The following is a 117,570-nucleotide window of genomic DNA, read 5'->3' as shown; positions in this document are numbered from 1 at the left end:
TTTCTTTGGATGATAAAGGAAGGAAAAATGCGCTCGTCCTCTTCCACCTTGGTGTGACGTCGCTCCGGGCGAAGCGAAATCCTCGCTGTCACTCAGAGAGGGAGAGAGAAAGACACTGCAATTAGTTTCAGGAGGACCCGGCTGAGAGCAGAGAGGGAGTAAACACACACACACACATACACACACACACTGAGAGACAGAGAGAGAGAGAGAGAGAGAGAGAGAGAGAGAGAGAGAGAGAGAGAGAGAGAGAGAGAGAGAGAGAGAGAGAGCGAGCTGTCATACAGTTTGTTTACGGTGGACCAGAAATCAGAGCTCATGGAATGAGGTGATGTCAGCACAGGTGTGGTGGTACCTTTCTGATATCCGTGCCAACAGACTGGCACGTTCTGAAGTCATCTGAGTGGGTGTCTTTTCTTTGGCTAAAACCGCGAAGATCACACTATATCACAGTGGTCAGAAAGAGAAACTGCTGTTCCACATAACCTTATTTTACACAAAAGGTGCCAAATTTAATCAGTTGCCCTCAAGAAGACTTGTTTTGTATGTTCTGCATTCCTAAACGTGTGTGTGTGTGTGTGTGTGTGTGTGTGTGTTTGTGTGTTTGTGTGTGTGTGTGTGTGTGTGTGTGTGTGTCTGTGTGGACTGTGTAGTATTATCACCTATCTGGCCAAGGGCATATCCATTGAAATCCAACGCCACTGTACTGTAGTCACCCATAAAAGCCCTGACACCCGACTTCATGCTACTGCAGTGATGCAATCACTCACAAGTGTAACACAAGGCTGACTCAGCCAGTCAAGTACCGCTGTCTCTCAAAAGGGCCTCGGTCCCATTCGCTTATGCACAAACCATAACCTTGCTTGTAACTCTGGCTGAAGGTTGACAATTAAAAGTGTTGACTTTCAAAGTGTAAGAAATAGAATGAAGTCACATTTAACTCTGATTTTTGCCCCATAGTCTGCAAAATATGGAGTCCGACCCGTAGTGGCAGGTTTCATTTATTTATTCAAACTTTTCATCCATTGCGTGTCAGTGCCATATGCATGGGTTGAAACAACTTGAAACAAGTCCATTGAAAACACAATGGAGTTTTTGCTTGATTTGGTCCATTTCGATCATGTATACTTCACATTGCTGCTGACCAAAGCACACCGGAGCTTTTTAGAACTTCTGATGCTTTTTCCTTAACTTTCTATCAGACATTAATTGTTCCCATTTACTTCCCTGCAGCATGAACATCAAGCTCGCTTGAGGTCATTTGTCACATTTGGAATTGGTCTTGTATGTTTTGTATTATATGCATAAAGTTTGGAATTGGCTGGCAATAGAAAAATGCAGATACAAAGGAATTCTTTTAACACGTGTTTAATGAAGTCTAATTTCTATGGACGAGGCCATTCACCCGTCAGCTAATCAGATGCGTAGTAGCTCCTGGACAAAATCAGTTGAAAAGTAACTTTTTCATTTTGCCCAACTGTTTGCACGCTCTTCAAATGAAACTAACGCACAATGTGTTTGGACACACTGTCATTCCTTACACCTGGCACCTACTATTGAGTGCAGATGTTTGCTGTTCATCCTTATTCGGAGTATCACAGTTAGATTCAACAAATTTCAAGTTTTTCACTGTCGCAGTTACCTTTGACCTGCATTTGGCAGTCTGTTGGGTGTTCATTCCAAGGTCTGTAAATATAATTATATACGCAACATATTAGTGATTTGATTAGTGTTTGAGTGAAGGACATTTACACATTTTTCACATTTCTTTATTGCAATAAAGATGAGCATTTATGAGGACATAATGTATATTTGATCCTATAATATTAACAGCAAGTTGCCTGTCCTTACGGGATTCTTAATAAGACTGAAGTGTCTGTGAACCAAAACAAGGACTCTTGGACAAACTGCCTGCGGACCGTAAAATGGCTGAGCACTTCATTGCCTCAGATTTTGACTTCCATTATGGACACACACATGTGGGCACTGGTCTTTTAAGATGTGCATGTCTCTCTGATATACAGAGTTATATCAAAGATGTCTTTCATTGAGCTCTTCATGCAGCATTCAAATTATGTCAGGTGGAAGGTAGCGATGGGGAGGTTTATGACTTGTTCAGTGTTCACATCAAGATGTTGATTGCTTCCTGCTGTTTGTTAGACCTCGTGTGGAGGTTACAAATGATGTGCATGGTCCTGCCATTTGGGCTCAGTTACCTTGAATGATGTGATGTATCAGAATGATATTTTTATATTAACAATGGATCAAATTACTTTGTCTAATATGAGAGGGTTTACTCATTGTGCTGAACCCACAGACCACTGAGCTCTGCTTTCCCCTTTATCTCTCCATGCAGTTTTCTTCAACTGCGTGTCCAGTTCCAGCTGTTTTCATCAAAAAAGCTCTGCTAAACACGACATGCCCAGCACCAAACAGCCAGCAGACACTGTTAGCAACTAGCTGGTGAACACAGTTTCTGCTTGATATGCAATGGTATGCTAACAAGTTAGCCAAAACATCTTAATGAGGCCACAGAGTAAAATTAGCTATAATAGTTTGTGTGGTGTTCTGTCGTTGAGGGGCCAGGAAAAATCGTAATCTCGCTTTAAGTTGGAAAATGACAATGACATCCAAATAATATGAACGCAACATAAAACCTACCCACAAACTGCAGCTTGTTGATTTTCCTGAACTAAAATGTTTTTAATCAATTTTATGTATATCACTCTCAGAGTGGTTTACAGCCTGTACAACCCTCTACGGGTTCTGTTTTTACCAAGGTAGCGTAGGTATCTCTGGTAATGTCAAGCCATTGCAAAGTAATGCTGCAAATCATTGAGAAAACCCCTTTATGGCAATATTGCATTTGCAGATTTCTTTGCATTAATAGGATGATGGTAGTTTGATTCAACATATTTCAACAGCTATAACAAAACCGGCTTTTTGAGACAAGACGCATTCTGTGTAAACCTCTGCTGCACCTCACGTCTTCACCAAATTCATATATGATCCTGTCACCTGTAGCTCATTGATGTGCAGCTTTGGTCTCAGACAAACACACTTTTTTAGGCTTCCGTGCTGGTGACAGCCGTGGCCAGAGGCGTTGTCTTTTCGCGCCGTCAGTCTTCAAATTTGGCATCCCCGTCCATTGGTGGTATTGGTGGTCAAAGGTGAAAGGTCAAGGTCACTGTGACTTCACTTCCGACCCATTCTCATACACGGGATATCTCAGGAACTCCTTGAGGAAGGCTCACTTTGATCACTTTCTAGTTTCTACAACCTCTTCAAAAGGGATTTATCTGCTATTCCTCCGGGTGTGTCTTAGCTCTCTTAAACTTCATTTCTAACCTACATCGTTTAGTTGACCTTTTATGCATTCTCTTTCTCTTATTATCTCTATCTCCACTGCCCTGTTTCCCTCCCTTTCATATCTCACTTCATATGTGGTGAATAATTAGCACACAGGGGCTAAAATAGAATATACTCTGATGTAGCAGAGAAATCTGACCCCAGTGGAGAGTGCTGTATTGATATGTGAACTGGGACCACCCGAAACAAAATTAGAAAGTTATGAAAATTGAGTTATCTCTCAATGACCTATAAATAACTGTGGCATAGTTGTGAGCATGAGCATTGTTCTATGATATGTACTGGCTGTTCTCTCTCTCCACATCAACTTCTCAACCACCTTACCCTCTCTTTCTTCCCCAATTTCTTTCTCCGTTTCCCTGTCTGTGTCTCACTCACCCCCAAGTTTTCTCTCATCTTGTGTTTTGTTAGGGAGGGCTGATTCTTCATACTTGGCTGAGGCTTTATGGACAATAAAGATCTGATTTCAAAGTCCGGCAGGGTGTTGGGCCTGGGGTCTTGGCTCACAGCTTTAGTTGCCTGCTGGGAGGAGACACTGCACAGCCCCTAACCAGATGGCCATCAGCCCACATACAGTAGATTCCTATTGTACATTATGTGTATTGTTCAAATTCTTGTCTGTGTGCAGCTTCATACTCCACCACCACACAGTCACCTAGCTGCACTGATCTCCTCAAAGTGACCACTAACCGTTATAATGTTTTGACATTGTATATTGTGTATACTACAGTATTAAAAGCAAAAAGCATTTCACTTACGAGCTCTTTTTTCCAGTAAATAAAAGACAAAGATGTGCATATATAGGTTTTGCATGATAGGGATGGATATTCCAGCTGTTGGAGTTTCCTTGAATGCACCCATGCGGTTGAATGCGGGTGACTCCTGCAACTGCATTGCCACGTAATTACAAATCAGAAAAAGTTCAGTGTGTTGAATTACCAATTTCATTCCAGTTTTAATAATTGAGTTAAGACCAAGTGACTGCTCAGCACTAAATCAGCCAAATACGATTTGATTTGGCAGAGAAATGTAAGCGATTTGCGGTTTATGACCTTAAACCATCAGTGTGGTCCAAGTGTTTCTCTCGCTTCTCTCTGCCTGTTAGTTCCGCAACAGATTCAGTGTCCTGCTCAAAGACACTTCAGCAGGGCAAATGCTAGCCAACACAGGAGCTGGAACCAGAGTTTACTCTGGTTTAAGTGTCTCTCTCTACCCTCCCTACACCTTCCCATGATGCCATGTTGACCTTAAACAGTTTTGTGATCAACTGAAGTCCCCTTTGTTGTTTATTCCCTGACTGTTTTGTCTCAATCGTAGCTCAGAGTGGAGATATGTGACGTGTCCTTCCAGGATGTAAGATACATCTGCAGGGACTTAGTTCAGTGTTGTAAAGGAGAACGCCCTGATAGATACGGGAGCTTCACTAGGAGCTGCCAACAGTGCATTTTTCAATCATTACATTTAACTTATAACACTGTTTTTGTTATGATGTTTGGTAGCAGAGTGAAATACATGATATTGTGTTTTAGAGAAAGAGAAGAATGATGCCCTATGTGTCAGACCTTTTTAATAAACTCTTAATGTTTCCTTTTGCATCCCTAAACTGCAACAGTTTGCATATGGGCATGTTGAGTCAAACGCGTTTATTGTATTTAGTTTTACGCTGGTTCACTCTGATACAATTTCGCACAATCACAGTCCTTGTCAAGTGTAGACTCCTTGCTGTTTCAGTACAGTATAGGTGGTTTGTTTCATAGCTTGCATTTCATAAAATTGTAAGCATTTAGTTTCATCAATGCCCTGGATAATACAGATAACGTGCTAAACTGAGATGGTGAACACGGTAAATACCTGCCATGTAAGAATTCTCATTGTGAGCATGTTGCCCTGCTAGCGTTAGCATATAGCTCAAAGCATTTCTGTGCTTCAATAGAGCATGGACTCTTAGTCATGTTTACCAAAAAAAAAAATTAATATAGGACCTAACCAGATACTGAACTTCCACTTTCATTTCACACAAGTCACAGTGGATCATTATAATTTATATATACTGTTACACACTGTACTGGAATACTGTGTCATACTGAGTTTGGACGATCTCATATGAGAAGGTACATCTGTACAGAAAAAAAAAAGAATCAGTTGCAATAACTTCTGGTTTCCCCTGGGGTCTGTCACTGATTGAAATGAAAGAGCATTGGTCCGGGTTATGGAGGGTTCCCTCCCTCCCTCCTCCGCCTAGGAAAAGCTAACAGGCCTAACCCCTGTCCTGCCACACCTATCATACGGCTACACACACATTCCCCCTCTCACACTGCTTTCATCTGGGCGTGAAATGGATTCCTACTGTCTGCCAGAATGCACCACCTATCTCTGGATGTGATCCTCTTTCACGCTCCTTCTCTTTTCCTGTCTTTCTTTTTCTGTACCACACGTGTGCCCTTTTGTTTCCATAGAAAAAATGCCTCGCCCGCCCTGCAAAGACCACAAAACACATTCCCGGGCGGTTATGCTCAAAAATAGATTTAAAAAAAACAAAAAATCCCATCGGAGCTAATATTTTATGTGACAACTTGAAGTCGATCTAAATCAGAAACACATGACGGTCCTAACCTTTTAAAAACAAGCCACAGTCATCCCCGGGATCCCCAGGAGAATGGCATGTTCATGAAATTCCTTCATAACTGGCACACACACACACACACATACTGAAAGTGTGACAGAGGTTGTAGTATAAAATATTGATACCTCCCGCTACCACATGATTTTACATGTCTAACTAAAGTTATGCAAAATGATGGTCTTGTTACAGCAAGTAATGAAAGTAAATCCTGTTCTAACGCACATGACTCTCCCTGAGAATGGCTGAAATCTGTCAACAAAAGCTACATAATTTGGTGTGATTCAGATATATCCTGCTTTTTCTCTCTCACAGGGCTGGGCCAGTGTCAGCTCAGTGACCCTTTTGTAATTGGACACACATTATTTGGATCTTAAACAACACAACCAGCTGACCATCTGGAAGAATGAGTTGTAACTCTGCAGAGGGGCGACAGTAAGGAGTGAAACCTGAAGGTTCCAATGAACCAGGTACTGATCCCTTCTCAGTAAGGTCACTTGAATTGTCAGAGGAATCCGAATTGTTCAAGTGATCTCTGGCAGAATTTGTTCCAATGGTGCCATATTAGTAGAGGGAAAAAACACTTAACTACGTGGTGTCTGTGCTTAGCTCTCCAGTCAGCCAGGTTTTATTGTTTTATAAATAACTTGTCACCTCGTTTCAGGGGATTGTTTTATTGCTGTAAAGGCAGATCTATAAAGGGAAAGCCAAATTCACAACATGGGACGGAAAAGCTTTCACTTTCTTAGTTCACATTGTAAATAGAAAATTAAAAAAATACATTCTAGTTCTAGCTTTAAAAGTGTAAAAAGTGTTTAGCAGCACTTCTGCCAGTGACCGTATAGTTGTGACATCCCAACCTTACTGTGGGCCTTTCTTCATGGATTGAGTGTTCTGGTACCTTCACAGAACTATAGAAACCTAGATCTGCTTTATAATCAAAAGACATGGACATTTCACTGTCTATGGGACCTTACATTTGAACTGAATCTCTACAGAGTTCAGCTTCAACAACATGTGTCATGATGCCAGAGAACCAATTCAACATATTCTTTCAAATTTTAAAACATGAGTGTCGGTGAGATGAACTCTCACACTACATTTCCCAGGGAACTTGGGCATTTGCGCTGTGTTATTTTTAATCCAATAGCAGCAATAGTTTAGGCAAGACAGGGACAGAGTAGACATGAGTAATGATAACATCACTGCTGAACTTTTGAGATTAGATTTGGCCAAAGCGTGATGTGATGTTATTCCCATACACCGTGTGTTTGTGGGTACATAGATAGATGCTCATGTACTGGAATATGTTTCCACTGTTCCACATTTCTTTTCATTTTTCTTTTGAATGTAAAGTGTTTTTAATGAGATTTCAAGGGTGTGTTTTTGTCACAACAAGCTGGGTACTCAGTGAGTTCTTTTACGATATATTTTTGGGCTGAAGAAATGATGCTGCTTGTTTAAAAGTGGCAGCAGCAGCAGAGCAAATGTATTTCTAAGAAATGAAAACTGACTCAATCTGTACACACTCTTCCACTTCCCTCACACTACACACACAAACACACACGTGGACACACGGCCAGAGTGAGTGTTCAGTGTGATTCATCAGCATTACCGGCAGAACAGTAACTTTATTATAACAGATCTTATCTGTCTGCCCTGCTCACCATTTGAAAGCTCTGGGTCTTTTTACTCTTTCTTCTTTGTCCAACTCGTGTCCAGAGGGCTTGTGGCGTTGCAAAGAGATAGAAGAAGAATCCAGCCAGATGGGTAACACACACACACACACACAGATTGTTTTGGAGATATGGGGTGCAGATGACTTTCGGATCAGCCTTCATACGCAGCTCTGTGTCTCGCCAGCCACACACAAACACAGAGCACTCAACACAGACGCATAGCTTTTTAAACAGAAGCACATTCCGGTATTGACCTTCTTAAACTCCAGTATCACAGTCAATGGTCATCACACAAACAGGTAGCCTAAAACCTCAATATTTACCAGAAGGAAAACATGCAACCTAAACTGATCTGCAAGCACTGCTGAATAAAAGAAAATCCTGCATTTCAACTGTTTTCAGACACACGTGCATATTAGAGCTAGGGCTAGGGAATAAAATGTTACAATGTTGTCATTTGTTTGTTGAATAATAGAAACTCTAATTCCAGCTTTTTGTGATTCCATTATGATGTACACGTGTTTAATGCGAGTTCTCTGCTGTGCAACATACCCAATATCAGCCCGTTCTCGCGTTTAAATGTGGATAAATTAAGCTCAGCTGTGTCTTGAGTCAAAGTGGCCTATGAGGAAAATCAGTTTGTTTGTATGTAGCACCATCTTGTGGGAATTGTTAGAAGCAATCGGCACTGCCTGAGGGGCAACGAAGGAAGATGAATAGGAAGAAACGTCTTCAAGTTTGCTGACACAACTTTCAATATAGCAACACAACTGTATAAAAATGAGTTTAGCAATGTTATGAATGTGTTATTCTAATGATACTGTGACAAATAAATATCAGTGATTTATCCATGTTTATCCTCATCAATGCAATAGTTTGCTAATGCTTTATAGATCAGTTCTAATCTATTATTAACAACAACTTGTGAGTTGCTTTATTGTGTAAAATCCCTCTGGGAGGTGTTTATCATTCGGCACAGCACAAGTCTTTTTAACTCCTTAATTCATAAGGAAGACTCTCTAATGTATAGCTTCTCTTTTGAAACAGTGGAAAATATTGATAAAAAATATTTTTTGTTGACAATTTATTACACAACTGCAGACTGTTGCCTTATTTGGAACTTTGAAACCTGCATGCAATTATTAATGGATTATATATATATTCTGTATGACAGTGTGTTGAAACATATTCATGAACTCCAAATGACTAAGACATGAGATTTTATTTTATTTTTATTTTGTTCTAATCTAAATTATGAATCTAACGATTCAGTGCTGCTTATTAAGATAATAGGCGGCAACTGGGTTTCCTGCAGGGCCCCTCCGCCTCCACACCTCCACACTTCCCCGCCACTTGCTTCGGATCCGGAGCGGCACGGCTCGGCCAATCGTAAAGCACGTGAGCGCACGTAAAGCAGCCAGCCTGCAGTTTACAGTTTGCCCTCAGAGGGGCAGCACGTGTAAACACATGTCATCTTACACAACCTATTACCAAACCCTGAAGGCGAGTTTTGTAATAAGCTGCAGCCCCTCTTCATGGTACTCCTGGCTCGCTGAAGGTAAGTCGTCTACAATCTGAAAGACAGGGTTGAGTTTTGTTTTGGCGCTGATATTAAGTAAATTTAAATTATACGTGTTGAAGCTAAGGACAAATCCGCTACATTCATTTTAAAGTTGGCTCGTGTAACTGCTTCCTTGCAATGTGTTGAATTCTCTTATCTTTCTCTTGACTTAACAAAGACAAGCTCTGTGTGTAAAAGCAGGGAAATGCACTGACAGCGACTTTTCTTCTCTTGACTGTGTTCTGAGACAGGAAGGGGTTATCACGACACTTACACAACAATGAAGTCCATCGCCTGTTTCTCATCGTCTGTCAGAGCGGCGTGTCAGCACACCTCGGCCTGTTTCCCTCTCAATCGGGGTCTTAATCTTTGCAGTCCCGTGGGCCGATGCGCCGATGTGGATTTTCCCAACAAAACTGCAGTTGTTGCGCAACAACCGTGCGTAACCGGTGTGCGCACTTTTCATAGCACGCAGGTTACCAAAGCAGCGGTCCAGCGGGTGATTGCATCACCTCTCCCCGCCCCGGTGCCCATACCGGGGAGAACTGAGGATGGACTGGACGTGTACCAATTTGGCAGACGCATGCCCCCTAAAACGGCTGCAAGACAAGCAACACACCTATCTCCATACGTCCCATACACCATACCACAGAGCAATGCAGCCGCACTAGTCAACATCCAGACTCTGATCGAAGGGGAGGTGATCCCTGAGCTGTGCTCCAGGCTGGCAGACTTCCCCAGCAACGACAGGGCCGATGGACTGGCCACTTTACTCGGAGCATGTGTTGAATTTGGCCTGAAGGCCCACAGCCCTCTAGTCCTCAGACTGATAAATGAGTGTCTGGAGGTCCTCTCCAGCAGGGACATCTTGGTGTCACAGCTCTGCCACCTGGGTGAGGTGGCATACGCCCTGGAAGGCCGCCAGTCAGCCGTGGTGACAGAGGTCCTGGACTCTCTGTGTGCTGCTGTAGAAGAGGACGTTGTGTCTCCCAGCGAGGCTGCCAGGATCTACTCCCTGCTGGCTCTGTGTCACGATCCTGCCAGCCAGCGGCAGAAACTTCTGCTGTCCACTCTGCACAGACACACACAGAGGCTGGTCCACCGGCTGAAAGCCAGTCAAGTCAGCGATATACTGCAGTCCCTGTTGAAGTTGCAGCAGAGACAGGTGGGTAGAGCTGTATGAACATCTCACACCTATATGTTTGGCTCTTTGCTGCTGGTCTCTTAAGGGACACTGAGTGTTTTTTCTTTTTTCTTGAAGTGCCACCCTGTAGTTGGTGTCTTTACAATGAAAAGTTAGCGATTATAATACTGAGCTTTGTTTCACAGGCCATTTCCCTGGTGCTGAGGCTGAGTCACAGAGCGTCACGGGTCTTGAAAGCTTTTAGTGACGATGAAGTTATCAAGGTGCTCACTGCGCTGATGATCCTGGGACATCACGATGAAGAGCTCCTGTCTGCTATGGAGAAACACCTACCAGGTGCGGTTTCAATCCCTCACACGGTTTTAGGGAAACGTGGACGTTAGTGTACATGGAGCATTCATGAAGTTAATCCTGAAGTACTGTGCTGCTGCTGTGTGTGTCAGGGAGGCTGGGGAAGTGTGATCCGGAGCTGATCAGCACCATCATGGAGTACTGTCTGCAGATGAGGTGCCGCTCTGAGCCAATCTTCGAGGCTGTGGCTGAGAACTTTGTATGCCATGCTGAGAGGCACGCCACCCTTCAGATTGCCAAACAGATTGTCGCCATGGGGAGACTCAACTATCTGCCACAGGTGAGAAATAATGTTGCAATACAGTTTCCAAATCAAATGACTATGAAATGGAAAGAGCAGCGTGTAAAGCGTATTTGACTGTTGGAAGACAATGCGGCTGCAAACAAATACTCTGTTCTACATGACGTCTTCTTTATTCCTCAGTGCTCCGGTGAGATGTTTAAAAAGCTGGAGAGCATTTTGTCAGAAAGGTTTTCGCAGTTCCAGCCTCGCTCCCTGATAGAGGTGTTGCACGCCTGCATCCACCTGGAGCGCTTCCCAGTCAACTACATGTCCAAAGTCTTCAGCCCCTGCTTCCTACAGAGGCTGCAAGGTATGCAGAAGGCTGCCCCCCCCCCCCCAAAAACATAGCAGACATTGTAGGCTTCATTAAAGTATACTTAATGACAGAGCAGTTGCATTGGATTGCATTAGATTGTTTAATGTACACATGCTGCTGTCATATAGAGCTGTGCTTAAAAGAGCTTATCGTATTTCTCATCATTTTAGCTGTTTGTCAAAGAAAGAAAAAGCTGTCATTCAGAAGCTATTCGTTCCCAGCATGTGGCTGTCCAACATGTCAGTGTGTGTGTGTTTGTAATATGTATGTAATGTCTGTGATGTAAGCTGTCCTTGTCTGTCCGACAGCACAAGGGGAGCCATTGGACAAGAACGCACTGGGACAGCTGACACAGCTCCATCTCTCCACCTCATTAGAGTGCACTTACTACTGGGTGAGCGTCACACAGCTTGATACGTTTGGGAGTTTTTTTTTTAAAGTTTAAATAGTGCGTTTAGTACCATTATTCAAGTAGTATAATGGTTCACTGAGTGTTATTACTTGCAGTGGTTGCCAAGTAAGTTGAGCAATGTCTTAATAGAAAAATAGTTGAGTCAGATAAATGATAACGGTAGTTAATTCTCCATGATTTGTTCCTCATCAGGGTCCCAGACTGCCCTACTTCCTCCATGTGAAGAGGTTTTCCTCGATGGACCAGGCCTTTGAGACCCCTATGGAGGGTCTCCTCTACAATCAGGTCAAAGGGCCGCTTACAGAGCTGCTGGGGGGGAGGTTTTACTCCACCAGAATCTTTACTCCCAGTGGCTACACAATAGGTAAGCAGTAGTAAATATACAAAACTATATGATCTAACTGGGGAAATATCAATTGAAGTTGCGCAACATCAGTGTACCCTCTCTAAATTCAGAAAGAGTCAACCGTGTGGCTCATTTAGTCGACGGCTAACCTCACCTATTCCATGTTCACTTTTCTCCAGATGTGGAGATGTGCCTGGATGAGAAGGGATACGTTCTGCCTCTGTCTCAGTGGGATCACACTTACAGGAGGTGAGACACACATCCTGCAGAGCGTTAGGCCGGTGCAAGCAGATCGACACGCCGATCATTTAACATTTTGAACCAAATGAAAGGGAGCTGCATGACATTTGTGCCTTTTCTGAACTCATAATTTGAACTTCTCCTCCATTTCTTGGGTCATGTGTAGGATGGCACTATGTTTGGATGGTGAAAAACGTTTCTGTAGCAACACACAGCACCTGCTGGGGAAGGAAGCCACTAAAAGGAGACACCTCCGCAGGATGGGCTATGAGGTGGTGCAGGTACGCTTTAGAAACTAGATCATTGCATATAGGCACCACAGTTTTGCTAATTTGCACCTACAACTTTTTTTCCAATATGTTTCATCTAACTTACATTTATAGACGTGTTTTTTTTTTTAATGAGCTCCACTGTAAGAAACATAGCAGTCATTAACAACTCATCATTTGCTCTACCAGATCCCTTACTTTGAATTTGAGAAGCTGAGGACTCAGGAGGAACAGGTCCAATATCTTCACAGCAAGATCTTTCCCACCATCTTCAAGTTCAGTCACTGATGTTAGTTTCCAAACAAGTTCAACGAATGATTCTTCAGGGACTTTTATTGGTTGGTGCGGTTGATGCTTATGTTGCTGTACAAATCAATCAACCTTCCAATGAACTGCATGAACGTTTAGCGAAGTGATGCTGCTCACTAATTATGTACAATATGAAGAAGATACAGGGCATGGCAGAAACGGAAATACTTTCATCTGTGATATTCAGCTCATACATATCCTAATGCGAGGATAACGGTAAATAAAGCAGATTTCAACATTTCACAGTCACGTACAGTAAACACCAAGTAACATAGGCATCATTTATCATAATTTAAACTTTTATGAACCAACCTGCCTTGTTTTAAGTGTCAAAGTAAAAAAAAAAAATAGTTTTGCAAAAGCCTTATTTTTTAATAGCTATTGTTACGCTGAGTTTGTCACTCTAAGCAAAACTTATGAAAATAATACTGCCCATTTTTGTATTCTGTTAATTTATTCTTTTAAATTAACATAATATTGATTATGTGATGAATGTGAATATAAAATATGAGTGGTGTTGTTTCAACCTTTGTGCTGTTGGGACAGTGAAAATAATGTGACCTCATTTACTGAAGATGTTTGAAATGAAATGTACAAATGTGTGACTTGAAATATGCTTTTATTTGATGTTTGAAGATACACCATAATAATTTTAATTTAACTATTATCTTTATTAAACTGGTGGTTGATTCTTCAGTTGATTGAACATTTTACCTAAATTGTACAGGGTGGAATTAATTTCTGATCTGTTGTGAAAAAATGTATTAACAGATTTACATGTCAACAAGTTCCCCTACTTTATAAACACCAATATTGTTATTGGCTGCTATTGCTAGTAATTTGATTAGACAGACAAACAGCAACACTGTGAAAAAATGCAATTGAGGTCTACGGTTGAAAAAAAAAAAAGGAATTGGAATAAACCTGATATGCTAAAATATAAGATCCAAATGTTCTGTAAATGGTTGTGTGCAGTAAGATTGGTGAATGAAGTCAGACAGACAACATTTAAATATACGGCCGTGCTTCTTTTATTCAGACATACAACATTCTTTTATCTTGTCACAAAATGTCACAAATGCAATGATAAACAAAATGTAGTATACAATATATCATGGCCATGTGACCTGTGGGAACATTTTATATCATTGCCAGTGTGAAGTTTCTCATGAACTTGCAGTTGGGATGAATAACGGAGGGAGAGTGACCTTCGGGATGTTTGGTATGATGGTGAGACTTAAGCACCTACTGGTTCCTTTCCGTTCCTCAAGATTTCTCTCTCCTTCTCCGCCATGGCTTCTTCTTGTTCTAGTGGAACACACAATATGTTAGCCATTTGGTGTAACATTTAATTTCTGACTCATGCAACAAATAGAGGAGGGAGGTTAAACCGCCACAGCTACTGAAAGCGTGCGTCTGTGTACGATGTGCGTCTGTCTTCACCTGCTAAAAACAGGTGGCAAGATAACAGAGCGGGGGTGCGCTGCAAGGACAAGCTCTCCTCTGACAGCTTCCATCATCAGGTTCTGGAGGGTGTTCAGCAAAACATCCTCGCACATGTCAGCAGGCACACGCTCGGCGTGTGGCGTGTTTTGTGTTCGGGGCTCGTTTCTCGAACGTCCCGCAGTTCCCTCACTGTCCACTGCGTTGTGCTGTTCTTTCTGTTCCGCTGTCCCACTCAACAGAATCTGAGGTTTGGGTGTAAGGTGAGAAACTGTGGGGCAGTCAGGAGGAGGGAGGGAGGATGGAGATGAGGAGCAGTGAGAGGAACTACTTTCCCAAAGCCGGTAGGGGATGGGCTTGGACGGCAAAGTATTTAGATAATGTGTGAAGGCTGGATCATCTAGTACATCCCTGGAAAAGGAGAGACACTAATTGACACACACACAAATACACAATTTCCTACAATGCTCTAAACTGTAAATTCAACCATCTCCATAAAAGCTAATCCTAAAAACAAGTAAGTTCACTCCGGTACATAGGTCAGGGTGGGTGTCTGAATCTAAGCCTTTACTGGATGTATCTGGGTGTCTGTGTACATGTTACCTGAGCAGAGAGGTGAGTACATGCACGGTGACGTCTCTCTCAGAGCCATGTGTGGTTGAGGGCAGCCCAGCAGGAAAGGAAGTGCTGAAAGAAGTGGTTTCAGGTCGCTGGGGCTTGACTGGCTGGAAGCATCTTAGTGAGACAGCACACATGTAAATGTTTCATCAAAGCTCAGTCTGTCTTTGTGCCTGTGATGCAACGTGTAAAGTTGATATTCTGTACCTATAGTGCTCATTGAACTGGTCAGGGAGGTGTGAAAAGTACTCCTGAAGGCCGTGAGAGTGTGCTGTAACCCCGACATGCAGCAGAGCAGGTTGAGGGGGTTCAGGGCATTTCAATGATTTTGCGGTTTCTCGCAGGGCCCGACGCTCAGCTCTTAATAACTTAGTACATATCATGCCCACCGTTTCACAGCCACCACTGGGACAGATAGGAGGAAGAGTCTGGAGGGGAGAGACAGAGGAGGCGTACTCGATATGAAGCCAGGCATTCGTTTTACTGCACGTCTATAATTGAATTTGATTATTATATTTGGAGCAAACGAAGACCACCTTGTATTTCCTGAATGGTGGCCCTTTATTTACTGGAGCTGCTACAGGTTCCTGTAACAAGACAAAGGGTGAATATGGTGAAGAAGGCTGTTACATCGCTGTCAAAAATATAAATTTGAACTTGCGGAAGGACCTTATCTATCAGAACTCCTTGGCTTTCTGTAAGGTTTTTATCTGTGATAGTGAATTCATCTTGCGGTCTCTCTTTCTCTTCCTCCCAACGCTGCAAAGCATCGCGATACCGAGTCAGTGAGGCTTCCTGGATAACCTGGAGAGGGGAGGAGAGAACACTGTGTGTATCGTCCGTACTTTGTAGAAACGATTTGTCAATTCAATATTGGGACTAACATTCACCTTATGCCACTTAATGCAGCTTTAAATATACACTAATGCTGCTGTGGTACCTGGCAGATGACATCTAGCTGATAACAAGTGGGGTAGCGAGTAGAGGTGAAGGTAAGGACACAAAGGGCACTCTGCCCTGGACACAGACCTCCTTGTTCTGGATGGATCTGCACCACCTGACACAACACAAAACACACATACAAGTATGTGAGAATCACCGATGTACAAAATAGGTATATTTGTGCTGTATATGACAGACAGTCCGACACATAGCGGGAGGATCTGCTTGTATCTTTTCAAAATAGTGACATTGACACAAATACATAAGATGTTATTCACAAGCTACATGTACACCTTCCTGTACCTGCTGATAGCTCTCCTTAACCCATTTATAGTGGACAGAGTCTGTGTGGGACGCATTGGTTAGGAAGAGGATTCTTGAAGATCGTGAGCAGACTGGGATGTTACCAAGAGAGACGCTGTCCTCCGACAGAAATACAACCTACACACACACACACACACACACACACACACACACACACACAGACATTGAGATGAACGCATACAGCCTCAAATAGTCACAGACAGAAAAAGCAGAAGACTTATTAGGAATAGACTGCTAGTATTCAGCAATGAATAAAAGTTCAAAAATGATTTGGAAAGAGAAAAACTGCTTTCACCTGTCCCGGGAAGGACACTCTCTTCACACGGGGTTCAGATGCTTTAGTATCGCTGCAGTTAAATGGGTTTGTTAGGACCAGTGTGGGAGAATCAAACCCACATCCTTCAAACCTGACCAGTGTGGAGTCTCCATCCTGGACATGGATAGGAATATCCATCTGGTGACGCAAAATCACAGGGATTGGATCTAGGTACTTACAGTAGCTAATCGTAGAAATGGTACGTGTCATGTGTCATTACTCTGAATAAATGTTTGTATCCGTCTGTGCCAGCTTATTTCTAAATTGCTATAAACTTGATTACAATGCAACAGAGAAAACATGCAGAAGCATGGTGCCAACAATACATACCACACAAATCAATTGTATAAAAAGGTTTGAGGGGACAGTGGTAAGAGGGCAGAGGAAGGAAGGCTGCATGGCTCAATCCTTACATGGTACAGCTTAGCCTCCAATGGAGAGAAGATCCATTCCAGCATGGCCATCCTCCCAGGTAGGAGCTCTCCCTCTGGATTGAGGCAGACCAGCACTGGATGGTTAAAGTTGTCCACCTTTAGCTGTGACAACACAGCCGCGTCCACCTCATAACGGAGTGGCACTGCACCGCAATTGTGTAGTTCATACACCTGCGGGAAAAACAAATGCCAAGTCACCCGGGTTTTGTGGATCACAACTATGTTGAGATTTCTGATGGAATTCAGTGCTGCAAGCTAAATAACATAGGATACACTCCTAGTAGGCTTTATGTTGGAGAACTTTAACACACCTGCTTCGGCGGAGTACAGTCCCCAATACTGACAGAGGTGAAGACATGTTGTTTGGAGGCAACGTGGAGACAGGGCCTGTCTCTCTCCACCGTCAACCCCTGAAAGTTCAGCTGCACACGGAACCACATCACACGCATGTGAAGTTAACATCAAATATCAAACAAATTCAAAGAGTTCACCACACTTAGTGACATATTAGGGACAAACAGGAATACTCCCACTCTACTGAAAAACAATTGTAACTTGAATTTAGATTTTTTTTTTGTGTTGTATAAATATGAGGATCATGAAAATGTATATGGAGTTCTGCCTCACCAACATCTCTCTACCATAAGACAGTTTGAGCACGACAGGAAACCGATCTTTCCCAGCAAAGTCATGCCTGTGAAGGACAAAGTTTAGATTATTGTGGGATCATATTATTAGTGTTATCTGCTCTTAAATAACTCTCCTCCTTGCCTATGTTAGCAAAGTGCCTGGTGTCTTATTCTGACCTGTGGGTGAAGTGTACTGCCCTCTGCTGGCCAGGGAGCAAAGTGCCAGAACGGGGAGAAATGCTGAACAGATGGCTGTCTTGAACCTGACAATGATATGAAGATATGGGAGGTTAGTGTCAGTATGGTTTTCAGAGAGGTCATTTTTGAAATATCAAAGTCTCAGTCAAGTTCAAACACGTAATCAAATCTACAGTTGATTCCTGTTTTTTCAATAAAGAAAAGACGTGCCTGACCTTCATCTGGTACAGTTCAGCGCTGCTGAACTCTCCAGTCTCTGCCCAGTACTCCAACTCTATCTGTTGGTCCGCTGGAAACAAGAAAGCCCTAATATTGAAGAGAAGGCCAAAAATCATTAAATCAGCGATAAGTAGAAAAAAGTCCATTCAAATTCCTCTGTACTTCACAATCCATAGGAGAGGACTCTGCACTGTGAATAAATTGAGCGATGTATGACGAATATAAATAAAATGCTGAATGCCGTTATCTTTACTTTGGATCGACTGTAATCTCTACATTCTGCTTTTTGCTCACCAGTCTACAGGGATGGAGCTCGGGTTGTGAAACATCAACACAATAATTGAGGGCTCTGAATTCATGGGAGTGGCACCGAAGTTGAAATCCAACATATCTTTGGTGAAGACTGAAGGAAAACTGCTCAGACAAGATGCAGGAAGAGAAGACATAAAGACAAAATGTAATATTCATGTATTATTCAATTTCCTTTTGTAATAAAGGAACAATCAAATCATTATAGGGAATCAAACAAAAACTGAGTGAAATTTTAAACTTCTTGGTATCTTTTTACAAACAACATTAATTGAAAATGAATATATTCTTCCCCTCACCTGTGCATGGTAGGAGTTCTGTAAGTGGGTTCTGCAGGGGACGGGTGGGACAGCATGTGCTCATTAAGGCTGTCCAGTGAGAAGAGTTCCCATAGGTGCGCCTTGCTGAGTCTGCTCACACTGCCACCGCTGCACACATCGATCACCTGTAGGGTGGGAAACACGCCTTTAGCTCGCACTTCACACACTGCTTGAGGAGGGGATGACACAGATCCTGGGGGGAGAGAGACAGACAGATACAGAAAGGGGAAAGAGCGGTAAGTAACAGTAACAGAAAGCAAAATAGCAGAATACATTCAGGTTTGTAGTGTTTGTGTTTTCTGTCTACCACTGGCATTCAGCATCTGGTAGCTGATGGTCCACAGGTACTGGGCTCGTCTGTGCGGTCTGACAGTGGATCGGAGCAGCATTGTGGAGTGTGAGCCGATGGTTCCCCTCTCACAGTCCAGCTGGAGGGCTAAAAGGGCCAGACCGGACAATGTTAGTCTACAACACTGGACCAAATACATCTGTTTCCACTTTATTGTCCGTCTTCATTTGGTCATCATTTTAAGTTAAGTTAGAGCAGGTGAGGTCACAGCACATGGTACTGACTTAGCATTGACATAGTTGGAGATACTTTTCAAACAATCCAATATGGAACCAATTTCCGTAAAAAAAGATAATACCTTTTGGCTCAGTCCCGGGGTCATAAGTAAGATCCTCATCCAAAAGTATCTGCTGTACAGAGAGGCAATAGGAGACAGGACAGGGGCTGTTGTTCACCAGAGGAACCTGAATTTCCCGACAGCTTCCAACCAGAATCTCTCCCACATCCAGAACAGCTTTCTCCGCCTGGGGGGGGGGGGGGGGACCAAAGAAATTCATATACAGCTCAAGGCCATACACACATGCATGTATACACATACACATAAAATGACACACAATGACAGTCCCACCTCGATGAATCCTTTAGAGCCCAACCCCACCACGTTAAGGGTGAGGTGTGACTTGTTACATCCAGGAGTCTGGATCGGCCAGAAGGTGAGAGTAGGCTTGAGTGTGTATGTTTGTTCTCCCAGTGGGCTGAAGGACCATATCTGGACCTGTAATGCCAACCAGTCACAAACAATAGTACAAAAAAAAAGGTAAATGAAATTAGTTGTTAAAAGATGTCATCAAAAGCACAGTCTCTGCATAAATAAACATGATTGAGTCTCTCACTGAGCTCTCATTGGGATGCAGTTCACCAGCATCTGGTTCAACAAAGATAAGCTCCTGGTCTGGCTCTGGAATGCTCCATTGGAATCTATCACAAGGGACAATCACAGAAAGCCAGCTGCAGACAAGATTAATGATGCTTTAATAAATCCAGACTACAAACAACACAGTGAGAAACGTCAGAAATACAGCACTGGAATAACAACCACTATGTCAACCAACCGTAGAGGTAGGCGGCTGAGGTTCCTGATGTGGTGGGAGCGCTGCGTCCGAGAGCCCACAGCTGTTGGCTGGAAATACAAACTGTTGTCTCCTTCCAGAGACACACACAGCTTTTCCACCACACTGACAACTGTCAGTTCCTGAAGGACACAGAAACAGATGCACAGATAAAATGGCCCGCAAGCAAAGTGTAGCGAGTGCTACAGCTGTTGTCCTCTGTGGTCCTGTGTAGTGTGTATACCTTTGTGTGTTTAGCTGCATTCAGCCGAAGGTACAAACAGAATCCCTGTTTGGGACTGTCTTCTGTGGGCATTGTTCTGAGGGTGAGGATTTGGTGTTTACCGGGCTGGATCAGACCACAGCTCGGCACTACGGACACAGATTCTGCCAATGCAGGGTTTGAGCTGAGGTCCAGACAGAAAGTGAGGGGCAGGTCTCCAGAATTCTGGAGGAGCACTGTCCGATAGGAAAGAACGCTAAGGGCTGGAAACACCTTGAAAGAACAAAATATTACAGTTACCAGAGTATTACATCTTTGTGTATGGCAGTGATACAATTCCCTTTGTACAGGTTTCAAAGAAAATGTTCAGTTGGGGAAATCAGCATAAATACCATCTGAATGTTTTCCTGTTTACTGAGAGAATGGCAAAACTCTAGATAAATGAGAGAGAGACAGCAATGCTGTAACATTTGAGTTCTTTCTCTTGCTTGTATCTCACCACTTGAGGAGGCTGCAAGGAGCACCATGGGATGAAATGCTCTTTGCCTGGCTGGAAGGAATGGCCTATGACTCTGACAGTCACACACCAGGGTGGACACAGCAGTTGCCCCTCTATGAGCTGATTGTCCTGCAGCATCCAGGGAAGAAAGACAATAGAGTCACAGCCAAATGTGTTGCATTATACTTTGGTTCTTTTGTATTTGAACTTTCAACAAAGTCAGGTGAGAGATTTGAGTGGTTTGAATGATTTTGGAGACATTTATTCAGAAAGAGAAAGGCACAATCACTTGATGTGATGGAATTTTTCGTCTATGGATTATCGAACAGCACTACCTTGTAGTATGCAAAGCACTCAAGTTGCGCTCCGTGCAGAGTATTGAGCTGCTTGGGGTCATAGGTCACTCTGAATGAAGTGGACTTTAGAGGAGCCAGGTCACATGACGGGGGAGAGACGGTGAACGGAGAGTCTTGGGCAGCAGTCCACACCAGGCTGGATCAGAATCACATGCAACACAGACCAGATTGAGCAAGAAAAACACGAAAACAGATATTGTAGAAACAAAAAGCGTGTGTATGTAGTGACGTGTTGAGAAGCCACAATCCAGTGCACAAACTGATACCTGAGTTTCCCCCAGGTGTGGTTGGTGATGGAGACAGGCTGAGAGGAAGTGGATGAAGTCGACAGAGAGGAGGATATTTTGTGATTAAACAGCAGCTCACTGGGCACCACAGATACATGTGGGGAGGATGAAGAACTGCAAGAGAGGGGATCCATGTAACCCAAGCAGGACTGATAATATTCCTCCATGGGAGTTCTCTTGCCTGGTCCCTGGTGTGACTGCCAGAAAATGACACAGAGAAAGAGTGAGAGAGACAATTCCAAACCTATACCATGCCCTTTACTGGTGACATATGGTATTCATAGTGCAAGTGATTTAATGTCTTCTTATAAATTATTTAAAAACGAGACCAATCTGCACGTTTCATCTCTCTTTGGCACTTTACCTCCTCGCCCGGGCAGGGCACCCCCTGTTGGTCCAAGTCTACTTTATCTTCTTGCTGCATGGCTGTGAGAGTGTCTGGCGGGTCCTGTCTGCGGCACCAGTGGAGCTTGTAAAGAACCAAGTGCTCAGGTTTCAGTATCACTGGTTGCTGGAGCTCTGAGTGACAGGTACCAATCAGGTCAAGGAATACGGGGTCCTACAGGAAAGAGTAATAGGTAGATCGAATGAATATTGATGATGTTTGTGTGTGTGCTGCGAGTGTGTATGCATCCGCATGTTGGCTCTTACCTTGTGCAGTATGATACATGTCACTCTCCTATGATGTGCAATAGGCTGCGTGGGCCTATAGACTGCCTTGAGTGTGGTATGGCTGTGTGGGCATAAAGTGCCACTTGCTGGCTGGATGCTGAACACACTGTTCCCAGTACAGTCAAGGTCCCATTGGTAGAAAGCCTCAACAGGCGCAGAATTAACCAGCTCCACTGTCTGTACGACTGCTCCTCCTTCCTCAACACAGCCAAAGTCCAGCACAGCGGAGGACAAGGAAACTTTGGGACCTAGTCACAAAAATAATGTGTTTATATATGTATCTAGCTGTAGATTCCCTTAGAGGAAAAATATGCTAGCGGGGTACGCATTTGCATGTGTGTTCCTTTATGTGTGTCCCTTACCTAAACAGTTTCCAGTGAGCTTGAGCAGAGTTTGATTTAATGCCCCTCTACAATTAACAGATAAGTACTCCACAGAGACACTATCCACCACAGCCGGAGTGTAGGAGACTACAGCCCGTAGTGATCCTCCAGGTGCCACCTTACCCCTGGTCACATCACACATGAACTCTGACTCCGACAAGTGGACCCCACTGGACAGTCGTGAAAGAGAGAATGACGCAGTTACCTGGAAGAGAGGGGCAAAAAGAGCGATGACAGGGAAGGTCTATAGGAGTGTACATTTGCATTTGTGTATCTTTGTGTACTACTTACAGGGGAGGGGTTGAAGATGTCAAAGTGTTTCTGCAAACTTTGTCCGATAGCCACAGAGCCAAAGTGCAGCTCTGGACCACGCTGTTCCTTTTCATCCTTGGTATCTGGATTTCTCAGCTGCAGACATGGGTATTTGGCTGAGAAGGAAGTCAGAGTCAAGACAAGAGGAAAGTGGGAGAGTATTGGTTCCCTATTTACTCATCATCTCCTTGTAAAACGTTTATCTATCTATCTATTTAACCACATATACTACATCCAAAATCTGTGGATTATCAATCTATTTGTGCCCTGTCTCCTCTGGTAGTGCTAATAACCGTACCTATTCCCTGCAGCAGCACACTGCAGCAGCTCTCGGCCTTGTCCCTTTCTTCTCCAAAGCTGCAGTTGGCTTGTTGCTGGTACACCAGTGCCTCTTGTGGTCGGAAGACCACAGTAATGTGACACTCCTGACCGGGCTTCAACAGGCCTTGCTCAGGGCTCATTTGGAACAGTGCTGTGTTCTTCCACTGGAAACATGTCTGCAGTTTACTGTGGGAAGAAGAGTATGCAGCAAAATAGGGAAGACACAGCAAAGGGAGCGAGGGATTGATTAACAAGAGTGAAGAGAAAGGGGAAAAAGTAAAGAATTTGACATGATTTGTTTAACTACTTGCTGCAAAGCACAAACACACCAATCAGAACATAAACATTCATACAAAGCATTTTGCTTTCTTTCCTCCCGGGTTATTCATCCCTCCTACTTCTCTGCATTAGTCTAAAACACATTCATACATACCTGACATTTTTGAGCAGGAAATTGGTATTGGAGGAGTTTTGAACAGCACAGAGTGGCAGCAGCACGGAGTCAGGCACCTCCAGGGCATGGCAGGGAATGATGGCACGGAGACATACCTGGAAGCTGCCATCTTTACTTTGAAACTCAATGCTGTCTTCATACTCACACTGTCCCAAGCAGTCAGACAGACACACAAACACAGACAAAAAGACATGAGACAGGAGATCATGTTACATCTCTTTTATATGGATGATAGTCGTTCATCACTTTGAAGCCATAAGACTGGAAAGTTGTTTGTCTAGAAATGTCAATTCAGCCCACATTTGATAGAAAAACTAATAAGATCTATTAATAGATGCAATTATGTATACGATTGTGATGCGTTACCCTCTGGAGTGGTCTGAAGCAGACTGGGATGGAGAAAGAAGTCCCTGGGCTGAGAACTATGATTTGAGGAATGAAGGTGGTGAAAAACTTGGACACTGGAGGCCTGTGAGGAATCAAAGATATGATATTGTGTGAATACTTAGCTCATATATATGTGTTTGCGTATGTATGACCATGTGCGTTTGTAAGACCTGACATGTAGCTTCTGCAGCTTGCTATGGATATTCTTTAGCACTAATGTCTTGGTGAACTCTCTCCCCAGGTCCCAGTCCTCCCAGACCAGCTCTGACTTCAGTTCCAACCCTGAGAGAAAGCTGCTTTGGCTGGACGCTTGTCGCTGGTGCTTTCCACCCCGGTGCCTCTGGTGAATCCCTGGATCCTGCAGAGTCGGGCGTAGCAGGAGAAGTGAGTTTTGGACACAGATTACTTTTCAAGCAACTTCAGAAGATGCCCTAAAGACATTGTAAATTGAACGTTTAGTTTTTTATATTGCAGAGCTTTAACAGCCAAACTGATAAATATATTGGAAAATGTAATGTAATCCAATTATAGGTTTAGACTGCTGTGGCTCATGGACTATTTTGCTTATTCGGGGAGTGACAAAAACGGATCAATTTTAACACACAGGTTCAGTAAAAAATGTCAATTGCAAATGACAAGCAGACCACAAGTTATTTATTAATATTAGCACCAAGCTGTTTTAATTCAAACTTAAGTTACTTTGACATCCTTCCCAGCGGTCGAGGGCTTCCATGTTGCTCCTGAAGCCTCAGCTAACATGGCTGGAAAGAGACAGAATGCATCCAACGTTAGCTAGACGTTAGCTCAACCTTACAACATATAAACTACAGAGGAGGGTTTCTGGTGTCTGATGGCGTTTACTATGGTTTTGAGGGATTTGTAATTTCGGACAGTTGTCACATTTATTACAGTTTATCTGCGAGTCATCGGGCCTAAACATGGCTGACGTTACGTCGAAGACCACGTACAGAGTGTTTTGGAATTAACGTAAATTAAGACGGTAGCTATTAGCAGTTAGCTAACACAGGGGACAGAAGGCTGACAGCTACACACGCTCATAATATTTCTAAATTAAACACGGGTAGTCCAACACACCAACGTATCCTTACCTTCTTTCAAACGTCAAACAGCAAAGCGTGCAAACTACAGCTCTTCATTTCTTATTCAGGAATGAAAACACCAACAACAATCAAAAGTTGTGTCGGCCACGGCGTTACCACGGCAACAAGCAATTGTTTGCAATCACCATAGTAATTACGGCAGCAGAGGAGGGACATACACAATTGGCAAACTGGTGTTAGGCCTTTTTTATAAATACTAGGGAGTGTTTACGTTTAGGACATACAATGTTATGACTTATTGTTGTGAATTATTAAGAAGTTGTGATACAAATATTGTCCATGAATCGATGACAAAACTCAAGCAATCCCCCTCCAGACAGAAAATATGTCATCCCTGTGTCATAAATATTAACTATCCCTTTAATTATAAATAGCATTGCCTGTCATTCACTCTCTTCATTAGACTCAACACATATGAATGCAACTTTATTTTTCAAACTATTCATCGCCACAAAAACACTACTGTTGCTTTTAGAGTAAAATATATTAAATTATATAATGTTAAATTATATATTGACAACATAACATGCTTCATATGAGAGCAGTTTACAAAACACAGTCAAAATGCTGTAAATGTAAAAAAACATACAGTACGTGCAGCCACTTCTTTGTGTGTGTGTGTGTGTGTGTGTGTGTGTGTGTGTGTGTGTGTGTGTGTGTGTGTGTGTGTGTGTGTGTGTGTGTGTGTGTGTGTGTGTGTGTGTGTGGCTTTAGCTATATATAACATGCCGTTTCAAAAAGATAACACAAAACAAAAGGTTGACGATTATACAAAAACATTTCATGATCATAAAGCCAAACCTAAGGCCCCAAAACTTTAATTGGGTGAATATCAATCCATTATTTGTCTTGTTACAAATATGAAAGAATTGGTGAAATATTAGTCCAGTATTTGTAACAGACCTGACACCAATGTAACACTAACACTCTTCACAACACGAGTCTCCAAGTTAGTTTTTTTTTCTGTTTCTTCATCCACTACCATGAAAGTGCTATCATCACCCCCATTTATACAGCTTAAGTACATTCATAGATAAATTAGTTCATTGCAAATGACAGGACAGGAACATAAGCTTTCAGTATGTTTGTACTGTTTAAATCACAAGTAAATCATGCACAAAAATGGCCATTATAGTTCAGAATTATTGGTTGAGTCTGAAGTCATAACTCAGATGGATTACTGAGCATTAAACCATTAAATTTCCAAGCACATAAAAGTGGCATTATTATGGGTTGATGTTATCAGTTTTTATATCCAGCCCAATGTGCAGATGTCGACATACCCTTTTGCTAATTTGGGTGCTCCAGGTACAGATATGGCACCATGTTGGGCTGTGAAAAATGAATGATCCTCTTCATGCCACCATGTTTGTGCGCCTGATTGCATTGTGTATTGTCTTCTCAAGAGTAATAAACATAAAACGACAGACAATAAAAGCATGCTGAACTTTACAACTATGCGAAAACCCCACTTCTTGTTCTTGAGCCTCCCTCCTCCAGTTCCTCCTCAGAGTAAGAACTGTAGTTCCCTGTTCCTCCTCCAGCATGCCTCATGAAGCCTACAGAGCCTAAAGAGCCTGCCCTCAGCACTTCCATCTCCTCTTTTTCATCCTCCTCATCCCCTTCTATCTCCTCTTCATCCTCCAGGCTCGAGCTGTGTGAATCACTCTGAGGCTTGGTGCTGTGAATATCCCTTCCAGCTCTTTCCGTGTCAGTCGGTGGCACTGCTTGGTCCTTGGCTTTGCGACTTCTCTTCCACTTCATACGTCTGTTCTGGAACCAGATCTTAACCTGGTGAAATACAACAGGAATCATTACAGTTAAACCGTGTAAACATATTCAGTTGTGTGGGGTTCAGGGTGCAAAAATGCGTTCTCCTTCTCTGAAGGGATTTGTTGCAGGGGATGGGGAAGAATGCTGAAAAAGCAGGGCCGCCATAACCCTTTCTTAAGATGAGGAAGGTAAGCATAACAACTTGACAGTGACTTGAAAGGATGTGGATAAAGGGAATACACTCACACACCACTAATGTACAGTACATCCTGGCTCTGCCTCTCTCACCTGAGTCTCAGTCAGCATGAGTGAAGTGGCCACCTCAAAGCGCTTAGGCCTGGACAGGTACTTGTTGAGCTTGAACTGGTTTTCTAATTGCAGAAGCTGCTGGCTGGTGAAAGCTGTCCTGGGCCTCCGACACTTCCCCAACAAACCTGCCTGGACCGGGACTGAAAACAGAGAGAGGCAGAGTCAAACTGTAGCAGAGAGTTTGCTCATTCTGTCCATTTGTCATTATTTACAGTTTCTCATTTTCATCTAATAACCCTGCTTATACTATTATGGATAGTGGGCCTATAATCAAAAGAGGCCTACAGAAGCCTATACGCTAAAGTAAGAAAGAAAAAAAAGCTTTCATTGGACAGATATAAAAAAAGAAATCTCCAAACAAAACTTCTAGTTTGGTTGCCCTTAAGGCCCATCTGCCTGTCTGTCTCCCTGCCTGTATATCTTGTTTTCTCTGTCCGTTAGCATTTATTGCCACGATGCGAGGTCGTGGTGAGAGGATATTGCTTTGGAGGGGTAATAAACCATCACAGGAGGCCATTACCTTAATGAAAACATTGTAAATGTTATCAATTGATTAAGTAGGTCTATTTCAGGTGTTACCTTTATACCGTAAATATTGCATGTTTTTTACGATATACATTGTCCTTAAGAGACAGCATCTAAATATCACGGCCCTTTCAAAACCAATACCAACAGACAGGTGTTAGGAGGCTCTATAACCATTAATAAATTGGCTGTTGACCTTACCATAACAAAAAGAAAATGACACAGCATCTGCTTATGTCAAATAACATTTGAATCAAAGGGAAACAAATGTAGATCCATTTCATTGCTGGATAGTTGTTATATCCTGCATTATAGGCCCATTTGCGTATTAAGTATTTAAGCATTTACACAGATTTTATATATGAGAAGAATTAATACAAGAAACATGGCTTCAACAAAAATTTAAATAACAAATATTTTATATTTCAAATTACATAAATATAGTACTTTATTGGTACTGTATGGTATTACATGATTATACTTCATTTTATCAATTTAATTTAATAATGCACATTTAAACATATTATTAGTATTATTAGTAGTAGTATTAGTACGAGTAGTATATAATTATTATTATTATCATATTTAATCTTAGCTAACTATGGCCTTTGGATCAACCATGTCATTTTTAAGGGATTGTTAACCTCTGGATACACATCATGCGTTTTAGTTCTCTCACCATATGGTACAGGAAGTAAGAATGATCAAGATCAGGAAACACGGAGATTCGCTTACCTCCATAATCACCGAGTCTGGGTATCATCATCCCGGCTCTGATCCAGGGATCCAGCGGGAGCGTCGCCATGGCCCCCTTCAGCTGCTCAGAGTACGGCTGGACCAGCTGCGTAAAACCGGGGTATATGAAGGCGGGGTGCTGGCCTCCGAGGGCAGCCAGAGGATACATGGAGCCCGGGTGCATTCCGAGAAGACCCGCTTGGTGCAAAGCAGCGAAGCCTGACTGGGACAAGCTGAAGAGCTGTGATTTGGATAGGACTCCTGGCAGGGCTGGAGAGGAGTTTGATGGGTTCGGATGAGGGGAGGGCGTCTCTGAGCTGCAGTTGGACACCGGACTGCCGTCGGGACTTCTGCTGTAATACAACCCTGGGGACGCACCATCGCTGTCCGTCCTATGCTCCACGTCGTGCGCCAGTAGCGCATCAATACAGAAGTTTTTAGATTTCTCCATGGTGCTAGTCATTCTGTGAATTTCATAAACTTTGAAGTGAAGTGTCTCTAATATCTGAACACGCAAAGTTGTCAGAAACTGCTAGATTCTTACTACTTTTCCTTGGAGAGAAATTTCTTTTTTTCTGACCCACTCCTCTTAAGCGTCTGCGTAAAAAAAACACTTCGCTCACTCCTGCAGAGAGCTGGGAAATTACTCGCACCCAATAGCGCTATAAAGTCTGCTGCGTCGTGATTGGTCAGAGCCCCACAAGGGCAGGGTATACGCTCTTTCTTTTGAAGGGTTAATTTAAGGCATTGGTGCACGCCTGCATGTTGCATTCTACAAATACTATTCAATAGTCCTAATTATTTACGTTTCATTCTTTCTTAAGCATTCACAATCCTATCATAGAAGAACAAGTGTGTGTGACTTTCTATCTTTTAGTCTGTCTGTTATCTGTCTGGCAGTTTTCCCTCCATTATCATCCCTGTCTCAGGTGTGATTGAGGTGTAACTTCACACACACAGTTGAAAACTATATTGCGTTGATTACTGTAATCTCACTGTATGACGAAATTCGTCTTTTTACAACTCAGTCTTCATTACATTTTATTGCCTGCTAAGGTTGACAGAAACCCAACGGTTCTTATCAGTGGTTGCTGCTATGATTATCGGTCATCACCACACCATGGAGCAAATAAAGGGGCAGTAAACTAACAAGAGAGTAAACTCATTTTCTCTCCTCGCAGAGTATGGACAGGTGAGACAAAGTCCTGTAGCAGCTGTCTGGCACTAACTCCATCACAATACACGTTATAATATGCAAGGATTCTTATAAAAGGTAGTGAGATTTGTGCATATGTAGCCCATAACTTATTTAATATTTTAGTGCTTGTATTGCATTTATTAGAGCAGCTGGAAAATGATAGGAAACGGGGAAAAGAGAGGGGGAGCTGTAGCAAGGGCCGCAGGATGTAAGGCCGCTTGTAGTCCATAACTGGATGAAACTGTACATTGCAACATTTTTTATTCATAATTCTGCATACAGTTTTGCAAAAGACATCTTCTTGTCAACCTAAAGCTGATCCTTACCTCATCTGGAACGATATCTCAATGTACTTCAGATTAATAAGCTGTTCTGCTTCGCCCCCACAGCGTCCAAACTGCATCTATCTGCCACAGTTTAACCAGTGGGGATTTCCTGCTGGTTTATACTGGACTGATAAGAGACAGTCAGAGGCCTGGGAAAACAAACTGCTCGCACTTCAAAGACAAACACACCAACACCTGCTGAGCTACACAACATATCAACTTAAAGATGCACATGTGTGTGCAGGCATGTGTTTATGTTGTATGACCATCAAGGCAAATGATTGTCTGATTATTATTATCATATGACAGTTTTCAGACTTACAATTTAACCAGTAATCAATGTTCTCCAAGTTGCAAATAGAAAGGATTTTATTTTGTTAATTAGAACCGCAGTTGAAGATAAGATTTAGTTTATTGCACTCGCAAGTGATGAAGCTTCTTTTACTTGACTCATAAGGCACAAACATATGAAGAGGCTTTGATGTTTGATGTTTAAAGTCATCTCTCAGGAGAAACAGGTTAATGATTAACATGTTCCATCATCAATCATTGCTAAGACTGCGATAGACCCATTCACATAGACCACAGGTAGACCACAGTAGAGTCAAAGACAAAGCTGTAAGAAATGGCAATAAGAAAGTGGTCATACTGGATACTTTGCACATGTTTGTCATTTGTCAGGTAATCATCCTGCTGATGACAAAATCAATTGTTTGAGTCTGTGAGAATATGAAATCAACAAGAATATCTGTCTGTCATTATGTAGTGAAAGTCCATAAAGCAACTTAAACCCACATTAAGAATATATACCATTTTAATCTCTTTTCTTTTTTCTTTTAACAAGAGGAAGTACTTCAATTGCAAATTGAAGGTTATCATATTCTACATAGCATTATTTATGTTTCCATGCCCTTGATAGTCAGACAGTTCACAGTAATGTGGGGAATGAGGTTGTAAAAGCCAGCTGTAAAATAATGAATGTGATCTGTTCTACATTAGATAAGAGGGAGTATATCTCACCATTTAATGAAGTTTGTACAACACATATTGATATCGTAGCACAAATATCACCTCACAGATAATGTCCAGCAGATATTAGGGACATTGCATTTGACATTTCACACCACTGAGAGGTATTATGTTTGGTAATAGATTGAAGTTGTGATTTATGGTCATTACATTGCCATGTTAATAACCCTTAACAAAAGAGTCTTTGTAGCCTATTCATATAATTGTATCTATTAAAAAACAGATAGCAGCCATAGCCTGATACTTTGTACAGTAATATGCGGAGGGAACGACCAGATGTATGAGGTCAACCTATGTCTTGTTTGATTAGAATGGAAACATTTTTCATCAATGACATTCCTTCATCTCGAGCAGCATTTATTAAACCAGAGGTCAGGAATCAGAGCTATTTCAACTCATTTAGCTAAATCAACTTTACTGTGGCTATTTGCAGTCCAAATGTTTGCCAGCTGTCTGTCTGTCTGTCGATATTACCCGTGTTAATATTGAAACCAATTCAATACATTGATTTAATATATTAAATTGATTTACAATCTAATATATTTGAATATGTGATTTAAAGTTGTCTTAAACCAAGTCACATGCTGAAACGGAAGTTGCGGGTACTCTGTGGAGATAGTTATGTTAGCTTTAGCAGTTCAGCTTGGTTTTTATTCCTCATCCTGATTTAGCAACCCACTTACACTTATTTATAATAATAAACTAAACCACCAAGCTGTTGCTACATAGCTATGGCTAGCCGTGGTTATCTCATCAGCTAGCTTTTAATGCGGCAGTTAATGTACGGCACCTTGTAGATTATCAAACCACATTGCAGTTACTGCAGCTTGGGCACCAATATAAGCCTCAGATGAAGGACAGATGTTTTGGTTATGTTTAGGCCTATTTCTTTCTTTTTCTTTGCTTTCTTTTTTACACTCATTTTGCATTGATTGCATTGACTATTCATGTTTTGGTTGGTCAGTCCTACACTCAAAACTATTAAAATGTAAGTGCTAATGGCTGTTGTGCTCAATTTCTGAAAATGAAAGAACACACAGACATATTTTGTAGGCACAGGCACTTGCACAGTCACACACACACACACACACACACACACACACACACACACACACACACACACACACACACATAGACAAGAGCAACAATGCAAACCACAGAGTCAAAACAGACAAGAGCAAGTCTGGGAGACTTGGGGGGGGGGGGGGGGACTACTCAAAGCTCCTCTCTCCCCTTAGCTGTAAAAGAACCATTCACGTTGCTTCTATTCATACACAAATGTAAGAGAGGTTAACCCAGTGGGCGCCTCTGTCAGGCCTCCATAGCAGAAAGGTTACGCCTTTCTTGCATGGTGTTGCACCGGAGAGGCTAAATCACAACTGATTGATATCATTGATGTGATCACAAGAGTTTGTTTTAATGAATCACGTGAATTGCAGTGGCCAACAAAATGAGCTATTACTGCTTATACCATCTACTCAGCTCATGCTGCAGCCAGAAACATAACTGGAACATAACTCCTTTTTTGAGAAAAAAAAAGTCCCCCAAATAATTTAAAATATTCAAAATTAGGTATTTAACCATGATAGTGACTTAAGTGACCCTCATTGACAGATGTAAGTGACACAGATTAATAGGGCCACTGTGTTAGTAAAGTAAAATATGACATCCCAGGAGACATTAAGGCTAGAAGAATAAAGCCTGTTGTTCTCCTTCTGTCTGTGTCCTATTGTGGTTTCTAGTCTCATATCTGAGTTTGGTTGCTATTGTTCTATCTATTGTCATGCCCCAGTTTTGCTCTGATTGGCCCAATGGACCGCAGGGGAATAGAACATTTCCTGGTTGAGCAGTGGTGGGTGTTCAGGGTAGCAAGGTTCAACGTTGTTCAAAATTAGTTGATTGATGACGGCCGTCACAACCGAGGCCGCGCCATAATGAGGAGGACAAGAGGGAGGAGCGGAGGAGGAGAAGAGGAGGCAGGGGATGGGAGGCAGGAGGAGGAGAGCTGAGATTGGATGATTATTACTTAGCACGGTAAACAGTGAGATGACAGTACAATGAGATGAGGCTTCAGGGTAGAAGAGGAGGGGCAGAAGAGAGGAGGCACATAGCCAATTAGTGCTAAACAGAGGTCTGTGAATGAGAGGAGGAGGCAGACACACGTAGAGCTGGTTAACACACAAAGACAGGGGCAGTGACGGGGCGTCAGAGTGGTGGCTGCAGAGAGTAGTTAAACATCTGTTGCTCTGTGGGACACCCAGACTGCTCTGCAGGGTCAGGTTCCCAAAATACTCATTACCCAAATGCTCTTCCTTTAACACAAATACATGATGGTTGTAAACTACTCTCCTAAGCAACTCTTCCTCTCCACAGGAAGGTTGAAGCCATTTTCTTCTGCATATACAATATACCTTATACCATTCATTGAAAGCAAATGGCAACTTGATTTCTGTGCCGTCTTCACTAAAGGAGTGTTTCCTTCTTTGTGGTACGCAACACAAGCTAAATTCACAACCCTAGTGTATCCTGAGCAAGGTAGTCAAGGGAAGAGGTTAGTGTCGATCTCAAATCACCACTCCAAATGTTACAAATAATAAAGTTACAATATACAAATACCAAATCAATTCAGGCAAATAGCTACACATTGAAAATGTTTTATTTTTTAACGTATGTATACAATCAAGAACACTCGTGCAAGACTGTTGATGGGCATAGTGTGGATGTTGGTGCAAGTCAATCAGAGTTAGCCTTCTGTAATGAATACAATTTGATAAGATGTTGGCACAGGATATCATTAAAGTTATTACAAACAAACGGACCAAGGCAACCCACCCAGACTGTGAGTCTGAAACACAAAAATGCAACTCCTTGTGGGGCTAGAAGTCAGTAGAATACATCTTCTTGGGATCTTGAATATCTGTAAGAATTTTCATGGCAATGCGTCAAACAGTTCCTGAAATATTTCAGCCTGAACCAAAGATGTGGATCCATCCCTATCTCCGAGAAAATAAAATCCAACAATGGGGAATCATAGGATGGGCACATGCAGAAACATACCGGACAGAGCACAATTTTGTTCAGACATGACTATATAACTCTGACAAAGGAGCGACTGAATGATAACTCTTATCCCAATCAGTTGCCTCCTTTCTATGCATCCTTTCTATGACTATTACTCCTGCTTATTTAATGGATGCTCATCATTCTCCCCATAACACTCCAACTTGTCAGAGTTGAGACAGTTCAATTAGCCTTGTGGTCAATAGACACTCCCATCAATCCATGTTTGTGGGGTTTAATCAGATCGGCTTGTGTGCATGTATTTGCATGCATGTGTGTGCGTAAGAGTTAGGGTTAGGTGATGAAGGGGAAACACATAATTCTTTATCACCACGTCACCTGGCACTGCCATATCACCTCTCCCTTCCCCCTTTTTCCATTTCTCTCCTTTCCTGCTCCAATACCTGAGTATTTCAAATGAGTAATGACCTATATTCTTCAAGCGAGGACGATTAATAAAATGGCTGAAGGGAGAAGCTTGTAACTCACAGAATGAGTGTATAAGTTTCTAGAAATCATTGCATTGTAGATCTTGCTACAGCCTGCATATAAGAGAGTACTGAAATGACCAAGTGATTTATGGCTTCGGAACAATTTGGATAAAAGAGGCAAGAAGCAACATTGGTGATGTATATGTATTTTTTCCTAGGTTGTATTTAAAGGTATTTGGTTATTATAATATTCTATCATGAAGTGATTTAGTCAGCTAAAGGATTTATTCTGAGTGCTTTTTCTGGATTACAAAGCATAATGTTGTATGAAGTACAAGAAACACACAGAAATAGAAATCAAAAGTGTGCAGCATGTTTGATTGACTGAGTTCTTGTGTACAGGAGGAGGTTGTGTTAGAGGCTATCCAGGGGTTAACAGGGATAAGCTTTGCTTTAATTGGTCGTTTTGACTGAGGCGGGACTGACAGGCTGAGAGGCGGGCCTGTCACTGCTTGATGTATGTTGTCCCACACTGAAGATGAGATTTAATTTCCCTAATTGACCCCCCGCCCTGAATTTACACCTTCTCTCCTTCTTGTTTTGCCCTACCTTCTGCCAGTATCCCCCTGTTTTTCGACTGTGCCTTCGCTTCTTTTCAATGCCCCAACCCCAGATGTTGCTTGTCTCATCGCAGTCTGAACAATTTAATTAGTTACAGTGATATGCAATGAAAAAACAGTTGCTGAGCGTCATTACAGGCCATATGAGCTGCTAAATGAAGAATCATCATTCTCACTGTGAGCAGCTCTGGACTAATTAAAAAGTCCGTTTTACACTTCTCTCAGCCAAAACGTAAACGGCTATTCAGCAGCTGCAGGTAAGCAAGGATCTACACACTGAAGAGTTTGGGTTGTATTATATATAAAATTATGCAAATTAGATTTTAGGGATCTCTGGACTAACATGAGGGCGACTGTGGCTAAGTGGAGAGCAGGGCCGTCCTTCAATTAGAGGGTCGTGGATTCGATCCCCGGCTCTGCTCGTCGCATGTCGACGTGTCCTTGAGCAAGACGCTTAACCCCCCAAGAAATTGCTCCCGTAGCTGTGCCTACGGTGCATGTGATAGAATCTGAATTGTAAGTCGCTAAATGACTGTAATGTAAGAATAGGTGGCCTTGGGGCTTTTGGAAAAGGGATAAACCTGATTACATTAAAGCTTCACAAATTCTAACTTTTATTTAGTCTTGCTTCTCTTCAACACAACTAGATGTAATGATGGCATAAGGAGCAGGGAGAAGAGAGCGGTAGAAAGCAAAGAAGAAGGTGATGAGACGAGGAATAGGATATCGTCGTACAATGAACTCCAATGAAAACAAAAGCTAGTCGCGTGACTCGTTTGTCATTCGCTATTCGCGTTAGTACCATTAGTCACGTGAGTCGCTAGTCAGTCAAGTGAACATCAACTGAATCCTTTTCCTAAACCTACATTTTTAGTTTATTTCGAAAAGACACGATGCATGTAGGGTACAACACGTCTTAGTTAGGTTTAGGAAAAGAGCATTGTTGCTGCTAACTTCAATGACTAGCGACTCACATCACTACTGGGTGACTAACAACACTAATGACTCACGTGACTAACAACTCAGGTGACAAAATGTCAACGTTGACTTTTCATTTGGTATGGGACGTGAACGCCGGTCTCCTGGACAAAAGTACTGTGTTTGTGTAACCCAGCACCTCTCCAAAGCATTATGCTTCAGCGCACTCTCTTCCCATAGTATTGCGGGAGCATTTACAGTGGAGTAACTTGAAAGTTGTATGAGGCATTGAGGCCCAATCACTGAATTGGGCCTCAATGCGTTGATCTCCAATGCAGAGGGGCACTGACGAAACAGAAATATTTCATGAGTTGGGAGTGAGAATGGGTTAAAACATCCTAAATTCACATATCTGGGATGGTGAGCAGATATATACACACTCACACACACACACACAAGCTCGTGCTCGCCTGTGCTCCTTCCTAATGTCTGTAAATGAGCAGCTAATGATGTGTGTGCAGCTATTTGCTTATCCATATCAGTTCCGCAGCTGCTTGTGTTCACACGTACATGCAGACATACACACTGACGCAAACACACACAGATCCAATCACTTTTGTTGGTGCAATGATGATTGAGCATAAAGATAGCGATGATTTATTATTTGACTTCTTCAAACTTAGTGCTGCAAGTGTCCCTTCTGCAAAAAAATGTGTACTTACTTACTAACCAAGACAGAAGGACAGAGTAATTTGAGTGGGCACTTTGGTGCTTAAAGATTTAATTGTTGGCAGATGTCTATTTTTCACTTGACTTAAAGCAGGCAATGGCCATTTAGAGTAGCTTATAATCACAGTGATTATAATGCATTATAACAGTGATTTTAATGCATTGTATAATATATTATTATTATATTATTATAAGAGTATTGTCCCATGGCACTCTCTGTAGATGTGTTGAAATTCAAAACATCATTTTTAACACATCCCTTCCTAGAGTGAATAGGAATTATGATACATGATACTTAAATGTCTAAGCGACCAGCAACTCTGAAGTATTATTATACTCGACGTTATAAGTCTTATAAAATGCTTTAGAATGAGTTATGACTGTTGTTAGAAAGCATTACAAATATTTATGAGTGGTTATAACTTTAATGATGCTGTTATAAGCAGATTATAAGTATGTTTATGATGCATTATGGACATGGGTGTCATAGAAAGTGTTACCAACCTTTGTTTTCTTTTGGCAACAATAAACATTTGGTTGTGTTCAACTCACAGCTATATTCTCACATTTCGTATATGTGTATATATAATATCAGATTGCTAAAGTGATCACTTCTTGCTTCGCCCATGTTCACCTATATCCCCAGATGGTGCAGCAGAAGCCCCTTTTTTCCCTCTCCATTCTTAACTCTCCTCCTCCCTCCATTCTTGCCTATTGACGTGATAATGGCTACAAATTGATGAAGCCATTGAGTGTGCTGGTGACACGAGGGTGAGTGGGGACACAAACTCTCCACCACCCAGTAACACTCATTAATCAGACCTTTTCCAGCCCCCGTCCCTCCCTCCAGACTGCCTGACACACTGCCAGGGGCAGTAATGTAATACTATGTGTCTGTCCCCATCTCTGGGTGTCCCTCCCCGTCTGCCTTTATTTCTACCTCATTTCTGTATTCTTCTTCTCTGGGTCTGTCAGTGCAGATTCAGAATAAAGAGAGTGAAATCGAAAAAATGATGCTTCCGGGGAACTCTGAGAAGCTAAAACTCTATTGTTGTTGTAAGAAACGAGAGACATAAAGACTAAAATGATATGCTCTTCAGCCCTTTAAAGAAATGACCAAGATGTTATGTTCACCTACTGTTGCAGTGTTTAAAAAAGTCATGGTTCAAGGCAAAAAAGAAGAAGGTGAGAAGAACACAAAAAATGACCTTGTTCACCTTATTATCCCACATGGAAGGTACACAAAATTAATTTTCACCAAACGACAGACAGCCTGTTCCAGGTTTTGATGGGTGGTTTCATTTAAATCTCAGCATAGATTTATGTCAAAGTAAATCAGCAGCCTGGTGGCCACTGTGTTGATCTCTACATCCTAAACTCCCTCACTCAATAATTAAATCAGCCTTGGCGCTGGGACAGCTCAATACAGTCAATACGGTTAACTAACCTCCAGCACACATGGGATGTGCTATCTGCCTTGCAAAAAACCCCAATTTTCACAGTGTGAGTGAGTGAGAAAGTATATTGATCTTTCGTGAAAATGAATGACATTCTTGCTATTGTGGAGCTGATGTTTGTGCTAAAAATCTAATTGAGCAGTGAGCTGACTACAAACAGCATCAGATCGTTTGAGAGCAGCCCGAGAAATGCTTCGGATGTCCCCGGAGAAGTATTGCCACGAGGCACAAAATATGCTTTTTGAATTGCAACACTTAAATCACATCATGGCAATATCTCATGGTCCTATATTTTATGTAGAAAGGAGGTTACTCAAGACTTCATCTCTAATAATATGCCACATAAAATTTATGGCAGAAAGAAAGAAAGGTTGGGTGAAGGAGAAAGATGGGAGGAAGAGAGGGCTGGATGTTGAATTTAGAGATTCATTAGTTCACGCTGAACTTTGATCGTATTGACTCTTGACGGCAGTAAATTCAGGACTTGGGAAAAACCCATGGCAATCAACAAGGGGCATTAAAATGGCAGCTTCCTTGGTTTAATGCTATTTGGTTTATTTGGGTCTCCTTGGTGACCCTACAGTTCAAACCTGCGGTCACAATTAACATAGTTCTAGTTGTGCATTTTCACTGTTGTATTTTGGGGGAGGTAATAATGTCCAGCCAGCAAGTGGCCTTCTTCAAACACCGGTCCGTTGCCTCCAGAAGAAAAGCGAGTCAAACATGCAAACTTAAGAGCCTCCTCTAGTAAGCCTGATGAGAAACTAATCAATGCGATAATGTTAATCCATGGACTCTTTGAGAAGATATCACAGCAACATCAAATACTTCTCAATGAAATTGACAAAAGCAAGATCTTAACAGTTTTATTAACTCCTTGACCAACTATCAGAGGAGCCGGACATTTCCTCCGTTCAGTCTGAAAGTCAGTGTTTCCCGAGGGAAGTTATTGTTGGCCCCACATGCTGAATTTGACTGGCCCCTATAGTGTCTGTGCTGTAACTACACAAATGCAACACATTCCAGCGGCACTGCCATTATTCGGGAGCAATGAATGCTTTAAAAATATTATTTTTGATACATAATTAAGAGAACAAGCTGTTTCCTAAACCAAAAAGATGATTATTTATTTTAGCAGGAATAGGACCAGCTTCACTCCAGTCACCTCATGGTGACCTGTTTACAGTGTTCCTGTTGGAGGTTTGGTAACTTGCCTGTGCTAAAACTGAGTCGACTTTACAAAGTTGTCAAGCTGGCATCCAAAATATCAAATAGCATTCAGCCTATTCAGACATATCTTCAAAGAGACCTGCTGTATGCTACAGCTGCAGGAAAACAGCAGTTTATCAGAGACAACACTCTTTCAGGCCACTGTTTACTGCTACCGTCAGGTAAGCACCATCCCCACAAAAGCAGCTTTTATCCTCAGGCAATTACTTCAGGGACGAGTAGGAGTAGTCACAGTGTATTATTATCATGACTGCTTTCATTTATTTTACAAGAGAGAGAGAGAGAGAGAGAGAGAGAGAGCACCCTACAGCAGCACAACAGTCTATGGCAGCTGATAAGCTCTATGAAACATGAGACATTTATTTTGAAAATCGTTGAAACAATGTTGCTTTATTCAGGAAAACATTTGTACAATGTTTTGGTATTATAATAGCAAAATGATAGGCTATCATTACAAAACGATGGAGTATACCAACTTACTACAGACATGCTTAAATTCATAGTCCTAAATGTTGCTTAACAAGTTAAATCCAGTAAACCATGCTGAAGAGAAGAGTATGTCCCATTGGCTTCATAACACATTGATTTAGAATAAGCATCGCAGATTGACTTAATGTGCTGAACTTGCTCTTTCTGCAGGTCAACTATCATCAGTATTCTTCGTGTACATTTCGAGAACATATATATATATTTATTTTCCAGAGTGAATTGAGTCAGTGAATTGCAAACAGGAAGAACTTGTAACAACTCTGTGGTTTATACATGATCCTAGTATAAAGTCATAAGTATATAAACTAACTTATAAGCAGAACAAATGTTTGTGTGATCTTTCATTTAATAAAGTTTCACATATCAGCAAATAGGCTTCACTTAGGACAACTTCTCTGTTGTGTATCCTACTCCAGCGCCCTCTGTCTTTATCATTGTAGTGCCACTTAGAATCCATGGGATGTCACCAAAGACTACCCTTTCTCAAAAGCAGTGTGGGTCTGCCTTCCATTCACTGTCACTCTGTGAGCTGGTGCAACATGTTCACCATTCAGTAGAATATGTACATCATTATGATGGGTCACATATAAAACTCAATTGTATGATCGAAGTGGCAGAATCAGTAGCCATCAAATCTAAGATATCTAAATATTTGTTAGGAATTAGTACAGGATATTAAAAACGATACTAGATGACACAACTCCTTATTTTTCTGTGATTCGTCTGGTGCAACAACAAGCACCTCCTGCCCGGTTGGGCTGATTTGACGCAGATCTGCATCCCTGTTTGAACGCAACAGGTTTAGCAGGATATGGAATTGTGTTCTGTACAATTCCAACTCCCACTGAGGGTTGAGTATCCACTGGGAGGCCGGGACTCCTCCTTCCTTTCCCAGCCTGCAAAGTGGTGGGAACCGGGTACCGGGTAGCCCAAAATGGTATGCTATTTTTACCACTCTGTGCTCAATCTGAGGGCTGCTCCCTGGAGACCTGTTGCCGGCAGCTCTCCGCAAGCCGCGGAATTTAACCCTAAGACAGCTCTCTCCAGATGTGATGGAAAACATCTGGCCAGCTGCTTGACTACAAGGCCTGGCCGCCCAGCCTCAATGCTAGTAACCCCCCCACAGAACTTTTCAGTCCCAGCAAACCCCCTGTTGATACGGCTGATAAATAGCAACCAAGGCCCTCACAGGAATGTGAAATTCAATAATCCGATGAACCGAAGGCTGATTTCTGCCTGCACACCGAGGGTTTAATGAAAAGACTGTTCAACAGCCATTGCGCATCCTGCTGTATTCCTTTAAGGTCAGGTGTGTCATTCAAGAGTCGCTGTGGATGATGACAAAGTAGCATTGCCGGTATAAATGGTTACCAACAAAATAACAAAACGTGTCACAGAATCCCAGAATGACATTTATTACAGATTTTTATTTAATTTAAAAAAAAGATTACTTGTAAATGTTACACTGAGTTCTACTGAAACATTTCCATGTTGTGTCTATCGGCACAGGTTAACATTAGGCACACAAGAATGCAGACATCATTTCGCAGCGCTAGCCATTGTTCAAATACAAAACAGAGAAGAGGGAGAGGAAGAGGTCACCTTAGCGGAACATTCAAACTGTGCAGTGCCAACGAAGAAAATACATCAAAACTGGCAGTCAGCTTGATCGTTCCTATGTGAGGGACAACGACAACTGATTTCTCAAGTCCCCGTGTCGTGTGCGACCTTAAAAAATACAATAAAAAAGACGTACAAACCCAGACATCCTGGATTGCAAATCACGACGAGACCAAGTTTGGCTGAGTTACTCCCTCACAGTCACCAGAGAAACATCTGGTGGACAATCAACGTCACATAACCCACTACCAGTACATCCAAATAAAGATTATATAGTCAACATACCTGAAAATATAGCACTCTAAACGCTTCTTTGACAACCGATTTTGGCTTGCGCGTAAATATGTGTACCAAATTTGTACATGAGCGTACTAGAAGGTGTAACTGGTCGGTTTCTTCAGAAACATCAATGACTATGGTCATATGCGCTTAATATTTGGTCTTTACCCTTGAAAAATAAACATTAGGTCAGAGCGGGTCAAGCACTACAATAGAGTTCAAGCTGCAGTGGCAAGAACAGCCATTTCACAAACACAGCAATTCAAATTGGGATACTACAGAAACCCGTTGTCCATGCCGGGGCTACAGCCTACAGAGCCTATGTACAGCTAAAGGGCGACTGCTAAGGGTTAGCGAGACAAAAGCATTTATTTTATTGCACACAACAGAAAAGATCAATAAGCAAGGGATTTGCTTTGCACCAGAGAACGCTTTGGATCTGGTGAAGACATTATGATGGGTAGATACCTTTCCCTTCTCGTGGTCGAGTACTTTTCCTTCCACTAGAATGTCTGTATTGCATTTGTCAACATCTTTAAATCGCGTCTCTCAAAAAGCGAGAGTCTCCTTTGACTCATACATGACAACCTATGAGTTAAGGATATGAATTCAGTTTACAATGAAAAGGAAATAAAGCTTGAAAATGATTATGAATTGTACTTTGCTTGTGGAGGAATTTAAAGATGATCACAGGTGTAGTGCTGTCAAAACTTACAAGAAATTGCCACCACAGGTCGATATAAGATCCCCCTATTCAAACATTCTTGGCAAGCATGCTGTGAAGAACAAGGTACATCAGCTGCGTGGTTTTCTATGTTTGTATTTGTACACCGGTACGTGACAAGTCATGGGACCTGTTCAATGGCACATACAGGAGGATACAAAAGTGGTTTTACAATTATCTAGCAAATTACATTTGACTTCTTAACTGCCCACTGTTCCAGAGAAAATATATTTATATAGAAAATAAAACAACATACAATCAAATTCTTTCTCAGCTCATCCTCTCTTTTGGTTACACCGAGGTGAAAACAAGTGCAGTATTTAAAGTTCTTCAGAGGATCTAAATCTAGACAGGCCGAGCCCCAAAAGTTCCCAGTTCATCTAAAGTTTTCTAAGCCATCTGCTTAAAGCCAGAGACGCTTAAAAATGGATGAGTCAGGGCCAGTTGAGGCTGGAGCTTGTCACAAAGTTCTTATAATGACATTTTCTCTGAAGAATAATTCAACATACAGGCAGAACAATCTTTATCAACATTGCCACTGGTATACAGAAGTTTCTTGTGATATTTTTTTCATCCATTTTCAACTCTTTACCCCAGTTTTACAAAACACCAGTGACATCCTTTAACCAAACTTCTGTGGCATGCATCCCCAGAGAAGGGTTTTTCTTTGCCAGAAAAAGTGGCACATGGTTACATCTACAGTGGTGCTAGAGTAAATCTGATAAGAAGAGACTGAAGGAAAAAACAACACCACAACAAGCAAAATAACTGCACTCATTCGGAGGCTCAGTGTGGGCACTGGGGTGATGGTTCTTCCGACCAGAGGTTCGGAGTGGGTGGTGGTTTCGTTGTTCAGTCGTCCCTAAACCTGGCGAGGGAGCTGCGCTATGATGTTGTGGGCACCGACACCTCCAGCAGACGGTTGTTCTTGCGCTTGCAGGACACACTGTTGCCGTTCTTGGGGGCTCCCTGGATGAATTTCACGCACACTTTGTCGTGCTTGAACTGCACCAGAAACCTGGCGACACAGAAAACATTAGCACGTCATTAAACATCATCCAGGTGGAGGGCGACTCGCGTCCTTCGAACCAGAATAAACCAGATTCAACTCGGCTATCTTACTCGTCTGAGATGTCGATGTTGAGCTGCTCGCTGTCTGCAGCCGTGGCCCCGGTGCGGTGGAGTTTGGTGATGATCTCGATCAGATGTTCACTGCTGAGCAAGAAGTCTCCTTTGATGGCCGAGGCTGACCCCTGAAGCAAAATGGCAGCATGAAAAAAACACACTTATTTGTAATCATATACTTCGATGTGACCCACCATCATTTAAACAAACAGCATCATTTAATTTGGGTAAATTTACTTCAGTTCAGAAGTTCGACACATTACTGCGGGCTTACTTCCACTGTGTACAAAAGTGCTGTCTAGTGTAACTTTTAACTTTAGTTTCTATAAATATCTTAATACTAGTGCTCATTGTTGACTGCCGTGTCACAACTTGTGTGTCTCTGCAGGCCATACAGGGATAGTTGGACACTGGATGATGATGAGAAGATTGATACTGAATCCTCTCTGCCCTAAATCTACACATCAAAACAGATCTGCCTCACCTCTTTGAGTTTGAGAGCAAAGAAGCCGTCACTCTGCGTGCTGACAGAAACACTGGTGAGGTCCGGCAGGGGAACGCTGGCCTTCACCTGGCCGGTCTTCTGGTCAGCCAGCACGACGCTGTTTTTAGTCAGCAGGAAGATTCGAGCCGTGCCCTGCAGACAAGAGCAGAGACCGTCCGTCATTCTTACAGCAAATTGCACAGAACAAAATGTCTTCTTAGCCGTCTTTTCTAAGCCTCCATCTGATCTTGAAACTGGGACAGGGTTAAGCGTAAAACATAATACCCGTGTCCCGACACGTCTGCTATCGGCTGGAACAAAAATGATGATCGCTGTTATGATGTCAAAACATATCAGATTGCTGAACAGCGGGGTGAAATACCCATCAAAACAACTTAATGGTGTTGCGCTCCACACGGCCTGTGTGGAAAAGTGGAGCCAAACTCTAAACAGCAGAGTCACGATGTAATCGCAGCTTACATTTTGGCTTTAACAATCCATTTAGCTTGTATAGGGAGCTGAACATACTGTAGCCAGAGGGATCTTTCTTACCTTGCCATTGGCCCTGTTAATCTTGTTGACCACGTCAGCCAGCAGAACCTTCTCATCCACAGCGCTGTTGAGTTTCTGATATTTGGGGTTCTTGCTGATCTCCAAGTAGTCGCCTTTGAAGGGCTGGCTCACGCTGAAACAAATACATTCCCATTACATGCAGCATGAGAGGTCTGACACTTTGTGTTTACCGGGAAATGAAGAGAGAGCACTCTGCCCCAGTGCATTTCAGGTACCTGCTCGGGTAGAGAGCCTTTTTATCTTTGAAGATCTCACTGGCCTCCAGCTTCTCCTCATAAACTGCCTTTGTCTCCTCCGTGAATTGGCTCCTGTACTTCTTGCACTTAACACACAAAACAACAACAGTTCAAATGAGGGTTGCTGTATTACATTTGAAATATTCTGTATTGCCTATACAATGGTTTCCATTTTCAAGTTTCTAGTTTGTTCTGTGGATTGGTCTTGGCTCGCAATTTGTTGAATGCTTGAATAGGGTTGATGGCTGACTTCATTCACCTAGTCTCCCGTCTACCAGGTGTGCGTTAGATAATATTTGACAGAAGAAGAATTAAATATGGGTGAAGGGGACAAACCCTCCAGTGATGGAAGATTCTCCGCATCTCTGTGTGGACTCCATCCAGAAAGCGGTAAGGCCTGGCAGGCCAGCTCTTGTCTATGGGCGACATGGAGGGTACGGTGCTCTTCATGCCCAGCAAGTATTTTTGAATCTGGACAAATGGACACAAATGCAGGTTAACAACATTCTAGCAAATATTAACAAAGAAAATACCCCTTTGATCACGCAAAGGAACACAATTATCTACGCATTTATTCCAGCAAGCAAATATTCAAGTCTCACTTACAATTCTCTGGATGGTGAAGTCATAGATCTTCTTGCCTGCATTTGCCCTGAAGAATTTTCTGTACTCTCTGCGGACCTTTTACAGCGATAGAGGAAAGAGTAAACAAACTGTCAATCACCTCCTGTCGCCCATTAGTTTGATGTGAAGCAGGACAGAAAAGGAATACACTGATAGGACGATGACAGTATACACACATAGCACACTAGAACAGACGTTTGGTTAGTCACAAACAATGAACACCTGGAACAGACAATGTCAACTCCAAACTGCTGGAATTAATTCAAATTATGATTACGGAATTTTTAAATTCCTGAAAAGCCAATGATGGTTGTGACAGATGACCTTCAGGCTGACCTTAATTGCACAAATGGAGTTGTGAACAGGTGCATTGTGGTCAATAAACACAATGAAAAGATTAACACTGCAACAAATGACCAGTGTGACGACAGTTATTCTGGTAAAAAAAACAGAGAGGCACGCAACAGAGAAGCACCACAAACGAGGACACGTGCACACTTTACACACCTAAAGACAAAGAAATAACAAGTGAAACAAATACTGTTGGGTACACAAAGCGATGCTGCTTTATATCAGGTTAGCTGCACAGATGCAGAGGAAGCAAACAGGGGGAGACATTTAGAAAAGAACAGATCAGAGAGAGAGAGACAGACAGCCTCTGCCATGTCAGTCAGGCTCTGTTGGTTTAAATCTTTAGCATTAAAAAAAACAAAAGAGGAAAATAGCAGCTGTCCCTAAATAATGAGCTCAAATGTATCTAAAACTATGGAATAATGGGAGGAAGCCAACCTTAAAGTAGCTTGTCACATGTCACACTTGTCTTGAGTAACCACGGCCTGGTTTCATTGTTTCAAATGCAACTTTTCAATGCTTTGGGCGCCTCAAATGAACTGGAAATATATTTACGGGGTAGACTGGATATATTTTGTCTTTTGAATTAGGTGGACTTCCCCTTTAAGATGAGATCACAGTAGAACAAATCTTTGCTCTTGTAATCTTTGTGGAACTACTATATGTTGCAGTGGTGTAGCATAATTCACTGTTGAATATGCATTAAACCAAATATTTTACTGTTTCGACGGTGGGATTTGCAACAAAAGTTGATGCAATATATCCGCCAATAACCATGTGTAACCACTCATGTTCCAATGTGCTTAACCTCTGGGGTCTTTGCATCGAAAGCTGCAGAGTCTAAAACAATCCCATTACGGATAACTTGTAAACACAGCACTAGATTGGCTTCCTGTAGAAGTGTGCATATAGCAGATGGTCGAGGAGGATGAAGAGGGTCAAGGTTGATGAGTAGATGGCAGACTTGGCAACGGCTGCGCCGTGGGGCTGGTAGGTACCTTGAGTCCCTGCCAGTAGGCCCAAATCACAGCGACCGCATGCTTACGCCTGGCCTCTTCCTTCAGTCTCCTCAACTCCCTGCGAGCCTGTTCAGGGGGTGGGCGGGAAGAGAACGGGAACAAATGAAGCAAGAGAAAGAAGAGGGAGACACGGTTTTGCCTGAGGTCAGCAAACATCAAATACACACACACGCACACACACACACACACACACACTGCACACCAGCCCTGTGTGACCATGGGGAGTCTGCAAAAGTACAGCTCTACTGCTCCAGAAACAAATATGACACACTTTTATCGGGGGAACTTCTGTAACAGAAACAGACTTTGTGCTATTTAGTGGAATTTTGACAGCAACAGGAGGAAAGCAAAAGTCACACCTCGGGCAACAAAGGTCATCTCAAAAAGGATCAAAACAGCTCCCTCTAAAAAAAAGACAAACAGCACTGCGATGCAAAGAGTAAACATGCATTGACTACACAAGGAGGAAAGAAGTCATGCAGAGGGCAGGCAGCGTGCACTGGTGAGGCATGGACCTTGGAGGAAGAAACTGAAAACACACGCAAAACATGACATGTCTGTCCCTGAAGTGTGTGTGTGTGTATGTGTGTGTTTTCACTGTCAGTAAGACACTTCAGAGTTCGGTGGACGAGTGGATATGTGAGAGGGCGTATGCTAAACTAACTTACATCGTACATGAAATGTTTAGAATGGGTTAAGCATGATGAATATGAGGATGACGGGCATGTTGAAGTTCTTTCTGGGGGGGGGGGGAGGATGGGAGGGGGGAGGATGGGACGATGGAGGCGGCAAGTCACGGCAAGACAAGTCAACAGGCTTCCCAAATACCTTGGTGCCCTGCCAGCCGGCCCAAATGACCGATACGGCATGTTTATTCCTCGCCTCCTCCTTCAGCTGACGCAGCTCTCTCCGGGCCTGATGAAAAGCGGTGGCAGTTGCGGGGGAGGTTAATTTGAGTGACAATCAAAACCGTACTCATCCCAGGGGGAGGTACCGAGTAGGTGTGAAAGAATCATTATGAGGAGACATTGACGAAAGACAACAAAAGGATGGGACAACGGGGTGGTTAACGTCAACATGGGAGCAACTTTCAGTGGCGCTCGCGTTTTGTGACTCTGAAAAGGTTGATGATGCTTTAGTGGGAAAGAAATGTAACATGACATCAGTGAGAGAGTCTGGACGACCGTTTCTTTATCTAGAGCTTCATAAAACAGGCTGCTGACCAATATGATGCCCTTCTGTTTGCTAAGAACAAAGTTCACATAAGACACAGAATAATATTTAACAGTATTTATAATTAATCTGAATTGATAGTCATCAGCAGGTTGAGAGACTCTTGAAATGAAACATTGATTTTTAACCACCAAGGATATGTCAAACGATAACACTGTTGAGTAAAGTCTGATAAGATGTTATACATGCAGACTACAAAGTCTGCACAGTGGCTTTCATTATACACATCCACTGAGGTTTTATGAAAGTAGCAACATATGTGCCATCATATGGACGAGATTCCTTGCATATGTATTTTACTGTCAGCAAATCGCTATATTAAGAAGAGACGACTCAGCAGGAGCACGATAACATAACAATGAAAATCATCTGCGCGGCGGTGACTGCATGGTTGAACGAGATAAGAGAGTTGAGTTCCATATGTGTGGAAATATAGCTTTGGTTTGTATCACCATGAAGGAAATAAATCAACAACAACCTAAAATGTCAAGACAATTCTACTTGTAATTGCTACCAAACATAAAACGGTGCGAACAACAATAAGGCACATTAATCAGGCCAGTGGGTAACGGAGGAGGGACCGGAATCGAGGCTCATTCAGAGGGGCTGCTACTTTATTAGGCTGTTTTCATAGCGGGGATGGGATGGGACGGGGACACGGTGAACAGGGGAGGACAAGACAGCTGGGACAGAGACACACTACGGCTGGGTGGAAATACCTTGGTTCCCTGCCAGTATGCCCAAATTACTGTCACAGCGTGTTTATTCCGCGCTTCTTGTTTTAGACGCCGCAGCTCCATCCGAGCCTGGTGGGACGTGGTGGGCGTTAGGTAAGACAGGTTGAGGATGTGAGAAGAAAAATAATCAAGTAAAAGAAAGTGTAAGAGGAGTGGGGGAGGGGGAGGGGGAGGGGGGGAGGAAGAAAAAGAGAAGTGGCAGTTGTGTGATCAGCAAACGAAGCAGGGCCAAAAGGGAAACAGCAGCAATAACATCAAGGACAGCTTTGTTAAGGAACAGGTTTTTTTTTTCCTGTAATACTGTTGGGCAATTAGTCAGGAACGCTGCATAAGATGAAAAATCAAGTGTTTAAGGCAATACTGTTAAGACTTCAAGAGCAGCTTTTTTCCTACATAGACAAAAAAAAGCCTGTTTCAAACCCAGGCTGGTGCTGCGTTGAGGTAATAACTTCACTCTCTTAATATACTTCTGCACTTTAATGCGGCAGTACCTGGGTGCCGTGCCAGAAGGCTGCGATGGTGGTCACTGCCTCTTTACATCTCTTCTGATATTTCAGCTCCCTCAGGAGTTTGCGGGCCTGGGGAAACACGACAAGCAAACATTTTTATTTGATTTTCTCGTCATGATTTTTGCTTAGCTTCCAGTTACAATTTATTTTAAAACAGAGTGAATTCACAAGAAGGTGCACACCTGCCATCCTCTGGTGTAGGACTGCACCACAGTAGTGGCACTCTTGATCTTCTTGTATTTCTTTTGTTGCTGTGAGACGGAAAAAGGAAAAGATAGGAAATTAAATATTGAGTACATTTTGCTTCGTGCAGGATTTTGAGCATCGCATTTCCCCCAGAGAGCCTCACCGCATATCGGCGGTACCAAGCTGACACCACTATCTGACTCTTCTTCAGCAGCAGGAAGTGGCAGCGGCACTTCCAGCCACGGTAGATCTTCTGAATGAGCGTGGCCAGGTCTTGCAGGCATTGCCTCCTCCTCTCCTCCAAGGAGAAGAGCTGTGGGAAAGAGGTGCGAATTACATGCGTGAGGCGAGAAGAAAACACTTGTCTATACAGTGTGAAGTCCGTTGTAAAATTGGCAGCTATCTATATCAAATGTTCTTTTGGCAAGTACAGTGTCTTTGTAACCTCTGCAATAAGGTCATAGTTATAAAATGAAAAAAAACATCTCCCTCTGTGAGATCAATAGAAATGCTTTTTTTTTAATCTGCGCAAACACTGATTCAGTGATAAAGTACAAAGTCCAAACTACCTTCCGAGAAAGGCGAGGTTGAGGGTGATAACCCTTTCCTGCTCATGGCGGGACAAAAAAAATGATGACATTTTATTGTCCTGCTGTAAGCCAATGCAATTTGTTCATCTGCAGGCAGCATACCGTGGTCTTTTTTTCATATCACCGCTTTGTACACGTTGGAAAACGGAATTTTTCATTGCCTAACTTTATCTGGTTGTTAATCTTAAATAAGGTAACTTATTTACAGCACATAACTTATTCGGAGAATCAAAAAAGTACACAGAGAGCTTCACGATTAATGCCACATCTTGTTCAACGTTGTAAAATTAATAAAAAAAGAGGCGTGGCTGCTGAATTAACAGCCAAAATACATTTTGTCTGGAAACATGGATTAAAATCCACTAAACTAGACTCCATGAAGTGATTTCACAGCTGCAGATCTATGAGGCAGATAAGTTGATCAGATAGAAAAGTAAATTGTAAAAGAAAGAAAATTCTCTCCCAATGAGATCATGTTATTCTAAGCTTTGTTGGTCTTTTCCCTGAGTGGAGAGAAAGTCCATCAAAACGCTGCAGGCTTGAGCTGTTGAAGAGCCTACAAGCGCTGAGTGAAGAAGCTAATTTCCCATGTTAGATGGGAGGGCTAAGTGAAACCATGTGTTAGTTTTTTTTCCTGGTGGTTACATGCTAATTGCTGAAGTGGGGGCTCAGAGTGCAGCTCACCCTGCTTTACAAACATCTTACTGTGAGAAAACAGGGCAGCTGAGCATGCCATATTCAACCTTTAGACATTTACAGCCTGATCCACCGGAGTGCACAGCAGAGGTCAAAACTGGCTTCAAAACATATTTAAGGGATGCAGGGCTGCTTTTTCTGCTTTCTACCGTTCTTGGGTTCCTGATGAAGATCTTGGAGCGGCCGTAGGAGAACTCTTCAGCTGGGACCTGGAGGTCGGCCATCAGCACCTCCACTCCTTCCCTATGGAGAGCCAGAAGGGCCAGATGAGTCATCCAACGCATACTTTACACTTCAAGGGACCATGAACAACATAAGAGCAACTGTGTAGAAGTAGTTGTAGAGAAAACAGCACTGAGGATGTATGGTTTGAGAAACAGAGAGAGAGAGAGAAAGAATGATTAAAAGGAGAACGAAACAAATGCAGAAAAACATGTGGAGGGGGGAAATAAGGAAACCGCATGAAGCACTGAAGGATGGCTGAACAACAAGATACCAATGTGTGGTACAGCAGATAGGAATCAGTGCTTTTACCGGCACAAAAGGATGGAACAAACAAGTCTGGCTGATTTGGAACAGAGGAGACAGATAAAGGATGCAATGTCTCAACATGTTGTGGTTCAGAGAGGGAATGGTTCATTTCTGCTGAACAACTGGTGCAGTATGTGGCAGGACTGTTGTTTCATGTGGTGCATGCAAATACCTGAAACTGTGTGTGTGTGTGTGAGAGAACTGTAATAAATATGTTCAGTAACAACAAATGCAAACAAAGATAAAGAAAAAGACTAACAAAATAACCTTTCCCTAAAAAGTTCAGCGTAATCTACTGCTACTACTTTGCTTTATATTTTTTAAGATATAATGTGTGTTGAGTAGTAGTAGTTCAGCTGATTATTTCCCACCTTTGCACCTTTATTTACCCAGGAAAAGCTATCCGAGTCCTTTTCCAGCAATAACCTGTTTCACATTCACACAGCTCCACACAATCACACCTGGGAGCTGACCACTCAAACTGCAGTCTATTAGTGCTGGTCACAGTCACTCCACAGGGAGTAGTCCGAGGCTCAGTGCCTTAGTTAAAGATACCTATGAGCGTTGCTCAGTTTCCACACTCGCATTTTCTCACAAAAGACCCACAGGAGGGATTTGTTTTGGCGACCTTCCAGTGACAAGACCCCATTCTCTCTACCCCCCCCCAGCTGCCCAGCAGTTGACTCGCTGCTTCAGAATAAACACAGCCGTTACCTGGCAGGCCCTCTCCAATGGGGCCAGGTCTGTTTGCAGAGCATTTTGTAGCGCTCCAGGCACGGCTCGTAGGCCTGGCGGAAAGCGTAGCCCGCTCTCCTCACGCGAACGTTCTCCATCAGGCCCAGGTAGCGCACCTGATGGCAGACCAGAGAGTCGGTGAAGATGTGGGAGGCCTTCTTGTCATTGGGCTTGATGCACCTGGGAAGCAAAGAGATAAGTTGTTCACACCGAGGTTACACCGATTACTGAATTTTTCGACATCTCAATACAACGTCTACAGGCAGAGTATTCTTTAATGTATTCTTGTTATTAGAAGCAGCAGTTTTGTAGGAAAAAAACTGTAGGAATGACTCTGTAGGACTTTACCGGATGTAGTTTGGGTTCTTGGTCTGCAGGTTCCTCATCAGCGTCCCCACTGATGCTTTGAACTGGAATCCAGCAGTCGGCGGTCTCTTCAGGTTGACTTTGGCTGGGTTTCCCTCAGGGAACAGCTGTTTGATGAGGCTGTGGTTGGCCTTGTACATGGCCTGCGACAGGTCCCGGTATAACAGGTCGTTGTTCTTGTCTACAAATCCCTCGGCACGGTACAGCACCTTGATATGAGCGGCGAGAACAGACGTGACTAAACATGTTTTCTTCTCATCATGGAGGCACAACTGAACAAAAACTATTTTCTTTGTCATCTACTACAGTTTGTAATACTACTGAGTGCATGTCAATAATTTCATTGTCTGATGAGATGCAGAAATTGATCATATTAGTATCTATACCTCCTTAGATTGTTCTGCATTCCCTGTATTACACTGCATCGCTCGACAAAAATGATCTTGTAATTCCTTATTGTTCTGTACACAGACTGATGTTCCAGTACCTTGCCGGCGTAGTGCTGAATGCGGAAGCAATTGTGTGGCAGGCTGTGGTCTGTGATGAACTTTGAATTCTTGCTGAGGCGACTCTCAAAGTGCTGGTGTTCAGCGCAGATGGTGTTCAGTTTGTCCAGGAAAGTCTCGTCGGTGACCGTCCCCGGCCTCAGGCACTCCTCGTCCAACATGGCCAAGATGCCATTTTGGTGCTGGACACAGCAAGGTAGGGGCAGGCATTAAAAAGGTTGTGTTCGATACTGAAGAGTCATATTATTCTTTGCCACTGGTCTCGAGCTGTTGTTTTGTGGTCTGCAAAACACTTGAACTGAACTGGTTCTCTGATAACTGGAAGAGTGACTTACATTCTCAATGAGGTCGCAGATAATAGCGTTGTTGAAATATTCAATGTTGGTCCACTCGATGCCCTGTGAAAGGAAAATAAATAAAAGGTCAAAAGGGACAATGGCTTTTCCATCTCGAGCTAACAAGACGTTAGACTGATTTTCCCCCATCAGATAGACTCTCAGAGAATTGAGTGGTATTTCAACTCAACCCGAAGCACCTGGTCAAGTACCTGAAGGACAGTCATCTAATCAACACTGCTCTCACAGCGGCCCTCAACAAGTACAAGTTTATCGTACACTAAAAGTGTGATGCGATGTAGCCCCAATTGATGGCAGTCACAACCAGATGTGTTCAGTGCAGCTCATTTTTATGCGTACACTCGGGTTACCCTCAGTTTGGGACATCCTCTGTTCTTGTACATCGACATGATTTCCTCCAGGGGTTATAGTCTGTCTTCCTCAAGCTTTAAAAGTCATGTCAAGTCAATTGTATTTATATATATATCACAAAGCACAAATTTGGCCCAGGGGGCTTTAGAATCTGTACAGCATACGACATGCCTCGTCCTTGGACCTTCGCAGCGGATAAGGAAAAAACCTTTAATGGGGAAAAATGGAAGAAACCTCGGTAAAAGAGGAGAGATCCTTCTTACCGGACAGACAGACGTGCAACAGATGTTGTGTGTACAGAATAAACAACGTCATGACATGTACAACATAGACAATCCATATGACAAAAATTATACATATAATACGAACATATTTAAAAAAGATGGATGTTGGAGGATGTCGTGTTTCTGTGCCATTTAAACTCAATGATGCTCGACATATAAACAAAGATCTTCACATTGCACTAACAAGCCAGACTTTGCGGTAACAATGATGAAGAATCGGTGCTGGACAGGTATTCCGCTGGTGAAGAAATAATGTTTTGTCCAAATTCTGGCAATGTGTGAATCTCAAAATAGTCTCTAAATCTAATCTAAAACCATATATTTTAAATTGTTATGAACTAAGGTTATACTCAGTCTAGACACATTAATATCTCTAGCACTTAACATTTACATCGGGCATTTGGGACTAATGAGAACAAATGTCCCGGAAGCTCTAAACGGACTAGCCCCCTTCAAAGTTGCATTTATCATTCCTCATTTAAGCATTCTTGATCATTAGCTTTAGTGCACTTTTTAAAATCATTGAATTAGTGTAAGTGTTGGTACATCCATCCTCATAGCCATATTTGTCCTTGCTGGATTTGTATTACGTTCACCAGGCCTTCTCCCCCGTTCTGTCTCTTCCCATCATCTGAGCAAGGACAGAGCACAAAGCCTTTCTCCATCTTAGCCTCTAAAAAAATGCCACTGTCGGTATCTCATTCACAGCTGCTAATGGGTTGGGAACGTAGCATCGGTTTGATGTAAGCAATGTGACAGATATTTGGGGGGTGGGGGGGGAAGGGAGCGCAAATAAGGTGTGGCTTAAACCGACTTAAAACTCCTGATTGGTGGTCCTCCCTCCTTTCTCCAGCCCTGTGGTATTTTCCCATGCAGTACGCTGGATAGAGGCCAGCAGTGGAATATCAGTGGTGGTGGTGTTAGTGGGGAAGGGGTGTGGGGGTGTGGGGGTCACCACTGCAGCACTCACATAGAAAGAGCTCCGAAAACAAACAGAGCTTAAAGGCCCACAACGGGGAGTGTTTACTCTTGCTGGAGTGAGGGATCACTTCCGTCCTCGCAACTCCACAGAGGGGAGATGGGGAGAGAATAAGATCAGGAGCGTGACGGACGACAGAGACGGGGCAAAGGACATTAATGAAGTAGAAATGTCTGTAGGTCGACGGCAAGAATACAGATTTAGCCGAAACGGCACAAGAGGTTACACAGATGAGTGAAGCAACCAGGTTGGGATCATGCTGCAGGGGTCTGAGATGATGAACTGTCAACACAGCAAATTGAGTGCAGACATGTTGAATGATATAGATGTGCAGTTGCAGGTGAGAGAGTGTTTCTAGGCCTACGGGCTGGGCTTGATGGGTAATTTATCCAAGTGTCCACTGTGGATTATGTGTGTTGCTGTCTGAGTAAACGTGAGAACACAAGACGTACTTCTCTGACGTACTCCTCCTGCTCCTCACGCAGCGTCAGCTCGATGAAGATCTGCTGCAGCTTCTCGTTGCAGTAGTTGATGATGAACTGCTCAAAGCTGTTCTCCTGTGGGAGCAGCAGCGGGAGGAAAAAAAAAACAATCAGTTGCAGCCTTCGTCGACATGTGGAATCACGGCGGTGCCTGTTCGTTCGTTGTTCAATATTGTCAGTGAAATAGCTTCTTGGTTGTTTTTTTTTACCGCAAAAAGGGGAAAGTGGAACTTTTCCATATCTGTTAAATTCCAGAAGCTATTAAATTGGGGCGCTTGCTTCTTGTCGTTTTCTGCTGCACAAACCACTACGGCTTCATTTTCTTATTCCTCAAAGCTCTGACTGCATTCTTTCCTCTCTGCAAACATCCAGAAGCATGGTCACATCTCTCTGCCAACTTTTGCTGTTGCCATCAATTTCCTGCAGTGTTTTATTAAAGGGGATGGTTGTGCCAACGCATACTGATAAGGAGAGCTTATAGGATGTTTTAGGCATATTTTGCATGAATTGAGTTCCTGGAAACATAGCTTTAGTATAATAAATAAGATTTAGTAAATTTGATCTGAGAATTACGTCCAAAATGATGCGATCACATTTTCAGAACCTGCAAACTCACTTCTGACTGTTTAAGACGTCGTTTTTTGAGCTGAGGAGACAGACTCTAAATCTTAAAAAGCATCCGATTATACCGGCAATAATCAGCTTGGACAAACTTGCAACTCACTCCCTCTACCTCGCCACTTTAACAACCATCACTTAAAAAAACATGTAATCAATCTGGACAGTGAACAACTGACTGCACCTTTTGACTATAAGCCCTTTCAGAACAAGTCCCTGTAAATTGTCACAGACTTCATTAAACATTGACGGAGTCTTTCTCAATTATTATCGATGTCAATTATGACCGGTAAGTGGTAAGTCATGCTTCTTGGCAGACAGCCCTACGATGTGCTGGGTTAGTTTAACATTAATGTGCTAAGGACACAGCAGTGGTTAGAGCAGCATGTTTAGTCTAAGAGCTCGGAGTGAAAGACGCAGCGAGGTTTCTCAGCGACCAGGAAACAGAGCACATAGCCTCAAGGAGATCAGTGACAGATATTAAGACTTCATTTCCTTTTGCTGAGAAACCTAAAGGTCATCTTCACCCATAATAAACACACACACACACACACACACACACACACACACACACACTCAATAGCATTTCTATACCCAAGTGGCAGCAGACACCAGACGGAAATTTGACAATTATTTCAGCTGAAACTGAGCCGTTCTTTGACGAGCGGTTTAAAGCAGCTTGAGGAAGCCACCATCTTAAAAATATGCCGAAAGTTAATGGTCACATTTCTCAGAGGTGTTGATTCACTTGAGGGGAAATTCCTTGCATTTCATATTAAGTGTAACAAGTTAAAATCAATAACATTTCCGGGGGGGGAGAGGCCATACTAGAGGACTGACCCAAAATGGCATTTCTACTCTCTTCTACTCTTTCCTTTATTTCACGATCATGAATTTGCCATACACTCACCTTGATATAATGAATTGACACCTTTAGTGTTCTCAGAAATAATGTGTTTATAAATTACCACGTCAGTCTAATCTGTATCTGTTAAAGGAATTGTTCAACATTTTGGGTAATAGGCTTATTTGCTTTCTTTCACAGAGTTAGATCATTGTAGATGTCTGTACAGTAAATATGAAGCTACAGTTACGAGACTTATCTTAACATAGCATGAAATCAGGATGCAAGTAGAAATAGCTAGCCTGGATTTGCCCAAACATTATTTTAAATTGTTTATCTGGGTACAGTAACTCCACTATACCAGGCCACGTTGCCAGAAAACCTTACGGTCAAGACGGGACTTCAGAAAGTTACTGCTCCCAGCCAAGAAATAGTCCATTTTGTTACTTTGTGACATACTAAGTGAGCTTCAGAGGTGCTGTAGATGGATATTATTACCTTCAGACAGAGCCATGGCCCCTGTTGCCAGTCTTTATGCTAAGCTAAGCTAACGGACTGTAGCTTCATAGTTACCGTACAAACATGACTGGTAGCAAACTTTTCATTTAACTCTTGGAAAGAAAGAAAGAATAAGTGTATGTTCCAAAATAATCAACTACTTCTATACAGAGACATTCAATACAGCAGCAACACATTTAGCAGCCAGTTTATTAGGTGCACCTAGCTAAAACTAATGCAGTCTAACACAACAGTCCTGCAAGAATAAATCCTTCCAAAACAGTATTTAGTCTACCATCATTGATATAAAATCTAATTAAATATTACAAACCCTTCTCAGTTTAATGCAATACGATTCAACAGCAGCACAGACTGCAGCTTCCAAAATGACTATAAACTTGCATCAGCACCTCTCTAAAAGCTCCACATTTTACAGCAACGTTTATGAATGTAGCGTTTATTGCAGGGCTGCTGTATCACACTGCATTAGTTTCAGCTGGGTGTAGCTAATAGACTGGCGACTGGGCGCCAAGTCAGGATTCAAACGAGGCCAAGGCTTCTTTTGTATCGTTTCGGTCATGTGGCGATGCTGCACACCGGGAGCCCTGAATCGTCTTTAACGAGGAGCTGAATTAAGTCGTTTAGATCACAGCAAAGCACAGTGGCACAGCAAACCGGCCGGTGCAGGTCTTACTTACGCCATCCTGGTGACCCACACACACACACACACACAACACAAGAGTGAGAGGAGAGGGATGACTTGAGAGTGAGTGGGGTGAACAGGCAGGGATATGAAAGAGACATGAACATATGGGGGTGGGGGGGACTGAAGGCATCAAGCAAATGGGCATTAACATTTATACCATTTCCATGTAGTCTATACTGTGCACTCTGCCTCGTCTTTGCATGCACATGCACCCCTATGAACCATATAATCCATACCTATTGCTGTACTATGCAATGTGGCTGAACTATCAAAGACACACTGTTTACTGTGTCATGTCGTTGACAGTATATGTGTGTATATATATATATATATATATATATATATATGTGATGTGTTATACGGTTCCTGTGGATTCCTTAATGTTGCAATTTTTCTACTGTGAAATGCTGATTTGAGTGTTGAAATCACCTTGCCACAATAAATAATGGAACCCCTGGGAGCAATAAAGCTGAACTAATCTGATGCGAGTGCGGTTTTAGCAGCCCTCAGTTCTTATTGATAAGCTGCTCACAGGTACCAAAACACACACACACACACGTAAACAGCCCGTGGGCTAAATCCTTTTAAAATGTAATAAAAATGTTTGGGTGGCTTAGAACAAGGAGAGTGGGTTTGATCTGCCTTTTGTCTTACCTCAAAAATCTCAAAGCCATAGATGTCAAGCACACCCATGACCTTGTGGCGAGCCTTCGTTTGCGCCTGCAGGGAGACAATATTGTCAATATTAGAAGCACAGTATGAAAAGGGTGTACTGCCAGTTTAACGTAGCATGAAAAGTAGTAAAGAACACAAACTGAAATGATAAAATCAAATGACAAAGTAAAAAGGAAATCTGTTTTTTTTTACTTACTTTAATGCTTTCGTTGATCCTGGTAACTAGCCAGCTAAACAGACGACTGTAGAGATTTTTGGCAAGGGCGTCTCGGGCATAGTAGGCCTGCAAATAGACACACGTAACGGGGGATGAAAATGCATGAATTTCTTTTTCACAACATCGTTGCATACCGCTTCACATTCCCAAAGGCTATTACTCGAGTGTCCAACAGGTCAAGAATGTAGAATTCAAAAAGGCACTAAGCCATTAGGAGTAAACATGAGTGGCAACATTATTCTGAGGTCAGATGAACTGTCTGACACCTTTCCTATTCTGCTTTTGGACACAGAGGACCACGCTTGAAGCATCCTCGCCATATGAACAGTCTGAGCGAACTCGCTAACCTCTTAAATATGACCTACATTTGAATTTCCAGGAGGAATAAGGCTCATCTATAATGGAGAGGTTTTCATGTTGCATTGACACGGATGAGAGTCGGCAGCCATGGGAGGAAGTCAGGGGGAAGAAATGTCCCTTTATCTTTTCATGCCCTCTGTGTGTATGTGTGTGTGTGTGTGTGTGTGTGTGTGTGTGTGTGTGTGTGTGTGTGTGTGTGTGTGTGCGCGTGTGTCAATTCAAGGATCGTAGATGCACATTGGCATAACTGGTGCAATACAGATTTGTAACTCTCCCTCTGACCTGGGACACATTCAGGGTAGTGGACACTTTCTCCAGCTTCGCCTCCACTGTGCGGTAGCTGAACGCTCTTTCCAGCACCGACTGTTCGATCCCCAGTAGCTCACACATCTCCTTCAAATCTTTAAAAGGGAAAAAAAAGGGATAAAAATAAGAGTCAACATAATTGTGACACTTTATTTTATGTCACAGCTACACACAAAGCTGATGAATCAAGCGGATGTGAACATGTTTTGCTTTTGAAGATTTAGACCACCACATGTGCATTGCACTACAACTTGCTCCATCATTCTCCTGAAAAATGAGTTGGGACCGCGATGCTTTGCAGATTGCAATTGTAAACCTCTTGTGATGATGTGCTAAATCAATATCAACATCACACTATTTAATATTTTCCCGCTTTTTTATCTCAATTAATTCTAAAGCGTTATAATTAAGGAACGTTAAAGCCAAACATTAACCCTATCCGTTAATACTTATTGCCTAAATGATTATGGCTCTGATAACACAATAATCACGCTGGTGGAGATGGAAGACTAGTAAAAAGTTTTAAAATAGGAGCATACGGATGCATGCAATGCGACTGCAAGAAGCCAGTGATTCATATGAAAAAAAAGACAAAAGTGGCAGTAAGATGAATCATGCCAATGTCATGGAGGGAAATATGTAAATGTATTATTTGCCTAAAGAGAATAGCTGTGGAAATGATGACACAAACAAAGCTTGTGTCATGCTAATCATAAAACACAAATACGCAATAGGTGAGGGAGGACTGAGGAAGAGATCAGAGCAGCCAATAGGGGGCAGCGGTTCGACATCAGGCCAGTATGTCATGATGGTCAAAAAGTGTAAATGTAAAAGATATTCACAATAAATCATCAGAATCAAAATAAAATGGTCAAATTAATCCAATTATTCAACTTGTCTGACATGTATCTGAACATAAATAAACACACAGACAGTTGTTCACCACTACATCATGATGCCAAATCATTAAAATGAAGTTGGAAATGAGTTATAATAGTCTCAGAGATATTTTGAAGTAAGAGAGACTCTTTGCTTCCCCTTTCTCGTCTGTCAAACTCACCGTTTTTGTCTTTAATGCGACTCTCATCGGTGCCGTTACAGCGCGACTCTGGCTTGAACTCAATGTTGCCGAGCTTCAGCACGGCGGCCACCAGCTCCAGCACCGACTGCACCTCGTCCTCCATGAAGCCCACAATCTGCATGGCATTCTGGAGGGGGTCAAATAAAAAAGAACGAGTCACAAATCAGCTGATGTTGTTGAACCTTATTAAGAAACATGGACACAGGGTTGCAAAGGTGGAACTAAGCTATAAATGCATTGTAATGACAGTGTGTGCGACTGTGCAAACACACCAGTTCTGGAAGGCTGACACATTATTATTGCAGCCTGCAGCCAGAGTTGTCATTTGATGAATTGGAATAGTCAAATAAGAAAAAAAAGATTGAACAAGGCACTCGCCAATAAGCTGCGTCAACCAGATCACCATGTTTTTTTCAATCTCTAATTCAAGAGAAGAGACTGAGGTCTCTATTTTGAGGGACTCCAGGCTAAACTAAGAGTCCATTAGATTTACATAATTCATGGTTGGCAAGAAAAGAGGAGACAAGCAAAAACCCATTAAAGTTATCATCTTCCCATTAAAAACTACAAATTACCCAATTCAATATTTAAATGTCTTAAACTGAATCCTAGTGCCAAATATAATACAACTTCCTTTACAAAGTACTTCCTGAAATAAAAGTAACATATTGCAGTGTAGAAATACTCCGTGACTAGTAAAAAGTCCTACATTCAAAATTGTCAGCAAACTAAAAGTACAAAGGTATTGGCAACAAATGATACTTAAAGTATCAAAAGTAAAAGTAAAAACTTCAGAATAATGTTTATTATATTCCATCCATCATAATCGGTTTGGTGATTATATTTTGTAATATTAATCTGAATCTGCAAAGTTACCTGTAACGAAAGTTAGCTGATAAATGTAGCGAAGTGGAAAGTACAATATTTCTCTCTGACATTCACTTGAAGTAAAAAAAAGTAGCAGAAAATGGAAATACTAAAGTAAAAGTCCCTCACAATTGTACGCAAGTACAGTACTTGAGTAAATTGACTTTGTTACTTTCCACCACTGGCTGTGGTACTTAAATCTTTCCATATGTGTTGAAATTAAACTCAGTACCATAGTTAAAGACAGACCAAACATTTAACTAAATGTTTATGGGAAGAAAGTGTGGCCATCGTTGGCTATATAACAGACAAGACCCATTGTTTAGTGGGAATGTCCCCTTGTGTTTCCGGTGGTGAAACACAGCTGTATGGGGAATACTGAGAAAACTCCATGTGAGAGGGGATGAGAAGCAGGATGTGAAACGCAAGGAAACGAGTAAAGTAGAATCTGACAGAACAGACTGCAAAGGCTTATACAGTAGCTGAGCGGAGCATGCTGGAGCAGGACTGACAACAATAGAGTGCAGTAGAAACAGTCTCTTATAGACACAACATCCTTCAGTATGCGTCACCGTCAGTAAGGATAACAAGTAGTGGCAACGTGCATGCGGGCAAGATATTGAATGACAGACGTATTTAAATAAAAGGAAGCAGCTGCCTTGTCTCCTGTGTTTTTTTCCCAAAGAAATGCTGCAGTTAAAAGTTAAACCCTTTTTGCCATTTATGTAAATGCTGCACATTGAACTGCCCGTGTTTTAATCAATGTAAAACTAGCAGTTCATGTTCTAGTTCACTTTCAAGTTCAAGTTCAGTTCAAAGTTCACCTGGTTTTGCAACATGTGGGAGAGGGAGTCTGTTGTGAAGTGTTTTCACAATCCAGAAGTTGGTCTTTCATAATCTACCCGTGCGCAGTGTTCGATTGAGAAAATCACTGCCTCTACTCAGCTTATCTTTAGCTTATCTCGGCATGATGATGAGTGTGTGTTCTTGTTTCTCTGTTCTTTTGTGAGAGCCCACTTGCGGTTTAGAGACTGTAATCAGGATTGATTTTAGAAAAAGGGAGATCATTTCTACCAGCAGTTATTTAGGCTGATTCTGAAAATATCATCTGGGAGAATCTATAATGAGGGTAAAGTGCAATATCATTCAAACAAATATATGTGTGTATGCACTACTCACTCTGACTGTCCGGAAGTTGGCCGCATCATCCAGCCCATTGACCGCAGCAGAGTCCAGGCTCAGGTAGTTGTACTTGCTGAAGTCTCGATCCAGCTTCAGCTTCTCTGTGAAACAAAACGCGCGGTTACTATTCAAACTGCATTTGTTTCAAGCTGGTTGGCGAAAGGCAATTTAAGTCCTATTTACATGAAATGAACATTACACACACACAACTACACGCTAGGAGGTGCCTGATTAAAAAAAAGAAATAATCTTGTAATGATTGTTATAAACTGCATTTTTTTTCCCCAAGGACCTTCTAGAAAAAAGAATCACTTCAATGTACAAAAGGTTCAAATGTGACACCCATGCTCTTAAGATAAATTTGTCCAACCCGCGCCAAACACAATTTCTGCACAGTGAATGCTCTTAGAGTTACTGCTGTGAACACTGTTATGGTAGATCAAATGGCCTTCTTAAAAGCCCCCCTATTTAGAAGCAGAGAAATCTATTCCTCTGGTGGGTGCATGTGTCGGATTTCATTAGTGGCTGCATTAACTACAGCTGAATCAGGACCCTCTGATGTGTGTGTGTGTGTGTGTGTGTGTGTGCGCTCTAGAGTCAATGATCGTTATTTTGTTCTCCTGCGTTCCGGACATAAAACAATGCCCTCTGTCCACAGAAAAGCAAATAGAGGGAACCGGTTTCACGGCATGGCCTTTGTTCTCTGTACTGTTTGTTAGGCAGGAAGATAGGGGCCATTAATGCATCAGCCATGTGTTTGTGTGCAGCTGCAATACTGCTGGAAAATGTTTATGTAAGATTTTAACATAGGGAGTGGCATGCTGGTGCTTCCAGATGACAGGGGTGAATTAAAAATAGGAAATTCAAATAGGGAAACACAAACTCCGTGCTCATGTTAACCATCTGGTGTTTGAATGTAAACAAACAGAAGATCCCACCGTGGTGGAGAGTATAGTTTCCTTTGGACAAGACTGCTCGGCTAGCTACTGCTCAGCTGATTCATTAGTTCCTGTGAGCAGATAAGTGCATATTCTGAGATCAGAAGTTATTCCAGGCGATCAGGCTAAATATATCACAACCCCAGTTTGTGCTTTAGGGCGATAAGAACGGTGCATTTAAGTATTTAAAGCTGCCATTTCTCTCAGATCCAGGAGCACTTTAATCTTCAAGTTAAGTTTGCCCCCATCTACACTTTGAAAAAAAATAAAATACATTGATGCTTCCATTTAATGCATTCCAGAGTTTTTAGGACTTACTCAGTGTGTCATCGGAGGCTCCAGACAGGAGCTGATAAAAGACGTGGAAGTTCCTCTCTCCTCGTGGCTGTTTCACCACACGTGACTTCTCCAGCAGATCTGAAAGAGTACAGGACAACAAAAGGGAAACAATGACGCATGATGACAAAAAGTTATTTCCCCAATAATGGTCCTCACGGGAAAGGTTTCTGCGGTGATTCACTGAGGTGTCCTTGAAAAGTAAACAAGGGGCTGATCTGCTGTAGGAAGTACTAAGGATGCCCAGCATCTGTATGGAGGTCAGAGGGCTTCCTGGTTCAAACTTCTGTATATATGCAAGTTGCCAAGGTGACCAAGCTAATGTTCTTTGTGTGTGTGTATGTGCGCACACAATATCAAACATCAGCGCTTTCTCCCAGGCTGCCGACCAAGTGCAGCAGTACCTGATTAAAAAGGGGACCCATCATCTGCTCACCGCATTAGGCTCAGTATGATTTAATTAAAGACCAACAGCAGAGCTCTGCATCTGAGAATGCTTGAGATCCTCTTCACTGCCAGTCTGGCTGGATAATAAGCATCCAATTCGTCTAGTTAAGAACATCTTATTTTAGGAGACTTAAGAGTTTACATTAAACTGACTGAACAGAAGGAAAAATATCCACTTGAACTGCCATTTTAACCACAGTCAAATTTCCAGCCATACAAATAAAAAGAACCGCTCCTGGCTTTGTCAATCTTTGGACAAACTGTGACTCACCGGTCTGTGGGCGCTGAGAGGACAGAAGGGCCACTTTGCACTGACTCTGTGGACACGCTAACTAGAGAGCCCTACACAGAGACCCGGGGGCTGTCAGAGCTAGCGGTGGGTCAGGCTCAATGTGAATCTGTGGCAGCGGCTGGCCACGGATCACATACGGGACTCTATAAGAGCCAGCACATCAATAATACAACATCCACGACTGAGTGGCTGTCAGCAGCAGCAATACAGAGCTGTGGTCAAAGACGCAGAGAGGACAAGAACAATACCACCGAGGAGCCACTTCCTTCTTTTTATTGAACATTTTTAATATGCGTGGTCGCATTTCATTTGCTCTTGTGCCGACTCTGAAATATTCGCATCCTAAGGGAACTGAAGTGACCTTTCATCTCGCGTCCAGCCAAACCCTTCAGTCATCCTTTCATTGCTTTTGTTTTGAGCCACCGCTTTCCATTTTGTGTAGTAAAGCATCCTAAACATGTTTCCTCTGCCTTGGAAATGCAAACACATATTGAAGCAGCAACGTGGGAACAATATCCTGTTATGTTTTGACTTTGGCTGCCAAAAAATCTTTAAAGCTATGGAGGATTGGGTTTTCTAAAAGTATAGCCATCTAATCTCAGTTGTAGGACGCACTGAGGGCTCGACGGATGCCCGTGTAGGGGAAAATAATGAGCCGAGAGCAGAAGAGAAATCCTTCCAGGCTTGCCCTGCTAAAGAGCATCCTCGTCCATCTGCCTAGCAGGCCAGCCGGCCCCGTCTGAAGCAGTCACATGTCAGCGGCTCTTCTTCACAGAAAGTCCCTTGTGTTGAACTAACGCGAGCCAACAGACAGAGGTTCATTTGTGTCTCGGCCGTCGGCTCCTCTTTTTGTTTCTGTGACCTCTGGCGGAGAAGTCAGCGCAGACGCAACAATGTGAACAGAAGCAAGATAAGAGAGAAGAGAGCTGAGGCGCGAGAGGCTGGAGGTGAGCGCCCTGTTCGGTTTCAATAGAGCTTTCCCCAATTCTAAAGCTTTTGTGCAACTGTACCTCAACAATTTGAAATACTTGAATGGCCTCTCCGACTACTTTTGAAGATAAAAACTGATAGTTGTATGTTTGATGGTACGGTTTAACTAGGAGGGAGACATCAGTGTCAGGTTGATAAGAAAATGACAAGAAGAAGATAAAATAATGGCTACTATGATACATTAAATATGGCGTGTACAATTTGACGGATATTTCTTTTATTTTAAGCGCATCGTCATGTCAATGCTACTCACAGTTGCTGATGACTCCACCCAGAGGATCTCCTTTGAAGTCAAACTCAATGTCCATGTACTTCCCCTGCGGATGAGAGCACAACGTTTAGAACATACAGTAGGTAGAACTGAACTTTAATGTACACTGTGAGCTGGCTCCAAAGCTCAGCACCAGCTGCCAAACAAACTGTTATGAAATAAGTGTAGAGGGAAAGCCCCCCCCACCAGGCCACGTTCTTTCTACTGGAGAACTAAAACAAAAGCATTTCAGGCCGTCTCTTTCCTTCGATCTGAAACTTGGATGCTAGGACACAGAGCCCTGTGTGTTTATCCCCCCCCCCCCCCCCTCCCCTCTGATGTATTAATAGCAGACCGGTCCTCAGAGCAGGCCAAGCTTTACTGGTGAGCGGGCTCCAGCCAATCTCAATAAGCTTGCTGCACTCAGCAAAATGAAGTGACACTTTGATTGATGGGTCTCTGATAAACTGATTGAGCTCCGATGAACTGGCATGTAGCGGGGAGGCCTGAGGTCCTTGTCTAGAGGTTTATACCAAGGTTACCTAAATATAAACAGAAGGGGCGCACTCCTTTATAAAGCTGAACTACCCGGTTACAACTGCAAGGCCAGGCCTGAGTTTATATGTACCAATATAGGTAGATGATTGAACGGAGTGGGAAAAGGAAACTTAAAATTGGCAGTTAGCCTGTTATACCTGGCCGGTATAACAAGTTTCCATTCAATAAAAACAGGCAAAAACCCAACACCCAGTGTAATGGTGTTGCAATCAGACTTTTTGGATGGACTGGAAGTTTTAAGATAGACTGACTTTTCCAGCTAAAAAAAAACATTCATGTTAGAAAAATGAACGTGAACACAAGTGGTTGGTGTGATAGGGGTAATCTGATGCAATGTCACGTCATGAGGGAGCCAGACAGTGTGAGAATGACCTCCTTGGCAAACAAAAAGCAAACACACACACACCCGTCTCCTTTCATTCTGCCACTGCCTGGAAATACATCCTCTCCTGGATCCGTCTCTGGACGGAAACATTATCATGATGCTATCTCTGCCATAGAGATAAGCATCATATTTCTTCAGCTTCCTCATTTCGCAACCCCCGCAGGTCATGAGGAATCGATCAGTCGATGTATAAAACACGTGGAGATGTTACAGTGAGAGACGAGCAGAAAATAAATCTGTTTGCAACATTATGAAAGTTTGGACAAACTGACAGTCCAGTGCTTATGAACAGCAGTGTACCTCAAAGGCCTTGCTCTGTGTATGTAAAGATGTGCTAGTGAAATACACTGTATGTCTTCACATGATGTGGTAAAGACATTAGAACATGCATGGGACTAAATCCCCTTAAAAAGGAGGTTACTCTTTGATTTGTTGCTTTGAAACACGTACCGACATGAATCACTTGAGGACATGAGTCTCCAGAAAACATCAGCCTGCAGGCATTTTCTTAAAACCATCAAGCCGTTACAAAGGCTGTTGTGTCTAGACAGAATCACTGCGAGAACTGATTCAACTCCACCAATTGTAGGAAAGAGGAAAATAAGCTACCACACCATTGTAGATCACTACTAGACGTTCCATTTAGTGGAAAGCCAGACTGACGCAAGCACACGAATGAGACATTCACTGTGTAAAGAAATTAAAAGAAACAGAGAGAGACACAACAGTAGGGAATTAAGAAATATGTTGGGGCTTATTTTGAAGGAAAGAGAAAAACGTAGATGAAAGTTGAAAGATGATGCGTAGCTTGAATACAGTCTGAATGAAAACATCCAAGCTGTGCATAATGTTAAGCAAATGAGGCCTCATTCAAGAAGCAAACATCTAATTAAACGACACCAGTTGTTTATCGGTTCAGTATCAGATACTTACAAATCTGGAAGAGTTGTCATTCCTCACTGTTTTGGCATTTCCAAAGGCTGAAAATCAGAAATGGGACAGGATGAAAACACTGCAAACCAATGCATAATTCATGCTAATCCATCTGAAATAACGTTATTGCAAATAATATCAAAACAAACCAAAGCGTGTTGACAAATATGCTAAACATATCAATGATCCTTAACATTGTGCCTCACTCCTGCGAGCTGTCAATCATCTAAGGGGTCTGGATGTCAAAGCTGTTTTTACTGATGAAGCCCCATAATTCTGCGTGGATTAGGCAAAGCACCGCTGCTTGCCAGGCTTAGGAGCGGCTGAACTTTGCTGTCATTCAAGTCAAAGTGCTTCAATATTTGCCATAAACAAACAAAAAAAAAATTTTTAAACACAGCGTTGCCCCTTATGGGTGTTTAAGTGCGATCATAAATAAAATTGCATCGCAAACATGTGTGCACATCTACGCCTCATATTACGTGCATAAATGAGCCTTTTAGAACAGTATTTTTCAATCCAGAGCCTTTTCAAAATTGCTTCTGGCCACATTTCTCCATTAAAATGCTATTAATGTGTCATGCATCACAGCGCTATTAGCGTATCAGCTTGATAGCTGACAAACGGCTGATTAATGTGCATTTTTCTGTTGTTGGTTAACAACGAAAGAAACCAATAAAAAGGTTTTCTGAAAGAAAGCGAAGCAGAGAGAGAGAGACGCAGAGAGCGAGCATGACACGGGCACATTGTGTGTAGCACGATAACTGTGCTCCCCTCTCCCTTTATTTCAGCGCGAGGGCAATTAGATTGGTGGGAGCTAAACTCTTGCAGATGTGCAGGTTTTTCAGCAGCCAACCCGGCCGGGTATACAGCTTCATCATTCATGGGCATTTCCTGTCCACTGCCCCCAATTAAAGTACAGCTGTTTCTGTGCCAGCACTGAGCTGTGAGATTGAGACAGTGTGTGTGTGTGTGTGTGTGTGTGTGTGTGTGTGTGTGTGTGTGTGTGTGTGTGTGTGGCGTACAGGGGAGAAGTAGAGGAATACAAAGTGTGTGTTACACAGTATTTACACAACCCTGAAAGTTATTGTGCTGATCAGCTCACTTGTCTGTGACAGCACGATTCCCGTGTGTGTGCGTTTGTCGACGTCTACGTGCCAAATCTAAAAGTTTTGCGGTTGCTGTGCGACTTATTGTGTTCGCCAGGAGTTTTGCGGTGATGAAATGGATTTTTCTACCGAGCAAAAATATCAAAGATTCTCATAAAACTCTATGCAGGGTGGGTGACAGGTCGCAAATATACAATGTAAGACAATTCATGTCTTCCATATTTTGACAAAAGAAGCTGCACTTTGAGGAGCCTTTGAAAGGGGACAGCGTTGTCAACCTGTTAACACAAATGTGAGCTCCAGATGATCCAGCCCCCTTGGATTAGCTCGAGTGTGAATGATGCTCACTCACCCTCCAGCACGGGATTGGACTGCAGCAGCTGTTCCTTGACCTTATTCACCTCCTGGCCCTTCCCACACACCGCTGCCACATATGACATCACCAGCTTACTGGCCTCTGGAACACACACACACACACACACACACACACACACACACACACACACACACACACACACACACACACACACACACACACACACACACACACACACACACACACACACACACACACACACACACACACACACACACACACACACACACACACACACACACGTAGACACAACAAATATTAGGTCAAAGCCTTTGCGAGACATGACGAGAGGTTGCCCACCCGTCTCACCATTCACTTTAAAATTCCCCTTACCTCATCCCCCCCTGACACCCATCAGGGAAGGGTGTGGGTCATTAGTCTGGGGTACAGAGAAGAGGAGGAGGCCTCATAATGGACCCAGTTTGTTTAGTCAGACGGTGACCATCATTGCATCAGGTTATCATCATTCAAACGACTGCACTGAAGAAGCGTGACTGCATTTGGATCGACAGAGATGATCCCCTTTCATCCACTTCTCGTGTACGAGCTGAAGCTCATCTGAAAGTGTCAACTGTGAGTGCAGAGTGTTCCCAAAAAATATTTTTCTGGATGAAAAACTCGACAAGGGCTCAAAAGGCATCTTTGGCTTGTCTGAAACAAGTGACATGCCTTGTAGGATGCCTGCTGGCATCGGGATCATCTCTCCTGTCCAGCGAGATGACAGTGACCTAGAACTGATGATGTGTGCGTCGTGCCAAGCAGGGATAGAAAAGAGCTTGACGGTAGTCGCTGGTACAGACTGCTGATGATGATGAGCCTGGCATACAAACAGCTGCAGACACGCTCGTACATTTCAGGAAGGTGTGCATAAAAAAAGAAAATGCAGAGATCAAGAGACCCCGCTCTGCTGAGTAACGAGGTACACACTGCTTAATCTTTGCTTGTTTTTTTTATGTCTCAGGGAAGCAAAATAAACTTCCCCAGTCATCTCTCGCAGGGGAAAAAAAAAACAATGTTATGTCTCCTGTACGCCATTGCTGGCATCTGATAATAATGTTCGTCACAGCTCCTTGCTCATACGGGAGCCACAGCAAGACAGAGCACAAGAAACAGACATAAAAGTCAATGACCCATATCGATGGGGTATGCACGTTTTTGATGGTCTTATTCCACTACAAAGCTCCGAGGCCGATGCGATTAACAAAATCCAAATTTATCTCCTAGACATGGCTGAACAGCTTCTTGGAGTGGGGTTTTTAATATCCATGAGAGCTTGAGAGAACCCAAATAAAGGCTAGTGCAAAACACGATCTGTCATACTTTACTGTGACTTCCACTGCCTCCGTTTTATTATTGTATCACTGCATTAACCTAGTGAAATTATTATTATTAACGTGTGTGTGACTGACAATCTCACATTGTTGACAGTGGCTCCCGTGGCTTTGTGGATCCTAATGTTTGCTGCCAAAGTGCTACGGGGAACGTTACGTTGTTAAATATGAGCTCCAGCCAGCGATCAATGTGCAAATAGATCAAAGCCATCAACACCATGAAAACGGTGCGTCACATTATTAGGTACAGGAAATGGATATGGCATCAGTGCACAAAGAAATAAAGGTAGGGCTGGGCGATGAATTAAAATTATAGTAAGGAAGGGACAGCCATGCATACATAAAGAGCCATACCTCTGATAATATTCAGGTCTTAATAAGTAAATATTCCAACTAAAGAAATGCTGTGATAATATTTTTTCAGTATTTCTCCCCCAGTGATTAAAGCCACATGGCCAGTTTGAATTGAAACCAAATGGACGCTGCGATTACAAATTACTCCTACACTTAAAGTCTGTCGCACACATGCAAATCCAGTGTGTGAGTGACAACAAGTGCAAGGGTCACATTTTTTTTATTCTAAGTACGACTGTATGTCTGTGTCTTTTCTGTACAGGAATGTATTTTAGTAGTAAAGTGTGACTTCCCTCCTACAGTTTGTACTCAATATATCCTTTACCTGCACCACATCACTGCCAATAGGAGACCAGGGAAATTCCATTCCTCTTGGCTTTCTGTAAGGTAAGCGAGGCTGCTCCCGACCCCCAACATGGCCACACTATTACGACACCAACTAGATAAAGGACCGGGGATGTGAAGACAGCGTCCTCTAACATCAGCAGGCTCCATATTTCTAGTCTGATGCGCTGTCAGACATGAGCGTGTCATGCAAATCAGGAACCCATCTGCAAGCTGCTGGTCTACTTTGATTTGCATACCTCCATCATTTAACACCCTCTCCGTATACAGGTCATCAAAGAGGTAGTCACATTTCATGTGCCAACATGACGTTCTCAAAAAAACTTGCATCAAGATGCTTTGAAAAAAAAGTTACATCTGATCTAATGTGGCTTTAAACATAACCACCCTTATCTTACAGCTGCCTTTACAAATACGCTTTGACTACACTTACAAGTGTTTGTTCAGCACTACAAACAAGAGGGGCCGAACAAACGAGAAGGCCCGATGGTACATTTTTAACTCTCCTGGGATCCATTAGCCAAGATTCTCTGTCCTTGGATGCTTTAAAAGTGTTTTTTTTATTTTCTTTGGATAAACTCATTCAGTGCCCGTTTAGAACGGGCTGATTGCTCGTCCTCTGGTAGGGCCACTGCTCATCCAAACAACTTCACACAGTGCTTCTTCCTAACACCACACCCACACTCTCACTCTCAGATGATAGACTACGCACTCCAAGACACTGGATGTTGGTATGCATCTTTAAAATTGTTTTTTTTTAATGTCATCCGGCTGCAACGTGGCCACTCTAGACGATGCCTGTGATTCCACCAGACGTGTTGCAGCACATTTTGGTGTCAAGTGTCCCAGAAGCGACTCCTGCTCTGCTTTGTAGGGGCGCTTGACGAGTGCACAGACGTTAAGATATAAAAGGAGTTCTCTTCTAGCTACATACCTGTTTTCCCAGCGCCACTCTCCCCTGTGATGAGGATGCACTGGTCCTTGTCCTGGTCCCTCAGTGAACGGTAGGCCTCATCTGCCAAAGCATAGCTGGAAGACAAAAGGCACAAAGTCATAAGCTTTCACAGTACTTTAGATTACATGCCCTCAGCTTACATAACATTTTCCAGGATATTTTGGGAAAGATACTGGGGTGAAAGAAGTTCAGAGTAATAATAAAGTACTGTGCCAGGCCGCATGGTGTCCATCCTAATCAATAGCACGCGGCTTTATTGGAAATTAGGTTGCATCTGTAGAACAGCCCCTGGACTGGAGTGACTTGCAGCTTTATTTAGCTACGCCGGCTGGTTCACGTTTGTGATTTGGCTTTGATAGTTGTAATATTGTCCATTTCCTGCTCCTTTCTTCCTAACTCAACACTAATGCTGCTAAAGCTCCTGCATCCAAATGCAAACAAGAACAGAGACATGCTTAAAAGCCTTTTTTTTTACCTCCTTAAGTGACAGTTAAAACAATTAGTTGACATAACCTTGGGAATTGTTCCTGCTGCTATTTAAAAAAAAAGGAATCTGCTTTGTGCGCTTTCAGGTGTTTGATTAATGCGGTCACTCACTGTAAAATAACCCTTGGTGAATGATAAAAGTAGAGTGCCTATTATAAAGTGAAGCCTATTGTCGTACATTCCAGGACAGTGATACAATGGGAAAGTGGGACTGATTACTTCAGTTTCACCCCCTCTGAATTCCAGAACAATGTATTATTTGTTCTCTTTATTCAGAAAATCCCTTATGGTTGGAGGGAAGGGTGTGGATGATGTGAGGTCCATATCACAATGACACATTTTTGTTAAATCTTGTGTGGCACAGTAGTCTGTAATTTCATTGAGATACACACAAAGAAGGAACATTAAAGGGTTTTACAGCTTCCATTTGGCAAGCAAACAGTCATGTACAGTGCTGCGAGGAGTGTCTTCCAAGTTTCTCCTCCAGCAGGACACGAGACTGCAAATTAACTCACTTCACCTCCTGTACACCCCCCACCGTACTTTGGCATTACTCAGGATTTTCTTTTTTTCAAAGCCATGCCTGGTAAAAGCTGTGATTATGCCTTATGCTGTTAAAAAAAAAATGTAGTTGGTTTGAGACAAGGATAAAATGGAGATGGATTAATGCATCATCTAAGACCTTCATGATGAGCTCCGTCAGGTTTAAAGGAAGGTTTCTTTGAGTCGTACTGACCTGGTGGACCATCACAGAGGGGAAGCAGTAGATTAAAAAGGTATTTGGGAGACTCTGCCCTGCTGAAGTGCCCTTGAGCAAGATGATGAATCCCTACCGGAGGTGGGGCCAAGTCATTGTTTCGCAAGTGTTTGCACTCAAGTCCCAAGTCCTAAACTTTCATAAAGCGCTCTTCACCAAATGCAATTGTGTTTTTAACAACAACAACTGCCACTCAGTTAAGCAACACTAGCTCTTAATGGCTTTCTCTTGCAACTTGATTGGATGCTGTCGGATTGGTTCAAACAAAGAGGTTATGGGGAATTAAAGTCAAAGGGCTCAAGTCAAAGGGAAGTCACGAGTTATTGGCGTTAACGTCCAAGTTGGGTTGCAAAGTATTTGTATTTCGGCAATTAGTCTTAATTAAATTTGTGGCTTGAGTCAACACCTCTGATATCCACTATCTCTACAGGAGGGTTATGGCTTAATACAAGTCAAAGCTAGTGGCTTCAAAACCATCACCAAAGTAATCTCCCAACTTTATAAATATCAAGCTAGCTCTACAGTTTTAAGTCTCATGTTTTACATTAAGTACAAGGTAAATGTAGCTTGGGGTAATTTTGGAGGAATGCATCAAAATAGTCTCTCCCCAGCGTCTAATTTGGTCTAATTCCTTGCCTGGGGGTGGGGGCACTCCAAGTCTCCCAGGTCCATTAATCGGAGTATTTATATGAGAGTGCTAGACATGAGCGTAGGAAAGAATGTCTGACATTTACAGATGCTGACAGGGGTTTTAATAAAACACCATCAATGGGTTGTACCTGGGTCTGAAATGGGATGCTGAACTCTGAGCATGGTTGCTGAGGTTAGATTTACTTGTAGAGGCAAAGCTCTTGTCAGATTCAAGCACACTGCATTATCAAAATGTAGCGTGGCACCAGGCAGCAGGCTAAAAAACTGGTTAGACAGGGTTCAAAGTGAGATGTTCAGGCTGCATTTGAGTCTGCATGCTGAACTGCAATGTGGCATCACTCTGCAATTCATTATCTAGTCCAAATATATCCACAAATACACCAGGACATGGAAAAAGAAGCTAACTTCTGAAAAAAAAAAATCTAATTTGGGGTACAGCAACTAAATGCATTAGTGGAGTCAGTGCGGTTAGGAGCAGAACTTGCAGCGTGTAATCACACACTGAACTAACACTGACCTCCAATTCGAAAAGTAGCTGATTGCTAGTAAGAAACCATGACAGAGAGGTTGCCCAGAGATGGACAGCCAGATGAATGCATTCCAGGCCACAATACAAAGTTAAAGCTCAGGCGGGCTAATGGAGCTTAGGGTTCTGCACCATCACACATCATTTGGGACCAGAGCCCATGAAGCCCGGCAACCAGTCGTCTCCCTCGTCGGCCCCCAGTGGGGGCCGTCCACCAACAAACCCTCAGGAAAAGGGGTACGCTAGTGCAGAAGTAACTTCCTTTGAGTCGAGCTGCTGTAGTGAGTCAATAGGCTTGTGAAATTACTCAAAACACTGGAGATGCTATGGCGCACTATTTTTACATTATGACATAGTTTTGCAAGTATACAACCTTCATGGTTTAAAATCTCACAGGAGAGTTATCATTGGGGTTGTTTGCAGCTGAAAGTGTCCTGTCAACAGTTTTACAGTGGTTTATTGTATAATGGCGGTCCAGGTAAATGCTTGTTGGGACCAAGTGCATTTTCTTAGTTGCAGTACCGCAGTTGGCCACTGGAGCAGACTGCACCATATCCACCTCTTAATACATCCGAAGTGTATGCACAGGTGAAGCAAAACATATCCCTGCCAACTGTGCAGGGCAGCAACATTAATAGATTTGTATTGCATGGAAATTATGCAATGTCATCACACTGTTTAAATGATCATCATTAGCCAAGAAACTACCCCAGCAAAATGTGGGGAAGAAGACAGCTAAACAATGCTAATACCGACGTCAACAATGCAAGTTTACAAAATAAATCTGCATTACAAAAGTTTATAAAAAAGGAAAGAACTACATTCAGCCCTCAGTTGTTGTTTTTTTCAGTCTGGTACAAGCCTCTCACTCAGAAATCCCCACCCACACAATCTGTAATCACAGCCCAGCCCCTACCCTCTCCTGTACACAGAGTTTGTATGGATGAGACTTGCCACAGGACATCACGTCACTGTTGAAAAGGGCAGCACAGCGCAGCAGATGTCTGCTTTGTGAAAACACTCCTTTTGCCTGACCTCATCCTGACAATGAGCAGATCATCACACATCAATTATGTCGCCCCCAGAGCAGGCCAGTGGGAGGGGCAGTGTACCAGGAAGGTGAGGGGTGTAAAATGGGAGTGGGGGGTCCTTTACACACACAGAGCTAGTCGTATGAATATGAATGGCCACCACATAATCACAATGAATAGAAGTTAAGTGAAGCGAGGGGCCACACCCAAAATTGTGCATATCCAGATTATATAAATGTTTGAATTTTGAACATTTAAAAGAAAAAAAAAATACAAGCCACAACTGACCTCTCACAAGATACTAATCTGTATTTTGTATTCCCACATACAAAAGCAAGAAAAACAGGGCAGAATTAGAATTAATGCTCATCCCTGCGGCTTCAACAGTGTGCTATCATTAGGACCATGAAAGCAGTGAATAGCAACAGGCTGAACCACTTCACAAACATGGAAGTCAAAATGATGATGAAGCACTACGGTCACCATCAAAGGCAGAGGAAGCAGTGAGTGAGGCACACCGAAATCCCAAAGGCCTCCCAGATCCGTGTGTGTGTGTGTGTGTGTGTGTGTGTGTGTGTGTGTGTGTGTGTGTGTGTGTGTGTGTGCGTGCGTGGGGGGGGTTACACTGGGAAGAGGGCCTTGGACCATAAGTGCCACATGGCACCTCCCCTTCACATCTGCCTGTAGGCTGTAATTTGGACATGCACGTGGCAGCGGTGAACACAAAGCCACACTGGCATGAGGTAAGCAGTAGAAAATAGCCTAGTCAGTTCTTTCTGCACATTTTAAAGTAGTCATTTATAGATGCTAATGAAGCTGTAATATATGGGCTGGATATTCTCTCTCTCTCCCTCTCTCAGAGCCATGTCTTCATATTGACATGCAGCACATTTAAATATGCTTTTCAAAGTAAAACTTTGTTCATTTTCCAGGCCTAAAAATGGATAAACCTGGTCAGTACTTTGATGCTAAATCCAGTTTCTATTATGTGTTTGTATGTGGGAATGGGTGTGGGGGGGCTGTGAGCTCAGCGTGATCTGGCTCCTCCAGAGGCCACAGGAAATCCTCCTGCCTCTGATGGAGCTGCCAAGGAAGCAACACTTTCATGATGCTTCATGACCAGGTGGAAGAGTCAGTGGCTGGTGCAAGAAACACACACACACACACACACACACACACACACACACACACACACACACACACACACACACACACACACACACACACAGAAAAATTCAGCACAGCGACGTGGATTCAGATTGTTTGACAAACATGCTGGTGCAGTTCGGACTGATGTGGCCCATCTGTGTGAATTGGTTACAACAATGTGTTGCTATAAAATGGGTGGTAAGGAAAAGATCTGACACAAGCTCATGATGACAGTTTTATATGCTAAAGAGCACTCTCAATGCGCAACTTAGAAGGTGCAATAACGAATACCTCTAACTCTGTAAATTAAAAGCTCAGGGTGATGTACTGCTGCCAAAGATCTCTAATTTATTCAACACTCGCTCAAGGTTGCCTGAGAGCTCTGTTCAATTACTCATTGATACTCCCCCACCCATACATCAAACTTCGAGGGGGTCCAGGGCTTTAATTTACTTTATTGCACAGCAATTTAGTGTTCCACAGCAGGGGAATACACAGATTCAAGTTGTTTGCCTGATCCTTGGAAAAGCAGGAAATAAGCATGCCGAGTAAGTTAGCAAGACATCCTCAAAGTGATACTGAAACAAAGACTCTTCTGAGCCTCTTTCAGCGGGTTGTAGGGAATCAGCATGGAGCATATTAAAGAAACTTTAAAGATTTTCAAATGACTCCCAATTATCGGTTGTTAAAAGAGCTTAAAGACTGTCCGAGAGCTCAACAATGATAAATGAAGGCCTTGTGCCTCTGGCTAGAAGAAACTAGAAAAGGGAAGAAAAAACCCCCACATGTGCTCAACCACATGTGCTCAGCCACAGACAGGATGATGGAAACAGAGGAGCACGATGTCTTTTTATAGCCCAGAAAGCACCAGCTCTGTCAGGTTTGAGGACTTCCTCTCTTCATCCCGCTCGCCATGTCTCGGCCTTCCACTGTGGCACTTCAGGCTCTCTCTCAATATAAAACACAACTTGTCACTGAAGCGTAGTCCTGCTGACATATACAGACCATCCATGAAACTAACTGTCCTAGACCAGTATGAACATTTTTTTATTGGTTCAACTTCAGTTGCATTAGAATGTTCTCATCTCAACAACATATTATGAACATACATATTTGAGGATGACCTGCTATGACCTATCTGAAGAGAGGATGTCTTATCTACTATATACTGTACGTTTGATTTGTTTTTCAAAGTAAAGAAATATGAATGACGTGTGATCTATGAGCCCTACAGGCATCGCAACACCCCCTGCACAGTGCACCCACACAAAGGCTGCATAGAAATAAAACTGCTACGCCTTTTTTTAGTACAAGATAACTTGGCATCTCTTTAAAGAAGCAAAAAGGCTTCAGGATGACCATGTGACCCGCTGAGCCCATTCAGACAACAGACAGAGTCATTGTGGGTCTGACCGACAGTGTAATGTTGGTCCTACAGCAGCACCACAGTGGCGGGTGACAACTTGTCCCGCTCCACACCATGAAATGAGGAGGCCACAGACCAGGAGGTTTTGGTAGAAGGGACTAAAGTCGTCATGGGTCCTTTTTCCCCTCGAGCCAAAAAACAGTGCATTGTACCCTAGAATTACACACTGTGGGGGCATTATGCCAGCCTTGTTCGGTTCAGAGTAGAAAAGCAAAGCCGGCGTAATGGCGGCTTTCTTCTTTATGGCAGTATTGTGGGATCGCAGTGTAAAAGGGACTAGGGATTCCTGCTGCGTTTAAAGCAGAGGTGGGCTACCTTGGCTGAAATGGAGACCACCTCCAACAAAACGTTTAGTGAAAAAGAGCTTTCAGTGATCAATAACATGTTGCAAGGGAACATAACATAACCTTAAAACTTATTTTAACTGCATATCTGCATCTGACGTTTAATTCGGCACAGAGTAGATAAGCTGGATTCCATTTTTTAAATAAAACATTGATCATTTTCCCCCCGATTAATTAACTTTTCGGAATATAAATGTACCCAAGCTCCAATGCAAAAAGCTAGCTTGGCAGTGGACATTACCTGGCACAAGCGTAACCCCGCTGCTACGATGTCAGATTAGTTTCCCATTAACATTTACAGATTCTCTGTGTAATGTCAGCCTGACCCTTTGGGCTCATAGTCCGGTCCTTTGGGAGGTCTTGGCTAAATGTCCACAGCCAAATGAATCCTCAATCTGCACAAATAACATCCAAATCAGATTGACAGCTTGTTTGATTTCATGTGACCGATCACATGCTGCCCCACCATGACTGTGCTCCAGCTGCAGCAGTTCAACAGCGAGAGCTGCAGTCCTCCATCAAAAGCTGATGTTCCTACATTGTCCACATTACATTAACTACAGTACTGCTGTGTACGGCTATATGCTAAAAAAAAAAGCAGATTAAAATACACAAGTGGATTTGGTCGCAGTTTGACCCAAAAAGTCTGTCTTAACAAAAAGGATACAACTTTTTTGTTAAGAAAATAGTTCTATAGCATCTTCAACAAATGAATGGAAATATGTGTGCCCCTTGATGATTGCCTCCAACAAATACAAAAACATACATTATTGTCAAATATATATATATATATATATATATATATATATATATATATATATATAAGGTTCTATGGTGGAACAATATTCTACACAGCAGTGAGTCTTAACTATCAACCTCCTTTTCGGTGTTGCCTCTCACGTGTTATGCAAGCTGTGTACACAGATAAAAGGCTAATACCCCCATTGTTCTGGCTATGAATAGAGAGAGTTTACAATGGTTTTCAGACAGTCATAGATAAAAGAAAATCTATGAAATAAAATCTTGTGCTCACAGAAGCAATAAATGACAGCGCAGGCAATGTGTAATCAGTATTGTGTTAAGTTATCAGCAGGTTTATCTTTGGAAACAACAGAGGAATTCATAACCTTTCGCAATTAATGGTTGCCAATAGGTTAAGTAATCGCAGATGCTATGGGCTACCAAACAGAACCTGGTTCGCACAATATGAGAAATGAAATATGCAAATTGGCACAGCCACCAATGTAGAAAAATAAATACAAATCAAAAACTATTGTCTTAAATAGCATTAGGGCCCTATGGAAGGTGAATTTAGGATAAGTTTTATGCCATCCTACCTCAGGATTCCTAGCTTGGGAAATCCTTAAGTTAGGACTGTTCTGTAAGAGCTAAATCCTATCCAAAGATTAAAAAAAAAAAATTTCAGAAATGCAGTTGGGACAAATATTTCTATATCAAAAATCCTTAAAGATAAGAAAGTATTTCAGACTTAGGAAGTTTCTGTAATGAGGCTCCAGAACCATGTGTGCAAGTACAAGTGTACTGCTGCCTTCATGCAGAAATGTAGCAGTTGATTATGAACGGTTGCATCATCCACTTTAACACATTTGCATTATATTCTTGGGTTGAAGCAGTGGGTGGACAAAGCAACACACACACACACACACACACACACTTTCCCAATCATGTCTCTCGAGGTTCACCCCGCTCACCATTACGCCAACACATGCCGGAGAGGACTCACTCTGCCCACCTGAGTCAAAATGCCATTTCAACAAGTGCCTACTTAAATCTACCTACGCTCAGGTTCTGTGCTGCAATTTATTGTATGTAGGCCTCTTTGAAAACAGTCTTATATAATACCAAATCAGTGTCCACGTGGTGTAAGCTTGTTACCGAATAACTGCAGCTGGATAAAATAAAGAATGCACTGATCGAAACAGATATGAACTGTTTTACATCTTCTATTTGAATAGAAGATGTTAGAAACATAGATATCAAACAGGACTACTTCATCTTATAACTACCATTCTTGTGTCTTATTAAGGGCCTCCTGTGATATCAGTTTTCTTACAGTTAGAATATGTTGTAAAATCTCAGACACTTGAGTCCGTTGCGAAACAATACCGCAGTCACACAGCTAATATCAACTTGGGGAACTCAATTATTCCACAACAAATGTAGGTGATACAGTATTTCGTCAGATTAAACAGCATTTCAGTACAACAGTTTGAAGGTAAGACCAATAACAAGGGTGCAAGTGTATTTGGTGAGCTGCCGGAACAAATTCTATAAATTATAGAGGGAATTTCCAACTTGTATTTTTTGCCTTTTGATCAGTGTTCCAACTGACGACACTGGAAATGTAACCACAGCTATGATGCCATGATGCAGTAAATGGCTCCAAAGTCCATCCTCCCTGTGGACAAAGCGCTGTTACCTTGGGTCTTTTATCTTAATCAAACATATAAAACAGTCTCATACCTATTGATCATATTTTAAAATGAATCCTTACACAAATGGTTCAATGGCAGGTTTGTGTTGCACATTATGACATAATTAAATTTGCTCTCACAAACTTGGCAGTGGTTTAATAAAAAAGGAAACCTGATGCGATGCCAGGGCTTCACAGCGACATTGGATCCAATAGAGCTAAATACAGGACTACTGCAAAAGCCACGTGCAACTTTCTATGCAAAGGGTTGAGACAGTAGTCATAATGCAAACATACACATTACGTAGGAAAGGATCACTCAGAGGGAATGCTTTTAGTGTGATCCATGTCAGGCACGCACTCAGTACAAGCAGCTCACTCCCCCACATGTGATCTCTGGTCTTCTTCAGCCACGTTTTGACGTAATCGCAGGCCTTTCACTGGAAACTGCACGATTCAATGTAATGCGTGTTTCGTGTTCTTTGGATACACTGGAGTTTCTTTATTTTGGGTTGTGGGACAATCAAGGATTTTAACATCATACTCATTCTTGAGATATGACAAACCTATTTACTGTATGGAGTAATACAGCAGTTACACAAAAGCAAGGCTAAAATCTTTGCCAAACTGAGTAGGAGACAATCCCAAGTGACCTGGGTGTCATCATAAGGCATGCTATGATGAGCATCGCAGGGACACACACGCGCCCCTTAAGAACAATTAAAACAACTCGTAGTGAGATAATAGTCATAGGTGTCGAACCTCTACAACAAAGCAGATTTCACAGCCAAGCTGTCCTAACCTTGTGCATAACAGCTGAAAACCCCGGGATACGCCTTGCACGGGGCCTCTTTGCTCCATTAGCCACTCGTGATGCCCCCCCTGCAACCAATGCTCTAGTGGCACTAGGTATTGAGCGCAGAGAGCATCGGGGGTCTCAATACCTCATTAAACGTTGGGGAAATACGATCCTACCCTGGAGACGTGGGGCTAGCTGCCTGTCCACACACACACACACACACACACTTCTCTCAATCTGTGTCTGGCTTGGGCGGAAGGGGACATGCAAAACAATGACTCCAGGCCATCTGTAATGCTGCTGTGTGTGGAGAAAGGCCACTGATTAGTTCATCTCTAATGCTTCGACTTTGTGTAGAGGGGAGGAAAACACCTGCCAGTTAATTATGAGGCGCCTCATCTGGGCAAAGGAGCATTTCGCTAAATTGGCCGGCAGAGGAAATGATGGACACATGAGTGGTCCTCTATAAACCCAGCTGGAGAGTTCATTCACATTTCCAGAGACACGCATTTTTTTTTCTCCATCCCAGTACTTTCGTTTTGATGGTTATGACATTTCATCCATCCATCCATCCATCCATCCATCCATCCATTGGATGGATTTTCAATATGTTGCACTCCGGAAATTAGATTATTGCTGTTCTGATTGAACATAATGTAGCTGCATTCTCATGTCATTTTGTTTTTCATGTAAGATAACTCATTTGCTTAAAAAAAAAAAATCTCTATGTTGTAAACTGCATGGAAACATCTTATATCTTGGTCTTAGTTGATCAATACTGTTCTGGTCTCTGGCTTGGCAAGAGCCAGGGTATATCTGCAATAGGCCTAACTCTAATTAAGATGGAACTTAACAGGCAATTAGTCTACTAACAAGTTTAGAGATAGGGGACCAGCTGCAGTTCTCCCTCCAGCTGATGGGCACACACACAAACACATACCTCCATTTGTCCAGGGATTACAAGAGCAGGTGTGAAATGGATGAACACCTGCACACACTCACTGTTCCGTACTCGTGCTCATGCAAAAGACACAAAAACACCACCACTCATACACAAGGTTTTTCAGGCACCATTGGAGATGCAGACACACCAGCAATGAGACACTGATGATGCAATGGCATTAATTAAAAAAGGTAACACGTTTGACTAATCTAATTCTGCTCAGGCACATTTTCCTGGCTTTTAATCAATAACCTTAAGATACATTCATCTTTCATCTCATCTAAACAGACTATCCAGGGTGCTTAGTCAATTCCCACAGCACCGACGAAGACAATGAATTAAACTTTAATAAACAGAATGTGCTATGTGTTCTGAGGAGAGCGGGGACCAGTGATTGTTTTAGGGACCGCACATATCAGCTGACATGTCGTCACTGTGCACGGCATTTTACAGTGGAACTTACTATAGGCACATTGTTCATAAAAAACAGATTTGTGATGTTCTGTACGGTCGTGTACAAAATCTTCAAAAAAGACTCCAAGTGGGCGCCGCCAACGAACACGGTGGTGTTATTTACACTGTGTTCCTGTTTCTGAAGGGGGTTTAAGGGTTGAGCAATTATCTGTTGCTTGTTATTTGTTCTGTCAAACATCTTTGCAGTGACAGTAAGGTGAGAAATTCAATGGCGACAATAGCTTCATGCTTAAAAACAAAAACACAACCAAAATGCACCAATATTGATATTAGGGTTAATGATGACTTCTTTTGCTCTTGAAAATGCGCTGTAAAAAAAATCCCCATAAGCATCCATCAGACTGGGAGATTATTACCTCTGCAAACAATCATGTGACAAAATGTCCTTTTTGTTAACTTACTGCAAGTCAATGGGGTTTCATATATACAAGCTAACATCTTTAGGGGCTATGGCAAATTCAAACATCCCTGTGAGCTCCTTTGGCCTTAACTGATGCACCCTGTTCTGAGCTGCTGACATTACACTGTTCATGTGCCTGATGAGGCAAAGACAGGAAGAGGAAGATTCCTAGGACCCCCTGATGTTACCTTAATTAAAGCCAAACACTGATCCCTTCAGTCACTGCAGTAATAAAGCTCCTCAGCCAGTTGAAGCTCATCCATGCAAAAAATAAGGTCATGAAAAACTTTGATGAGGCGGGAAACATCACCAGGAATTGGAAGTCATTTTTTAATTTAGAAATATTGACTGGACACCGTGATTATATCCGTACAAGATATCTATGATTACTTTTTCTAAAAAATGATGCACTCTTCTTCTAAAGCTGAGCATTTATCAAATCTATATTGTTGCACATATAAAAAAATGTTTTTCATATTTGTAAAAATATATCTGTCATGTCAGGCCAGATATCCAGACTTTTTTTACCCTACCTTGCTCAAAACTCAAATTTAGCAGTTTTTGCTGCAAAGCTGTAGGTCTGCAGAGCTATAGCTAAATCAAAGAATAGGCTACAATACAAAAGTATTAAGAGCAAAATATTACAGGCAAAGTATGCTGGGGCTTATTCTTATGAAGTCGTTTTAGTTTCAGTTTTTTAAACTTATTTCCACTACTCTGGTGAAGGCTATTGTCTAATAAATGCATTTACTGTAGCCTTAAAATAACAGACCCAAATAATTGTGAAGCTAAGTGAGCTCTAACAGGAAAAGGTGGGAAGAAAATAATTTGCCTTGTGTTTAAGGCATGACACGCCATGCATTTAAATCCCTTGTAGTGATGCTTCCTCTCTGCTCTGCTTTGAATACCAGTCAAGTCAAATGTATTCAAATTACAACATCAACATTTTTTTCCAAACCACAGCTGTCCAGCTGCTTCTAGATTTATATACACGAGTGTATTTAAAAAAAAAAAAAGTCACATTCACATTTGTTGACAACACGTAAATATGGAAAAGGTAAGCACTAAAACAGTATGGTTAAAAGTTCTGAGTCTACTAAGGGAAAGCAATACTAACAATTTACGCTTGGTCTATGGGCCTGGAAGAGCCGAGGAATTTTATACTCTGAAGTTAAACATTTTTGCGTCATGCGCCACTGAGCAACTTTCATGGAAGTAAACGGGGCGCCGCCTCCAATGCTGTAAACTTGTCACAGGGCTTTCTGCACCTAAATCCCAGAGATGGAAGTTGTCACCTCTCTTCTCATTCTTTACTTAGGCAGCTTGAATCTCCAGACAGAATAAATAAATGAGTTAAATGATGCGATGGTATCGTAAGCGAGTGACCAAAGCTCAAGTAGCCCACAGGAAAGACACACGCGACATGACATGGAAAACAGAACAACTGTGCTGATGCATTTGACAAGACTGAGGGGTTTAACATTACTTGAGGACGATAAATGCAAAGCCCAAAGCTTGGTCCAGATGGCCTGACGGGAGGAGAGGATTAAGATCAATTTATGGAGCATGTTGATACAATCTGCCTTTGACTGGCATTTTAGGTCCCGTTCAAGAGCCTTTCCTATTAAACGGGGTTTAATCTTCTTTACTTAAAGACTAATGGTAAGATGGTTCTCAGCATGTTTCGAGGATGTACATTTCAGTGAATAGAAAGCATTTCTCTTTGACAGTGTAGCCAAGTCATCCATCACTGAAGATGCAGACATTGAGAGCAGAGATGTTGCAGGCTTCTTTCTATTTCACCATGCCCCTAGTTTGGACAGTTTTCTGGTTGTGTATTCTATTGCAGCTGGTTCTGCTTTATTATTAGGTGATGGATGGTAGGCATAGTTGATTATATCTTCTTCTCTCTGGTTTAACACATTCATGTTTCGCTCATACGAATCCTGGGTTCAGTTCATGTCAGTATGGTATGAAAATGACTCTACAAAGACCGACAAACGGTTGGTTATTTAGCCTTTAGCAACTATCTAAATTATCTTGTGGTAAGGCAGTTGAGAGCATTTTATAAAATGTTTGACCCCTGCCAAACAGCAATGTTGTTTATTGGTTATTGTCAGAGTTCATAGAAGAGATTAATCGGTTGGCAACACGTGGGACATTTTGGCATCTGTGTTTTCACAATATTGGTTCAATGGCAGATTTTACAGGCTAACAAAAAGGACAAAAGACGTTCTTTATCCACTTCAAGGTCAACATTTCTCTTTAAGACATTCGTCATTTAGATGCTCTGTGCGATAAACTTTGTTTACCAGAGCACACACAGCACATGTCCCAGCTTTAAGCCAACAAAAGCAAAAAAATATATTATTTTGATGGGGAATTTGTTGTTAAGTTATCATACCTCAACAGGTAGATGGATACCGCCTAAAAACTTGACGCATTCTTTTAATACAGTGCACTGTGTAGCCGACCATGACAAAACCTCCTTGTAAACACGCGTGATCCTCCTCCAGCATACAAAAGAAAAGAGGGAGGACAGGCACTGGGAAATTTAAGGAAGAAATTAAAAAAAAGGGGGCAAAACAGCCTGAAACTGTGTCATGACAGTTCTGTACAGCTGGCTGTAAAGTAAAGCCAAGGAGCTGGCTTTTGTCTGCAGGGAGTAGGTCTGTTCTGGGACACTCTCGCTCTTTCAGTCCGTCTCTCTGAGGGGTTTTGCTGCAGCCTAGAGACACAGCAGGCTAATTGACGAGTGCCAGGCTTTGTTTTATCTTGGCAGCCTCACAGCAATGTTGACTAAATGTTGCCAATGGACAGATGGCGTGCCACGGTGCTGAATGGCCAGCAAGAGCACCAGACTGACTCTCTGTGCAAGAGCTAGTGTCCGTCTGATCTCAACCCCCCCCCCCCTCATTAATCACTGGCTCCAAATTGATAATCCTTACAGAGGTTTGAAAAAAAAAAAGCTGTATCTTCAACAGACAGATGCCAGTTCCTGCTCAAAAAATTCAGACTAACAAAAGCCTTGAAGTGCCATCCACACCAGTTCTTTGCTGCAGCCAAGAAAGATTTTCACATGAAAGACACCAAATTCAAAACCTCACCGTCAAACTCTAAATGGCTTTAAGCAGGACATACAATTTACATAGATACAGAGTGGTTTTGGACGAGTTCTGGGAAGCGGACTCACATGTGTGGACTAAGTTCATAGAAGTTCCTGTTGCGATACTCCTCCACTTTGTCCGGAGTGAAGATGGGCAAGGACCTGTAGGGGTTCATGGAGATCACCACACTGCCAATGTATGTCTGGAGGCAGAAGAAGAAATGAAAGGGTTAGAGGGGAATCAACTTTTACACAGACTGGTACCCAACAACCCTCTGTCCATTTGGGTGTGAATTGTTAAGTCGTGGTGGGAGGATTTCTGCCTCTGTCAGCTTCTCCCAGCTGGGTGTTCTTAATGCGTTGTTGAGGCATGCAATGCCTGAAGTGAAACTGAAGACACTTAAAAAAATAAGGAAAAGTTTATGGAATCTGTGGGCTAGGCAGTAAACACAGACTGCAAAGAGGTCAAGATGCTGAAGGCGGGTTTTAGTAAGTGTATGTGTCCAAGTATATGATGCCATACCGATGCCTAACAGGCCTATATCATGTAACATCTAAAGCGCTAAATAAAATGGAAATATTTCATGTAGCATTAGCCAATTACATAACATGTCATTTAAGCGCAAGATATCCAACAGGTCAGCAGTGGGGGTTTTTAATGAACTGCTTACATAAAAAGCACTGCTTTTCTGTTTCATATTTTCACATAAAAGAACACCTTTTACATAACATTCGCACAGGTACTGTTCAACAGATAACACTTCTGATATTTCTGAAAGCGAATGCAACCAGCCATCATCTCCACTGTCCTCCTACGCTCAAAAAGGGAGCCCAGAGAGCACTTTCAAACATCAACCTCAAACATTTTCTTTGCTTTCCATGGTAATGGCTGTTGCATAACCTACTCTGACAAGAGTGGAGCATGGCCTTCCCTGTGGCAATGCCACAACCTCCCACAGCCTCTTGTTCATAAGCCCACCCGAGGAAAGAGGAGGCCATTTCAAGTGCAGAGGAAAGGTAACAAAGGAAAAAAGGTGTCCAAAAAGTAGAATTCTCTCGACCAGAAGCCCAAAAAAAAAATAGTTTTCAGCCTCTGCAAATCATTAAGAATAGCCCAAATTGCAAGGGGACTTTATGATAATTTCATGAATCTTTTGAAATATCACATCATAGAATGGTTTTATCATTAGCTAATTATAATAGAAACATGAACTGAGGGTGTCAGAACAATTTTAAAAACAAATGTACAGTCTATAGAATAAATAAACATAAAATGTGTATCAACCTTTCCAATCAAAAGTGATGGATTCTTTTCAGATTCAAAGCAGAATGCTTGGATGATTCATCACTTGCCCAACAGCCACATGAATTAATCATTTTCTTTCTTTGTCACTCGTGTTTTTTACAGTCCGGAAATCTGTGCATAGATATGACTTCTGTAAATTTAAAGATTGTCAGTTGCTCATCATGTGAAAAAGTGGGACTTGGAATGAAAGGGCCTTTAGGAAAAAAAATGTGGGGCTGAAAATGCATTGATTATGTAGAATGACTTCCACAGATGCTAGTTACACTTTGAGAGAATCCATTTAGGATGGAGACTGGGACTGATCATCCTGCTACAGTTCTGGTGTGAAGGAAAAGAGGCCATTACATCTAATCATGCAACGCACAATGCAGAGCTAATCATGGTTAAAACAATGAGGGCTTTGTGGATTAAATAAACATGAGAGAAACACTCATTGATTCCTCTTGCTCAGGAGAAGAGGAAGAGTCAGACATGAGAAGCAGGGCATCAGTTAACAGGGTGATTTTCATTCTCTTTGACTTTCAACAGAGTTATTGGATACATGATGCGCGCTCCCCCTTCAAAACAAAGCCATGTTTCTTCTGCTGTGAGCTGTCATATGATAGTTTGGGGTGGGGGGTGGGGGACCATTTGCGAGGAATGATGCCACACGAGGGAAAAATACATTCACATGCAAGAGTTGTACACCACAGATTTATTGGATAAGTATAGGCTTCAAAGCTTTTCCCGGTCATCACTCTTGAGGTGCAGCTTATGCCAACAAAAAAAAGCTCCCATCATTTACCTTTCCATTAAGATGTCATCAAATCAGAAATACTAAAATTGTGCACCTTTTGGAGGAGTGTTTATAAAATAAATAGTTTTAATTGCATGCTTAAGTAGTTCCCCCAACATTTAGGTCAACACCACACAGGAAATAAAAAAAGCTCGGCTCTTACAGTTCAGGACAGAACATTTGAGGGCATTTGAAATCTGAAAATGAGATTCCCATTCTTCAGCAGGATGTGGGCTGCATCTCGGCAAAATATCTAGCGCGCCGCGAAGGCAATCATCGCTATATGAGGTGACATCATCCCTCGGGGCCGGAGCCCTGTGAGCCAACAGCAACCAGAGCAGAGCTGTAATCACCAAGGTTGACGTCTAGAGCTGTGAGCATAGTTCTTCAACCCCGTTTCTTCTAGAGAGAGCCAGCCAGCCAGCCAGCCAGCCAGCCAGCCAGCCAGCCAGCCAGCCCCTTCTTGTCCCTGAGATCTGGATGTCATGCCTCATTTAAAAGAGGCATCATCTACATTCCTTGGTGATGTGATTTATTGATTGGTCGGTTACTGTGGCCGAGACTTAAATGAGCGAGGGAATGAAAGAACAATGAAGGCCTGAAAAGTATATACGCGTTTCCTAAGGGAAGCTGTCTATATCGGTCTTTGGAAGCAGGGACGAGCAGAAGAGTCAAATGCAACACAATTTCACGACTTGAATATGGTAGACTTACGTAGATCTCATTGTGGTCGAAGCGGTTCCTCAGGTTCTCAATGAACGAGTCCTCGGACAGGGGTTCTAGGAGGACCATGTCGCCAACCCCAATCATGTTGTCTAGAAGTGACGTCTTCACCTCCATTTTGGCTGCAGGTGTCCCCCCCTGCACAGAAATACAGAGGAAGGAAGAGATACATCACACTTACGGTAAAATAAAATAAAAAGGGCCACATGGAGTTTTTGACCAATAGTAGGCGCTACAGAGAAGAGCCAGCAAAGTAGAAAACTGCCATCAAGCGAATACGGAGATAAACAATGCATGGCTTCAAATATTTTAAAAATCTGTGTTATATAGATAGAACAAAATGCATACAACTCATTTGTTGGACTTCATGTGTTCTGGTGAAAAACGCTGGTTCAAGAAATGTATGACATTATTGCACCCCATTAGGCCATTATTTTACGTTTGTTGTCCATCATTGTGAGGGCTCCAACAAAGTTTTTCGAGAGGCGTTCTCTGATCACAAAATAAACAGTCCTAAACTTAGCCAGTGCAAACAAACTCCGGGGTGGACATGTTTGTACAGCAGCGGTTTGACTCCAGGGGAGGAGCGGGGCCTTTTGATTGGCCGTTCAGTTCCGTGGCATGTGAGAATGTCTCAGAGGCTATTGCATAACGTAGGAACTTTGCCCTTGACCTCTGGGTGTCTGCTCAACTGGAATCTGCTCCTGTTTTGGGGCTTCTTATAATTAAAAGAAACAGTCTGTTTCATAGCTTTTTCTGCAGCCCTCTGGCTTGTTGCAGCAATATAATATTTGTGGCCAGTAAAGGATCTGGGCTGGTGCGCACCATGACAAAGACACTGCTGGGGCAGGCAGTTTTCAGTCCAGTGTTGCCTCCCATCTCCTTTTGGACAGTAATCCCAATGCTATAGGGCTGGAGATAAAAGAGGCGCCTCGGATACATTCAGGGCCTCGATACGGGGCTTTGCTGCACTAAAACCCCAATGTCTGCTGTTGTGACGAGCGGTCCACAACAGGCTGTTATATGAGGCCATGTAGTCATCTATTGTTCCCTGCTCTCTTTTAGTAAGGTTCGTCTTCTTTGGCCAGAAAAACACACACACTTTTAGATATGTTTTTCGATACGGGGAAATGTAATGTTCTGCATGGATTAATATCTGATAATGCAGCCAAAGATGTGCTGTGTGAAGTTCGTGTTTGGGGATTAAACCACTGGATCAGGGGATAATAGAGAATGTGATCTGGAACAATTGGCCGACAGCCAAAACAGGACGACTCGAAGCGCCAACATTTCAGTAAAAAAAAAAAAAAACTCACTTTGGCTCCGAGACGTAGCCTTCTATCAGCTGTCAAATCAACTTTTTGCAGCAACTTCAGAGCAGCGAGACATTCCTGAAGAAATAAAAATGGATTCCCTGCGTAGACTTCCACATCCCTTTCCCCCTGCAGGGCACAGTGTTATTGGACCATAAAGAAGTTGCCAGGCTCTTAGTGGGAGGCAAAGACTCTAGTTCCAAAACCACTCACACTCAGCATGAAAACAAATCTTTGAAAAAGGTGGGCTGAGACTGAGGGGGAAGAATGTTGAAAGATGATTGATGTTTCATTGCAATTAAGACCTTTTAAAAAAGGCCTGTAACAGCTCTATCTCGAATCTGAGGCATGTACAAAGCAGTGGGAGAAATATTTGATCACTTGTCAACCAGTGAGGTCCGTAACTTTGTGCACGTCAACTAGTGCAATGTGTCCGTCTGATGGCATCGTGTCAAACAATCCTAGCAACTGCTCATGTCTACCAGCTGCTTTGGTTGTCTGCAACGTTATTTTGAATCAAGTCATTTCCTTTTCACATAGTTGCGGATTCTCTCGAGGGATGAAATGGCAATCCCCTGCTCTGTGATCTCACACCATATGTTATCTGTAGGGTAGAATTACACTAGTTCAAAATAGAATAGATTCCTACAGGTTTGAATCATAATCAGACATTCATATACCTTACAAATGCACAGACACAATTCCTGACCCTCTTTGAATATCGGTCATCCAGAGCATCCAATGATGTACGTATGAGCTCGCCACAATCAATATTGTTCAAACCAATCACCACAAAGTTAGTTACAGTGCAGTAACATGCTACAGTGAAAGTGCTGAGTCTAGTCTGGTATTAACAAACAGGAGTTTAAAAAAGGACAAAGCCTACTCCTCAGTGAAAACAGATGCTGAAGCCCCCCCCCCGATGACCCGGGGGGGGGGGGGGGGGGGAATGGAACGGGTCCATGTCGCCCGAGTGCCTGTGCCATTCTGACCACCAGCATATTGCATCCGTCTGCACTAGCCTGGCTGCTGCGTGCCATCAGCTCGTCTGCTGATAACCCACTACCCCAGATTTGGTACTGGCTTCTAGGCAGAGAGTGACTCAATCCCATTAATAACAGTTGCTGCCTGCTGTTAACTGTTGTACTGGATCCAAAGGGGTGCGAGTGAGAGAAAACCTGACAGCCTTGATTAAAGTAAGGGGATTATCCTCACCGCAGAGTGGTGGAGAGATGAGAATATAGCCAGTCTATGTAGGTAAAAAAAATGATTTTTGTGATTTTCTTCAATGTACACACACAAAAAAAACTCCTAGTTGTTATGATTTTACAAATGTCTTTAAATACACTCATTGTAACTGTCTAAATCAAAAGGAACCCTAGTATGAACCTTTTGCGAATGACTAAATAACTGGATTAGAAGTGTCCCGCTTTATCAATCTCTCTGATGCATTTTGCATCAGAGAGATTGATTAAATCTCTTTGATGCATGTTTTTAAGAGGTAGACAGCACACGTGCCCACATGGTTTAGCTGCTATTAATCTCAAATCTAAATCTCATGAGTCAGTGATGTAGTGAAACTTACGGTCAAATACCCTCGTCTGGATGCACGTTCCCTTTTCTGAGTGCGCTCTCCAAAACCTGACTGGCACTGTGCGTGTGTGACAGATGGGGGTTTACACATCATTTCAGTTTGGCACATTGAACGCTGACCTTATGAGTCGAAAACATATTATGCTTTAAAAAAAAACTGGATCTGGAAAAGAGTTTAAATACGATTCCCTAATAATTACTTTTTGATAGGAAATCCTGGTACAACTCTGCCATTAGTCATCCTCTGCTATCACCAATATAAAATAAACAGAATACCTGCGGCTAGCACTAAACAACCCGCCCCCATCCGCTTGATGTCACGCCATGTACAGTATGCTGGCAAAAACAACTGCAGCACCTTGAATGTCAGGAGAAGGACACTACCGAGTCAGTGTTTTGATCCTACACATGACATTCAGTACAAGTCACATGTTTTCATTTTCAAATTTGATCTATAACTCCCAACAGATTAAAGAGCTGTTTTCAGAGGCTCGAGTGATTTTACGTGACAGACCTGGGATTTCGATGCATACCACCGATATTATGAGACACACTTTGCTTCCTGGAACTGACACTGACCTAGATTTCCCAGCAAGATCAAGCAACGTGAAAAAAAAAAAAAAAACGCCATTAAATGTACATATATTATTTACAGGCCATAGACTGAGGCCACGTGATCTTTTCTGTCCTTAGGCGAGGAGAAAAAGTCACTGAACCAAAAAGGTCAATAGCCGCGCAGGCATTCACATGCATGCAAAACACACAAGTACTTGTGAAAATACAAAAACAAACAAACAGTGGCGTCAATAAACCAGCTGTTACTTGTCAGGGTGCGTGTGCTTGATTAGAAATAAAGCAGCTCAGAGTGGCTATTCATTTTTGAAATGGCCATTTTCATCACGATGGACAAAGCAGCCCTGCAGTCTACCACGACATGTGGTCTGTGAGAGAGCAAGAGGGCATTGTGTGCGCTACACTGAGAGATGATTGCCGTCATTCTACCTTGAGAGCGGTTGTTTGAGAACACAGAGGCGTCTGTGTGTGCAAACAAAACGATGATAAAATGCATTATGCGGCGGAATAGCCTGTAAAAAAATCCCCCTCAGATCGAGCAGGCCACGTCAGCGGGCAGGAGAGTCACAACATCACAGGCTGCTGGCAATGATGGAGATTAAAGCGCTCCCTAATGGAGCAGCAGCAGCAGCAGCAGCAGGGCGTTGGGTTGTGCCAAAGAGACAGCCGGAAAACAGAGAGGACAGAGGTTTAGGAGGGGAAGAGAGCGAGCTGCTGCATGAGAAAGTGACCTGGAGTCCAGAGTCTCAACACCGCTCCAGGTGCAGATCTGTGCGAGTGTGTGCGTGTGTGTGTGTAGGCTGGCGCAGACCGGCACTCCACTTGCAGGCGCACTCATACGAGTGCCGATTTATATCAGTCAAAAGCTATTTGCAATTCAAATGGGGTTTTCATGGCACACAACCTTCCAGCCTGGTTAAACATAAACCTGTAACCCAAACAAACGCCGCGCTTTGTTTACAATACAGTTCAAACACCGGGGAGACTGGTACATTTGCAAAACACGGGCCTACAGCTGGCAATCAAAATGACGAAGGGATCAAACAACCATACCATAATTAATCCACCAAGCACACAAAAACCTTTATTGAAATGAGATGACCGACGGGAACAACAGTCTGTGTTGGCTTTAAAACGGCCCTGAAAACACATTCTTTATCAGCTTCTTACTGAAAGCAATGGGGTCCGACATGATCGGAAAATAACCTGCCAAAGTTGGAACAGTTCTGGTAATGTCACATGACTGCTTGTCACTATTTGAGGTGGCCACGGCTCAGTTGGAAAATGGGGATGCACCAATCAGGTTTTAGCAACGTTTGAATCAAAATGTGGTGACGTTTTGACTTGTAAATGCCTGCTCACATCCTGTATGATTGTCTAAAAACCATTGCTCTTTTGTAAAGCAGTCAACAGTGTATACCACGACAGAGCAGGCTAAATAAAACTAGCCATGACAGTTTCCTCCATTTTGGACTCTCTGGCTCGCCGTTCCCAAGTTGAAAATGTATGTGAAAAATGTAAAAAGGAGTCTTAACTCGCATAATTATGCATTTTGACAAATAGAGCAGAATAGTATTTGTCATTGCTCCCTTCTCTTCACAAGCAACGGAGCGCAAGTGTGCCAAGACATCCCTTACGCATACTTATTTCCCTTTGTAGTAAAACACACTGTAAAACCTAAAAGTGATTTATACACCACGGACAGATCAGGAGAACGCTATGAGCCTTTACGAAGAATTTTAACTTGCATCGTGAAACAGGTGGCAGTTAACTTTGTACTAGGCCCCTCCACACACACACACACACACACACACACACTCGCAGCTCCCAAATGACGATGCCAGGCAACTGTCTGAATCCTATAAAATACCATTACCCACAGAACATAAAGCATGCTCATATCTATGCTCACAGTCCACTTGTAAAGCTTTTTTAAAAAAAAAAAAAAGGACAGCCCTGGTGGAGTTGTATATGAAAAACCCTGCCTATGGAATCTCTAGTTTGTACAATTAATATGGTCGACAGTCTTCTTTTCGATCCTCAAGGTCCAGGCCGTTGCACTTTACGAGTAACAACAGCTGTAAAGTGGCCAAACCACTATCGGCTATCAAATACAAGCACACAGGAGAACCCTGCAAGGTTGCATTTTTTTTTCCACTGTGTTATAGTACATGACTCCACTCAAATGTTCCCCAGACTGCTCTGCATTAGCAGCGTCGGAGTCGTCTGCAGAACAGGCTGTCAAACACTTGGTCTGGCTTGGTTTGCCTTAAGTGAATGGAGAAAGCAGCTGGTAGTGGACTTAACAAAGCAGCAGTAAGCTGAATGAAAATGTACTGGGTTATTACTCTAGCTGCGCGGGGAGACTATGGACGGAGAGTTTTACAATTAAAGTGAATGGGTGGAAAATTCTCTGAGTCAAACAGCACTGGGGAAGGTTCTTTGTTAGGGTAGTTTTTACCCTTTTAACTCCAAAGTGCCATAACAGAAACAAAAGTTGAAAACGGGATCATGGTGCATCGCATATAGTTGACGAGGCGCTGCGTTGGAGCTGAGACTACCTATCAGCAGGACTTTGGACGCTTCTTCAGAAAGTGCTCCCTGAACAGAGGCTGCTGAAGGCTTTCCACGGTCCAGTCCGTGGGGCTGCACGTGCGTGGCCCGGTCCACCTCTGTTGATGCAGGGTTAACGCAAGACGCACGCCTCACTACGCTAAGCTGCACGGCCAGACAAGTGCAAACACTGTTCATCAGCATGGCGCTGGCCCGGGGACTTTGTTCCTCTATATACACACACACACACACACACACACACACACACACACACACATTAGACCACTGCATATCACCCAACAGTGTTCATGAAGGAGGCATTTGGCACTATAAGAAAAATGAAACACACTGATGCAACTGAAAGCAGGCCAGCCAAAAAGCTCACACTGAGGAGAGCTACTAGAGAAGCCAACAGTCCCCACACACTGACGTCTCACAAGTCAGAGCTGAAAGGTTGTTACTTTTTCCAGGAGTCTCTGTGCAACTCTGGAGGCTTGCCACACTCGCTACCTTTCACAGTCATCTTACATCACTGTTTGTTTGATCAGCGCGGGTAATAAAGTTCCCATCTGGCTTCCCGACTGAGACTCTGGCTATCCGAGGCGGGACATATTTGTGGAAAACCACAAGAAGAAAGACACAATCCTTTATCTGATCCTCTTGGGAATTTCAAGTTCACAGATGGAATTAGAAGTTGAAAACTGCAGGATAGGAAGTAGTGCCAAGCATAGAAAGAATCTGCCATCAAAGGGAGAGCAACAAACTGGAACATTTAAAGTACAAGAAGAATGTCAGTTTGTGAGGTTTCCGCTGAATTCATGTTTTGTATCACTGACGGCCCAAAGCTTAAGAAGCATGAATATGTTTATCCTGGAAATGTGCGCAAATGCTCATATAGTTTGGACTAAACTGCTTCATGCTTACGGAAATAAAAAAAAGGAAAATAAGAATCAAAGTCAAGGTAAACCTTGTGTTTAGACTGAGTACAATCAGCAGTTTCTGCATAGGCCTTGACACTCATTTGAAAACCCATCACAGTTGCTGTTTCCAATTAGAAAACGCAGACACATTCAATTTTCTCTACAGTTACAAGAACATTACATTCATCTGTGGTGTTTTTACAGCAGCATTTCTCCTATGATATAATGATTCAGGGGGTCTTTTTTTTTATTTATTTTTTTATCTGATGCAACCACAGGGTATTTTAATACTGTAGAGTGATGAAGCTTTTTCCTACACCTACTATAGTTTTTCTTACCAGAAGGCATTCCTCTCCTCCTCTGATTTATAAGTCCCAGGCTGGATCCCACAGGGGATCCCGGTGGAAAGAAAGCAGGTCAACTCTGACAAGAAGGAACTTTGGGATGTTTCTCAGAGAGGTGAATAGTTTCATTCATGCGGTCCGTGCTCAGCAGTAATTTATTCCAGTCAGCAGCAGCATTAGGATCTCTTAAAACCGAGGGCGACTGGAGGGTAAACCTAACTTCAGTCAGTTTAAAGCCGACATTGATCCGTTTCGGTATGGATCCAAGTATATCCACAGATCATAGGGTACATAATGTTAGGATGCAATTGTAATGAAACAGGAAGATTTTACTTTGAATGATACCACCATGGAGGTCAGAGTTGAGCGTTTTCACTTACCCCCCTCGTGCACAACAGACGAAACGCCCATTCTACGGAAGGCTTTCCATCCACACATTGTTCGGTTGTGTGATGATATCTTAAAAAAAACTGACTGAACTCTGGATGAGTTTTCAGAGTTGACACATCTGCTGCTGTCCTCCGCGTTGGGCTCTGCAGGAGTTTGACTCTCGTCAGCTACAAAGATGGCACTTAAACCCGCAGATGTATGCAATTAGGCAGCGCACTTTCCATTAGCATTGCCACAATCTGCCTTAGTTTAGGTTAAGAAAGAGACAAACGGCGAAACTAACTCGGACACACTGAGTCTTACCGGTTTGTATCCTCGTACACAAAGAAAAAGAAAGATAAAAAAAATCCCAACCCCCTCCTGTACGAACTGAGGAGTTGGTATGAATGAGTTGGGAAGCAGATGGTCCAAAGACAATACAAAGTTAACTTTGGAAAAAGAAAACAAAGTTGCAACGCGTGCAACAGTGTAACAAATACGACTCAAACGGTCGCAGTAGTTACAATGTTCAGCACATGTAACAGAAGACGTCAAACTTGCCTCTTTATCTCTGCAAGAGTTGCTCCCTCTCGTCCTAAATCCACTTCTGCGAACAAAAAAGTAGGATCCCAGAGGTGATTCTCCAAGTTCTGGAGTGGCTCCTGAAGCCCTTCCCCGCTGCCTTTATTCTAACGCGTGTCTGATGTGCTGGATGAGGCTGAACGTGGCTCTCATCTGGACCTCAGCACTTTGAATGGAGCTCTGGATGGATTTGAGAGTGCGGGGTCCGCCGGGCGTAGGGAGTGGCTGGAGCAGCGTCTCTGGGCTAGTCCAGCGTCCCTTAATCACCTCCAGCGTAGGGGGAGGTGGGGCTGTGATGCCTTCAAATGTCGTCGGGATTTTTGGTGGTGATCACTCTTCGTGACTCCAGCCGTGATTATGGGCAACAAAAACAAAGCTTTCTACAGCCCTATTCCATCGCCAGTCATTTATAATAATAGGCTACACATCCAAACACCACAATCTTAAATGTGATGCCATACCGATAACCCAACATTGGGCCAGAGGGTGGGCTTGTCGTAAACGAGAATAGTATTTCTGGAATATTAACGAAAAACTGATGGATGGACTGATAACATGTTTGTTTTTTTGCAGGTGTAAACAACGGCAGTCGTTGGGCTAAAATGTCCATCTTAGCCAAAACAAGGCGAAACAATAATTGCCAAACCTTCAGATCCAAGCTTTACGAGGTGAATGGTAACGCAACATTAAAGTTTTCCCTTCATCCCATAGACGGGTAGCCCAACCACCCGACAGCACAACATCCCCCTCCTGTGTCTTAATGATAGATAGCAAGGACTTGTTGACCCATTATTTAATGCTCGCCTACTAACTCTGGGTCAGTTTGGTGTGTCAATAGATATGGTTAATAAATATACTGTATTAACTATACTTAATTCATACATATGTACTTTATATATAAATGTACACTTTATACACAGTCTATGGGTTAAACCAATCCTGATGACCAGAAAACTGACCCTGTTCAGATTTTTTTTTCATCTATTCATTCCTTTAGCGCTGACACAGCGCTGTGGAGATAGGTGGCTATGCGTAGCCTATTCATTCCAGCGTTAACTAAACACAATGACTACGAACTGTACAGGGGGGTTAATTGCAAAGGTTGACGTTAGTAATCGATTTTGCAAAGTAGGTAGAGGGTAAATTCAACCACATTGTATTGAATACTGAAATTCGCTATTAAGTTCACCATGGTTATTTTCATTCCGACAATATTTTCTTAGTTGTTAACAGTTTGTGAATTGTGTTCACCCCACAAGTGTAATGACCCACATAGAATCAGTGTTAATGCGCATGCGTTGTGACGTCCACACTTTCCTCTTCTCTGGGATTGACTGCTAACGCTAACTGACTGTAACGGTTGACCAGTGGTATTAGTTTTTATTTTACGGACAGTTTTTGCTCATAAAGAATATTTCGGTGAGTTTGTCTTTGTTCGATGTAATTGAGCGACGGTCTTGTATTTAAGCGTATTTCGGCACTGCGTCAGGCTGACTGTAGCTAGCTAGTTAAGCTAAGCTAAGCTAACGTTAGCATCGACGTTACCCCGTGTTTGAAGTTAGACATCCACGGCTTTAACATGGCGACCTAACGTCAATTCGTTGGTGTGAAAGTGTATGGCATTTTTCCAGATTGTGATTAACCAACATTTTGAAAAATAGCTGCGTTAACTACACTTCGTTTGTCATATTCGCACCATAACTGCGAACACGGTTAGACGAACGCCCAAGACTGTTGCTTTTACACATGTTTCCATTATGCTGGTAAAACTAAATTATGCATAAATTGGTACCTAATGATTATTACATTGCTCCCTAAATTATGTCGGATGGCTAGCTTGTTTTACCATGCACAATGTGCTAGCTCCAGTGTTGTTCCCTAGTTTGTTTCCATTACATTTAACGTTATATGTTGATGAATGCTAATTCAAAAACGGCCTACACCTTTGAATGTTGTGTCGCACGATGTCTTCAGTTTTTAAATCAACTTAAGCTAGGTGCTGGCTAGACATGTTATCATTCAAAGTGTTTTTTCCAATGCATATTATAGAATTCGAAAGTGTATGTCCTAATCCTGATCTTAATTCCATTACTCTTGTCTTTCAGAGTGTCTTTTATGAGTAATCAAAGGCAGCAGAAGCCTACGCTAACAGGCCAGCGTTTCAAAACCCGGAAAAGAGGTGACGGACTTTAGTGAATCGCACAATTCTGCACACACACCGATCTTTTTTTGGAGGTTCTAGTTTTAATGAACGCGTAGGCCTCCAATCCGATTTCACAAAGAGCACGTGCTTGATTGTCTTCCATCTTTTCATAGTACTGACTTTTCCGTCCAGCACCACCATTCCTGTTTACAATCACAGACGCAGGAATGTGATTGTGAGCACGCCCATTTGTTCACTAACTAGATATTTAACACACTTAATTTGCCACTTTGCATATTAAAGAATGGTATCTGGCCAAACACTGTTGTGTGGCAAGTACATTTAGTTTAAAGAATTATGTTTTTTTACTGCAAGAGTAGGCACACGCATACATAAACGTGACTACTCAAGGATTTTACTGTAATGCCTTATGCAAGGAAGAGTGTAATATATATATGTGTCCCCGAACATGACTTTTAGAATGTCATAAGGTTGTAAGTGGCAGGATAAACTCATGTATAACTGTGTCTTTTTAACAGATGAAAAGGAAAGGTTTGACCCCACCCAGTTTCAGGAAAGCATCGTACTAGGTCTGAACCAATCTGGCACAGATTTGGAAGCGGTCGCAAAGTTCCTTGATTCCTCTGGTGCCAAGCTTGACTACCGACGCTATGTAGAGACTCTCTTCGACATCCTGGTGGCTGGTGGAATGCTGGGTAAGAGGCAGGACTCTGTCATATTTGTTTCATACATTGTTGAGCTGAAGACTTTGTGGCTCATGAAACAAATAGTTCCCAGGAAAGCTTTTATATTCTTTTTGTTGCATTTGTAAACGCACAATAATGTAAAGCAACGAAGTAGAGTTATGGCGCATAAGAATCCCAAAGTTCTGAAACTGTGTTGTTTCTTTTCAGCCCCAGGGGGTACGTTGTCCGATGACATGACCCGCACAGAGTTCTGTCTCTTCAAAGCACAAGAGGACATGGAGACCATGCAGGCATATGCCCAGGTGGATACCATTAAATTCCTGCTCAATTTCCACTGTTATCACAGGGAAGTTACGAACCAGTTTTTCCAGTTGGTACAAATAAAGAATTGTTTGTTTCCTTCTAGGTCTTTAACAAGCTCATCCGGCGTTACAAATACTTGGAGAAAGGATTTCAGGAGGAGATTAAAAAGGTTTGCCGTTCGCTAAAGGCATCTTTACAGGAACACACAGTACCTTTCCAGGTCAAGTTTCTGAATTCATGACCATGTTATTCCAACTTAAATGTGTTTATTTGCTTTTTTGGCAGCTGCTGCTGTTCCTCAAGGGCTTCACTGAGTCTGAGCGAAACAAGCTAGCCATGCTGGCAGGAATTCTGCTGGCCAACGGCAACCTCTCTGCAGCCATCCTCAGCAGCCTCTTCAACGAGAACCTCGTCAAAGAAGGTACCGACTTCTCTGCCTCGTAGGCGTGCCTAGTTGTGTCGTTCCTTGTTTTGCAGAAAAGAACCGCAGGTAGAACTAGTTGGACTGGGATTAAATAATTAGATGTTAAGTAAGATCTTTGTTTTGCTCTCGTTAGTTACTTAGTTTACTGTATTTTCCTGAAAGACGCGTATAGTAAGCATTATCCTTTGCAATGACGAGACCATTACTACACTAATTAAACATTTGGGCAAATTAATCAGTTGGCAGTCACAAATGCTCAAAACCTTCATCCATCCATAGATAAGCAAACAGGCTTACAAACCGACATGCCTAGCTACCCTCAAAGAACTAGTGCCAACAAAGAGCAGCTGATCAAACTACAGTCCAACCAATACTGGATTTTAAAGGCCAATATTGATATTTGAGACCCTAACCCACATACATTTACATCTACACCCACACGAGAAGTTAATAGTCCTCATTCCTAATCAAAAGAAAGAACCCAGCGTTAACGAAAGACAAAATAGCCCATCATTTATGTGAATATGTTTAAATGAGTTGTTTAATGCTTTGAGTATGAATTGATATTGTCTGACAAAAGGATGCAGATGACAGTTGAGTTTTTGCAAAAGAAAAAAACTGATGGATGGCTTTAGTTGGTCCCACTGGCGCTCAATGACTGCCATGTGGCTTAATGTATCGGGACCTCACAAGATAACTGGTAGAAGGGAGATGTTGAGTATTTCCTTTTTGCTGTGTCGCTGAAATTATGTTCACTGAAATCATATTTTGGATATAAAAAATGACTAAAGTTATTGAATGCACCTGTGGTATAAACCAATTTAGTTGGGTGCATCCTTGTTTTAGGCATTGTTCCAGGTAAAACCTGACTAATCGCATCCTGTGAGGTTGTTTGCCAATGTAATACTCGGGCCTAACTTTATCCTGGCAGGTCTGTTCGCAACAGCTGACTCACATTTTTCTGCATTTGTACAGGTGTTTCAGCGTGCTTCGCTGTAAAACTCTTCAAATCCTGGCTTTCTGAAAAGGACATCAACTCCGTCTCTTCCAGTCTCCGAAAGGTTGGCATGGACAGCAGGCTCATGGTGAGAATAATGAGGCTCAGATGAAGTGTTATGCTTCCCGATGCAGTATGTGTCAGACTGCCTGTGCACTCTAAATATGGTTGTTTTATGAAAATATGATTAACAATCTGCTGTGATTGTGCCATGCAGTACTCGGGCAATTAATGAACAATGGCCTCCTAATTGCCGAAGAAACCTCGTCTGATTGAACAGGGTGTGCCTCAATATTTGACTGTGTGCTTTTTCAGGAGCTGTTCCCTGCCAACAAGCGCAGTTGTGAGCACTTCTCAAAGTACTTCTCAGACGCCGGACTGGAGGAGCTTTCGGACTTTGCCAAAAACCAGCAGTCCATAGGTGCTCGCAAGGAGCTGCAGAAGGAGCTCGAGGAGCAGATGTCACGTGGGGACCCCCTCAAAGATGTAAGCCCTATTAGTTTTTCCCATTTTGCGTATCAACACCAATGAGGGTTTGGCACTTAGTTTGTACTCGCCGTAGTGAAGCCGGTGCAAAGCGCCAGAAAACTACTCGCTCTCTGCCCGCCCAAGGTGCTCGTAGGCTCCTCAAGTGGTCGCAGCGCATGGCCGTTGACCTCTGAATATTTGTAACTTGGCCCGTGCGATCACGTGACCGTCACTGATAAAAGCACCATTTACATGTCTGCAGATTATACAAAGGAGGCCAGTTGGTTTTGAGGTGCTTAATAACAGCCAAATCAAATTGTTTACAGGCTATTTAACCTTTGTTCACTTATATTGCATGTAGTACTTGACGTGTTTCTTTATAGGGCTTGTACAAAGGCAGTAAAGTAATTCATGAATATGAGTTTACAGATAATTACAGTCCCTCCTCGTCATTGTGGAGGTTGGTTTATGGCTTTTTGCCGGTTACACTCGTTGTCTTTTTGATTCTGCACAGTTCATTTTGTTTGTAAGCCCTGGCGTTTCGGAAAATAATGCAACGAACAGCATATAGAGTACATACGCCTCTGTGCATGCTCGGAGCTCGCGCTCCATCTGCGGAAGCTTTCGTGCCAAGTGAGAGTATAAAGAAAGCTTAAGATTGTCTTCTTCACCCTTTGTCTTGAGGAGGGCCGGAGAACAGGAAGCAGTGAATCAATGACGCGTTTCTGCTCCTGCAAGCCTCTGTATCCTGCCAGGGTTCTCGTACCTCAGACTTCTGCCGGCCTTCTAAAGCAATAAGCCTCAGCATAGCTGGCCATTGTTAGCCCGCTTTTCCAATAATGCTGTGTTCCATCCCCGGACCCGGGTCTTGCAGATCATTCTCTACGTCCGAGACGAAATCAAGAAGAACAACATCTCTGAGCAGAAGATGATTGAACTAATTTGGTCCAGCGTAATGAGCTCTGTGGAGTGGAACAAGAAGGAGGAGCTGGTCACAGAACAAGCCATCAAACTTTTAAAGGTGACTTACCAGAGAAGATAATTGATTTACTAACCCAAAGCCATTTCACCAGCAAAGTCATTTAAGAGTTCAGAATAATCTAACGGATTTCTCTGTTTTTACATTCTCAGCAATACAGCCCACTGCTGAAGGCGTTCACCTCCCAGGGCCTCTCTGAACTAACTCTCCTGCTGAAGATCCAGGAGTACTGTTACGACAACATCCACTTCATGAAGGCATTCCAGAAGATTGTGGTGCTGCTCTACAAAGGTAAGTTATGTGTTTCTATAAAGGGCCCTTTTTTTTTTTTTTTTGCATCCTTTTTTGGGGGAAAAAGTTATTTTTTTTAGTGAAAAAGCTCTGAAGCCACGCTTGAACGATGCCAGATGGCCAGAGATTATAGCCAAAAGTTTGTCTTGATGGATGTCTTCAAGCTGCCGGGTGACATTTGTTTTTCAAGCACCTGTGGAAATATTTGTGCTGTTGGCATCATGTTTGCTAGATTATTTATTTTGTTATGTTTGTTTCTTCTCAAAGCGGATGTTTTGAGCGAGGAGGCAATTCTGAAGTGGTACAACGAGGCCCACGTTGCCAAAGGAAAGAGCGTTTTCCTTGAACAGATGAAAAAGTTTGTTGAATGGCTGAAGAACGCAGAGGAAGGTAAGCGTCTCCTTTCTCTGCTTTGATCACATGCTGTTTTTGGTTCTACCTCTCACAGCCCTAACATGCCGTGTTTGTGCTATATATCATTTTTTCTGATGAACAAACTTGACGTATCGATTCATCCCATGTATTTATTTTCTCATTTTGTGTGACGTTGGTGGTAATGCTTATTGTGCATTTCTGGTCATAGTGCTGACTGCTTTCTATTTTTATTTTTACAGAGTCTGAGTCTGAGGAAGAGGAGGCAGACTGAGGACCTCTACCTACGGCTACCATCTTGATTTCTACTTCCACATTAACATAGCACCAGATGCAGTAGAAGGACTCGTTACAGGAGTCTGTCTGTATTTAGTTTTTTCTTTCTCTCTTCCCTACCTCCTTATAACTAGTTCAACTGTAATGTAAGGGCTTTAATATTTTCATTTCCAACATGTTTTCTGTCTGAATCAATACTTGTACTCTTCTTTCTACTCCTACAAGAGCCGGTCACAGAACCACTTTTAGCTAAATGGATCGAAACCTCTTTTATGTAACAAAGAGGGACTTTTTTGGACGGATGGTTCCCTTTGAAATCGGCCCGTTTGGAGGCATATTTCACAGCTGTTCTATTTAGTCGTGGAACTCTTGTTTGCCAGAGGTCTGTCTGTGTCGCCATGATATCTTGGTCCTCTGAAAGGCAAACTGTTTTCTCAACCTCATTTTACATTTCTGCCAATTATGTGACGACTTTGAATTTTTTGCCAATTTGTTAGATTCCGTCTCCATTATTGGTGATGAAAATATGCCATTTCAAGCAGCAGTCATGGTGGCAATGCCCCAAAAAATGAACTTTAAATGTTTTCTACATCTTACGAAACGGAACCATGCAAGTGTATTGTTTTTTCCTTTACCATACAGTTTGACTTTTTAAAATAAAGGGGAAATTAATGGTTTTCATTACTGCTGGACTTACTGTTACAGTCATATCGGATCACCGTTATAATGTGAAGTTGCATATAATAGAGATATTATGAGCAGTTAGACTATTTTAGTCCTAAATACGCAGCCAGTGGTACTGAAAGGTTCTTGTAGAAATTCAGGGACATCCCTATTGTCACAGATCAACTTGTGTTCCCTCAATTTTTGATTGTTTGATCTCCTGCAGCCTCGCGTAATCATGAAATCAAGAAAGGCAGCCTAGCATGCATGACCTGAGGAGCAAACGAGCAGCTCGCTCACCTCTCTGCTATCCCACTTTTAAATGGTAATTATGGCTCAGCCAAGCATGCAAAAACGAGAGCGAGATTGTGATTCAAGATGTTATGAAAACGGAGGTCCATGCGCATTCATTACGACGAGTCACTTTACAAAGTCTGAGGAACGAGCCGCTCGTTTTAATGCCATACTGCAAAACAAAATCTGAATTTTGAGTGCATATTTAACCACATGCATTGCAGGTGATATTAAAGTGTCAGGAAACCTTTTATTGATTTCCCCCAACCAACCAAAAATTCAATATTTTGTGCTTTGGTGGTGTTGAATCAGGACCATTATATCTTCCTCTGGAAAGGCTCTATTCATGCACGTTTGTGTATCTTTCAGAGGAAAATGATTCGCTTCAGCTCCAGCCATCACACAGACAGTTACCCAGGTTATGGTAGGAAGTTTTGTAAGTAAAGGCAAGCTGAATAAGAATTGTTTAGACCTCGGTAACATTTACTTAAGTGTCTTTACAATGGCCTTGCTACCTCAGATGGGTAATATATTCGAATCCAAAGGAATATACTGTACACGGCAGAGTACCTCGCACATTATTGACTGATTATCAATTTCACTCGGTACCAACAGATGGCAGTAAGTCCTTAAGATGCTCTTCCCTTCCATTAAAGCCATCCACAGTTTAAGAGTAGAGCTCAAATAGGAAAAAGCCATTTTGAAGAAACCAGACTGGAAAGTATTAGACACAGGCACAACTACAAAGCATCCGACACCAGTGTTCTCTCTGTCCCCGGAGGATTTGTTTGCCTCTGGGTTTCATTTAGTCCCTCTAAAGAACATGAAACCATTTTGGAGAGTGACGTGCGGGAAGGAGGAGAGAAACATGGCCGCTTTTTAGATTTGGGTGTGAGTGTGCAGTGCTGAATGGCAGTGATGCTCCCTCATTCCTTCCCTGTGCAAAGCACCGGCAATGCCATTTTGGTGGGACCATTATCGGCTTGTTACCAGCGCTGCCTCACTTCACACCACACAGCGCTCCACCCCTGCATGTCATTTTGTACAGGCACGGCTGCGTATTGAGGGAGGCTCTGGTATAATGAGCTGTACACACTGTGCCTCTGACACATCTGTTTGTTTTGCTCCCATTTTTAAACAATTGCATATCCTGCTGGATATACAGTAGGTATCCTAAGGCTTACCTTTCTCCCCAGTTGCATCTCAATGTGTGGAAACACACTGAGCAAGACAGACTTGTCTCTTCAGTGACCGGGAGGCCACACGTGTCATTCCCTCAGTGACTGATGTCATCTCATTATCCTGTAGCATTCATAACAAAATCCTTTTTTGTAATTTGCTATTTTTCAACGACCTAATGTGTCAGAGAAAAATAGAAGAAAAATAACATTAACTTGTTTTTATTTTTGGAAAATTCTGTCTCAGTTGGACTTCCCTTTTGAACTGAACAGCCCAGCACAATGTGCCAGGGGAGTTGTGGAGAGCAATTATTCTGGATTTCACACTGCGGCTTTGGTCAGTAAACACGACTCAGACTGCAATGCACAACTCATCTGAATAATGCTGTCAGAAAACAGAGGGAGACCGGGCAATGGTTCGTTTCAATGAGAAGAGAGAGACTTGAGATAATTTCTCAGGTTTTTTCAAGCAAAAGAAAAAACCCACCACTACCCGCCTCCGACCACGGCGCGATGTGCTGAGCACAATAGATGCACTGTTTTTGTTTTGGGCAAATTGTAAGTGATATGTTTGCTTTGCATTTCAAGCAGCATTTTGTCGCAGGCCAGTTTTTCTTTTTCTGCTCCGCTGCTGTTGTATTTATGGAAGGCTGCTCTAATGCTGGGCTTAGCACCCAGGTGAAATATGGAAATGAGGATCAACCATGTTGGCTCACCAAACGCTGCCAATTTGTCCTCGGATCAACTTCTGCCAAACATCCTAAAGCAGTGCAGCCTCCCAGCCTCAATGTAGTCATATCATGGACAACTGAGCGCCTCTGTGACAGGAAATCGCTGCTAAGCTCTTAATTAAAACCAAGAGGGCTGAGGAGATTTTTCTTTTTGGGTTATAGGCTGACAGCCACTGTTGTCTGTCAAGCTGTCCCCGCTCGGCTTGTGTTGATCTCTGTCCCTGAAGGCAACACGGCCACACTCTCCTGAAGCTATCGCGCAGCTGCCTTTTTAATGCTGTAGCCTGGAACCATTCTTCTCAAGGTTATTCATCACGTATAATACTCCGGTTCCAGAGGCAGTTTAATTAAAGATGACGACTACAGGTTTGAACCATTTTTTTTTTAGACCGCGGCTACTGCCTGACTGAACGTACTATACCTTGGCCTTTATCACTGCTTTCCTATTTGTATTTCATTTTTCCGTTTCAACAACCTGTCTGCTGGTCCTAGTGATGTATGTTTCTTTGTTGGGAAATGAACAGGATTCTGACCAGTGAGAGGGATCATCTCAAATGACCCAACTGTGGCTATCGCGCTCCTCCAAAAGGTCACCAACATGGTATTTGAAACTGGGGGGGGGGGGGGGGGGGGGGGGTTGAAGGAAGAGATGCAGCAAGAAAAACAAGACGGCAAACGGCTGAGTCATAAAAGTGAGCACTACAAATATAATTGAAAGGATGAAACGCACAAGTTGTGCAGACAGGGTTCATTGATCTGGTGATCACCACAACCTCAAATAAGGGCATCTTTGCCCCCCCCCTGAAAGCCCCCCTCCCCCTGCCAGCTTATGGAGACCACACCGTGTTTAATGGCCTGGCTGTGAGAGTCCGGGGATTTAGAAGCTAGACTCCAGTCAACACTGAGGCTCATCACAAACATCATTACTTTCTTGGCTCGTCCTTTTCCCTCTTCAGTGGTGTGATAGCTGTGTACAAACGACTGGGAGCAAAAGGGATGGATGGCCTACATTGATAAAGCGGGACTCAAGGGCTGCTATTGACTGGGTACATACTCGTCTTGTGCCCCTTATCAACGGCAACAACAAAAAAACAAACTCTAAAGTAGTCTTGAAGAGCATATATTATTTCCTCTCACCTGCTCTAGCTCACGTTGCTTGTTAAAGAGCTTCCACTGATCCTTCTAATCATTGTCATCAGGGCTTAACAGGCTGGAGGTACAGTAAGTGCATTCAGTAGGAGCTGTGCAAGAAGTGAAAGGGAAGGGGTGGGCACTTTGACAGCCCTCATGGGAACACCAAGGCTACATCACAACACTTTGGCTGTGACAAACTGCTCTGATAACTTGCAAATGGAATGAAAGTTTGCATCTCGAGAATGTTTTTAACGAGTCTCCCTGGAGTGTGGCATAATGACTGTGGAACTCAGAGAGAGAGAGAGAGACTGCGAGCGTGCGGTCTGCATGCAGCTCTCAGCTTTCTTTTGCCCGTTTATGCACCAGCGGCTCTAGGGACTCAGACAGGCTGTGGAAAGACATGAAAAAGCCTCCACAAAACTGTTTGTTTTTGTAAGGAATGGCAGAGTAGGGAGGAGGAATGCACTTAATATTAAATGACTACTTTTTTAAAAAAAAATAAAAAAATGGGAAGAAACATTGCAGATATTCAATAAAACCCACCCAAACATGAAAACAATTGACATTCTTAAAAATGCATTTAGCAAAATCTCCCTAAAGACAGATTAGGTGAGCAGCAGGAAAAGCTTTTACTTACTTTCTCTTATGCACTTGCACATACTGTATGTAAAATCCTACATAGCGAAGATATAAAACATATTTTTTTGCTATACATTTCTTTTCCTCTAAATAGAAGATCGATGAGCATAATGCTCTCTGGGAAGGAGAATATCTCACACTGAAGCAATGACATTAAATCTGATATAAAGGTAATTGCTCTTTTTAAAGACTTCTATTTTCCAATGTATAAAGGACTTCTTTTTTCATTATCACCTAACAGGGCAGGGAAGAATCAATGATAGTCGAATGAAATGAGGTAGATGTGAATATAGTGTGGGGATAAACGACAGAAGCTTTTCTTTGATCCAGTTTCCTTCTGTCATCTTTGTGTTTTTTTTTAACATGGATTATGTCAAGAGAATAGCATAGGCCTTGATATGATTTCTATGTGGAGGAACCATTAAAATGACAATTAAAAATGTGGAACATGGCTCGATCTTAATGAGTGTGGACGATCATTCATTAGGTCAATATGGACGTTTCAGCCAGATCATCAAGCAGATTAATGACATGGGAAGGGAACAGCTGTTTCAATGTTAAGTTGTTTTTGTTTTTTTGGCTCATTTTTTAGTTACAGGAAATTAATCTTTTGCTTTTTCACAGAAAATTATGTGAAAAATCTTGGCCTTTATTCAGTTTAGACCAAATTTGTAAGATGGTTATTTAAGCTCATTAAGCAACCACATAGAGGAAGTGGTCTAAGGTAGACGACGGGCCCCAGTGGACGCTATAGTTACTACATATGAAGTGCACACACACATGGTATTGAAATGATTAGTTGAATTGAATAGTTTTTATTTTATAGTTTATCCATAGTTGCTGTAGTTTGATGGAGATGCTTCCGCCTTTTCAAGGGGATATCTATAAATGGCACCATGTCAAAATGAATGTGGGTTCTTCTTTGAACACGGCCGTCGTTCCAAGGTGATCATCTAAATCGCCCCTATGGGCCTGATCTCTGTCCAAAACATTACTGCAGGGCCTGCTCTCTCTTGGCCAAAGACCACTGTTTTTGAGTCCATCTGACAGGCTTGATCAGTTCCACTGAAAAGAGGAAGTATTCAGCATTTAAACCTCTGTGGTCACACCCTTGTGTAAGTGTTGCTTGAGTTATGTAAGCGTATGAATTGCTGTGAAATTCTAGGGCAGAGATATTATTACACCGCTTTAAAAAAGGTGCAGGGGGGGGGGGGTCACAGCCCTCACCGCATTCTGAGGGATGGTTGTCGCAGTCTTGACAGTAATGGATTCCTTCACACCTCTAATAAACCATCAGTCTTCTGTACCTAAATAGTAGCACGTGGCCTTCCTCTGTGTATTGGGCATGTGACGCTGAGTGATTGTTTGGTGTGCCTCGGCTGCACAAGTTTAAAGATGGCATCCGTAATGCTATTTAATCAATATATTAAAAAATACAGTGTAGCGTATGGGGAGGTATGCAGAGCACGCCTGCCGTTTAGGGTTCAAGTTGAATTAGAGTAAACATGCTCTTCATATTCTGCTTCTGAACAAGAATGTAGATTTGTAGCACATTATATTTAGAGGGAAATTCTCAACAGGCCAAAATGAAAAAGGATGGAAAGAAAGAAAGAAATGCATTTAATACAACAAGTAGCTTGAACCATACACATACTGAATATACTATTCAATAAAAAACTAAGAAAATAAACTTATTGAAAGGTGACAGACAGCTCAAGCCCTCTGGAAGGCTATCATTGCAACGAGGAGCGTTGAAACTAAAGCGAGCTTCACCAGATTTTGAACTGATGATTCTCATACAGTTAGAATGCAGGGCCATGACCTTCTGCGTTGCTTATAGCCTTTAAGCATTCACCACACACCAGTAGCGGGCCGTCAGGGCCTGCAAAGCCTTCTCTGCTGGCCTAAACAGAATCTCAAAGTTATAGCTATTTTATAATTTAATATTTTTTCTTAAATACATTTAATTTTTTCTTATATCTATATATAGATAGATATCTAAAAATATTTTTCGCATTACTGAGTCCAGATGCCTCTCTCCCACAAGGTGCAGAGTGTGCTGTGATTGGTCAGTGGGCGGGCACGTGACTACTTGCCCGCGAAACATAATGCTTGCTAGCAGAGCTTTGGTTGTAGCAGACAGAGTTCAAGTGGAAATATTTGAAAGACATTTTACCTAGCTTTGTTTTTTTAATATGAAATAGCGGAAGGAGGAGAAACGGATTTAGTGGCGGAGTTACTGGGAACGCTTTTCTCAAGAAGGACATTTCTGAACAAACTGGACAGTAAGAAACGACCCCAAAGCTAGCAGCCCTGACCCAGCCAGGAAAAGGATTTGTATGCAGTGTCGGAGAAGCCTTGCACATGTTATGGCTGTGAATGTGTTTCATTTTAACTGAGCGTCGGTACTTTTGGAGAGACTCGAGTGGATCTACAACTCAACGACCAGGTTCGCAGGGAATCAGCTCCACAACCGCGGCCCGCCCTTCGCCGGTCCACGGCCGAAGAGACCACCGAACCGCGGTCGAAGACGACCACCGAACAGCCGCGGAAGACGGACAACCGACGATGAATCGAGTAGGACTTCTTACTGGAACTGTACTGGGATTAAACTCTTTGTCAACAAAGAAAGGAGCATAGACAGCATTTGGTAAGTGAAGTTCGTTTGTTTACCTCTACTGTTCATTTGTCTATCGTGGCGTTTTTATGAATATTTGAATGGCTCGCGCTCGTGTGGTGGAATGTGGATCCGCTGCAGGTCTGCTGGATTGATTTGTTGCTTTGTTGTCATACGAATATATGCGACTGCTCTTGTGAGCTTGTCATTGTGTTATTTGGACTATATTGTCCGTTAATGATGCATTGTCCCGTCATGCTCGTATTCATGTATCTGCACATTTTATTTCATTTGTCAAATGTTGCAGTGTTATGTGAATATGCGGCTTTTACACGAAACAAATAATAACCCGTAGCTGTGACGTCATGATGAGGTTATTAGAAGTGTCAAACAGCACTGAAGGCCCAGGTATAAAATCCACAGCCCGCCACTGCCACACACATGTATTATGTACTGGAACTCACACATTGACCAGGAATTTTGCTCCGGTATTGTGTTATTGTTATACATTGCACAGAATATACACAATAAGGAGATTTTGTCTTTGTCCCCGATGAGATGAAAGAGAGGTGAAAGCCATCATGCCGTATTGATTTTTGCCTTTCAAAGCAGGAAATGAAGAGGAATAAACCAGGCAGAGAAAGATTTTGAAGAGACAAGCCATATTGTGGGGGTGCAGCTCAATGGCAGGATCATGGCCGTGACTTTACATTCGGTGTATTTCATCATATGCGGTTTTGTGCAGCACTAATATTCAGTGTGCACCTTTTGAGCTGGAGCCAATGAGCTGGAGCCAATTTCGTGAATAAAAGGTGCACACTTTAACCAAATTTGGCTTCCTAACCAAGCCATGGTATCACCTGCACTACATTGTTTGGCGGCTTCACACTGAATTGTGTTTTCATTTTCTATTTAAATAGAATGTAATCATAGCACGTAGCATACTGTTCCCTGCAGTATGCATGAAGTATACAGGTTCCCCTCCGTGCATCATCGCCCACCACTGGGCAGGCGGGTCAAAAGCATCCCAATTAAACCAACTTCATGCTGACATCTGGTGTGGCTCAGTAGACATGCTTCTGTCACCAAGAAGTAATTAATCATGCAGTAAAATAATACTGTAACATGGAACGGTGTTAGCTTTCTTTCATTGCAGCAATTCTTCTAATTGTACAGAGCAACCAGTGAAGAAGAATCAAATCTCAAAATAAGCATCTTGAGCTTAAACTATCTTAAACTATTTGCTCATCCCAGGGTTATCCAAGTCAAAGTCGATTTGCACAGGTAATGTGATGCACTCGTAGTCTCAGCAAGCACTTTCATTTGCACTGATCTGACCGTAACATAGTTGCTCGGGCCCCTATAGTTGAATCTTGCTGGGCTCACTGAGGAGGCGGTACAGAACAGAGTCTCAACTGTTAGTGACACTCAGGCATCAGAAAAGTACTCGCAAACATAATTCAGTGAGGCTCTTACTGCCGAGTGCATAGAACGCCTATAGAAGCTGTTCACTGCATGTTTTTCCCCAGGCTAATTTAAGATGTAGCGACTCCGTAGAAAGTCTATCTTGTTGCAAGGTAAGGATTTTAATAATTGGATTTGCCAAATGATTATCTATTTGGAGACATTGTTGTGGTGAAACATTGCTAAACCCCTGGTGGATGCACCAAGGACTGGCTATCATTTGACTTCTTCTGTTGTGCACCGTTTGAATTTTAAGAATGTCAAAGATGAATCATGTCTGAGGAGCGGCGGTCCCAGGTGTGACTCCTCCTCTCTGCCATCTTGCAAGTGAAACAGATACCGAAGAGCTCTTCTGAGAGCACAAGTGGCTTCTTATCAGTAAAATGGGGCACGCGTTTATACGTGCGGTCATCCGTTACCAGCACAACATTAACTTACCCCAACAAACTATCACCTTTCCGTAGCTTATTCCAAAAGTCTACGGCAAGATGCTCAGTCGTTGTCAGAGATTATTTGTGGTTCACTAAATTCAGCAGCGTTAACACAGAGAGTATAGTTATCAGATCACAAATTTGATACACGAGTGTAAAAGATTAACCCATGTAGGAGCTTCAACAAACGGTTACAAGGACACAATCTTGAATAACAAACTGCTCTGTGTGTGTAGTTACCTGAAGCCTCTCCATGCTCGGTTGACGTAGGAATGTTAGTGACATGTTTATGTCCCAAGGTGTTGTAGAATTATTTTGAAGTTATGTTTGTCCCGTGTTTTCCCTCACTTCTTGTACGTTGTTTACGTCTCACTTAGTTAACGTACTTATTTAATCCCCAGCCAATATGTTTTTTTTTACAGCGGCCGTAGTGGAGCTTCATAGTTTGACGCGGTGGGGTACCCAGTGTGTTAGAAAATGATGCCAATAACATCATGTTGATGTACAAGTATACAGTATCATTGACTAGGACTATATATTAGTTTCTCTGTTAATTGTGACTGCAGTGTTTTTTGCAAATTGTAAATTTGGCCTAAGTTTAGATAACCCATCATCATAATCAGTTAACATAGCTGCTAAGGAAGATTGGACATGGACTATGCTGTGCATGCCAACAGTGTAGTGTTTCCATATCAACAACTTTTTGTTTTCCTGTGAAAATATCTTTCCGCCACAGTTTAAGTTGTCAGCTGCTTTCTCCCCCGCTATGTTATTACCTCAGAAGTAAAAAGCAGAGGCAGATGTGTTTTTGAGACAATTACAGCAGAGGTGAGACTGAACTGACTCGACGCTCTGCCTTGTCTACTCACCCGCATCAGTAAACCCATGGCACAGGTGCCACATGCCATCTGAATTACGCTTTATATTAATACTGTTGTAAAATTATTGTTGCAGAAATATACCACAAAGTTGTTGTCTTTGCAGAATGGGTTGTTTTTTTTGCAGATGTCTAATCCAAGTGTAGACATCTGCTTGTTTAAAGGAATACTTCAGGCACAAAATGGCCGTTTGTGTATCAATTGCTCATTTCTATATTGCGTGCTCCACGGTGAATGGAGAAATTTAAAACTGAGTAAATCCTTGATGAACTGAGGTTAATGGGGTCATGCAAGCTTGTGCAGGCGCACTGCTCGCACATACTCCAAGCGTGCCTGCGCAAGTATGAAACAGTGGTGAAGTGTTTTAGATCAAATAAATAAATAATATAAATGTGTGTGTTCTGGAAGTAGTGGGCATAGAACTGGATAAATGAGACTTGGATTATACTGCACGAGTTGTGTGAGAGTTTGTAAACGGGTGTTTTGATGTAGTTTTACTGCTGTTAAACCTGGACCCCATTTACTTGTATTCATGAAAGATTTACTCTGTTCTCGGGCTCTCCGTTCACTATGGAGGCATGCAGAAAAACAACGTTTTCTTTGAGAATTCGTGGTAAAACGGGATGAGTAAATTATATAAAAATGGTCGTTTTGTGAATGAGGTATTCCTTTAAGCTTGAAATTTCAGCAGCTTTTGAGGTGGATAAGGTTGATGACAAACCTGCAAACCTATGCTGATGTATCATTGCCCTTTTGTGCAATTAGGAAATAGAATATTATTGATATCTTGCATTTAAAAGCATACACGGTTCACTGATAGCTTGAAAGGACTGAGATGGGAATAAAGGACTTGAAATATAAAAATGATTTAGATAATAAGTCAAAAGTATAGCTGTGATGTTGAAGTCTGACAGCATTATTTCCTTTTCATTGTCACTTTTTAAATAACATGGAGCAGGAATGCATGATGTTTTTCTCAAAATCCTCCTTTATTCCCTGGAGTACCTATATACAGTCGGCAACCATATCAGCTGCACCACGGAGGGCCTGACTCAGCCGAACAAAGATGTCAAAAAACCTTATGTGTCTTCATCCATAGGAAGAGGGATTTGAATTAGAATAACCTTTGCAGCGTGTAAGCTGAGCAAATGTATTGAGAATCAGAATAACCAGCACAGTTAGTGCCTCAGCAAGCATCCAGCAAGCCCTGATTCATCTCCGCTGGCTGATAGGAGACAGTGGGACTAAGTCATGCAGACGGTGTGTATTAAAACAGCAGCATTGCAACTCCATAAACGACACAAAAGCCTCAGTGGAACTGTAACACAAACACACACACACACACACACACACACACACACACACACACAGGAATGCATTGATCTGCAAGCACTAACACACTCAACAGCAAAGGAGCAAAGTCCTTCATTTTCAGAGTAAACATAACATCAGGCATTTTATCATGAAATGTTTGCCAAACAGCAAACATTTGTCAGATTTATGCTCTTCAAAAAGAATTACGCTGGAACTCGACTTGTGAATTGTTGTGTTCAGTTGAGCCACGCTGCGTGAAGACTATACCGCTGAACAATATGAACTTTCCAATAAATGGTTTCAGCAATGTATGGCCTTTTCTTTGCTTATAATTCGGATGACTACGTATCCAAGGCTTTATTTGAATGCATTGTTGACTGCTGAGATGAAAATATCCACAAGTGCCACTCCAGTGACTTTAGCAAGATTGAAGGTGTAGTGGATTGAAAAGGGAACTATATTTTACATCCAAGGCAAGAGCAAGCAAACTGAGAGACCGCTATGAAGGCACAGAGGCCTGAGTAATTGTGGCGTTATTGTTGTGCCTCATTCTTGAGCACACAATGGGAGATTTGGAGCACAGGAAAAAATACATTTCGCAAGCATATCCATTACATTTTGAGGACAAATGATACGCAGGCAGAAACATATTTAGTTTGAGGAAACAAAGATCTATTCTGTGCTTAATAAATTAATTTGCATGTTTGCCACAGTATTATCAACATGCAATAATAACCCCTCTCACTCAGCTGATGTGCAGTGGTCTGCCAGTGCACCAAGCAAGAGTTTGTGAGTAAAACTGAGTGAGAGGGGTTATTATTGAACATTAAAAGCAAACATGCAAATTAATTTCCTGAGCACAGGATAGCTTTTGTTTGCTCAAACCGAATATATGTATTTTTTTTGCTGGCAAAAATGTTTTACTGCTCCAAATCTCCAGTTGCTCGCTCAGGAATGAGGCACAAAGATAACCCCCATAGGTAATGATCAATCTGAAGAAAGGTTGTCTGTTTCTTGAAAGCCTGGAAGCTGAACAATGTGAATAGAGGAGAAAATACCGTGCCATGAGATGAAGAATGAGATGGAGATATTAAAGATACATGTAGTGCATGCCCACATCAGCCAGCCTCCATGACTATAAAGGTGAGACTCCCTTCTCTTTGAATAAAACATTCTCTATCCAAAGTGTGGGCTTGGACCAGCATCAATGAATGTATTAGGCCTGGCCAGAAGTTTTAAAATGTGTACACCCTGCACTCCACTGTAGG

The 117,570-nt window shown here is 42.4% G+C and overlaps 5 protein-coding genes across 7 annotated transcripts; 2 read left to right on the top strand and 3 right to left on the bottom strand.

Annotated features, from left to right (window-relative positions):
* Nucleotides 1–9,200: 9,200 nt before the first annotated feature.
* Nucleotides 9,201–13,743, top strand: LOC306704258 (FAST kinase domain-containing protein 3, mitochondrial-like). Its single transcript, XM_079170520.1, has 10 exons — nt 9,201–9,226; nt 9,481–10,394; nt 10,559–10,709; nt 10,817–11,004; nt 11,149–11,317; nt 11,632–11,717; nt 11,928–12,099; nt 12,261–12,330; nt 12,488–12,602; nt 12,780–13,743. The coding sequence occupies exons 2-10, from the start codon at nt 9,510–9,512 to the stop codon at nt 12,876–12,878; spliced, it is 1,935 nt and encodes a 644-aa protein (XP_079026646.1). The 5' UTR covers nt 9,201–9,226; nt 9,481–9,509; the 3' UTR covers nt 12,879–13,743.
* Nucleotides 13,744–14,338: 595 nt separating this feature from the next.
* On the bottom strand, nt 14,339–24,702 carry cfap65 (cilia and flagella associated protein 65; the record flags this gene model as incomplete). The annotated part of the gene is made up of 33 exons (XM_079170280.1): nt 14,339–14,753; nt 14,946–15,077; nt 15,168–15,388; nt 15,497–15,547; nt 15,630–15,764; nt 15,901–16,017; nt 16,206–16,343; nt 16,522–16,680; nt 16,956–17,147; nt 17,288–17,398; nt 17,604–17,670; nt 17,783–17,868; nt 18,019–18,109; nt 18,317–18,436; nt 18,631–18,844; nt 18,959–19,087; nt 19,299–19,464; nt 19,569–19,715; nt 19,834–19,918; nt 20,053–20,192; nt 20,294–20,545; nt 20,772–20,900; nt 21,107–21,263; nt 21,394–21,611; nt 21,779–21,973; nt 22,066–22,334; nt 22,449–22,674; nt 22,761–22,897; nt 23,080–23,288; nt 23,536–23,702; nt 23,923–24,025; nt 24,114–24,301; nt 24,643–24,702. The coding sequence occupies 33 exons, from the start codon at nt 24,700–24,702 to the stop codon at nt 14,339–14,341; spliced, it is 5,226 nt and encodes a 1,741-aa protein (XP_079026406.1).
* Nucleotides 24,703–25,516: 814 nt separating this feature from the next.
* Nucleotides 25,517–29,048, bottom strand: LOC306703753 (uncharacterized protein). The gene is made up of 3 exons (XM_079169819.1): nt 28,407–29,048; nt 27,126–27,286; nt 25,517–26,855 (listed from the first exon to the last, which is right to left on the bottom strand). The coding sequence occupies exons 1-3, from the start codon at nt 28,867–28,869 to the stop codon at nt 26,520–26,522; spliced, it is 960 nt and encodes a 319-aa protein (XP_079025945.1). The 5' UTR covers nt 28,870–29,048; the 3' UTR covers nt 25,517–26,519.
* A 12,261-nt stretch (nt 29,049–41,309) lies between these two features.
* On the bottom strand, nt 41,310–98,160 carry myo1b (myosin IB). 3 transcript variants are annotated; one of them, XM_079170716.1, is made up of 32 exons: nt 97,979–98,093; nt 89,744–89,890; nt 87,036–87,151; nt 72,402–72,496; nt 69,414–69,518; nt 67,953–67,999; nt 66,080–66,143; nt 64,080–64,178; nt 62,821–62,924; nt 60,754–60,901; nt 59,670–59,788; nt 59,007–59,093; nt 58,790–58,855; nt 55,440–55,544; nt 53,353–53,415; nt 52,999–53,199; nt 52,494–52,720; nt 52,125–52,325; nt 51,029–51,122; nt 49,757–49,906; nt 49,590–49,658; nt 49,390–49,476; nt 48,881–48,967; nt 47,757–47,843; nt 46,908–46,994; nt 45,541–45,615; nt 45,271–45,405; nt 44,914–45,020; nt 44,678–44,810; nt 44,126–44,278; nt 43,639–43,769; nt 41,310–43,534 (listed from the first exon to the last, which is right to left on the bottom strand). In XM_079170716.1, exons 2-32 carry the CDS (start codon nt 89,867–89,869, stop codon nt 43,402–43,404), a joined length of 3,501 nt encoding a protein of 1,166 aa, XP_079026842.1. In that variant the 5' UTR covers nt 89,870–89,890; nt 97,979–98,093; the 3' UTR covers nt 41,310–43,401. The 3 variants fall into 3 exon arrangements, with proteins under 3 accessions (XP_079026842.1, XP_079026840.1, XP_079026841.1); XM_079170714.1 differs by lacking the exons at nt 47,757–47,843; nt 48,881–48,967 and having other exon boundaries at nt 97,979–98,160; XM_079170715.1 differs by lacking the exons at nt 46,908–46,994; nt 47,757–47,843; nt 48,881–48,967 and having other exon boundaries at nt 97,979–98,160.
* Nucleotides 98,161–99,294: 1,134 nt separating this feature from the next.
* Nucleotides 99,295–105,640, top strand: LOC306703713 (eIF5-mimic protein 2-A-like). The gene is made up of 12 exons (XM_079169767.1): nt 99,295–99,418; nt 100,105–100,178; nt 100,682–100,858; nt 101,057–101,151; nt 101,256–101,321; nt 101,438–101,573; nt 102,552–102,661; nt 102,889–103,059; nt 103,916–104,062; nt 104,173–104,311; nt 104,579–104,701; nt 104,926–105,640. Exons 2-12 carry the CDS (start codon nt 100,115–100,117, stop codon nt 104,955–104,957), a joined length of 1,260 nt encoding a protein of 419 aa, XP_079025893.1. The 5' UTR covers nt 99,295–99,418; nt 100,105–100,114; the 3' UTR covers nt 104,958–105,640.
* Nucleotides 105,641–117,570: the final 11,930 nt, after the last annotated feature.

This window comes from Pholis gunnellus (assembly GCF_910591455.1).
Source record: "Pholis gunnellus genome assembly, chromosome: 12".
NCBI lineage: Eukaryota > Metazoa > Chordata > Actinopteri > Perciformes > Pholidae > Pholis > Pholis gunnellus.
The sequence above is the reverse complement of the archived record's forward strand: the minus strand, read 5'-3'. Positions and strand labels throughout refer to the sequence as shown.

Bases quoted from the DNA above. Each gene is read 5' to 3' on its own strand.
- LOC306704258 (XM_079170520.1), top strand. From the start codon at position 9,510: ATGAAGTCCATCGCCTGTTTCTCATCGTCTGTCAGAGCGGCGTGTCAG. The intron at 11,005-11,148 runs GTGAGAAATAAT...TTTATTCCTCAG, and splicing joins GACTCAACTATCTGCCACAG to TGCTCCGGTGAGATGTTTAA. The intron at 11,718-11,927 runs GTGAGCGTCACA...GTTCCTCATCAG, and splicing joins TAGAGTGCACTTACTACTGG to GGTCCCAGACTGCCCTACTT.
- LOC306703753 (XM_079169819.1), bottom strand. From the start codon at position 28,869: ATGACTAGCACCATGGAGAAATCTAAAAACTTCTGTATTGATGCGCTA. The intron at 27,287-28,406 runs GTAAGCGAATCT...CTCTGTTTTCAG, and splicing joins CAGACTCGGTGATTATGGAG to TCCCGGTCCAGGCAGGTTTG. The intron at 26,856-27,125 runs GTGAGAGAGGCA...GTATTTCACCAG, and splicing joins TCATGCTGACTGAGACTCAG to GTTAAGATCTGGTTCCAGAA.
- myo1b (XM_079170716.1), bottom strand. From the start codon at position 89,869: ATGGAGGTGAAGACGTCACTTCTAGACAACATGATTGGGGTTGGCGAC. The intron at 58,856-59,006 runs GTAAGTAAAAAA...GTCTCCCTGCAG, and splicing joins GGATCAACGAAAGCATTAAA to GCGCAAACGAAGGCTCGCCA. The intron at 44,279-44,677 runs GTAAGAAAGATC...TCTTGTCTGCAG, and splicing joins TTAACAGGGCCAATGGCAAG to GGCACGGCTCGAATCTTCCT.
- LOC306703713 (XM_079169767.1), top strand. From the start codon at position 100,115: ATGAGTAATCAAAGGCAGCAGAAGCCTACGCTAACAGGCCAGCGTTTC. The intron at 101,152-101,255 runs GTGGATACCATT...GTTTCCTTCTAG, and splicing joins CCATGCAGGCATATGCCCAG to GTCTTTAACAAGCTCATCCG. The intron at 102,662-102,888 runs GTGAGAATAATG...GTGCTTTTTCAG, and splicing joins GCATGGACAGCAGGCTCATG to GAGCTGTTCCCTGCCAACAA.